At 46.2% G+C, this 123,031-nt stretch overlaps 3 protein-coding genes across 3 annotated transcripts; 1 reads left to right on the top strand and 2 right to left on the bottom strand.

Annotated features, from left to right (window-relative positions):
- The first annotated feature begins 32,517 nt into the window (after positions 1–32,517).
- Dlx2 (distal-less homeobox 2) lies at positions 32,518–35,747 on the top strand. Its single transcript, XM_041631627.1, has 3 exons — positions 32,518–33,249; positions 33,702–33,886; positions 34,357–35,747. Exons 1-3 carry the CDS (start codon positions 32,841–32,843, stop codon positions 34,759–34,761), a joined length of 999 nt encoding a protein of 332 aa, XP_041487561.1. The 5' UTR covers positions 32,518–32,840; the 3' UTR covers positions 34,762–35,747.
- A 9,477-nt stretch (positions 35,748–45,224) lies between these two features.
- Positions 45,225–49,268, bottom strand: Dlx1 (distal-less homeobox 1). Its single transcript, XM_041631685.1, has 3 exons — positions 48,956–49,268; positions 48,110–48,309; positions 45,225–46,899 (listed from the first exon to the last, which is right to left on the bottom strand). Exons 1-3 carry the CDS (start codon positions 49,266–49,268, stop codon positions 46,645–46,647), a joined length of 768 nt encoding a protein of 255 aa, XP_041487619.1. The 3' UTR covers positions 45,225–46,644.
- Positions 49,269–52,406: 3,138 nt separating this feature from the next.
- Positions 52,407–120,198, bottom strand: Metap1d (methionyl aminopeptidase type 1D, mitochondrial). The gene is made up of 10 exons (XM_041631592.1): positions 120,107–120,198; positions 72,898–73,055; positions 70,045–70,194; positions 68,475–68,623; positions 67,870–67,912; positions 64,252–64,415; positions 56,706–56,803; positions 55,404–55,451; positions 54,476–54,554; positions 52,407–54,353 (listed from the first exon to the last, which is right to left on the bottom strand). The coding sequence occupies exons 1-10, from the start codon at positions 120,144–120,146 to the stop codon at positions 54,275–54,277; spliced, it is 1,008 nt and encodes a 335-aa protein (XP_041487526.1). The 5' UTR covers positions 120,147–120,198; the 3' UTR covers positions 52,407–54,274.
- Between the last annotated feature and the right edge of the window lie 2,833 nt (positions 120,199–123,031).

Here is a 123,031-nt window from a genome sequence, read left to right as displayed (position 1 = left end):
GTAAGCAAGGAGTTCCCTATAGACTAAATACTAGACAACACCCAAATGCTTATAAGAACCCTACCATGTGTAATATACTCCTGGTGTCAACCCGAGCTAGGAAAACAAAAATCAAGATACAAACTAATATTAAAATAAAAGATGTATAGAAATAAATGATTTCCAATAGAAAATGTCCCTAAATGTGTGAGAGCCTTTTAAAATTGTGGCTTCTCTTTTCTCTAAAATTCTGTTTTCCTGGTTTTTCCTAATGAATACGCATTTTCTTCAAAGGGGAAATTCGTAATTGCTTGTAACATCTGAAAAGACAAAATGAAGGGGAAAAGCCCCACACCTCACAATGGGCTTCAGAAAGGACGTAAAGATGAGAAAGTCAATCATACCTTCCCTGAGGAAGAGAGCTAGTGTGTCCTAAAATTAGTCACCATGTGGGTATTAGAGAAGAAATCCAGATCATTCCCAGCCAAGAATTAGAAAGAGATTTGCCAGGACCTCCTAGACGCTAAAAGCAAAACTGACTGTTGAGATCATGAAAACCACACAAGGAGGCTAAGGTATCTCAGGACAGCTTTTGAGGCATCATTCAGCAAGCAGAAGAGGGTGATGCTGCAGCCAGGGACCCCAAGAAATCGGTGCCTCTACTGAGAGCCTCATGAGTGGTGCAGGGAACTACAGCAAAGCGAGTCTTCCTCGGAGGGCACCGCCATGCGCTCCTCCTATGCCTCAGCCTTCCCAGGCTGCACTGGGCAACCACCCAGGGAGGTAGTGAGTGCCACTCTCCGGGTAAATTGCAAGTTGTCCCTTTGTTGAAGAAAGAGGCTCAGGAGGGTTTCCAGCGTCTAAATTATATCCTGGTAAGATGAGGGTAGGACCCACCCCTGACATGGCAAGATGCTATTTCCTGGGTCTCTTTAAAGCCCTCGTTTTTCTTTTCCCTCTGACTTTAGAATTTACGAAACATCTTAGATGTCCATGGACCCAACCCTACACAGCTGTCACTGTTGCTTTTAAGGTGTACTTCAGGGAGACAAAGTTTTTGTTTTAAAATGTAAACAGTTTTAAAATGTTAAAGTCACCAACTGAGTGTGTTTCTATGCCCCCTTGTCCCAGCACTAATGTGGTGGAGGCAGGAAAATCAGGAGATCAAAGTCGTTCTCTAATGCACATTAAATTCAAGGATACATGAGACTTTATGTCCAAATAATAATAACAACAACAACAACAACAACAGCAACTTTTCTTACATTTAAAAGCACCGTCAGAATCTAAAAGCCAACGAATGGAATAAACTTGATGATCTAAAAATGATGCTAGCGACTTAAAACTGTGAAATTAAACCCAAGTCCCACAGGAGACACCAAACGACACGGTTTCATTGTCCCCACAAACATGGAGAAGCTGTGTGCTTCGAGCCAAGCATAGTTCCAATTGCTGAGAACAGGCAGATTCTCAGCCTTGCTTAAGAGAAGCAGAGCTATCCAGTGAGGAAGAGGCAATCCTTGTCGCCAGCACCTCCAAGCATGGCCAGGCGCTCTGTGAGCCACACCCGGTACCCGGTACACTCGTCAGAGGGGAAAGGCTCCTTTCCATCGGATCCCCAGAGATTTCACCCACCGTGGCGGCATGAAAGCAGGGTGTAGAAAGATATAGGCAGCTTTGAAAGACCTGCCATGACAGCAGAGACAGAAACAGGAGTCAAAGCAAGAGAAACGAGACTCCTTCCAGATTAGATTGCATTGCCTGGGTCATCTGTGCTCTAGACTGGTCTAGCCTGGAGTCTCTAGCAGCTAGGGCAGTTCTAAAGGAAGCCTTTCCTATGGCTTAGAAGACGAAGGGAGCAGTGCAGGCAAGGGATGAAGGAGGACCACTCAGAAACAGAGGTGGAGGAAAGAATTGAGGCTGGGACTGGAGAGATGGCTCAGCGGTTCGGAGTGCTGGTCATTCTTTCAGAGGTCCTGAGTTCAACAGCCAGTAACCGCATGGTGACTCACAACCACCTCTGATGGGATCTGATGCCCTCTTCTGGCATAAAGCTGTCCATGCAGATAGAGCACTCATATACATAAAATAAATAAAGTTTAAAAAAAAAAAAGAACTGAGTCTGATTCCTTGGCTTCTTTGTTTTGGCCACATCCTAGCTAGGTTGTCACTACTATAATCCAGCCTGCCTTTCTGAACAGTCTTGAGATTAGGTGACAGGAAAGAGACAGACATTCAGGACAATTGACTCTAATATGGGCTTTTTCAAACAATATACATGAAATACCTATCCTCTGGATTGCAGCAGTCAAGACATCCATGGTTGTCACACGCAAATGAGGGATAACGGGGAGCTTGCTTGGGGAGCCCTGGAGACGGAAGCTGCCAGTCATTCTGGGAGGCTTGTGTGGCTTCCCTGTGTAGCTACAGCTGGTAGGGAGGCTATTCCAGCCTCGTAATTTTCTCAGACATTTGCCAAACCCCCGACAATGAGCCACCTCCATGGTTAACCACAGTAAGGACTGTGGGGAAGTGACGGGACCAGATTCTGGCTCTGACTCAGCCTTGAGGGAATTTCTCTCCCTCTAGGAAATCCCTAATGACACAGTAGCTTCTGCTAGTCTTCCACCAATGGTCAATGCCTGGCGCTCCTCCGAGCCACTGGTCTCTGGCCATGCCAGGAGGCGTGTGCAGAAGAAAGGACAATAGGAATAGCACCTTGGAAAAAAGACACAAGAACCTCTAAAAATGGGCTACAATAGATTTGTTCACACCCATTTAACAGATCAGTGTGCAGGATGAAGCTGCACAGCCAAGGAAAGCCCTTCAATATGGTATTAGAGGGAAAAAAGCAAATTACAGAACAGATAACACAATCTTGCAAGTCTAAAGAAAATATTCATGCTTGCTTGCGAATCCACAGACGTTTCTGGAGTGTGATAAAAGGAGCTATCCATTTCTGAAGATAGGAGGGATAGAGAGAATTTTATTTTTACCCCATTCCCTTCCAATTCTTCTAACTTACATGATGCTCAAGGCGAATAAAAACAATGATATAGTATCTCTATGCTAAGCAAATAAATTAACTATTCCCAAGCTTCAATCTCTATAGGCTAACACATTTCCTTATTAATGAATAAAGTCCTGCTATGGTACTACTTTTTTTTAAAAAAGATTATTTCTTTTTATGTTTATGTCTCTATGTAGGTGTGTGCAGGTATCTGTAGAGGCCAAAGGTGGAATTCTCCTGGAGCTGGAATCACAGGCTGTTGTGAGCTTCCTGTCATGGTGCTGGAACCGAACTAGGGTCATCTTTTTTTCTTTAGTTTTTTTGCTGTTGTTGTTGTTTTTGGGTTTTTTTTTTTTTTTTGGTTTTTTTTGTTGGTTTTTTTTTTTTTTTTTTTTGAGACAGGGTTTCCCTGTATAGCCCTGGCTGTCCTGGAACTCACTCTGTAGACTAGGTCTTGAACTCATAAAGATCTTCCTGCCTTTGCCTCCCAAGTGCTGGGATTAAAGGTGTTTGCACCATCGCCCAGCAAGTAGGGTCCTCTTAACAGCTGTCTCTCCAGCCTCATCTGTGGTGTTCCTTTTCTGTTCCATGGAACTCAGACTTTATAGTGAAAAAAAAATTTTAAATCCCACATAGCGGTGACTCAAGCCTGTCGTTCCAGCACTTAAGGGGTGGAGGCAGGAGGGATCAGATACTCAAGTTTAGCCTTGGCTACATATAAATTGGAAGCCAATCTGGGAACATGAGACAATGTCCCAAAAACAAAAACAAAACAAAACAAAATTAATGGTGAACATATGTGCGAAGCAGATTTATGGAGTGAGACGTAATCATGGCTAAATGCTGAACTGAAGAAGCACAGCTGGCCTCGAACTTACAGAGATCCCCCTGCCTCTACCTCTCAAGTGCTGAGATCAAAGGCGTGCGCCATCACCGCCAGTCTTGTTTGCTCCTCCACGAAGACTTTCAGCGTGGGATCCCAGCTCCGGCTGGAGGCTTCTCGGTGAAGCTCCTGAGGGGAGCCTGGGAAGACTGCTCGCTCCTTTCCGGCTCTGCTGCTTCCGACGTCTGCCAGAGCTGCGGCCCTTCTCAGAGCTGCATCTGTGCTCTGCCAGGGGTAACTCCTGATCCACATGCTTGATGAGGCCCGAGAGACCTTTGAGCTGTAACATTTCAGCAGCATCACGGCTAGATGTGGCAAGAGAGGGTTCATGTAAATCCTCCACAGCAATCCGATCCAAGCTGGCTTATTTTCAGTCAAGAGTCCAGCTTGTGCTTTTTGCTGTCTGTCCACTCCGACTGGGACAAGAACCCAGTTGGAGACAGAAGCCAGTCCCCACCCAACACCTTCAAAAGCATCCCATTCTCCCAGCCCCGAGTGTCAGCTGAGGGGTAAGCAATGACCTAGGTTCTACCAACCAGAACCTTCCCTAAGATTTGGCAGCGAAGCCCTGAGAGGAAAGTGTTTTCCTTCTCTAGGCTTTTGATCTGTGTGGACAATGACAGGGACACAGACAGGCAGAGGTGAACAGAGTTGGGACATTGAAGATGGGGTATGGAGGATGGGGACGGAATTGAGAACCTTGTCAGAGTTCCTGGACTTCACCAAGCTTAAAACCAAAAGCACCCTCTTGACCATTCCCGTTTGTGTGATCAATAAATCCAATGACCTAGTACACTTCATGTTGCTATAACGGTCTCTGAGGCTGAGTATTTTATGAAAAAAAAAAAAGGTTTATTCATCTGACAGTTTTGAAAGTTAATGATTTTGAAAGTCCATGATTGGCAGTCTCATCTGGCCAGCCTCTGGTGAGGGTTCTCTAGCTCTGGACAGATGGCATTACGGGGCCAGAGAGAGACCACAGCTGGAGAGAAATCACAAGGCAAGAGAAGAAGCAAGAGGGGCCAGGCTCACTCTTTGGTCATGATAGTTCTCATATGAGAACCAACTCACTCCTTAAGACCAGCATTGATGGTGGCTGGGACCTCATCTTTCACCACTGAGCAAACCTCAGACGGCTGCCACTGCCTCTCAATGGGATAATATTGGGGACCAAACGTTAGCATGATGATATTTTAATATGATATAATGATAATGTTTATGCAGAGACAAACCGCATCCAGCCACGAACAGCTGGGCTCTTTTGATGTTTCTGTCCCTTGTAACTTAAGAGCTTTTAACTAATTATTGTCACCATTGTCTCATCAAAGGCTTAACCCCCACTCCAGGACAAGGAATTTCAGTCACATTCAATATGCAAGTAAAGTTTTATATTCTTATTCTGAATGTCATTGCTAAATAGGAAATCCTATTCATTCTTCAGGAAAAGGAGGTTCAAGGAATTCATTACATGGGAATACAATTCATCTACAGCCAAGTCTAGAGGAAAATAATTTCCTAGACCTCTTTTGTCAAAAAATATTTATTTTTTCTACATCAAAGGCAAGTAGGGTTATCTGCAAATCAACTAGGGGAGTGAAGAGAGAGATGAGCTCTGTCCCAATGGTGTCTTCATGCTGGGGCCAGCCCGATTCTTCACTTTGAGACATGATTCCTCTGTAGCTTTGGAGCCTGTCCTGGAAGTAGCTCTTGTAGACCAGGCTGACCTTGAACTCACAGAGATCTGCCTGCCTCTGCCTCCTGATTAAAGGTGCACCAAAAGTCCCCCCAGAAACAAGCAAAGGGCATTAACCATCAAATTCAAAACTCCTCAATGAGAATTTTAAAAGATGCAAATAAAAACACGAGAGCCCTAATTTTAGTCTATACCTTGGCCAATATTTAAAAGCTTAGTGAAACCTAGCATTAGTATTCTAGGATGGGGTGGGAAGTCGTCTGGAGGGTAGTTGGGAAAGACCTACAACGTTTTTATGTATTCTTTAAGGCAACAATGAAACTTCAAGGAATGTCTCCTATCGAGGCAGATGCACACACAGTCACAGGCACACACAGATGTTCCCAGTGGAATTGTTCTTAATAGCAAAAGACTGGGTGCAAACTCAATATCCTTCAATCAGGGATTGATTGAATAATTATAGGTTCCTGGTATAAAAGAACACCAGGCAGCCACTCCTATAAGGAGGCTGTGTCTCCGCACGTGCATGCGAAGCCATCTCCAAGATCCCTGATGGGGTGAGAGGGTGGCGAGGATGATGCAGTTTGGTAGTGAAAGAAGGCTACAAGCTTTTGTTCTGGAAGAAATCCAGGGGAGGTCTGGTTAAGCGGGGAAGCCGCTCGTTTTTCTGCCTCGTGCACTCTATTTTCCATTTTATTTTTTGTCATTCTAGGGTGTGCACGCGCGGGGAGGGGGGAGCGGGTGTGAGCGCGTACCCACGGAGGTCAGAGGATAGCTTTCCTGGAATGGCTCTCTCCTTCCACGACGTGGGTCCAGGGGCTCAGCTAACGATGTCAAGGCTGGTGGCACTGTGTCTTCTTCAATTTGTCATTTTAAAAACTAGCTAAGTGGATTGCAGAGGTTTTTTAGTCATTTAATGAACACTTGCTGTTTTTACAGAGAACATAGGTTCGGGTCCCGGGATCTAAAAAATGGCTCACATCCAACTTCAACTCCAGTTCTACAGGATCCAGGGTCCTCTTCTGCCTCCGACGGCACCACACACTCACGGTGCAGATAGACATGCAGGCAAAACACTCATACACATAAGATGAAAAAAAAAAACTATCAAATTTTTAAAACAATATTTTTTAATAAACATCAATTAGGATTGCAGGGGTCTGTGGTACTTTTAGATTCCATACCCCAATCAAGCAATAAGCAAGCATGGAAAATCACGTGATGGGGACTCTCCGGGGAGAAAATGTATTTAACAGAGTAAAATTGACACTGTAGGGATCAAGAGCCGGACAGAACAACTTCCGGGAGCCGCATTCGTGCCCACTCTAGAGGCCAGCCTGCCCAGCACCATGTGTTTCCTGGGTCCACACAGGATCCTCGGGTTCGGCTCCCTGCGGAACCACCTGTGACCACGAGGTCTCCCCCCGACAGTGAAGCGAGTGGGTTCTGCGCACGGGATCGTGCAGCGGCTGGGACTTAAGTGCCGGCTTTGCTGGAGTCGCCCCGCCCTCCATTCAGCTCGGGTCAGGCTCTTTCCCGAGGCCACAGTGCGACCCAGCGGGCCGCGGGGAAACTGCGCCCGCCACCGGGGACACCCAGAGCCAGCCCCTGGAGAGCCCCTGTGTCTGCCAAATCAACGTTGCCAGACCTGATTAACTTTCTTGCTCTCTCCCTTCTGATGATGTGGGTGAAAACGAAAGTTCTGAAACGGTCTGGTGAGTTAGGGGTTTCGAATTTACCGTTTCACACTTTGGAAAGCTTGTGAGCCCAAGGAAGGAACCGTGCCTTTTCGCTCAAGGCAAAATCTATTTATAATCATGGAACAGACTCAGCCTAAAGCTTTCTGCTTCTGTATTTCAAAATACAGGCTAAGAGAAGCGTCCCCGGGTTGGGGAAACAGAAAACAGAAGTCACAGGTCAGCCTCAGCACTCACTCTCAGATTTGACATCATTTGATTGTTGACTGGCTCATGCTGTGTCTGATGCTCTGCCCTTGTCCAATGCGCTGGTGCCGCGCAATGGATTCCCCCACCTCAGCTTAGTTTCGCTCCCCCTAAGAATCTATGACCTGATCACAGGGTGAGAACACGTTTGACACGGGAAAACGCCCTCAGAAGTAAGACCCAGGTTTTAGGTGTTGGCAGCCAACTTGAAAATATAGTCAGTAGCACATTAAATAAATACGTAGAGGAGAAACGTCTCTGCCCACAGTTAAACCCGCCTGATTACAGGTAAAGTTTAAGTGTGTGAAATGAGGTGTTCATTTGAAATACTACTGCTTTTTTTCGTTTCCCTTTGTGTAAGCCCATGCTGGTCTTAAACTTGCGCTATAACCCAGACTGGCCTGGAACTCACACCTTCGAGTACTAGAATTTCGTGTGCCACCGTGCCGGGTTTTTTTTTTTCCCCCTCTTTCAACGTTGAAGGATTTATTTATTCAGATGTGTATGTGCCTGTATGAATTTGTGTCTACCATACACATTCAGGAGTCTGCAGAAGAAAGTGTCAGATCCTCTGGAACTGAAGTTACAGACAGTTGGGAACTCACGATGGTGCTGGGAACGAAACCCAGGTCTTCTGCAAGAGCAGCAAGTACTCTTAACCACTAATCCATCCATCTCTCTGCCCACTCTGTTTTAGTTTTTCAAGACAGGTGTGTGTGTGTGTGTGTGTATGTGTGTGTGTGTGTGTGTGTGTGTGTAGCCTTGGCTGTCCTGGAACTAACTCTGTAGACCAAGCTGGCTTTGTACTGAGAGATACGTCTGCCTCTGCTCTCGAGTGCTGGAATTAAAGGTGTGCCACAACCATATGGCTCCCTTATTTTTTTAACTATGTGTGTGTCTGTACAGTGTGTGCATTGAATGTTTGTGCCCTTGGAGGTTAGAAGGCATCTGATGACACGCCCTGAACCGCTGAGCCAGCTCTCTAGTCCCTCTGAAAAGCATTTCTTATGGCTTACCACCTTTGTTTCCATAGCTTTTTTTCTAATCTATGAATAATGCTATAATTTAATCCTAACCATAATTACATAAATTTAAAGTTTAAAAATTTTACTTTTTTAATTGCCCCATAGTTCAGATCTGACACAGTCCCTAGTTGTATTGACCAGCTCCAGCTGTTCTAATTCATTTACGGCAACTAGCCTTGCCTGCGCTTTACGGCTGCATCCTGCTTCAACCAGTGAGGGCCTGGCTGCAGAGAGCACAGTGGGTCTGGTCACTGGCTAGTTTAAGCGAGAAACTTAGGACAGGGCACCCTAGAATGTCCAGGGTCGCTGACCTGGGCAGTGATCGTCCAGACACGTACTTTAGACTGAACTTTCAGATACAATCTCAAGGCCTCAGCACAAGACTGGCAATGTCCAGGGTCGCTGACCTGGGCAGTGATCGTCCAGACAACGTACTTTAGACTGAACTTTCAGATACAATCTCAAGGCCTCAGCACAAGACTGGTGCAAGGATGAGATGTCCCAGCCAAATCTGCCTCCTCCACGTGTCCCGTCACAGGTGAGACAGCGCCACCTCTGTGGCAGCCAGGAGCCTCATGTCGTCTCTGCCACTGTCAGCCAAAGCAAATGCCCTTTGTTTTCAGAGGCAGAGGATACGCACGAGTGTCTGAGGGTTAAAAATCTCATGTGTAGCCAATGGTCCAGAAGGCAGTGTTTTAGCATTCCATCGTCTACAACATAAGACTCACTCAAAGACTTAGGGTAGATGCTCACAGTGTAGCCCAGGCTGGCCTTCACCTCACCAAATAGCTCAGGTTGACCTCCAGCTTGAGATCTTCCCATCCCCACTGGCTGAGTGCTGCACCCAGAATAAGACTCTCTTCCTGAAGGGTAACCTACAATAGTGGTTCTCAACCATTTCGCTGGGTCACCTAAGACCATCGGAAAACACAGATGTTTGCGTTACAATTCGTAACAGTAGCAAAGCGACACTTAGGAAGTAGCAAGGGAAATAATTTTCTGGGTGGGGGGATCAGCACCACATGAGGAACTGTATTTAAGGGTCACAGCACTACGAAGGTTGAGAACCACTGAGCGAGAGTTTATCTCAGCGTTTGGACATCATGTGATTGCTCTGTGGGTAGTTTCTGTTGCTGAAGGAGTGTTGGGGCCGAGGAGATAACTCATAGAGGAAAGTGCTTGCCTTGCAAGTACGAGGGCCCGAATTCAATGCCCCAAACCCATCAAAACCAAGGAGACCCTGCAATGTACGCTTCTAATCCCAGCACTGGGGAGGCAGACAAGCGGATAATTGGGGTTCCCTGGCAAGACAGTTTTGTGCATGTACGTGTCTCCTATGGCTGCCGTATCAAGGTGCCACAAACTGGGTGGCTTAAGGCCACATACATATATTCCATGTTCTAGATGCTCTGGGAAGAGCCCCCCCCCCCCCCCATACCCAGTTCCTGGTTGTGACCAGTATTCCTTGGCTTCCTCGGGCTGGAGCCAGGCACTGTGTTCTCCACCCCACCCTTCTTCTGTCTGTCTCTTCTGCCTTGGCTTCTCTGTTCTACAGACACTTGCCATGAGATAGGGTCCCCACTCGGATAATCCAAGATGATCCCATCTCAAATCCCTATTCACGGTGGCAGGGTGTGTTTCCAAATAAGGTCACATTGGAAGGGTCCAGACTTGTGCTGCTATGCACCTTCTGGAACCATCATTCAACCCACGACAGCAAGCGGAGGAGATGCTGAGCTGGATGAATTAAATGGGTTTTTTTCGCTGCAAGATCCGAGACCTTTGACCTCTAGGCTGTGTCTTGTATATCTCTAAGCATGAGCTGTACGGGAGTACAGTAATTCTCAAATCCATCCAGCTACAGATTTCCCCTTAGGGGAGTGACGTTCTGCAAAACACAAACATTTTCTGAAATAGCCTTTTTTTATGCCTTGCTTTTAGACCCAGCCTCCAGAATTCCGAGGGAATAAATTCCTATCATTTCTAAAGTAGCCACCCAGCTTGCAATGTTTTGTTGTAGCAGCCATAGGCAACTGATATAATGTCCCTCAGAGACACTCACTTTAAAAAATGCTTGGGAGCTGTGTCTTGTAGAAGGTTCACCTGTGACTCCAAGCATCAGGGATCTGATGCCCTCTTATGGCCTTAAAGGCACCTGCACTCATCTCTACTTCCCCTCAACACATATATACATAATTCAAAAATGAAATATTTTGGATCTTCAGTGACCCCAATTAAACTTGCTGAGTCTCCTGTGGTAGATGGCGAGAACTGAGTCCCACGGGTCATCCTCTGGGGTCCACATGTGAATTATGGCACACACACATTAATCCACACCGCCAAATCACTCTTTCACAACCACACACTTGCACAAAAAACAAATGTCACAAAAAATTTAAAAATAATAAATTTAGTAGGTCATTTTAGAAAACATAAAAATAGGAGAGGGCAAAAGAATGTTTAAAGACCAGTCGGGAAGTGTCAAAAAGTTACAGGGTCCAGCTATCCAAACCTGGAACAATGGGAGAGAAATATATTAGTTACAATGTAATAATGATAGCAGTGGGTTATAGCACTATAATTGTCTGTAAAACAGAACAGAATGTCTCCATGATAACACTCAAAGAGAAGTAAGTAAACTTTGCTTTGATAAAGCCTGACTGTGGGACTCAGGCTGACCTGGAACCCAGGCTGGCCTCTAGCTCTTGGCCTTCCTTCCCCATCTTTTCAAATGCTGAGATTATAGGCATGTGCCGCTGTAACCAGCAAAGAGCCAGTTACAGATATCAGCTAGTGAATACAGGGGGATGAGCTAGAGCATTTGCTCTTCCTGCAAGGTACCCAAGTTTGGATCACAGCATACACTGGTCAACCTCTTATAAAACTCCAGCTCCAGGGGATCTGACTCCCTTTTCTGGCTTCTCTGGTCTACACCCAGCTGCACACATCCATGCACACACAATTCAAATTTTAAGACTTTTATGAGAGGGGCTGGAGAGATGGCTCAGTGGTTAAGAGTACTGACTGCTCTTCCAGAGGACCCGGGTTCAATTCCCAGCACCCACATGGCAGCTCACAACTATCTGAAGATCCAGTTGCAGGGGATCTGACACCTTCACACCAATAAACCATAAAAAAATATTTAAAAAAAAGACTTTTATGAGAAAATTCTACAGAGTTTGTAAACCAGAATTATTGTTAACTGTGTTGGGCACAACCGTACTACTGTGATTCCACAGAATGAGGTCGTTCATTTTTCTTAAGAAATGCTCGCAGCCAGGTGGTAGTTGCACACACCTTTAATCCCAGAATTTGGGAGGCAGAGGCAGGTGAGTCTCTGAGTTCAAGGCCAGCCGGCCAGGTCTACAGAGGGAGTTCCAGGACAGCTGGGGCTACACAGAGAAACCCTTGATAAAGAGTCACAATAGCTACAGTTTCCAGTATGAACACTGGTAAGCTGGGCCAAGAACACTACTGTGATTTGGATCTTAAACGCTCCCTCCAAATCTAAGCACTGCTGGAAGGTGAAGGAGCCTTAGGAGGTGGACCTTCACAGGAAGTCTTCAGAATACTGTTGGTGTGGAGGGAAAGTGGGATCCTCATCCTTCCTCTTCCTTTGCTTTCCGTGTCCCAAGTACTGGGTAAGTAAGAGCTTTGGCTCCACCTCGGTCTCCCACCACAACACGCTGTCCCTACCACAGGCCCAGAAGCAACAGGCCCGATCAACCATGACTGAAAACCTCCCACACTGTGAGCCCAGGGATTTGTGGCCGTTATGAAAAGCTCCCTAACACAGAGCTCTGACTTTTCAGCTACAACATTCATAGGTGAAGATCTGACTCTGGCTCAACACTCCTCCATGCATGCTCCTGGATGGCAAGTGTCCCCCTGCTTTTCGGGTCAGCTTTCTCTCCCACGTGCCTTCACTGTGGCCCTTTTGAAACCCTTGAAATTGCTCCTGCACCAGTTCTCATCTTCACTACCCAAAGTGGACAGGACCGTGGTCCTCCCTGTGGCCACTGCTGGGAGCGTTTTCTGCTGCGACGTGACACCCACATAGTTGTCATCATGCCATGAATGTGTGCGGCCAGAGAACTCTGATGCAGTTCCTTTGTAACCTAAAGATGGGTCCGGCTCCTACTCTCTAGAGGAAAAGATGGTGCACCGTGACTGGCCACTTGATGTGCTCAAAGACGATGGTGACCAGCGTCCTCGGCTGGTGTTCCCAGTGGGTTAGGCTGTGGCTTTGGAATTCTATAGCTGATGACAGGCAAGGTGTGCTGGGAAAACCAAGCGGAGTTGTGTATGCCTGCCATCCCAATACAGCAAGGCACTAGTAAACCCATTTTGGAAAAATTAAGACTAGGAAATTGGGGTTCCTTTTAGGGAGTCATTCCACCACCTCAGGGCTTCGTTTTCCTCATTTGTTAAAGGAAACGATCGAAGGATCTTGTTTGTTTGAAGTTTGCTTTATGTTGTAATCATTTTCATTTGAGCCCCTGTTGCCCTGGACATGTCATAGTAGCCCAAAGTAGGAGTAAACCTTTCCCAGTCCCCAGATTCTCAGACGCCTGGACAGTGAGGTAGACTCCTCAGCTCTTCCTCCCACAGCAAAACAGAGCAGCCCACCAGCACATCTGGCCCAGGCTCACCTTCCTTCTGGGAGGGAAAAAAAAAAGTGTTTGTTGGTAATTTGGAAGCAAAATTAACTCCATGTGTCCTTGGCAGGCTGCGCAAAGACGGCATCAAAGCAGGACGCTCTGTGGAATTTGCTAACCCACTTCCTGCATCCTCTTGAGCAGCTCCGTTGACTGCAGGACCCCTTGGGAGATTCTGGCAGGGCAAAAAGAAAGGGGCAGACGTGGTGGAGGAAATCAACAGATCTATCCAGGGTGTGGCCAGGATGGAAAAGAAGATAAAAGGGTATAAGAGGTGCCGAGTAAATGGAGAAGAAAGACCAAGCTGAGAGATGATGGTCCCAGGGCCGGGGTGGAGCCCAGGGAAGGAGTGCATGCCTAGAACATAGCACACTAGAGACGGATGCACTTCTGGGGTTCAGCCCCCTTAGCTGTCAACATCTTCTGTCCTGATCACTTCTATAATACAGAACAGTGCAAAAATATTTAAATTGCATCCTTTCCTGGTCAGGCAGCCAAGCAAAGCAGAGTTATACAAACTGTGAGGAGAGACTCGGGCCAAAGCAACCCCACCCACCTCGCCTACCTTTTCACAATCCATGCAAGCACACATGGAACAAGGGGAAGGGTGAAGCTACAAAATGCCCACTTAAAGAAAAGAACCCATCGCCCAGGCAATTTCTTTTTTTTTCTTTTCTTTTTTTTTTTTTTTTTTTTTTTTTTGGTTTTTCGAGTCAGGGTTTCTCTGTGGTTTTGGAACCTGTCCTGGAACTAGCTCTTGTAGACCACAGAGCTCACAGACATCCACCTGCCTCTGCCTCCCGAGTGCTGGGATTAAAGACGTGCACCACCACCGCCCGGCTCGCCCAGGCAATTTCAACCTTCAGAACGGAGACCTAAGGTGAGCCCTAAGGGCCCTGTTTGCACATTTAGAAGTAAACCCGGTTGATACTCATGGCTTATCCCACACATTTATTGCAGTTAGTATGTTCGCAGAAAAGGCGGGTGCTGTGGTACACATCTGTATTTTCCACCACTGACTCTCCAGATCTTAGTGTTATGCGATTCTCACCAGAGGAAACTGCATGGACAGGAAGTCCTCATTAGCTGTCCAGTGTCAGGATCCCAGTGGAGCCCTGAGCCTTTTTCAGAATGAGCTTCTTCACAAAAACTATGCCCTGGGTTGATGTACTTCAGCTAACAAGAACAGTTAGCCAGAAGCAGAACTACAGAAGCCAAAAAGCAAGGTTAGTGCGTTTATAGTCTTTACCAGAACTATGGACGTAGATAAATTAGGGCTTTTGTTTTAGTATTGGGAGGTGATGTTGTCTACATGCTAGGTTTTACAGCCTGAATGGTACTTCCACCATGGAGTCAGATGTGCTAAAGTCTGGGGCCTACTGTTACCTTAGCTTACAGTATACACACAGTAGGTGTTTAGTAAAGGAAGACAGCTGATTTTTAAAAAGACACAGTATGGCTATTCATTCATTCATTCATTCACCTGCATCTTTCTTTAAAGTTCTCAGCATATATGGTAAGTCTTGCCATGTAACCCTGGTTGGTCTGCTACTGACTCCATAGCCCAGGCTGGCCTCAAACTCAATCCTCCTGTCTAGCCTCCCAAGTGCTGGGATTACAGAAATATACTACCATGCCCAGCTCCAGGGTATCTTATAAACTCTCTCTCTCTCTCTCTCTCTCTCTCTCTCTCTCTCTCTCTCTCTCTGTGTGTGTGTGTGTGTGTGTGTGTGTGTACACTTTTATGTATTAAATCCCCTAAGGCTTGCATGTGGGAAATCTTTTAATTTGAATATATCTATTTTGCATGTTGCAAACACACTACCTTCCCTTTATATTCAATAACTGGAGTTCTATTTATTTGATTTTCTTAGTAAGCTAGGCCTAAGATAATGTCATCTGAAAATAATAAAATCTTGTCTTCCCCTTCCCAGTGTTCCAAGTCACGTTCTTTAGCGGTGCTGAGATGACATCGAATGATAAGCCGTGGTGGGCGTTCCACCTCTTCACGGTCCTGAAGACAAGGCCTCTAGTGCTTCCTCATCCTGATTCTCCAAACCAAAGCCCAGCAGGCTCTCGTGGGCTCATTTTCCTTCAGTTTGCTCTTATTACAGACCACTTAAAATAATCTTAATATAATAATGAGAGTCTTAATAGCACTGGGGTGGTTAACTCTCAATGGAGTTTCCTTTCCGTCCCTAAACCACAGTGTGGGATCGCTCCGCCGCCACTGCTGAGCGTGCGCGCGCACACACACACACACACACACACACACACACACACACTGACACACTGGGTGGGGGACAGGCAGTGCCTTCAGCCGTGAAAGCAAAAGCACCCTGGGCACATTCTCACAGGCAAGTCTTTTCAGTGCTGGATGGGCAAATGCTTACTGTGTTTGTCCTAACCTGCATAAGAAGTGGACAGGGTGTGGGAACAATAGGAATTAGTGAGTTATTGGCTGCTCCTCGTGCGCTACAGACTGGGCAATTGGGACCCTTCTCCTTAGCCCACACATTCAGCTCCACCTGAGCAAAATTTCCTCCGCTCAAAGCAGGCTGTCTGCCTTCCCACAGCCTGCGGCCAACCCTCATCCCACAGCTTCAAACATTCCACGCTTTGAGAACCAAGCTCTCCCACTGGCTGCCTCCACACTAAAGACACAGACATCAAGGATGCCGTCAAACATCGTGACACCGGGCTCTGATGTACTGCTGAGCAACAGAGGTCTGCTCTAGACAGTCACATTCTGCTTAACTCCTCCCCAACCCCAGCTAAGCTTGGATGCTGTGAGAGAAGCCAGAGAAGAGGAAACGATGGCTCTCAACCGCCTCAAGGCCATTCTCAAAGCTTCTGCTGGGTTTTCCCAACAAAAGCAGCAAGACACACAGACAGGGAAGGAGGCCACGGAGGCGGAGGGTAACAGCAGTGAATGTTCCAGGTCCACAAACCTTTGGTCTTCGCACTATGGCTGCCCCATAATTCAGACTCAAACAGCTCAGAACCCCCACCCCGTCCTTAGCCCCCTGTGGCGGCAGGTACCCTGGAGCATGCGCACACGTGCTCAAGGACTGCACCGGGACAGAGGCTGCCTTGGCTCATCCCATTTCCTCTCTATTCCTCTCACCCTCACAAAAGTCTACTTTGTCACGTTCCAGCACCAACCCATCCAGCTATTCTCATGGCTGCCCCGCCCCAGACTTCATTAATTCCCTGGTTAATTTACAGCGGTTCCCAGCCCTGCCTAACTGGTACCTAACCTTAATGCCCAATTCAGCAATCTGAACCGTGGCCTTAGATTAATAATTAGAAACAACTCTAAGTATTTTTAGTGACTGATTTGATCTTTACTGCAACGTTATGAAGTATTATTTCTATTTTACAGATGAAAAATGGAGCTGATGCAGAGGCCATGGAGGAGTGCTGCTTACTGGCTTGTTCCTTATGGCTTGCTCAATCTGCTTTCTTATAGAACCCAGGACCACCAGCTCAGGCACACCTTTAATTCCAGCACTCAGGAGGCAGAGAGGTGAATCTCTGTGAGTTCAAGGTCCTCCTGGTCTACAGAGTGAGTTACAGGATAGCCAGGGCTACGGGAGAAACTGTCTCAGAAAAAGAAAAAAATCATACATGTAAGAATATGTTGAATAACTGTGCTCAATATCCATAGATTTGTTCATTAAAGCTATTACTAAACCTTGTCTGTGTCTCAGACTCTACATGTTCGTGCAGCTTGACTTAGTGCCAAAGCATGGGCAGGCAATGGAAGCTGTTGGATTTCCGTGTATTAATTCAACACTCCTACCCTTTGAACAATGTGTTTTGCTTCGTTTTATCTTGTTTTGACTTGGGGTCTCCGGTATCCCAAAGTGGTCTCCAATTCCCTGTGTGGCGGAAGATGACCTTGAACTCCTGACCCTCTTGCCTCCACGCCCTGAGTGCTGAGATCACAGGCCTGTGGCACTGTGCTTGCTTAGTGCTGTGCCTGCTTTGGATAGTCGTTCTCACCCCGCTCCACAGCAGTGACTTTTGAACTCCGAAGGTCCCCACAGATGCTCTCAGAATGCAGGGAACGACGTGGTGTAACTAATTTCATTCTCCCCCATTTTGCCAAGCCTTCTCCCAATTAAGCTAGTATTTCCAGGCCACGAAAAGCAATTTGAAGGGACGGCTACAACCTCAGCATACTAGCGAGCCCAGGCTCTGGGAGCCTCGTCTAAAAGTTCCTTGAAGTAAATTTCAATATGCAAATTTATGCTTTAAAATTAAGCTTCATTAGAATGCACTTACCAGTTTAAGTGGAGGCTGATTTCGCAACCACATTTGGAATTTAGATTCTTACGACTTTCAAACAAATGCTATGTAAACATGAAAATTAAGTAATCAGATGATCCTTTGCCCTCCTTCTACCACACTCTTCCCTTGAAACAATCAACAGACTTCAAAATACAAACCCTAAAGTCACCCCCATGAGGAAAAGGAGCCCCTCAGGTTTTTTGTTTGTTTGTTTGTTTGTTTGTTTGTTTTTTATAGAAAGCTACCTTGGACCTCTAGAAGTTCAAGGTCCACGCAAATCTCAGAGTCTCTCAAACCTGTTCCGCTGAGCTCTGGCAGGACCGCAAAGAACCTTGGTAGTCTTCCGCCCCTGCCCTCATCCCAGGAGCTTGTCCTGTATCCCTCAGGGCCTCCTCTCTTTCTATTCCCCCGGCCTAGTTTCAAACGGGCCTACGGTCTCCTCAACACCCACCTCTACGGGTAGAAGTCCATGATAGAGAGACAGAAAAAGAACAGGAGCCCTACTAGAAATTTCTACTGTGCGAGCCTAGGCCAGAAAAGGTCCCGGCAAATGGCAGAAAGCTCTGGTGATCAGAATGTACCTGGATGGGTGGGAGCCACAGAACTGCCTCAGGGAAAACTCTACCCGGACCACGTATTTTTGAACTGCCCACATTCCCGTGTGTAGAATTAATGATGGGAAATTTAGCTCGTGTCAATCTCCTTCAGTAAATTCGTTCTTTCAGTGAGCTTGATAAATTTATCTTTCTATTCTGCTGTAACGCACTCCAATTTTAGAAAGCGGTCTAGTGGTATCCAAGGGTAGAATTCCGAAGCAGGAACACTTATTCTCACCTAGTAACGTAGGCACTTACCCCTCCCAAACCTGAGCAAACTGGGTGTGGGGGTGGAGTCATGTGATAAAGCCTTTGCTGGACAGAGCAAGTACCTGTTTGCAGCAAGAAAGAATTTCATGTAGAGGAAGGCATCAAACCAAAGAACTTGTAAACTGCCCAGAGTCTTGCCTGTAGCAAGCTTTCTCATCGGGACTGCCGGCCCAAAAATAATGACATGGAAACTTATTATTAATTATGAAATGATTAAATTAGCTCAGGCTTGTTTCCAACTAGCTCTTACAACTGAATTAACCCCTATTTTTAAATCTAAGTTCTGCCGTGTGGCTCAGTTACCTCTCCTCAGTACAGCATGTCTGACTTGAGTCTGCTGTCCTAATCTGAGAGCTAGATTCCGTTTCCTCTTCCTCTCCCTTTTCCCGGAAGTCCCACCTATCCTCTCCTACCTAGCTATTGGCCATTCGGCTCTTTATTACACCAGTCACAGCAATACATCTTCACACAGTGTACAAATAGCCCACAACACTTGCCCTCTATCCCCCTCAATGATTCAGAGTTAGGGCTTTTGGGTCAAGGTCCTTGTTGGTCTCAAACCCATCAATTTAAGATTGTATGACCTCAGAAGGATCACAACTTTTCTGGCTTTATTATCTTTTTGTTGTTGTTATTGTTGTTTTATTTGTTTTTTATCCTATTTATTTATTTTTTGTCCCAGCCACAGTTTCCCCTCCCTCCTCTCCTCCCAGTTCCTCCCCATCACTTCCCCACCCCTACTCCTCCTCCTCTTCTATTTCTCTTCAGACAAGAGCAGGCCTCCCATGGATATCAACCAGCTGTGGCATATCAAGTTGCACCTCTCCTATTTAGGCTGAATGAGGCAACCTGGTAGGAGGAATGGGTCCCAAAAGCAGGCAACAGAGTCAGAGACAACCCAGCTCCCTCTGTTAGGAGTCCCAAAAGAAGAGCAAGCCACACAACTGTAACATGTGTACAGAGGGTCTAGGTCAGTTCCATGCAGGCTCTCTAGCTGGAGGTTTAGTTTCTGGGAGCCCCTATGAGCCCAGGTTAGTTGTTTCTGTGGGTTTTTTTTTTTTTTCGAGACAGGGTTTCTCTGAAGCTTTGGAGCCTGTCCTGGAACTAACTCTTGTAGACCAGGCTGGCCTCGAACTCCCAGAGATCCGCCTGCCTCCCGAGTGCTGGGATTAAAGGCATGCGCCACCACCGCCCGGCTTCTGTGGGTTTTGTTGTGGTGTCCTTGGCCCCTCTGGCTCCCCCTCTTCCACAGGACTCTCCCAAATCCTCCTAATGTTTGGCTGTGGGTCTCTGCATCTGTTTCCTTCAGTTGCTGGGTGAAGCATCTCTGATGGCAATTAGGCTATGGACCTATGAGTACAGAAGATTACATTAGGAGTCATTTCATTGGATTTTCTTCCCAGTCATATATGGTTTCTCTCCTAGGTTTCTAGGCTGTCCTGCCTCTGGATCCTGGCCTTCCAGGCAGCAACAGGGGTGGGATCCCTCTCATGGCATGGGTCTCAAGCTGGACCCTCCCACAATTTCGGTGCCACCTTCACCCTAGCACACCTTGTAGGCAGGGAAATTTGTAAGTCAGAGGTTATGTGGCTGAGTTGGATCCCAATCCCTCCACTGGAAGTCTGGGTACAGGAGATGACTACTTCACGCTCCCTATGCTTGGAGTCTTAGCCGAGGGTCATGCTCATAGATTTCTGGGAGTTTCTACCGCATTAGGTTTCTTTCTTCCCGGAGATGCCCCTGATTCCAGTTGTGTCTCCCAGTACTTTCTCCCTCTATCCTCCCCCAACCTGATCCCTCCTGTGGTCATTGCTGCCCCCCCCACCTCCTACCCCTATCCACCAGGGATGTCTGTTCTATTTCCCCTGGCTTGAGTCTCTTAGTTAGCTCACTGAATGGGTGATTTTGCTAACACCTCCTCCAGTAAATGTCTAAGCTGTCTTAGATCCACCTGTGGGGACAGGCTCCATGCAAATTTCTCCTCCTTCTCTCTCCTCTGAGTGTGATTATACGTGAGTTTAAATTTTTTTTTTTTTACTCATTAGTATGGGAGAGACTTGTGTAGACCTTCGTGTGTGCGTGGAGATCAGAGGCCAACTTTGTGGAGTCAGTTCTCTTCTTCCGTCTTTAAGTGAATTCCTAGGATCAAACTCGGGTCAGACTTGCAAGGCAAGTGCCTCTTACCCGCCAAGCCATCTCACTACCCCCCACTATTTAAATGTTTTAATAACAGCCTTAGAGATCCTAATGCAGAGCCAACCTGTGGCAAACAGCAATCGAGAGCTTTTATCCGTTACAATTAAAGAGCTCCCGAGACCTGTTAGCATATTTGTGTTGCCTCTAACAGCCTGACCTTTTTTCCCCCTTTGAAACAGATCCCGCTCCATATCTATGTTCTAGCTGGTGACTTTCAATGTTTCTGCTGATCACTGCAACAAAACACACTTAATTGGCAACTAAGAACAAGCATGTGTTTATATGTCTGTACATACATTTTTTTGTTTATAAAATAAGATCTTCGACCCAGCCATACCACTTTTGGGTATATATCCAACGGATGCTCAACCGTGCAGCTATGTTCATAGCTGCTTTCTTTGTCATAGCCAGAACGTGGAAACAACCCAAATGCCCCTCGACCGAAGAATGGACAAGGAAAATGTGGTACATTTATACAATGGAGTACTACACAGCAGGAAAAAAAATAACGACATCTTGAAGTTTGCAGGCAAATGGATGGAGCTAGAAAACATAATTTTGAGTGAGGTAACCCAGACACAGAAAGACAATTATCATATGTACTCACTCATAAGTGGTTTTTAAACATAAAACAAAGAAAACCAGCCTACAAACCACAATCCCAGAGAACCTAGACAACAATGAGGACCCTAAAGGAGATATATATGGATCTAATCTACATGGGAAATAGAAAAAGACAAGATCTCCTGAGTAAATTGGGAGCATAGGGACCTTGGGAGAGGGTTGAAGGGGAGGGGAGAGGCAGGGAGGGGAGCAGAGAAAAATGTAGAGCTCAATAAAAATCAATTAAAAAACAGTAAAGTATATATTTTATACTATTCTAGTAATCATAAATTTAATAATTATTAGTCCTGACACTATATTTTTTTGGAAAAAATGATTTAAAAAATAAGGTCTTCATTGTGCACATTGCTATTTTTATTCCTTTAAACTTTTTAATTATTTTTTTAAAAAAAATGTTTACTTAGTTTGGACTGAGCAATGGTGGCCATGACCTTAATCCCAGCACTTAGGGGCAGGGGCAGGTGGATCTGTGTGAGTTCAAGACCAGCTTGATGTACATAGTGAGTTCTAGGACAGTCAGAGCTACACAGAGAAACCCTGTCTCAAAAAGCAAATAACAAAAAAAAGTTTACTTCTTTTATTTTATGCGTATGAGTGTTTTGCCTGCGTCTATACTTGTGTATCACTTGCCTACCTGGCGCCCTCAGAGGCCAGAAGAGAGTTCTCTGGAACTGTTACAGATGGTTGTGAGTCACCATGTGGGTGCAGGGGGATTAACCCGGTTAAATTCTGCAAGAGCATCCAGTACTCTCAACCACTGAGCCATCCCTCCAATCTCATCGTGGCTCTACCACGCCCACTCCTCTGGGGCCATCTCTCCAGTGTAGGACCGGCACTCCTCCACCCATGCAGTCTGGACCAACTCCTCCAAGCCCACGTCACCACTGACAACTCCTTGTGGTGGCTGGTGGCAAGGGGGCGGGGGCAGAGTCTTCTCAGGCCGCAGTATAGACCCGGCACATCTCACAGCGTTTGGTGGTACTACTGGCCACTGACAGCAACATGGATCCCAGCTACAGTTACATGGCCCTGGGCTGCAGTAGGAGCTCCAGACATCACCACAGACGCGGGTGACTGGGCAGGGCTCTCACCTCAAGCTGTTCCTCACCGGAATCACTTCTCCAGCTCCACCTCTCTTCATAGCACACCAGCCACAAGGTTTTTCTCTCTCTCCCATCTCTCCACCACACACTTGCTGGCTTCCACCGCCTCCGACCCAGCAGAGGCAGAGGCAGGCAGATCTTTGTGAGTTCAAGGTCAACCTGATTTACACAATGAGTTCCAGGCCAACCAGAGACCCTGTCTCAAAAATAAATAAATAAATATAGGGGCTCAAGAGATGGCTCAGTGGTTAAGAGCATTGCCTGCTCTTCCAAAGGTCCTGAGTTCAATTCCCAGCAACCACATGGTGGCTCACAACCATCTGTAATGAGGTCTGGCGCCCTCTTCTGGCCTGCAGGTGCAGACAAAACACTGTATACATAAAAACATAAAAAAAAAGGCCAGGCATAGTATTGCACACCTTTAATCTCCAACAAGAGAGCTCTGTGAGATCAAAGCCATCTTGGCCAACATATTGTGGTCTAGGCCAGCTTCTGCTGCATAGTGAAAACCTATCTCAAAAAAGAAAGAAAGAAAGAAAGAAAGAAAGAGGGGCTGGAGAGATGGCTCAGAGGTTAAGAGCACTGACTGTTCTTCCAAAGGTCCTGAGTTCAATTCCCAGCAACCACATGGTGGCTCACAACCATCTGTAATGGGGTCTGGTGCCCTCTTCTGCCTGCAGACATACATGGAAGGAATGCTGTATACATAATAAATAAATAAATATAAAAAAAAGAAAGAAAGAAAGAAAGAAAGAAAGAAAGGAAAAAGAGAAGTGAAAACTCACATTAATAATACAGGAATATATGCACATACCTGGCCTCTTGGAGCACACTTGTAATCCCAGCACTTGAGGCAGCCGACAAAGAATGGTGTTGAGCCCAAGGCCATCCTGGGCTACATGGCAAGCCCCTGTGTCTTAAATGATTTTTTATATTTTTATTTGAGTTTATACCAGCTTTATTCATAATAACCCATATCTGGAAATAATCCTATAATAGAATAACCCTATAATGGATAACTGGTCAAAAACATTGATCATCCATTCAGGGCTCAGGGATCTCTATGCAACAGGAGGCAGAAAGACTGTGAGAGCCAGCAGGGAATGAAGACACCAAGGAAAGAGGGCCTTCTAGGCACGGCTGAACTGGCCCAGGATGGACCACGGAGACCGTGGCAGCATGCCCAGGGCCTGCACAGGCCTAAGCCAGATGGGGACCCAGTGCTGAGAGGGGAAGTAGGCACAGTCTCCATCCCTGGCCTCGAAGCTATCGCAGTTGATCACCACTTGCAAAGGCGTAATTAGTTTCCTTCAACAGCCTCTCGCTGGGCAGATAAGCCATACTTAGAGGCAGGCTCCCAGCCCAGGCGTAGATGGGCAGTGCAAAACAAACTCCAGATATTTTTGGACATTTTTTTTTCCTGTCTCATCATGCTTTGTCTGGGTTGTTTTTGTTTTGTTTTTGATTTTGTTTTTCTTAGTTTTCCGTGTGTGTAGGTATGTGTGTCTCAGCGCCTGTGGATGCTTTTCGTGCTTTTTCTTTGGCTCTTATTTCCCATTTGTTTTTATTTTATTTTTAGATACCTATTTATTTTCTAATGAGAGAGAAAAAGAGGGTATGGATTCAGGTAGGTGGGGAGTTGGGGAGGATCTGGGATGCATTGAGGGAGGGATAACTGTAATCAGAATATATTATATGAAAAAGATATCTATTTTCAAAAAAGAAACATAAAACAAAACACACATACCGTAGAATTTACTGAGCAATAGAAACTATCAACTATTCATACACACAACTTGGCTGAACTTCCAGAGACTTAAGCTAAGTATAAAAAGGAAATCCCCTAGCTGGGTATGGTGGCACACACCTTTAATCCCAGCAATCCCAGCACTTGAGAGAGAGAGGCAGGCAGTCTCTGTGAATTTGAGGCCAGTCTGGTCTACAAAGCGAGTTCCAGGACAGCCAGGGCTGTTACACAGAGAAACCCTATCTGGAGAAACAAGAAAAAAAAAAAAAAGGAAATCCCCAAAGGTTTCACATCTTGCAATTGTATTTCTATACCTTTATTAAAGAGATAAATTATAGCACTAGAGAAGAGATGAATGGCTGCCAGGGTTAAGGAGAAGGTGAAGGCGGGGTTCATGGAGTCGGACTTGGAGAGACAGACATATTGCAGAGAAATGATCTGTGTTGTTCTCAGTATCTTGATCATCAATGCTGTCATTTCACATGTAACCCACAAAGGGCACAAAATATTTCACCCTTTACACCCTTTACTATTTCAGGTAGCTGACTGGAAGCCTACTGTTATGTCAAAATAAAAGGTTCAGCTAAAAATTTCCCCCCTCAGGAGCTGGAGAGAGGGCTCAGCAGTTCCTAGTATCCCAAAGGCAGCTCACAACCATCTGTACCTCCAGTTCCAGGGACTGCGACCCACTCCTTTGTCCCCTTTGGGTACTGCACACACATGGTACACACACATTCATGCAGGCAAAACACCCGTACACATGAAATAAAAATAAATAAATTCTTAAAAAGTTTTTCTCCTTTTAAGAGCTAGTTAAGAACAGGCCTAAGCTAAGGCCAAGCTTTCATAATTAATAATAAGTCTCCGTTTTTATTTAGGAGCTGGTGGTCCAGAGATAGGCTGACTACAGACGCCTTCTCTCATCGCCTGCCCAGTTAACTTGCACATGGGCTCTTAGTCTCGTAAATGCTGTTTTCCCTGTGATCCCTCACTCAGTGAGGTTATCGTATACAAGATGAGTACCATTCAAATCAACAGAATCTAGGCAGTTTGGAATCCAGGTCATGTTCACCTCCATCTTGCTATCCCAAAACTTTAGTAAAAACACAAAACAACAACAATGACAACAGAAAAGCCTTGTCCCTTCAGCCTCTCTCTGGATTATAACTAAGACGACAAGAGTATAGACCATGTCCTCATGGATCGACGTGTGCAATGGAAGCCTCAGTTGAAGTCAAGGAGCAACATAAAGCTGTCGAGGTGCAAGAATCGGGACAACAAAATGCTCTAGTACACACCTGCAAGTCCCCCTTTCCCAACAGGGAGGAGGCAGGAAGGTCAGGAGCTCAAAGCCACCCTTGGCTACACACAGAGTTCAAGGTCAGCCTCACTTCCGGGAGACTCTGTCTAAAAAGTAAAACATCAGAATTGTCAGGCTAAGCTTCCACTTCCCTCAGTGTCTCTTTCTGGGCAGAGTCTGAGCATTTGGTTCATGATAAGACAAGGAAATTTTATTTAAACAACAGCAGCACAGACTAGAGCCGGACTTGGTGGCGCACACCTTTAATCCCAGCACTTGGGAAGCAGAGGCAGGTGGATCTCTCTGAGTTCGAGGCCAGCCTGGTCTGCAGAGTGAGTTCCAGCACAGCTGTTAACCACACAGAGAAACCCTGTCTCAAAAAAACAAGCAAAAACCCTAGATGGAGCCATGCAGATGGCTCTGTACTTGCTGACAAGCCTGGTGACTTGTGTTCCATCGCTGAGACACACAGGGTGGAGGGGGAGAAGTGGCTCCTGCCCGTTCTGTGCTCCACACATGCCCTGCACAACCCACACACAGATGTGCACTTAGTGTGCACACACATACACACTAAGTAAACTAATTTTAGACTTTTTTTAAAAGCACAGAGACTATTACCTATGCAAATGTATACGGTTTTGAAGAAGGCCATAAATGACCACCAGATGTAATCACAATCTAGTACAAGACTTGACGAGGCTCCTGAGAATTTCCACTTCTCTGAAGCACCGTGACAAACTGTGCTCAGTTCCAAATGGCAACAAGCACATCTGTTCTGACCGTATACAGGTGACCACACAGGCAGAAGGCACACAGAGGGCTGGAAAAGCAAACAAGACTTGAAATGTCCCCAGACCCTCTCAGAACCCTGAGGTTTGTGCCTTATCTGCCCCCCCCACACACACACACACTTTGCTTTGTTCTTTGAGACAGGGTCTCCTATGGGCCCAGGATTACCTTGAACTCCTAAAATTCTGGTCTCAGTCTCCTAAGTGCTGGGGTCACAGACATGTGCCAACAAGCCCAGCTATTCTCCTTTCTAGGGGCAAGTTTCTTGGGTTTTGGGACTGGGGACTTCACTCCTGCTAGGCACGTGCTCTATTACTGAATTATGTAGCCAGTCCTCCTATTTGTTTTTATCCTTTTTATTTTTATTTATCTATTGTTTTAATGACATTTTAAAAAATTATGTGTATATGTGTGTGGAAACTCTCTGGTGGAGGTCAAAAGTCAACTTGTGGGATTGGTTCTGTCCTTCCACTGTGTGGATTCAGGGGAACCCAACTCAGTTTGTTTGTTTGTTTTTGAGAGGTTTTTTTTGTTGTTTTTTTTGTTTGTTTGATTTTTATTTTTTGTTTGTTTGTTTTGGACTTTTTGTTTGTTTGGTTGGTTGTTTTTTTGTGTGGGTTTTTGTGTGTGTATGTGTGTTTGGTTTTTCAAGGCAGGATTTCTCTGTGTAACAGCCCTAACTGTCCTGAAACTAGCTCTTATAGACCAGGCTGGTCTCAAACTCAAAGAGATCCGCCTACTTTTGCCTCCTTAGTGCTAAATGCTGGGATTAAAAGCACGTGTCAACACTGACCAACCCAATCCAGGTTTTGGTTTTGGTTTTTTGTTTTTGTTTTTTTACAGCAAGGCCTTTACCTGCTGAGCCATCTCTTACATCCTCTTTTGTGTTCTGAGACCAGTTCCTGCCAAGTTGCCCAGGCTGAGCTTTAAAGATGTGTGCATCTGTTTGATTTACATACATGTACATGTCTGTGCCTGTATGAGTTTATGTGTGCCATACGCATGCAGGAGCCCATGGAGCCCAAAAGGAGGTGTTGGATCTCCTGGAACTGGAGGGGAATGATGAACCCAAACCCAGGTTCTCTGGAAGAGTAGTAATTGCCCTTAGTGTTGAGCTTTCTCTTCAGCCCCTTATTAAAAAAAGATTTAGTGAGGCATAGTGATGCAAACCTTTAATCTCAGCACTTGGGAAGCAGAGGCAGGCAGAACTCATGCGTTCAAAGGCCAAACTGGTCTGTGCAGGGAGCCGGACAGGATCGCCAGTACAAGATGGCGCTGACAACCTGTCTTGTTGGAAATAAACAACTCCATATTTGGCTAAGCCTTTGAGAGCTGCGTGTCCCCTGCTCGGTGGATAAGGGTCCCTGGGCCTATCCCGATGCAGTCTGGTGTCAGCTGTTGGTGGCAGCCAATCACAGGGCGACCCGTGTGCCATTTCCATATATAAGCAGCTGCCTTAGTGCTCTCGGGCCCCTTCGCTTCCTGCTCTCTCTCAACCAAGGGCACTCCAATAAAGCGTGATCTGAGAAGAATCCTCGTGTGGTGGTTGTTCTTTCTCGCTGGTCGAGAAGTCCGCCGCAGGTCTGTATAGTGAACTCCAGGCCAACAAAGGTAACATAGTAAGACTGTTTGGGGCCATGACAGTGGCCTTTAATCCCATCACTTGGGAGGCAGAAGCAGGTGGATCTCTGTGAGTTCGAGACCAGCCTGGTTTACAGAGCTAGTGACAGGACAGGCTCCAAAGCTACAGAGAAACCCTGTCTTGAAAAACCAAAACCAAACAAAAGCTAATTAATTAATTAAAAGAGTTATTTATTTTGAGCCCAGGCTGATTTTGAACCGGCTCTATGGCTAGGGAGGTCTTGACCTTGAGACTGTCCCTGAACTAGTCAGGATCGCTGGTGTGCACCACGAAGCCCAGGCTCTGATCTGTTTGGCTTTCTTTCCTGGAAGTCACTGTGTTAGCACTTCTTGCTTTCCCAAGCCTTTGCCTTAGTGATGCCCAGTAGCCCAGGGACTGCAAATCCAAAAAGACTATAGCAACAAATAGACATGTTACACCCGAACAGCTCCCAAGCAGAATGTGCCCAAAGGAAGAATGACACTATCTGAGAGAGGAGGGCCCCGTGAGGCAGGGTGACAAAACCTCTACCTTTAAAAGAAGCTCATGTGAGTTGGGTTTAGACCTACTGGAACCCCACTAACTATCATTTTCAAACATGCTCCTGGCAATGACCACCCGCTGTTCTAGCCTCATTTCACTCATGGACAGATATTTCTAAGAAGCAAGAGCTTTGAATCCTGGGCCTGGCTCCTGGCGCTAACTCTGGCTGTCACAGACCCTACCCCCGTGGTTTGCTGAAGAAGTTCTTTCACCTTGACTGCAAGGTCATTGTCTTACAGAGACTGGGTGGTAAAGAGCTTTCTGCTTAGGTGAGGACTTAGACTTGGTTCCATCCTCATCACTAGGGTGTTGTGGGATATTTTGACTACACTCTGATACTCCTGACACTGGCAATAAAGTTCACTTCGAATCAGAGAGCAGAGCGAGCTACTAGCTGACAAAATTAGCATGAGAGGTTTTGGAGGACTGAGAACTTGGAGAGAGACCCAGGAAGTAGTAGGATGGGGCCCTTCTGGACAGAGGAAGGAGAGAGAGATCATTCAGGTTCTTACCCCATGCCTAATAAGATAAGGAATAGTTAGATAAATGCTTCACTAGGGAAAGAAGCAATTCACAGTCTATGGAGTGTGAGTTTTGATCAGACAAACTCCTGTACAAACACATGTTTACACAAGAAAATCCTCCAGGTATTTCCACTAGGGCCAAGTCATCTGCAGAACTGAAGGAGAAAGAGAGTTGGAAAGAGACTCGCCTCAGCCTGAGGCAGTAGAGATGAGTCTCAGCTGGGTGGGACACTCTTCCACTGGTGTTCCCTTGGAATCTAGCATGGTGACATGTGGATTCAGGGGAGACTAGGAAAGGGTGGCCAGCAGAACTCACAAAATCAGATCTCGGGAGGCAGCAGGTGGCCTGCTCTAGAGCTCACAGCACTTCTTCCCAGATTTCACGGTTAGCAGATCCATCACCAAACTGGCGCACAGAGAAATGACACTATGTTTCCTCAAGGTCATATAGGGAACAAGTGTCTAAGTGAAGATCTGAGCCGAGAGGGCATGCTCAATAACCACTGTATATATTAACTCGAAAAGTTTCAAAAGAAAAGAAAAAATAGTTCTCTTTCTCTTGGGGTACTAAAGGAGAAGGGAGGGCAGGAGAGACTTCACACAGAACTTCAAACCTTCTGCCGCTCAGCGCTAAAGCTCTTGTGTTCAGCGTTCACCAGTCCCAGTGTGAAAACAAGATTACAAACTTAAACTTTCCTAACCGGAGGTGAGAACAGTAGTAAAGGGTGGGGGGAAGTCTGAGAGACGGTGAGGGGCTTGCTGCCAAGCTGAGCACCTGATCTGGATCCGTGGGAATGGCTGGGCGGTTAAGAGTACTTGCTCTTCTGGGGGACCCAGGCTTAACTCCCAGCACCCACACTACAGCTTCACAGCTACTCCCTGTCCTGGGTGTCTGTGTGTCAACTTGACACAAGCTGGAGTCGTGAGAGCAGACTGAGGAAACGTGGCCATGAGATCCAGCTGTAAGACATCTTCTCTCTCAGTGATGGATGGGAGAGGATAAAGCGCTTGGTGGGTGGTGCTATTCCTGGGCTGGTGGTCCAGCCCCAGGTTGAGCAAGCTGGCTGCGACAGAATGCCTTTCCTTGGATCCAAGCGCCTCAATGGGTGGATCAAGCCAGTCGCCAACATCCTTCCGAACAGGCTCCAAAACGGGATGTGTTGAAACACAGGACATCTGAATTGAAACACCTACCTGCCCTCTACGAGGTCCAGGCATAATAGAAGAACTCTGGTACTAAGAGCAGCAACTGACCGGAAAGAGGGCCCCCTAAGGCAGAGGAGCAAACCAGCCAAATTCAGGAAGCTCCAAATCCATCCTCCTAAGTCCTCCTATGTCTAAGGAGAGCAAAGCGCCTCTCCTCAGAACTGAGGACCAAAGTGTAAAACAGCAATGTCGATCAATACCTTAGGGTTCTTGACTTCAGACCAAAGTAGCAAAACCTGCTAGGTATTTTGATGAAACAATTAGATACTTTGGGGAAACTTAGATTTGGGGAGGGGCTTGCACGTATACACCCAACTCACAGCACTCAGAGGTGGAGACCGGATGGTTGTGAATTTGAAGTCAGGTTAGTCTACATAGCAAGTTTCAGGCTAGCCTGCACAACATCCCGAGATTTTTGTCTCAAGAAAACAAAACGAGTAAATAAAACAAGACCTAAATTTGCGTCTCCTTTATCAAAAAAGTTCAAGCCTGAGAGTTTTTTTTTTCTCTAGAAATACAGCTCTTGGCTCAGCTTTCACCATTGTGTTCACTCAGGCTCACTCATCTTGTTCCCGAGATAAAAGGGGGCTTCCATTTATTCCAGAAAGATGTCGTTTTACAGATCTCACCTGACTTATTGGGGGCTGGAGAAGAAATAAAACACAGAAAACGTGCCACCACCAGACAACCTGCAGGACATCCTTGGGGTGGCAACAAGGGGCACAGAAAGGACGACTACATTTTAATTTTGATTTTCAATGAATTATTTTCCTTTATTATGGCAAAACAGCTACCACTGTTGTGAGAGAGCACTGGGATTTGAAGTAAAGTCACTAAAAGGCAATCTGGATTAAAAACCATGAGGTACCATTGAGGCACACAAAAGCAGCAGGGAGCAGTTTAAAGTCAATGCCAGTCAGTCTGGTGCAGGCGAACCCCACTGGGGAACTCACTTTCCCCCATCTCCAGGCCTTCCTTAACCAAGTGACTGAGAACTAAATCCAGGCAGACTGGAAGGCGCATTACCTGCCTTATTATTCCGCTGTGTGAATGCTGGAGTTTTAATTACACACTTGCTTTTTCTGGGGAAGACCAAAGATCGTATTTTTTAAAGTATCAACTTGTTTTCCATTAGGCCGCTGTTGTAACAAGTTCTTTCAGCGACATGTTATGTCTTTAGGAAGGGATGCTTCAGATGGCGCGCACTAGCACAATTTTGTGGCTTTTAATTACTATTTTGTTCTTTTGGGGGGTTTCAGAGGCTGGCGCCTGGGCGTGATTAGACTGTCTACCAGGCCTGTAGCAACCTCGTACACTGCCCACCAGGTGGCGCCACAAAGCAGGCGCTATCGCAGAATCTTCGGACTAGGGAGTCCACCAACGAGTGTTCACTTTCCCACTGAAAATCCCGATAACCAGAGAGAGAGAGAGACAACAGAGAGAGACACACACAGACAAAGAGACGGAGAAAGACAGAGCGAGGGAGAGGGAGAAGGAAAGGGAGAGGCAGCGAGAGAGAGAAAGAGAGAGATCACTTTGACCTAATCCAAAACAAAACCAAATCCCCAGAGAAGAAAAAGCGGAGTAAGGCCCTAAAACACAAAAACGTAAAATTGAGTTCAGCATACGAAATAAAACTTTTTATGTTTATTATTTTTACATCAAGAAAGCATGCTAAGTGTGATAGTGAATCTTGATAAATCTCTAACATTGCTTCAGTATTTTTTTTTCATTCTTTTTTCGTAAAACCACTGATTCAAACGACTTTGGAGGCTGTCTACTCTGGCCTTCCTTTCTCAAAGAGGAAACCTCAGGCTCGCTCGCCCAGCCAGTTGCTCAGCTGCGCATCATAACTCGAGGCCTTTATGTGAACGAGGAAAAGTGATTTCAAATACATTATTAGTAATAATACCTTTGGGCTTATAGAGCTCTTCTCTCAAGCAACGAGGAAAAACATTAAATATTATCCAATTAATTGTCTAATATCTCTGTGGGTTGGTTGGGAAGCGTGTATTATTATACGCGGTTTATGGATAATTTAAATCAATTGACCGTCAGGTGCCGAGTGGCTGATGAGAATAAGTGCTTCGAGTAAACGTGTCCAGGGGAGACAGAGCTGGCTCGGCCTTCTGCCTGGTTTTGTTGGATTATCGTGACCTAGGACAAGACGTAAATCGTTAGACTTGGCTCTTGCAAGACGAGGAGCGTGGGAGACCACACTTCTTCCTCTGAGACCAGACGCTTTCGGTCCTGCAGCGGGACTCTAGCACTCCAGGTCCGGTGCCCACTTTCTACAGTGGTCCTGCATTCACCCACCGCCGCCGCCTTGCCCGCCACGTGACACGGGTCCCCTGGCCGCCGGGTCGCGGACTCCCGGCGCCCCGCCGTCCAGTCCTTCTGATTGGCTGTTGCTAGGTGACGTCGCCTGTAGTCACGTGACAAGTGTTAAATGCCCACCCTGCAGGAGCCCGCCCGGCAGACAATCGTTAAGCTGCTCGGGGGTCGCTCACCTGCTCCCGCCTCTTGGAGCCCCTACCGGGCTTGACCACTCCTGCCCCCTCCATTGCCCGCCCCCTGCCCGAGCCGGGCCTGGAGCCGAGAGGTCCGAGAGGCCGGGGAAGGATGCGGCCAGCAGCTGCAGTCCCGAGCCACGCACGGTGATCGCCTCCTCCAGGGGAGGAGGCGCCTAGACCGTTGCCTCATTTCTTGTTTTCCTCTCCCTCCCCCCTCCCCGTAATTACGTTGGCTGCTGGAAGGGACCTGGAGAGACAGAGGAGGCGTCTCGCATCCCCCCTCTCGCCCGCCACCCGTGCTCTTTCCTGTCCCGGGTCAGGATGACTGGAGTCTTTGACAGTCTGGTGGCTGATATGCACTCGACCCAGATCACCGCCTCCAGCACGTACCACCAGCACCAGCAGCCCCCGAGCGGTGCCGGCGCGGGCCCCGGCGGCAGCAGCAACAGCAGCAGCAGTAACGGCAGCCTGCACAAGCCCCAGGAGTCACCAACCCTCCCGGTGTCCACAGCTACCGACAGCAGCTACTACACCAACCAGCAGCACCCGGCGGGCGGCGGCGGCGGGGGGGCCTCGCCCTACGCGCACATGGGCTCCTACCAGTACCACGCCAGCGGCCTCAACAACGTCCCCTACTCCGCCAAAAGCAGCTACGATCTGGGCTACACCGCCGCGTACACCTCCTATGCGCCCTACGGAACCAGTTCGTCCCCGGTCAACAACGAGCCTGGTACGCATAACGCTGGCATCTAGGGTGCCAAAGTCGGCCTGGCCACAGGGAGGGACCGTGTAAGCATGGAGGAGGACAGTCCGGAGATATAGCCTTGCACCCTGTCCATCTCCTTCTCCTCCTCCTGGCCTTAATTCTGCCCAAACTCAAACAGCCCGCGAGTCACTGTTTCTGTCCCTCGGCACTCCGCTGGACAAAGCCGGTGGGCTGTCGGGTTGAGTGGTGTTCTGTGCACGCTCCGGGGCTGCGCGTTTCCTTGTCGCCTGCCTCGCGGTTCTCTCCCGCATAGGTCTCCCCGGGTCTTTGCAAGGTTCCCTGGCCGGGCCAGTCTGCGCGCGCGCTGAACTTGCAAAGGCCGCCTCCAGGATCCCGCCAAGTTCGCACAGGCCTGGCTGCGAACTTTAGGACCCCGGGGTTGGACAATGAGTGCTCACCATCTCTTTTCGTTGCAGACAAGGAAGACCTTGAGCCTGAAATCCGGATAGTGAACGGGAAGCCAAAGAAAGTCCGGAAACCACGCACCATCTACTCCAGTTTCCAGCTGGCGGCCCTTCAGCGGCGCTTCCAGAAGACCCAGTATCTGGCACTGCCAGAGAGAGCCGAGCTGGCGGCTTCTCTGGGCCTCACCCAGACTCAGGTGGGTGAGGTGGGCGCTAGCCTGGTTTAGTTGGGAAGCAGGCGCGTTCGGGATAACTTTTCAAAAGTTTATTTGCATGTGTGCATTCTAGCAACATAAACTTCTAGGCCCAAAGCTAAAAAAAAAACAAAAACAAAAACAAAACCCTCAAAAGGGGCCGCCTCGTGGGAGGAAAGAAAAGGACCCGGGTGGACAGAAATCCGATACTATGCCATCTTTTCACTCGCTACTGACAAAGCGGGTGACATAAATGACCCCCTGACACCACAGTACGTAGACCTCTGGTCACATACTCAGACATCAGCTTTTTGAGATTCCCTAAAGCAGCCAGGAGCAGCGGGGCCCAGAGGCCCGGCAAGTACCCAGGGTGCTCAATGGCCGCCTCTAACCGGCCGGCCGCCCCTAATCTGCCAACCTCCCGCCCGGGTTCCTGCACTAAACCTCAGGTGCTTTTCCTTTTTTCTACAAAGGTCAAAATCTGGTTCCAGAACCGCCGATCCAAGTTCAAGAAGATGTGGAAAAGCGGTGAGATCCCCACGGAGCAGCACCCTGGAGCCAGCGCTTCTCCACCTTGTGCCTCCCCACCCGTCACGGCGCCAGCCTCCTGGGACTTCGGCGCGCCGCAGCGGATGGGGGGCGGCGGCCCGGGCAGCGGTGGCAGTGGCCCGGGCAGCTCCGGCTCCAGCCCGAGCAGCGCCGCCTCCGCGTTTCTGGGCAACTACCCGTGGTATCACCAGGCTTCGGGTTCCGCTTCACACCTGCAGGCCACCGCGCCACTTCTGCATCCCTCGCAGACTCCGCAGGCGCATCACCACCACCACCATCACCACCACGCAGGCGGGGGCGCCCCGGTGAGCGCGGGGACGATTTTCTAACCCGGAGGAAACGGCGCCAGAGACTTGAGAACTGAGACACACGGTGTTCTTCAGCACGCGCCCCGTAGCTAGAGGCTCGATCCTACCAGTCCGCGACCGCCACCCAGCCTATATTGGAAGTGGCGACTGCCGGTGGCCGGTCACGGGTCCACGTTTCGCAATGCCACGGAGCAGCCGGAAACAAGGAGGCCTTCTGGGACCCTCTAGTGCCAAGCTCGGCGGCCCTGGCCGCAATTCCGACATGAGCCCCGGCCACTTTTAGGCCCACTTAGGGCTTGTCGCCCCTTCCCAGCCCTCTTAGCGTGATCCTCAGGGTCCTTGGTCTCTCTGGGCCCTGAGCTGGGTCAGGCACAGGGACGCCTAGCCCGCCCTAGAGGCTTCCCGGCTCTCAGAGGTTCCTTTCTCCTTGTCTGCCCCAGGGCTCAGCTCCAGTCAGCTTCGGTTATTGACCTCCCGGGTCCTGCCCTCCCCCCCCCCCACGTACCCAATGACCCTCAGAATACCATCGGTTTTTTCCTCTCTCCCTTGCTGGGGCCAGGGGGGGTGGCTCTCAGTCCTCACAACCCAGACCCCTTCCCGTTTTTCCCCAGTAACACTCCCATAGCTCCTCATTCATCACCAGTGGAGTTTTTTTATTTTTATTTTTTTAAAAGTTTAGGTGCCTTTGCGGATGACCTCATTTTGAAGTTTAAAAAAAACTGATTTTTTTAATATGTGGACACTGCAAAAAATGTGTTTAAATTATCTTTTTTAAGATGAATTAAGGACTATTAGCCTAGACTTGGACACAGAGTTTGTAAATAAGGTGTCTGTGCAGATTTTCCCACATTTATTTGTATAAAATTCCTCATCTTTTCGGACTTTTTTGTAAACCCCCCAGTTGTGAAAAACTGCAACTTAGCAGCGACCTCAGCAACCCCTTCGTTTTATTTTTTTCCCTTTGAAAATTTTTCTCAGTTAAATTAAGCTACTGATTTGAATTTGTTTTTATCTTGTCCTAAAGTCTTTGTTCTTGAAATGCAAGGTATTTGGGGGTTATTTATTATGAAAGCAACATACTCTTAATGTTGATTTTACAATATGAAGAGATTATTTAAATAAATTATTGTTTTCATTGGAGTGTGTGCTTTTTCCTTGGTGCCAGGGTTCCCTCGGCTCGGAACTTGAACGATTGATTACCCGGCCCAGAGTCGGATGAACAGAGCTTCACATTTGCGTCTTTCCAAGGCTTCGTTGGCCATGAGATGTGCACAGGTCCGAGACCCGCGTTTGGGCCTTGGTGAAGGGTTCAGCTCCTCCCCCGCCCGAGTCCGCACGCGGTTCTCCAACCTACGGCGGCGCGGTGACTCACTCAGCGCCGGGCTGCTCCTGCCTCCGCCCGCCTGGCCCCTCTGGCGCCGGCGCCACCGCCCAGCGCCTGGGCGGTCTGTGCCGCCACCGCGTCCTCGGTGCTGGCCAGGCGGTGCACCCGAGCCGCCTCGGGCGACCGTCTGTTCAGGACCTAAGCTCTGCAACTGTCTGGGACCAGACTCCTACAATAGTCCCTCCCTCCATTTGCCCCCCGAGGCCCTTTGGGAGCTGGCTGATCCCAGAACTCAGTGAGTCACCCTCGTGAAGCACGGTTGGCTGCTTTGGAATGCTGGGCAACCCCTGCGTGCAATGCTGCGCTGGTACACACATACCCGTGCTCTCAAACACACGCAGGCACCCACTCTTGTTACACGTGCTGACACAAATTCACAAACACGCAAACGCATTCGCAGCGGCAGAGCGGGTGCACACTGTTGTGGAGTGGCGGTCTTGCACCTCACACTCTTGAAGAGCAAAGTTCCGCCCAACACTCAACTCAGCTTCACACCGCCGGCCTCCCAGGACCAGCTCCCAGCATCGGCACTCCCTGCCAGACTCGCCGGTAGATGTGTGACACGGGTCTGAACTAAAAGTCTGTTTCCCTGAAAGCGCTGGAATCTGCAGTTCTCCCTTGGCGTCAACCACTGACTCTGTGACCTTGGGCAACCCTCTCGGCCTCTCTGTGTTGCAGTTTGCAGATTTCTAAGATAGGAGAAATAATAACAGCTACGGCTCGTAATAGCGAGCAACTTAATGAACCCTTAATGAGGCAATGATGTAACAACGCCTGGCATGTGATAAGCACTAGATAAATTTTTGGCTATTTTGTAGTTAGTATTACTGTTTTTCTTTTTTTATCACAATGCTCCAAATCGGAGGGGCTTTACTTAGGAAGTCCATTATTACTAAAGAGACCTTTTCAATTTCGCCTTGAGGCTCTGATCCCTTTCTACAGGGAGCTTGAACTTCTGCCATTCCCTGCAAGGGATCAGCTTCTACAGGAGAGGAAGTAGGGCACAGACCAGAGAATCCTGTTTGCCAAATTCAGGCCTCCTCTCCTCCAGTTTATGTGGGTATCTTCAACTCATCTTTAGTGGGAGGGGGGACAGTCGTGAAATGGAGGTGACTTCCCGGACTCAGTGGCACCATCCTGAAGTGAATATTGACTTTTCTGGTCAAATTGGTTTGGAGCCTGCTCAGAGTGACCCGGAATGAGCACTGGAAATGAGGGGGCTCAACAATTAAGAATGGTCTACGGTTTTGAGCTTTCCTATCTAACTACTGCCTATCAGAACCTCATTTCTTAACCACCAGGCTTTCCCCCCACTTCCAAATTCTACTTTGTGGGATGTGTGTGTCCTCGTCCAAACGCGCGCCAATAACTGGTACCAGTCTTTCTCCTGGGGTTATGCCCTCCCCTCCTTTGCGCGCACTCCCCTCCCAGGCTCCTGAAACTAGCCGGGAAAGACGGGGCAGTAAATTGGCTGGTGTCGAGGATCTGCAGCAGACAAGATGATTAAGAGGCCTACGCCGGAGCGCCCCGGGCAGGGAATGTCAGCCCAAGTTGGAATCACGCAACAGGCCTTGGCATGAGCCGAGCCTGGGAGCCGGGAGGGCGGGCGGCCCCTCTCCGGGGTGGGCCGAGGCCCCACAGACTCGCCGGAGTCACCGAACCTGGCATTCGGCGGCGGCGGGGTCGTACAGGGCCAAGAAGTGCCTTTGGCCCGGCGGCAGGCAAAGGAGGGTGCAGGGACCGTGGGGAAGGGGGCGTTCCCGCGAACAAGAAGGGCCAAAGAGGTCGCAAGGATGCACCCGCTTTCCAGAAGTGAGGGGGCGGGGAGGCGGAGGGGTGTGTGTGGCGGGGGGGCGGGGAACAAAGCCTGGCTCCAGGAGATGGGGGCCGGCTCCAGCCCCGCCGGGGGCGACGCGCTGGCAAACCTTTCTCACAGTCTCGGGGCCCGACCGGAGACGCCAAGCCCTGTGATCAGCCCGCCGAAGCGCATACGCCCCCCACCCCGGTATGGCGCGCGCGCGCTAACTTGCGCTCCCCCAAAGCAGGAATGAAAAATGGAAATGGGAAGCAGCGATTTCGGCTCTCTGCACTGGGAAACCAGCCGCGCCTGGACCACACATAAATCTTTATTGTAATCCCCTTCCATTTACTCGCGTGAAATATCAGGCCAGACACAGGATATGACAAGAGATGGGAAGCGGGTCGGGGTGGGACCTAAAGCGTGCCGGCTCTTTCCCGCGCCACACTCCTGAGGGGTTCCCCTCATTCCCATACTAGGGCAAAAGTGATGGCACTGAATCCTACTGAGCCAGTTGCGGGTGACCAGGAGATCACTCGTACTCCTACTCCACTTTTAGGCCCTCGCTCCTTGGGCGTCCTGCTCTTGGGCCGGGCCGGCCAAATAGTTTTTGCTTAGAGACCCTCCAGTTTGCCTCGAATTCCCAGCTCTGAGGTTGGGGGATGGCCGGAAGGAGAGCGTAAGCATCCCAGGCCTCATCAGCCAGGTTGCAATGTGGGCCCGTTTAGAAGGCTTCCCCGTCGGCCTGCTTTCAGGATCACTTGTGAAAATTGTGAATATCCGTGCCTAGTAAGGATTTCCGAGACTGGTGAGGCAAGTTGAGGTGGGGGGGGAGTATCAGATTTACTGGGGGCGGAGAGAGCGGGAGAAGGTTGAAGGTTTGTTTACAAACAGTTCTCAGGCCCAAGAGGCAGAAAGAAAGGGGGTATAGAAAACCAAGAGCTAAAGCGAAGCAGCGTTTGCTCTTCCTGCCTGAGAACCTTCTTCCCAGCTCCTAGGACCGCAAAGAAACCGCCTTTGCTTTTCTAAAAGCAGGACGGCACGTACAGAACCCACCAGCTGCTCAGCTCCCGACCCACCAGCTCTTGCTCAAGTCTCCAGCCCGCCCCTTTGCCTCCGGGGAAACAGCGACCGCCTGTGGCTTTAGCCTATTTAGGGTCAGATTTTTGAGAATCAAACTACCGATCTTTTCCTGAGATGAACACCGACACTCCCTTTTTTATTCCACGTTGAAGTCGCAGACTCGGAAGCAGTTGAGTGTGGCTCTCAACTCGGGACCATCTACAGCAAGATTCTAGCTATAGGTCTAGGATCTCCCTCAGACTAGCTATCTCTCGGTGCAGTGACACCCAAATCAGCCCTAAGAAGGCCTCCTCGCGGCAAGTCTTCCGTCCCCTCCTGGGATCTGCCTGGAGAGCGATCTCCCGCCTACATCACACAAACATACCCCAGTGCAGACGGGATATAGAGGCCCACACCCCTCCGAAGCGCCCCCCTCCGCCCCCCGCGCTCCAGGAGTTCCCCTAGCGGGGACGGGTTTGGCAGTGATTGCCACATTACAAGACGTTACATTCCGCCCTGGGGCCTCCGGTTAAGAGACAATGTGTTTCAGAAAATTGGGGCGGGAGGAAGCAGCTAGGTCTTAGGAGCAGCCACTTGGCGCCTCCACGTGAGAATGGAGAGTCTTCAGACAGATTCCTCTCTGGGGTCGCTCTAGCCTACGGCTTCTCACTCGTCCTCCTTGGCCAAAGCACAAACACTGCAGTGTTATAGCATTTCTAGTACCCTCCAGAGTCTTGGGGTCCCGATGTCACTGGTTAAGTCATGTCTTAAATCGGGCCCTCGCTCTAGGAAACAGGAAAGGTGCAGGAAATGTCCTCAAACCGGACCAGAGCTGTGGCAGAAGGCTTACAACTTCCCGCCAGGAGAGGCGAGAGGTGGAAGGGGCTCGAAGGGTGAACCTAAGCGATCTACTTGGGCCCCGCACAGACCAAGCCGTCGGGCTTTTCACACTCCACCCTCCTCCGGATTTAGACCCCACAGTCTCGGACACCGTAAAGGAGAAACCATTGCTCCCCCCAAACAATGGGGGTTGCAGCCGCTCAGAACCCCAGCAAAGCTAAAGTTGGCTTCTTTTGCCGGGCATCTAGTTGTTCCTCCTCCTGGGGGACACTCCCCCGCCCAGCCTCCTCCCTCTGCAGGCCTGGCCTCGGCTTCTTAAAGTCGCAGGGTGTCTCAGAACCCTAGAGAAGCACCGCCCAAGTGGGGAGTAAGTGTCTTGGGGGGGGGGTTGAGGGGGAGTGCTACAGGGAGCAATCTCGGGGCTGTGAAGACGAAACAAAAGCCCAGGTGGTCGAAGAGCGGACTTGGAGGACCCTAGCGCACACCTTTCTTGCCCCTCCCTCTGTAAAGCTCCCCAAACCGCAGGTTCTAGCTCTGGGGGCGTAGGCACTGGGAGGTCACTGGCCTCTTTCCGAAGGTGATCTCTCCGGGCGCTACTCCCTCAGTAAGAGCGTACACACCCCCACCCTGAGCCCCCAGGCGCAGGCCGTCCCATCCCAGAGTCTGCAGAGCTGCTCTGTGGAGGAGGTGAAAGAATCCGGAAAAGGGACCCACGGAAAAGGGAGTAGGGGGGGGGGGGGGGAGAAAGAAGAAGTGAAAAGGAAGTGTTGGCCGCAGGGGTGGGGTGTTGGTCCAGTGACTTTCTCAGTGGCTGGGGGGGGGGGGGGGTGTCGGCCTGAGACCTCCCGGGAGTCCCTGCCGCAGAAAACACGCAGTGAGGAAAAGGATTCGCGTCTCCACACATTCTCAGGGAGTAGAACAGTGAAAATTTGTCTTGGGTGGTCAATTTCCTCATTTGCCCCTATTAAAACAAAAAGCCCAAGAAATTCAATTAAAGCCACCCTGGCCAAGGCGCTATTTGAGGCTTGAATGTCTCCCCTAAAGCTGCAGCAATCATGTGGCATTAGACACTTCCGGAATCCTATAGCCAACCTGAAAAATCCCAGACCCCCTTTTCCCCTAATTTTTGCTCTGATCTGTAATTTTATCCACATTTGCACTAGTTTGAGCATTCTGGCTCTCCCATCTGAAAGCCTGCAATTACTATATAATTCTTCGCAATTTCAGATGTCCTAATATGGACTGTAATTTTTGCGCAAGACAATTTCCTGCTATTTCAAGCATCAACATTGTCAAAGTTGTATGTACATAATAAATGGGAATATCAATGCATAGTTTTTAGCATAACATCTTGACTCCTCGATAATTATATCCGTTCGGAGCCTACGCAGAATTAGCCTGAATTGCATGGTAACTGCCGCTGCTTTAAAATTTTTAAAAATTACTCATAATTTTCCCAAAGATTACCAAGATCTCGAGTGCACAATGTCATCAGCGTAATGAAGAGTAAACATTTATGCTAATAATCTGCAATTTTTTTCATCAGCTATAAAGACAGAGGCTATATAGCCGAAATTTTCAGTTCTATTCTGCAAGCTCAGAGATGCAAAAAGCCTGCGGCGCTCGGAGGAGCCTGGTCCTGGGGACCTCTTTCCTCCACTCGCACTCTCAGGATAGGAAGATGGGACTGGGGAATTCTTTTTGGTTTTCTGGATTTGTTTTACTCTGGTTTTTGCATTTTCCTATTTTTCCTGTTTTTTTTTCCCTTGGTTTTTTTTTTTTGTCTTTTCTTTCCTGTCATTCTCCCAGCCAAAAGCTGCCTTCGACCCTTTTGATTTGATGTAGCAAAGAGTGTGTGTCCAGATTATCTGAAATTGACACTGAAGAAGGTAAGGGTGGAAACCGGCTTCAGAGGGATGGAAGGCTGCGCGGTGCAGCCGCGGGGCTCCCGCTCCGGGAGTAGGAGGGTGGGGGGAGTGATTATGTATGCACCAGCTAATTCTTCCATCAAAACTTCTTGTCAGCGATGTCAGGAGTATTTTTCCCCCCTTTTTATAAAAACACTTGATGTTTCAGGAAACGTTAATCCCTGAAGATGGGGTGGGGGTGAGGGAGGGGGTAGGGAAACGATGGGTGGGGGCGCTAATGTTTCTTGAGCCTAGAGAAGCACCCTCTGGAGCCTTTTGCTTTTCCACTTTGGAATTGGGGTTTGCTGTGAAGGTGGGGGCAGGAAGAAGGTTTCTGTGGGCATGAGAGAAAGAGAGCGTCGCTGTACCGCATTAGATGGGGGCTCCGATGGCCTTGGGAGCTAGGTACCAGAAAAGTTTGCTTTTGTCTTTGATTTTAAGGGTCTTTAACCCAGGTGAGAGGATGGCAAAGCACAGATAGCTCTGCGAACGGACTGTCAGAAGATGTAGGGAGAAAGAAGTGAATACTAGGTTGCAGATTTATGGGGGTGGGGTCACTGAGTGCTACTTTCTGACCAATTTTTCTTGATCTAATAATATCCAGTACTCAGACCTTTCTCCTTTCTCGGAGAAAGGAGATGACAGTTCCTTCAAGGGGAGAGATTCAGTTAATTTCTTCATCAAATGACTCTCTACAAACAAATTCACACTTTGGGGCATAGAAGTGGAAGGGATTCTAAGAACTTTTTTTTCCTTTTTCTGGTGCTTATATGTAGTATAGAATCAGAACCATCTACCCTGCGCCAGGTGCAGATCCCTGGGGAAAAAAAGAAATAGAAACACAGCCTAGTGATCAGTGAGAGCAAGCTATGGACTATAAATGCTTCCAGTTTGGGCTTTTTTTAAAAAATATTGCCTAAATGGAGGCTCTGGGTTCTGCCACCAATAGACTCACCACTCACTGGGCCGCTCAGACCCCTCCAAACTATTGAACCGAGGCCAGTGAGAGGGTTGGGACTGTGCTTCTGCCCCACCCCCACTCCTATCCCCTTTTAGAGCTAGTGTGTGTGAGAGACGATATTAAAGAGGTATCTGTTGTTTAGCAATTTTGCTAAGTCTGTCTTCATTACTTCGCCGCTGTGCATTTGCTAATTTGGAGGCCTGGCCATTGACAAGCTTGCTCCATACACCTGCAAGCAATTTGCCGGCTCCGGTACCGGAGAATTGCAGAGATGGCAGCTCGCACCTATTTGATTTTTTTTTCCCTTTTCTCAATGCACAGCAAATTTGGCTTTCAGTGCGTTATCTCTTTTGTTAATGCAAAAAGATTCCCTGGGCGAAAAAATTGCTCATAATTACCAGAGAGATGGGGAAACTGCATTAGAATAAATAAACCTGAAATTACTGTAATTATGTTGTGTTTGATGGGCCCGGCTTGTAATCAAGAAGAGAATACAGTGAAATGATGCTGACCCTCTTGGGTTTGCAGCTGTACGCGCACTTTGGGGTCTTTTTTTGCAGAAAAGAGTCATTTTGATAATCATTAAGCTGTGTGTAACCTATTTCAGAAGTGTTTTAAAATGAGGTTCACATTTTTTGAACAAGGGAAAAAAAATCCCAAAATTGCATTTTGCCATTACAGACTCATGCATAAGGAAAGGTTGTGTTTTCTATGTGACAATTGTTAAGACATAATATTCGAAATCAGTATTTAATCATTATAATGAGGTATTGTTTAAATATAACCACCTTTAGATTATTCATATTTTAATTAATATACTCATTATGAAAATCTTTGAATCAGATATTTGATGAACTACTTGTCAGTAACAAGGCAGCATTAATTAGGCCTATATTGAGATTAACATTTTTAAAAAGTACAACCGCTTATAATTATAATAGAGCCCTAACTAAACACCGCCTTCCTTGAGCTAAAACTAATAATTTCTCTATTTGAACTGTTAGCAAGAGATTATTAAATTAGTATAAGCTAATATCTCAAAGTATTAAAATCGGCTTGACCAAACAGATTTTGTTTGTGGCTTGAGCGTTTGGGGACTAGCTGTCCTCAGGTGGACTGAGGACTGGGAAGAATCTCACACCTAGAGAAGTCACCTTTCCCAGGGAAACTGAATCCAGGCCTAGCTGGCTCAAGCCTCAGCACGCACTCCTAGCCTAGCCTGGAGAAGTACTTTCCCTTAGTTTCAATCTGGTTCTATCCAGTACCATCTTGATCTGATCCCATTCCTGAGCGCCACTTGGTTCGACGCCGCAGGAGGTGGAAAAATCCCATTTTCAGTTTCAGAGTGGGCATCGAAGTCCCCAGCTTCACCCAGCCCAACCTCCTGGTCCTCTCCCATTAGACGCCCCCCCTCCAGCCCCGCCACTTCCTCCTCCCCTTCCCAAAGGGCGTCGGAAGAGCTCTGCGCATCTGATCTTTCACCAGCACCAATTGAAAAATGGGTGCTTGTCACAACACAGATCATTGCCTTCCAGGCTCTGCTCCCCACCGCGCGCCGGAAAGGGCCCCCCAAAGGCGGAGGGCCAGCCCCCTCGGGTAGCAGGCGGGTACTAGGGAAGCAGGAATCGCGCAGAACCAGCCGTCGGAGTCTACTGGGGCTGGGGCTGGGCTGGGGCTCAGGCCGTCAGACAAGCAAGGGATTCTACCCTCTTGGAGTCACTGCTCTTTTGAAGCGAACTTAACCCCAGCGCTCCACCATAGGGAGCTGTTCTCAGAACCGACTCGGCTGAGGTGGGAAGGATGTGAGCGACTATGATCAGCTCTTGGTCTCAAAAATCACCTAAACCCACTGTGCTCTAGCATTTCCAGTTCCTGAGTATGTAGAGAGAAGTCCCCGGGCATTAAACAAGAATGGGTCTTTTTATGCCCTGGAAGGTTTTGGGTGACTCCCTGAGACTATGTCCTGTCCCCAAGGACCTCAGTGATTGATTGGGGCGGTGGCTTGGAAGACGTATGCTTCCTGCCCCTGCCAAGACACTATCCTGTGCCTGCGGTCAAGCGAAATCTGGCAGGTCAGATCCGGGCGGGGGCTCGGGCAAAGCAGGGCGCCTCCGTTTCCAGGGTTCTTGAGAAGTGACAGGGCACCAGGAGAGGACTCCTGTCTCCTAAGTCCGCTGCACTTGGGTTCTGTTTTTTCTCTCTTGGCAGTCTTTTCGTTCCTGAGCCCACCTCTGGGGCTCTGTCCTAAAACACCTGCTCCTGAGCCGAATTCACCAACCCTCTCTAGGCGTTTCTTGCCATTTCTTCTACCTAGGCAAGGATCCCAGGAAGACTGAGAGGGGAGAAGGAAAGGGGACTAGGCTTTTGAGCCCCTCTCCCAGACCTTAGGATGATATCTTGATGACATAGTAAGGGTCCCCAATTTGTCCCTATTTAGTAGATATGCCTATGGCAATGTACTAAAGGCAAGAAGGTGGGGGACACCTTCTTTCCCTCCACACAGCACAGGACAAAATGGCTCTTTCATGAAATCATAATTTTACTGTCTCAAAGAAACTTTATAACTTATTTACAAAGTTTCCCTCCCCCCAAGATACAAAGCAATAAGTTAACATTCTCAATATAAAACTAAACTTTGACATAGAGAACACAAAACACGGTTGGGTTCAATTGGTCACATTTTCCAAATTTCACAAGTAAAATGTCAAGATTCTCATTTCACAAAGCATCGGGTTTACATCCACACACAACAGAACGGAAAGAGGCTAAGCTTGTGCAACATGTTTACAGAACAATAATAATAATTAATAATAATAACAACAATAATATGTACAGCAATTAGCTCCTGCACCAGAGACTGTGCATTCAGGGTGATGACTTGGGTTCTGTGGTCTAGCCACTGGGGGTTGGTTAAAGCTGCTCCTGTCTTACTTCAAAGAGACCAGGAATTGGGGGTGCTTTCGCAGGACTGGTTTCTCTCCAAGGACCATTGGTCCTCTCTTTTGCTGCCCAGAGTATGGTTTTCTTCTTGGCCGGGTGTTCTGGTCCGAGCGATCCTGACCAAATCCTGATGGCTTCACTTATCTTTCTGTTGTTGTTGATTTTAATAATTTGGGGCATGTAAAATGCAAATCATTCTGCTTCCACAACTCCATTCCAGCAAAGTATAAACGTTACTGCACACCCTAGAAACCACTATCCCCTCCTCGCCCTCCTTTCCGGTGTGTGTAAGGTAAATAGTGTTTGGACAGTGCCCACTCCATGCCCCAGAGAACCTGGAATTGGCCAACACTCAGTGTCAGATAAAGTCTGTTTTTCAATAAATTAACCCCCCTCCCTCTGATTTTCCCCATTTCCCAAACAAGCTACACAGGTGTTCAAGCAGGGCCCGGAAGAAGACCTTAAAGGAAAAAGCGGTCCAGGATTCGATGATGGGCTGCCGGCAGACCGGTGTGGCTCAGACCTGGTGACTTTTTGGAGAGGCCGCAGAATGAGGACAGCAGACACACGAGGACCTTGACTCAGCGCACAGACAGTGCAAAAAGGAGACAAAGACAGACAGAACCGAAAAAAGAGCATTTCCACCCTCCTACATATTTTTTTTTTTCCTGATAGTCTCACAAAGCTGAGAGTCTGGTCGGGTCCAGCGTGTTGTCTTGTTGTTTCTTTTCTAGTGGCCATGCCTGCTTTGAGGCCACTCCGCTGTCACCGTGTGGCCCAAACCAGGTTAGGGCCAAGAGTTGGAAACTCGCTGGGCCAGACCTTTAGGGGCCCCGAGAAGGCGGCAAACCCTCTGCCTTTACAGTTCCTTTTTCTTTCCTTTTTCCCCTTCCTCACCTCGGGGTCCTTCTCCTCCTGGCCCAGGGCACGCAAAAGGGTGGATGGACCTGGAGGCGGGAGGGGCCGGGCCAAGGGAGACGGGAAGGAGGCGGGTGAGTGCGAACTGATAATCTCACATGAGTTGAGGCTGCTGCATAGCTTCTTGGTGCGCTGAAGGATACCAAGACGTGTAGCTGGGGACATAGGAGCTGGCGCTGCTGCCGGAGCCCTTCCCAGAGGAGGAGTTCGGATTCCAGCCGGGTGGCACCGGTGGGGAGCCGGCAGACAAGGCCCTGCCATTCGCCAGCGCGCTGCCCTCCAGAGCTGCCCCGCCTTGCTTCATCAGCTTCTTGAACTTGGAGCGTTTGTTCTGGAACCATATCTTGACCTGCAAATTGGGCAACAACGTGACTGGACTGTGACCACTGAGCCTACCCAGGCCTGGGGACGAGGGAAGGGACTGGTTAAGAGAATAGCCGCCCTCCTTTCTCTGCAGAGGCTGGCAGCTCCAGGCTAGAGAGGCAGAGACCACCGCCAGCCCCCCGAAATCCCAGTCTCAATCCTGCCTCCGCCGTTGCTGTTAGCCCCCGCCGCAGCTGAGAGCCTTTAGAGCAGCTCTCAAATACCGGGGTGGGGATGGCCTAAGAGAGCAGTGGAGACCCAGGTCTTAGCTTGCAAGTCAGTGACAACGGGACTGCTGTTTATGGAAGACCCCTTGCATGCAAAACAATGCAATATCAATAAAGAAAAAATAAAGCCTAGATAGGAATGGAGGACATTTATGTACAATTAGACCACCTTCCTTTTGCGCAGAACTTCCTGCCTTTGGACAAGTTTAAGAACTGGTGGAGGAAGCCACAGCCAGTTGGTTCAACTTTTCATTAGACTCGGTCCAACTTTTTTTTCCCTTTTAAGTGTATATGCTTTCCCCAGCTCCAATCCAAATTTAGAGAGAGACTTTGGAAACCGAGTCAACTCCGGTTTGAATGCTTAAGAACTACCCACAGTCTTAGAATAAAGCAGGAAGAAAAAAAATCTCAAATACATCTCTCTCTCTCTCTCTCTCTCTCTCTCTCTCTCTCTCTCTCTCTCTCTGCAGGATCTGGGACTTGAGAAAGGGCAGGGGAAAGGATCCTCCTCTGCCGCCTCCTGAGAAGGAGGAGGTACAGGCAGATTTAGGCTTAGGCCCAGGATCCAAGTGATTAGCCACACACTTTAAAGGCAAAGGAGGATTAAATCCCCCTCCTATTGTTCCAGTTGTTCCGGCACGTGTGACCTCAGAATCTCCAAACAAAACGAGTGGAGAGATCCTTTCTACTCCCTGATCAGAAGTCCAGGGACCGAAGAGCAGGCGGCCTGCAGGTCAGAGTAGGGTCCGAGCTAGGCAGACAGCATGTGGGAGGAAGGGGAGCTGCTGAAAGTCAGAGGTGGACACACACACGCACAAGCACACACACACACACACACACACACACACACACACACACACACACGCACAGTGACACCTCGAACCAGAGGCCCAGGGAACAAGAAATTCGAAGCCTGCGGCTCAAGCCAGCGCGGGAAGCCTGTTTGGCGGAGAAGCAGCGGCCAGGTACCTGAGTCTGTGTGAGTCCCAAGGAGGCCGCGAGCTCCGCCCTCTCAGGGAGAGCTAGGTACTGAGTTTGTTGGAACCTCCGGTTCAAAGCCTGCAACTGCAAACTGGAATAAATTGTCCTGGGTTTACGGATCTTTTTCCCTTTGCCATTAAAGCGCACTTCACCGCCTTCCACCACGGTGCTCTTCTCGGAGTCCGCCCCTGGAGGGACAACAGAAGCAGATAGCCTTGTTAATTCTGAACTGCCTTTAATTTGGAGGGGCGAAAGTGTCTATGGACGGGTTGGTAGAGAGGCAGGGTCCGGAAAAGAACAGAAACCCTGAAAAGGGTTCCTCAAGGTCCGAGCGCAGGTTCCTGGCTGCTGCAGACAGAATTGGGCCGTTCCCAAGAGCGCAGCGATTGCCTTTGCAGGGAAAGTTTGCTATTTTTGCAGGCGGTAGTTGAGGTTTAATTACCCTTAATTGCATACATTGTTTATAGCGCTACGCAATAAATAATTACCGAGACTAATACGTGCACATGTGGGTTTCTGTTTTCCAGCAGGGCATTGTGTGCTCGGCGCGCCGAACGGCCCAGAGGCCCAGCCAGTGCCAGGAGACACGCTCGGATTTATCCTTTGCTGGACAGTTGTAAATTGAATTGACTTATAATTTTTTTTTCTTTTCAGTGACAAGGATCCATAGATTGATATCCGAAACCTCTACTACTTCCGCGCCTTCCCCACCCCCACCCACCTCTCTCTACCCCACTCTCCTCTCTTATCTTTTCTCTTTCCCCTCCCCTTCTCCCCCTCTCTCCTATTCTCCTTCCCTTCTCTCCTCTCCTTGTCCCTGGCAAGCGCACGTACCTGGGTCCTCCAGGCGGCTCTGGGCGAGGCTGGCGCTGCCGGGGTAGGACTGCACGGAACTGATGTAGGGGCTGGACGCGTGGCTGCTGACCGAGTTGACGTAGGGGTAGCCCAGCGGTCGGGAGAAGGACGAGGCCGAACTGTAGGCACTGTCGGGCTGCGAATGGCCCGCCGAGTGTAAACAGTGCATGGAGTAGTGCCCGTGGGACATGGGAGAAGGAGACATTTGCTGGTTGGGCGGCCCAAACTCCATAAACACCGCCTTGCCCGACACGGGGCTGTTGAGACTTTCTGGCATGGTGGTCATGGTCATCTCTTCTCGCGGGGTCTGGGTGTGGGTCTTTCTCTCCTCTGCTTCCCTTTTGGGGGTCTCTATGTTTCTCAGGACAGGAAGGAACCCAATTTAAGCGGAACAGGGGTTTTCACTTTCCATTCATAAGAAAATGGAGTTTGTCTCTTTGAAAAGTCTAAGCATGATGCTGCCGAGCTCCCCAAACTCGGTTCAAAGCTTTGACTCAACCAAGGTCATAAATATTCATGAGCTGGTGGAGCTGATTGGTCGGCTCTCTTGCATAATCACCGGGGATTGGTCCGAGAAGCTCGGGCTCGGCTGGACTAGAGCGGGCGACGCGGCCCGGCCTGGGGAGAGTCGGGTCCACACGTCCCGGCCGGGGCTCCTCTGCAACAGAGCGCGCGGAGCGTGAAGCACAATGGGCTGCGGCGTCCGCGCTGGGACCTTGGAGGCCCGCGACTCCAGCCTCCCGCCTCCCTCGCGCGCTTCCCGCCCCAGAAACCAACCAGCGGCTCCCTGCCGTCGCCCTCCCCCTTGCTGTCCCCACCCTTCTCCCGCCCCCAACTCCTGGGACCCCGGACCACTTCTTCTCGCGGTCACCCAGTCCGGTGCGGAGCGCTGCTCCCGTCTGGCCGCGGTCTCTCTGGATCGCGGGGTTGCGCACTGGGAGACAACCCAGGCAGCCAGCAGCCAGCGGTTCTCCAGAGCGTCCTGTGCCTAGCTCAGCGCTCTCCAGGCCGCGCCTCCTAGGCCGGGGTCCTCTCGGCCACATCCCGGGGATCGGGGTTTGGGGGCCCTCCGGCCCAACTCACTCACTCGGCCGCCGCCCCGCCGCTGCCACCGCTCCCAGGGGCTTGCTCGCATCTCTCCAGGCCTGGCTGGCCACTCCGGTTCCAGGCTGCACGGGTCTGATCAAAGAAAGCAGTGCGCGTGGAGAGCCAGGAATCCGCGCTTCTCCTCCCAGGAAAGGCGGCCGCACCGCCTCCCCCCCCCCCTTTCCCTCCCAACCTTCCTGCCTCCCCCTCCTCTCTCCACTCCCCCTGAGCCGTGCGCCCCGGGCTCACTCGCCCGGAGGGCGCGGCGCAGCGTGAAGTCCGGGGACCTGAGGGCGCCTGGCGACTGGAGCGTCGAATGCCCGCCAGGTGGTCATTTTCCAACCTCCTGGGGTCTGGCCAGACTACTTGGGGTTTGGGAGTCCCGGGGGGGGGGGGGGTAGGGGGAGACACCGAAACCCTCAGCAAATCCAGATCTGTGGTAGGCTCGAATATTTATGTATAGACATACCCCTCTTTGTCGCCCAGTCTCTCACCTCCAGTGGCCAAAGCTGGCGCCTCCAGGCCGGGGGTGCATCGAGGGGCGCTGGTGCAGGCAAAAGCTGCCAAGGCGCCGTCTACCTCCGTATTGAAAAGTGCACAAAAGACTCTCTCGCCCCCACCCACCACTACTACCACACAGCCACTCCGAGCGGCGCGGCGTGGCGCAAACTACGCTGGTTGCTAGGGACTGTTGGTTCCCAATCCCGCCAGCCCCACGATGAATCCCAAATTACTTTGTTAGGTAATTAGAAAGTGTTGATAATTATTTCTTTCATAATTTAGCGGTGTGACGGGGGACGGGGAAACGATCTTGTGAAAGTTCACACGTGCACACGTATTAGTTACTGATTCATTTGATTAAATGGTAGTCTCAAGTGCTCAGATCCGCAGCTGAAGGCGCCCCATTAGCATAACACTGATGTTTAATTTTCATACGCATAATTAGCCATATATTTAACACTAATAGCAACATGCAGCCTTTCAGCGTTAAACAGCCCGGGATTTGATCTGGCCTGAGCTGAACCTTCGCCGCGGCACCTTCCCCTATCTGGAGAGCGCAGTGATCACAGGACAGACCTCTGTAATCAAGCACATTTTGGCAGAGGGGAACACCAATAAAAATGAACATTCCAAACAAATTACATCGGTGATGTTACAGATATGAGTACAGGGGGTGTTCTCTCTCTCTCTCTCTCTCTCTCTCTCTCTCTCTCCTCCTTCCCTCCCTCCCTCTCTTACTCTATCTCTCTAACTTCTTTAGCAGCCGGCTCCTGCCTTCGGGAATTCCTCTTTGGTTTAAGGGCATGAAGCTGAGGGCAGAAATATTTCATGCAGCATGGTGGTTGAAGCAAGAGCAAAGAGGGAGAGGGAGAGAGAGCTAACCATCCAAATTCTGTAAACCAATAAAGGGTTTATCAACGCCTAAAAGACTTTTTTTTTTCCTTAATCACCGAACCCACGGTGAGGCTTTGTAGCAACAACCAACTAATGACTCCACCCCAACTCCGGAGCCACTAGGCGCGCCCTGATTTTCCTGTCGTATTCGTGATTTTAAATTGCTCCTTCTTAGCGCCTGTTTTGGGGTGTGAACTGCGGTCCTGAGCGCCTGATGTAGCCGCTTGGATGCCGTCTGAACCAGAGGTCTCTTCGCCTTGCGGGCCTTGCCCACGTAAGTGATCGCTGCGGTGTGTGGCGGGGTTGAGGTTGGGACTGGGGAAAACTGGACTAACGTCTCTTGGAATTTAGGGCAAGGATCCGACGGACTGCCTAGGGCCAGTTTATCCCAGAGACTTGCTGGGTTGGGGAACCGGCGAGCGACCGCAGTACTACTCCAAGAAGCTCTGTCTTTCCACTTAGCGGAGCAGGAGACCAGGATGGCTTCTGGGAACAAACGAAAGACTGGCTCGATAGGGTTTCAGAGACTGATATAATTTAGAACTGAATTGTGAGGACGCAGACTCCAGAGTTACTTCCTAATCCGAAGAAGAAGCAAGTCTAGGGAGGAGCTGAGCCAGGCCTCTGGAAGAGTGCACACGCCTCACCAAGCTTCACCAAGGGAGATCTTATCTCTACTTTGTGGGCCCAGAATGCATTCCTTCACCTGTCCTAACTCTAAGGCAACACCTGTTCTAAAAGGCCTAGACCTTTTCCTGCTCAAGTATGAGAGGAAGTTAGATCCTCACGTAGGTTCTGAAGGTTCCAGACGGGAAGCAGAACTCAATGGAATCACCTCGGGACCCAGTAGCCAGTTTACTCCTGGCTGGAATCCCTGTGGTTTAGGGTTAGGTGCCGGGTCAGTTCAGCTTGTGGAAGTGGACAAGATGCCGCTCTTTTTAAAAAAACCCAACTCCTAATCTCAACTTCAAAAGACTGTTTACACAAAATTCCTTTAACTCAAGTTTGTCTCCTACAGAGCTGCAGAGTTTAGCAGGGTAGGCTAGATTACCAAATCAGATTATATACGGTCCCCATAAATACCTCCACCTGCAATAATCGCCCCAGTGGTTGGTAAAATCCTGTGGTCCTAATAAAACTATCCTTAGGGGGACCGGGAGTAAACTGATCTGCAGATAAAGACACTACAAACTAATCTGATTGCTCTAGGGAAGGAGTGAAGTCATTCTCTGGCAAATAGCTCCTAAGGCCAGCTGGGCCCTGGTCCTCTCTGGGGAATGTGAATTGTCCATGGCCACAGCTCCAGCCTCTGCCTGGCTAATTCCAGAACACCTCCAAAGTTTGCCAGTTGATCTTACAAATCCTCATTCCTTCTTATTCTCAAACAGATTAGATTTAGAATCCCCTTCACAAATACCTGTAATCTCTAGATGTAGATAAACTGATCTGGAGGGTTGGGGACCATGGAGAGGCTCCCAAGTTTGGAGAGGAGCTGGGATTTTCCACTTTTCCAAGGGCTGGTCCTCAGTATCCCATCTCCTTGTCCACGGCTCTGGGTGTCTGAGAGACAAGCTAACTCCCTGTGGGTGCCTCTGATGCCATCTATCCTGGCAAACAGAAGGCATGTCCTTGGTTCTCTGACAGCCCAAGCTCTATTTAGACTGTGGCCACTCTGCCATCCACAGGAACACAAACTAGAGTTAGCAGGGCCACTGATGGTCTGGGCCTCTCTAGACAGTGCTCTTTCTAACATGCCCAGAGGGGACTGGTTTCCGTAAAAGCTCAGCCTGACCCACCCTGGAGCTAGGTGCGAACAGATCCCGGGACAACAAGGGAAAGCCGAGTGCTCTGGGCGGGAATGGACTTCTGCTCCGGAAGCCGGAAGCAGCAGGTAGGTGCTGCAGGCACACAGATTCATAGTTAACGCTGACAGCTCCAGAGCAGGCAGCTAGGGCCTTGTCTGAAACGTGTCTGGTGTCTCCTCTCTCAGGGAGGTCTCAGGAATACCTGATTTGTATAGCCCAGGGAGCAGGGAGGGTGCCTGTCCCAGCCTGGTAGCCAGAGGGAGGACAGTTTAAGGACTAGTTGGGCTCTAAACTCAAGACTTGTATGGGGTTGCAGCTCAAACTTTTAGCAAAACAAAGATCTAGGGTGGGGGTGGTCTCAGGCTGGGAGGGGATCAAGCATGGTTGCTGATGGAGAGGCTCGGGGGTCTGCAGTCTTCAGAAAGGCCACACTATGGTCCACAGCCAAGAAAACATTTGCAGCCAATGCTTCCTGGCTCATCTTCTCTAGGCCAAACCTTGGAGAAGAGGAAACTGGGCAGGGGTGGAAGCAGGTGCCGCCTCTGGAAGTGCCCCCAGGCTTAACTAATTTAAGACTCACAAGGGGAAAAGACAAATTTTCAGATAACAGGTTCTGTTTTTTTTTTTTCCTGTGTGCATGTTAAAAGTTTGGAGATTCCAAAACTAACCACCTACCCCACCCCTTTGTAACTGTCCCAAGTGGAGAGTGAACACAATGGAGTTAAGAGGTTTGTTGTTGTTGTTGTTGTTTTGTTTTTTAACTTGGTTAGAATCTGGAATGGATTTCAGTGAAACCAGAATTAGAATCAGGGACAGGCAAACCACTTGCCCAGGAAGGTGGTTCTCCAGAGGCCCTTGTAGGCCGTAGACCTGAGTCCCCAAAGTCCTGTCCACACTGTATTTTTCTCTGAGACACTGCAGACTCCTATGTGGCCTGTGGCTGGCTCCTCAGTTCTTAAAGGTGTCCTTAAGAAGACAGGCATGGGGCCTCGGTGGCCTTGCTGGAAGAGTCTTAGGCTTCTTGGGGCAGTTTGGTTAGGATCTCCACACCTCTTGCTGTGATGAGGACTGTATGCTCAAACTGCGCGGACCTGAAACACACGGGGGGGGGGGGGGCGGCAGTCAGGATACAGGATATGGTGTGCACTAGCAGTTCTGGGTGCTGCTGAGCAACCTCCCTAGCCCAGCAGTTCAAATGTAACAGGGCAAATACCTTAGGTTGTCTAGTGACACCACAGTCCACTCATCCTCCAGGACTTTAAATTCTGGGGACCCCTCAGTGATGATTGGCTCTGTAAGAGAGAAAACATTTAGCATAGTAGGTATTGTTTCCAGTCTGTGATGAGAGAGAGAGAGGGGATAAGGACGCTCTCCCTCTCCCTGATTGTTTCACCCACACCTCTTGTTGTCATCCCGCAAAGGCTGATAATTGGTGCGGCTTACATAGTATACTACAAACTGAACAGTAGGAAGAGGAACGCAACAGCATTTTTTTTTAAAAAAAAATGTATGAAGTTGCCTGGTTCATAGTTTTTTTAGAGAAAGAAGGGCATTTTAATCAAGCCTTAATTAGGACCCTGTGGATAATAACCACCCAAACACCAGTCCCTCTTATAAATACCAGTCAGATTTTTAAAATATTTGAATTTTAAAAACACGCTCAAAATGTTCATTAATCAGCAAATAACAATTTTCTTATTTCACCCTAATTGCTTCTCCATTAAGCCCTACAGTCAGAGCTAGGAGGCCTTGGTGGCCCTAGGTGATTGGAATTTGGTGGTGACACCAATCACGCCATCCTGGGCCACCACAGAGCACATGCCACTTGCTGACAGAGAGCGAGGGACTTAATCGTCTCTAGTTACTGGGTGTTAATGAAAAAACAAAACAAAAAAACAAACAGCACATTATGCTGGTAATGGAATTAGAGGTTGGGTGGCTGTAGCCTCCTAAATGTGTCGGTAAGTATCTGATTTAGGAAGCTGGGGCTAGAGGATATTATTTAATCACATTTACTATGCATCCAAATTATTTCATTATGCTGATTAGCTTCATTAGGCCTTTGCAGGACTTCAAGTCTAGGCAAAGGCCAGTTTTCCGTCCAGGGGCCCCAGCTCTCTGAAGAGGAGACCAGCATTTACCTATGGTGAAAGCCATGCCCTCCTTCATGGGCAGGTCATTGTCATTGGCTGCAAAACAAACACAGGGAGGTGTGAGAAAAGGAACCACGGAGAGAAAGAAACACAAGGGGGGAACTGGGCTCCATTGAAACACTTGGCCATTTTGCTTTTGGAAAGGGTAGAGGGTTCTAGATCCCTGGTTGAGCCCCCCCCCCAGGGGGGTTAAACACTGGGCTTGCAGGAGTGGGGGAGTCTCACTCTTTGTGGTATCTGTGTTCTCAGACTCCGCCCACTCTTCAGCAGTTGGCTGGTGGGGGCAGCTAGGATGTTCAGATACCAGTACAATACCTTCTCTTCTTCATGTCTGCCGTTCCCCATACCACCTGATGCTACGCCCCCTGGTCTCCCTAAGGCCAAAATAAGTCTTGGGAGAAAGATGCTAAAGGCCAACACCTGGCATGGAGGATGGAGCAGGAGAGGGCTCCATCCCCAAACATCTGTATGCATTGGCAATGGTGGGGCATGGGAAGACAGGATTTTTCCATGCTGACGGGGACCTCTTCTGAGCTGCCTCAGGTGGGGCTCTTTGGTTCAGAGGGGCACTGTTCTGCTGGGCCTCCATGGATCCTACAGTGGGTTCCAGTCATTTCTCCCAGGGACTTGTCCTGTCTCAAGTACACAGGGCATACTCATGACTAACTTTCTCTTAGCCCTTGTTCAAATGTGCACCCCCTCGGGACTCTCCTCCAGGCAGCTGCTTAATCCAAGTCCTCCCACCCCTCCTGACGGTTGCTGCCTTCTCTCTGTAGGGTGCACACCCAGATGGGGGAGAACTGGATTCTGAGGAAGGAACACCAGGGTGGGCATAATCCAGAAAACACGAAAGAGTACATGCTGCTAAATGCATCAGCTGTCAACGCTGTGTAGGATGTAAGGAAGTTTAACCACAACAGTCAGCGGTTAGGGAAGGGCGGGGGGGGGGGGGGGGGAAGAAAAACAGAAAACAGTCACGTGTGCATGCTGCCGGGATGCAGTGCAGTGGGGTTTTGTTTGCAGCAACTTTTTCTAGACAAACATCCCTCAGGCCTGCCAGCCATGCAGCCTTCAGGAGAGGACCAAAGTCAAAATGGACTTCATTTGGGAAATGTGCTGACCTGTGACCCTCCAGCACAGTAACTTCCTGGTTAAAATGAAGTAGATAACCTCACACTCCCAAGACGGTGGCGGGGGTGGGGGATGGTGGTGACAATGTGGACTCAAAGCAAAAAGAAGTTGGAGAAATACTGATGTCATTCAATAAATAGCTTCCAAAATAACTCTTACCATGATGCCAAATTTCTGGATGTCCGTGAAAGTACGATCCTATCCCATGTCCCACAAAATGCGGGCAGACTTGCAGCCCATGCTGATGAGTTATGCGACTTTAAAATAACCAAAAGACATCTGATTTAGTCAAATGTTTTAATTCATATTAAGATGAAAAATAAAATCACTTAAAATAGTCTCTGAGAAAGAAAAAAATCAGTTCTGTGGATGAGGGGGGGAGAGGGGAAGCAGGGGAGGAAAAGAGGAGGAGAGGAGGGAGGGGGAACTGCAGTCGGGGATGCAAAATACATGAAAAAATTTAATTGATAAAAAAAATCAGTTCTATTTCTAGTCTGATGATAGCATGAATGTCTCCTTTATTCTGGAATAATTTTAGTGTCAACAGGTCTTTTTGGACATAAGACAGAAGGTATACATATGAGACCCATTTGAGTTATCCACCTCAGTACATTTAATAAAGGCTATTTTTAGGAAAGAAGTAAACATGCATGCACACAAATGTAGACTGATCACACACACAAGGAAGGTACACACACACATAAGGAAGGTACACACACAAGGAAGGTACACACACACATAAGGAAGGTACACACACAAGGAAGGTACACACACATAAGGAAGGTACACACACACATAAGGAAGGTACACACACAAGGAAGGTACACACACACACAAGGAAGGTACACACACATAAGGAAGGTACACACACACACAAGGAAGGTACACACACACAAGGAAGGTACACACACACATAAGGAAGGTACACACACATAAGGAAGGTACACACACATAAGGAAGGTACACACACACATAAGGAAGGTACACACACACATAAGGAAGGTACACACACACATAAGGAAGGTACACACACAAGGAAGGTACACACACATAAGGAAGGTACACACACACATAAGGAAGGTACACACACAAGGAAGGTACACACACACACAAGGAAGGTACACACACATAAGGAAGGTACACACACACATAAGGAAGGTACACACACAAGGAAGGTACACACACATAAAGAAGGTACACACACATAAAGAAGGTACACACACATAAGGAAGGTACACACACATAAGGAAGGTACACACACAAGGAAGGTACACACACATAAGGAAGGTACACACACACACACATAAGGAAGGTACACACACATACACACACATAAGGAAGGTACACACACACACATACACATAAGGAAGGTACACACACATGTCTGTAACAAAGTCACAAAAAACATACCTGGTTTTGATGACTTTATGAAAAGTTACACTAATTCAGGCATTAAGCAAGGAAAAGTATAATCTCCGAGCATAACTTTCTACTCTTCTGATTTCCTGTACTCTCATCTAATTGAAGTGCTAGTCACTTTGTAAACAGGCACAAAAGACTGTCTGTTTTGCCCATTTTCTTTCAAAATTGGTGACCATTTTCGGGTTCCACATAAGACACACATCATTAGCAAAGTTCATAATTTTTTTTAATCACAATGATATTTAGGAGGAGTTAATATTGGCCCTAAGAGTAAATGCAGACATATTGGGCTCTATCTGTCCCTTACCAATGGAACCTAGCTTCATACAGAATCCAAACTTTACCTGCAAGGATGGAAGGGTCTGATATTCAGGTCAGGTGGGTGTGGTTATTTTGGGGAGTGCCAGACTGGTAAAAAAACAATGTACACCACCAACGATCATATTTTTCATGTGGGCAAAGGGTACAATGCCTCCAACCTTTCCCACTGCGATGGGCAGGTATTTAAGCAACCACAACTGCAGACCCTAACAAAGCCAAACATTTTAGCCTCAAACTCATTTCTCATCTTTCCTGCAGGGGGAGGGGTGAGGGGTTGGTTTTTGAGACAGGGTTTCTCTGTATAACAAAGTCCTGGCTGTCTGGAACTCAATCTGTAGACCAGGCCGGCCTCGAACTCACAGAGATCTGTCTGTCTGCTTCCGGAGCACTGGTATTATGGGCATTTGCTACCACTCCCAGCTTCAATCTCACTTCTCGCGATTCTAGTGTGGTTTCACATGCACTGTTTTGGCTAACGTCTTTATAAACCATCACGTCAACGCACACTTTTGGAAAGTGTTTCTTCCTTCTATTTTGAACAAGGTCTCGGTTTGTGTGCCAGGATGACTTTGAACTCACCACCCTCCTGCCTATGTATCCAAACGCTGGGACTAGAGGGATGGGCCACCACACCGGTTTAAACCAGCAGGGCAGAGATGGGCGAACAAGTGCTGAGGGGAGGGCTAAGCCAAAGGCCTCTTCTCCAGAGCTGCGCTTTGGAGTCCAGGCTGTACTGAAGGTCTTTGTGCTTCGGCAGGGAGGCATAACGTCTCTCCTAAGGGGTTTCTCCTACTTCCACACAACTTCTGACTAAAACTGAGGATGGGGCAGAAATAGAGGCTGGAAGAGAGGTGGCTATGACCTGCTATAGCCTAGGTTGTTAGTTTGTTTACCAAAAACAAGTTTTCCCAACAGCTGTATGTTAGGTCAGTTCAGTCCCAATAATTTGAAAAGTATTCAATAGTCTAGTATTTTCTTGAAAAATAATTTCTTTCCTTCAGTGATCCAAGTGACGGGCAGGTTCGCAGCTCCATCTTACATGTGTGGTACAATGGTAATCTTCATTTTAATTTCCAATGAGAGGAGAAGAAAGGCCACTCTGAAAGCCCCTCAGGGTCCCCCCTCATACCTCTCATTCCTCTTCATAAAAGAGGCTGCTGTACGACTAAGAAGTAGCTAAAGATATCTGAGTGCCTTCTCCTGCCACAGTTTGCTCTCTGGGTCTGGATGCAACTTCTGGCTATAGTATTCTAGAATCTGCCTCACGTATGCAAGGGATTAGAGGACTTCGCGGTTGGGGGAGGGGAAAGAACTGGACAAATTTCCCTCAGTTGCCTGGTGAACACGTCTGGCTCCCAGGAGCTAAAGATGTACTTCTGTTCAGAGTATTTCCCTTTCGAATGTGCAGTTTTCAATGTACACGTAAGTGTGATAAAATTCCATTAATGTTCTCCATTGCGGCTGGAAAACGCGCACTTTCAGCTATTTTGGAACGCACAGTGAGCAGACTCTCCTCCTGGCTGTGGGACTCAAAACTGATTTTGTAAAGACAATCCAAATGACTTAGCAAATCAGATTCCACTCCTTAACTGGGAAAGCAGACGCCGGTCACCCCTAAGCGGCCTGGGAAGGTGGGGTGTGCATCTACCTCTTTACAGCAGTGTTGGGGGGTGAGATCTGGAGGGGCAGGCGGACGCTGAGGAGTGAGGCTCTTGCTCTCCGACACCAGCCCACCGCAGAGCCATAGCTGTCTCCCAGCACCAGGGTTTTCTTGCCCTGAACATTTCCCAGATGAAACCTTTTTTTCTTGTTGAAATCTACTGAAAACAAGTCTCCTGGTGTTAGGTCTTCTGCTCTGACTTTCTCTAGCTAAAAATCCTTTAAGCCAGGACAACGCCTGTCTCAAGACCCTCACAGTCATAACTGGATTTCAGAGGGGATACTGGAGAGACTGCGTGAAGGCAGCTTCCAAACTACTGTCCGACCACACTGCATCGCGAGTGTCCACGGCTCAGCTAACAGTTCACAGGTGGAAGGGAACTTTCATGTAAGGGGCTTCTCGGGACCTCCGTCTTCAGTTTAATCCCTTCCCATGAAGCAGCTAGACTCTACTTACGTCTTGTCTAAACAAATTCAATTTCTTAAGCACATTTCAAAGTAATTTATGCGACTAAAACGGCATTCCCCAAGAGGGCAGAGGAGTACCATGTTTAAGTACATAAGGAAGTAAGCAGGCACATGGGAACGCTGGATTACCCCTTTCACACTGAGCTCCAAAGGGCCACCACGTCCCTGAATAGAGGAGGACCTCGAAAGGCCGCTGATTTGAGAAATTACAGAACTTTACTTTTTAATCTCTCTAGGTTCTCAGTCCCCACTGTATCCTCTGAATGGAGGAATGCGCAGAGCTGGGGATCCCCTTTAATGACAAGAATGTTTAAGTACAATTAGTCATATTTTTGAAAGCCAACAACTGTTTTCCAATAGAGTGGGACACTTTATTTTTTGTTTCAAGCTGGATCACAAATTACTGTATTTTTCTTACAATAGAGCTGAACTTTTATTTGAGGTTCTCTATTTCTGAAAAGCAGGCATGATGGATTGAAATAAAAGATAATTTATTGCAATGCTTACTTTCCTGTGTGGAGAGACGCAGTGTAATTGTAATTTACTGTAGCTGTCAAGGAAAATCCATCACAGATGACATCAAAATGACTTATTTTGCCTGAGCCACTTATTGTCTAAATGTGCATAATCTAATAGAAAGAGATTATTTTTTTAAAAAAAATCTGCTTTGTATTGTTCTAAATTAATATTAAAACATATACTTATGAATTAAACATTCGAAAACCATTTATTGAGAGTTTCATCATGACATCTCCCACTGTAAGTTTAAATTATTTTTGAGTGAACTGTCATAGATTAGTGATGCAACTGGCTGCATATTCGTGTTCTCCTCACACATATGGATCACACAGAGATCGCCGCAGAGCAAACGTGGCCAGAGAGCGGGTGTAATAGCACCGGGGCCTAGAGATCACTGAGTGTCACTCAGGAAGCCAAAGGGCACAGAGAAAACTGTCTTTGTGAAATCATTTTAACTGACATTTCTTCAGAGACACCCTCCTATTCTTTTTGCTTCTGAACAGGACTTCAAGTTCTCTCTCTGGTAGTGACCTCAAGGTTTTGGGGGAACATACAAGAAGTGCAAGCTGCCTGGTGTCCAGAGTGTATCAGAAGAGGGAGGACACGGCAGAAAGGAGACCAAGTTAAAAACTGTTTGTAAGCCTTTGGTCCGTAAAGATTTCAAGTACTTTTTGGCTCAAAGGTGGATCTCGTTTGTTTATTTACTCCCTAAATATTTTTCCTGAATAAAAAAAGGCAAAACAATAGATTCTCAGAAATACCGCTTTAATGCACCAGGACAAAACATCTGTCAGGCTCGGGGCCGGTTTCCTCGCCAGTGGCAGACATCAACTCTTTAAATAATGAACTGCATTAGGGTAAGAGGAAAAAGTTCATTGTCTGTCATTTTCCACGTAGTTTTCTGTGTGCAGTTGTTGGGGCTGATCTGGTTTTCAAAGGAGCCTGTTCATGCAAATTCACACCCTGCCCCAACTGACCTACGCATCCAGATAGCTACAATCCAATGTCACTTTGGATTCCACTCTTCTTCTGCTGTTGCTTTTTTTTTTTATGTAGCTGGAATTAATGTAGTGAATATGTAATGAAATGCATTATTCTGCACGGAGATTTATCAGATTTTCCGACCGAACGCTGGGCTTTGCAAGGACTAGCTGGAGTTCACCTGCATGTTGGTGTGGCGTGTGGCTCTTTTTTGTAAAGAGTTAAGTCGTATACAAAAAGAGGGAACAAAGGTCAGCGCCCAGCCACCACTTGAATGTGAGATTTTTCTTTTTATTCCCCTTGATGTATACTAGGCTCTGTGTTATTAGTCTTAATGATGGAAAATTGTAGTGTTGATACAAATCTTTTTTTCAAAGTAGTAGGCGGGAGCTCCATTTGTTAGTAAGTTTTTTTGCGACTAAAAGCCATGGACAGTACATTTATGTAGCAGTAAAAGGCCTGGATGCTCTTTCCATAGCAGAGCTAATTATTCCTACTGTGACCTTACTGATCTAGCCTGTTCCTAGTACATCTCATCTGCACGCCTGTTCCTCTGTGTAGATGGTGTCAGAGAATATGAAAAACCCTATAATGAAACCATTTTCATGATGGAGAAAGGCTACTGGAGTTGCACTTGCTACAAAGAGGCTCAATTATATGAGTAATTGTGATAATTTTCTACATTCATAGCCTTCAATGGGGAAAAAAGAATGAGAGCCACAAAGGAAAATTACTTTAACAAGAAAGTACAGAGAGTAAAAATGGAAGAAGAGACAAAAAGGGGAAAAAATAACCAGAAAAAAAAGTTTAAAAAATAGATCTGGAGGGAGGAATAGCGAGACAAGGAGAACAACAGAGTGCTCAAAAGCCCGCGTGCAGCTGTGTTGCACAATTAAATTGAATTTTTTTTCTGCAGTTGATGAATGTGACTACCGCAAATGTGCCTCTGTAGTTAGCTATCATTTGTTGTTCCCTGACAGGAAAAGGATAATTACCTCTCAGAGAGAATCAAAGGCTGACATGCCCTTTAGACACAGCCATGAATGCAGAGCTCCACAGAATGCCTGAATAAGAATCCAGTGTTCTCTGCCCCCTTCGACTGAAGAATAAATTTTGTTAAAATGCAAGAGCGCCACCAGTAAATTTGTTGAACCCTAGGTGTTCAAAAATATGAGGTGCATCTATCGACTCATCCCATTTGCAAAAATAAAACTGCATTTTGAATTCATTTCTATTATATTCATGGACAGTAGGATAGTGAGATATGCATTAAATTTCTTTTCCCAGTAGGGGTCTGATTCAACATTTCCTATGAAAGAACAGAGAGACACTATCCTTTTTTCCCAGGCTGGTTAGCCTATAATTTAAAACTGTCAAAAACACAATTTTGTTCAAAATCTTCAATAAAAGCTTCTCAGATATAACCCGAAGAGATTTTACTAAAGTTTGATTCAGACACTGTTACAATATTTTTAAAGCCATAAATACATTTAACTGATATTTTACTGCCTTTTTTCTTAAAGTATTTGAAGGCGTGCTCAGAGAAAAAGGCAGCATCTTTTCAAGGTGACTGAGCTTTCCATCCTTTGGGCAAACGGGGGTGTTCAGAGGCCCAGACTCATATTAATGAGAACAGCACTCTAAAGGGGACTGGCTGATCATCTTTAAGAAAATGTGTTACTTTTAAATGAAAACACATATTCTGCATGTCTACTCCAAAACATTTAGGAGAAAAAAAAAAGAGGGGCTCTGAAAGTGGGGAACAGATCACAAAGAAAAGCCTCGAGTTCAGAAAATATGCTTACACTCAAAAAGCAAGCCCAGGAAAAACTCTGGGGAAAGTAAACAATGTTTTATAGGGAAAACGGCCCAGATAAAAAGGGCCACAGAATGGCCTTTCAGGCTGCTGCAAGCTCACACTTCTGATCCTGGCAGCACTGGAATGCTTCCCTTCGTTTCTTTATGAAATGGACTTTCCTCCTTTCTCACCATCTAAGGGCTGGGACGATCAGCTCCTTTCTTAGGAGGCGTCTTCCACACTTGAATAAAGGGACAGCACAGACCAGCAGGTCAAGCTAAAACAAAAGCAGCCATGTAAATACTGCTCACTGCTCCACTAAGTTTCCTTGCTGATCCTGGTCAAATTCACTTTTTTAAACCATTAAAAAAAAAAAAAAACCCAGGGAACAATATTGCAGCCAGGCAGTTCACATACTGATATCAGACTGAAATGATGGCTGTGAATCATAAAACATGTCATCAACTTTCTACGAAGCCACCGATAACCTTTGTGCCGCTCGCCAACCCTCCTTTTACCTGTCAGCGCAGGGCTTACCTGATTGTGTTTCCAATTACAGAGAAGGGGGCCCCAGTTCTGCAAGCTGCAATTGCTTCATCTCTACACCTCCTGGCCACCTCTACTAACTTTTTACCACGTTCATCCACATTGCCCACCAGAAAGGTCTCAGAGGTGTCTCCATGGTAGCCATTGTAATAGACCTAAACACAGGCACAGATTTTTAAGGTACGTCCTTGTCTGGAATCCTATTCGCCTACAGTATATATACACTGTTTGTTTATGTATTTAGTAAATTCATTATCTTCTCAGAGTTAGTTTCAAGCTCACATATTAAAGAAATAACAGATGTACTAAAACCATTGTGAGATTTAAAAGCTAAAACCATGCGATGATCCTGCAAAACCTAAAAAAGAACAAATGGCCAGCTCAGTTACTTCAGCTTGGTGATTAGTGGTACTATTGTAGCATTGAGATCCCTCATTTTAGTTCTGAGAAAGCGAAGCTATGCTTGGAAAAATTAGTTATCAGATACATTGCCCTGCAATTACCACAGTAGGTTTGGAAAATGAAGTATTTAGCATAGTAAAACATGTCCTCAGTGTCATGAGGATCTGCGCGCTCTTTATTTACTAGCTCCCTAACCAGACACGATACATAACGACAGGAAGAATAAGACAGACACGTCAGCCGCTGTGACGGCCGGCAGTAGAATCTCACGCTAAGAACTGAAGTGGCTCAGTACAGCAATGAAATATGGTGGGAAAATTCGACGTCTAGAAATGAAATTTGAATCAAATGTTCCAGACAGCACAATGAGAACGGGAAACACTCCATGTGGATTTTTAAAGAATTAGAACATATCAAAGCAAGCTCAGGAGTAAAATCACAGAAAGATAATTCTATCTGTCTTCAATGACTCGGGAGCTCCATGTGATCTTGAACAATATCAGGTTCATCATGAAAAATCAATAGTTAGCAAACACCAGAATGCATGCAGAATGCGGGAGACTAGTTGACTATTGATCCTTGGATGTAACATGGCATTTGCTATTTTGCATGCATTTATCCTAATTATCTTCATAGTTCTCCTTTCCCTAAGGTAGAGTGCAGAGACTCTTCAGAGAAAGGCTGTTTATTTACAACTTCCGTCTAAATTAACGCCACACCCATACTCTGGTGCACACTGAAGAAGATCTTTTAGACAGCAAGAAGGAGATGAGGAGTCGTCACAGAGATCTCTGGCTTTCAAGTCAGGAAACTGAGGCACAAACGACTTGTTAAAGTTACTGGCAGAGTATACCCCAACCAATCTGATAGACTGATAGCTTCTAATTGCAGACCCTCCTAAGGCTCTCACAGTACTGTTTTCTAATTTCTTCCCACTTATATTCCTTTACAGAAGAATGTAAGCATTTTTCATATGTAAGAATATAGAATTTGCTAATATAATTGTAATTATTCAAGAAAATTTGTGACTGTGTTTTTAAGTAAAAGTGTACCTTTTAAATTCATTTAACTTGCTGTTTTTGTATTACTCTAAAATGAAAATATATTAAAATTATTTATTTTGTGTGTACATATGAATATGTGTGTACGTGTGTACACATGCCGTGGCGTGTGTGTGGAGACCAGAAGACAACTTGCAGGAGTCGGTTCTCCCCTTCCACCACGTGGGTCCCAGGGATTGAACTCCGGTTGTCGATTCTGGCAACAGTGCTTTTGCTTGCTGATCCATTTACTCTTCCCTATTACTTTTTAATAACTCTTAAAATAACTATTTAAGGGACTCACTGCACACGGAACACAATGCTTGTGTGTCTTCCTGGGGACTGAACCCAAGGCTTTGCACAGGTGTGGCAGGAAGATGCTGTCGAAAAGGGGCAGTCAACAACAGCTATAGTTTGTCCCCACAAACCATTCTAAGGCTTCATCTAGCAAGTATTAACCGAGCAACTACTATGAACGCCACACTGTCATAAAAAATTAACTTTCAAGAGAAAAAGCAACTCATTTTCTCTTGTACATAGTAGACATAAGATAAAATGGGTATTCCAGACAAAAGCATAGGAGCTGGAAATGCAGTTCTTCAGTTAATAAAATATCTCATAAGAAATACAATTTTTTGATACTGACGAATATGTCTCTTAGGCTCCTTTACATTTCTAGGCACTAGAAAGTGTTTCAAGTGAGCTTAAGGATTGTTGGAATAGTTTAAGCTTCAGAAATGAAATTCTTTATTAAAAACCTTTAGGAAGCCCAGAAAGGAATAATGCGTTCCCTCTGGGCATGTTGGGAACACCATGGGAGATGTCCTATATCACTCGAGCAGCAATATTTTATTAGTGGGTGATTAGGTGAGGTAATAAACGTGAGACCCTAAAATCAGGTCCAATCCAAGATAAAATGGCTCACAAGAGAGACTTGACGTCAGGTGCACTTCACCAAGCCACCTCCCGCACAATTCTGAGTGGGAGAGACCCTACCAGGAGGTGTGGAATGACACTCAAGCGTCCTAAGACACAATGACACGGGAAGTAACATGAGCCAGAATTGTCTGGCTATTCCTGTGCAGAGACGGAAGAAACAAGGCTGGATTAACTTAAACAGCTAAAAATCTAACACAATCTACTGGTGCCCATTTCCATCGCATTCCCACTGCTACCCGGCTTTCCGTCTGGAGGTGAAATAACTATTATTACAAGTATTTAGTGTCTAATAGAGAATGTGGTTTTTGAATGGCACCCATCCCTAAGAGTCCCTGCTAGGTGCTCACATTTTATCTATCTAAAAGTTATTAATTAGAGATGTGCAGATTTTATTTGTCCTCTTTACCATTCAAAAGGCACCAGGACAAACAATCTGAAATGAAATGAGCACAAACCATCCAAGTCTGAGGACGGCGAGAGGCTAAGGAAATGAGAAACGGTTACCCCTGGACAATTTTCAGCCCCAAGTTAAATTACTTAGGCTTCTTATTTAAAAAGAAAGGCCATCAACCATCTGGTGAAAACGTAAATTCAGACAGAAAGACCACTCTGCTTGTGTGCTCCGAGCTCAGGCCCCTCTACGCCAGAGATGGAACACAACGTTACCTTCGGGGATTTTAATAAATCTAGGGAACACTGCTAGCAAAAGAGTTGCTGTCCAAATAGACGGACACGCAGGCCAATGTAGCCCCTAATGACAGAGTAAGATAATGACAGGCCCCACTCAAAATCAGCAGGAAGAGGAAGATCAATCTTGGCAGAGTGAAGGAAAAATGCTGGCTTTCTTCGCGTTAGCTCATCTCATACATATCTAGCTTGAGCAGCTGCCCAGTGCGGCGGTGTTCTGCATTAACCACACAGTGGATCAATAACAATTACACCTTCTCAAAAACATGACACATAGCAGGATTGGGCTGACATTTCACTTAGGCCAACATTGATCTCAGTGCATCTGATTCCAGCCCGAAATTCAAGGCAGGCCTGGCTTGACTTGGAATAAACACGGAGTTAAAGACAAAAAGGGAAGCCAGCTGCTTGTGTCCGGGGGCTGGAAGTAAACAGCACTCCCCGAGCGGGCGCGGTTCACATTTTCAAGTCGCTCTCCTTCCTGTTGCTACCAGCAATTCTGAAGTTGATCAAAGATGATTTTTTTATATGATTTACTCACCGTGACATCAATGTTGATAATATCCCCATCCTGAAGAGGTCGGCTGAAACATAAACAGAGAACAAATGGTGATAGACAGATCTCAATAAAGAGAAATGTGAAATGAGTGCCCACCGACCACTACTGCAGACCCAGGGTGCTGCGGTGATAAACTGCATGGAGCAGGGGCGGCTGGAGTAGCCAGATCTGACCTTTGTCTGTCGTTAATCACACCACACTTTATGAGAAATACAGGAAGCAAGCATTGCTGCCTTAAGATTTCACGATTCTTTAAAGAGATAGACTTCCTAATTACCTTAAGTTTGCAAACAGCCAAAACAATAGCTGTCAATAGAATCTGCCTCCATTACCACGTGGTAAAAATTGGGTAAGTTGAAAGAAATAGGCAATGCACGAATATTTCTGCGGCTCGCTTGCTGCTTTAAGAAACATCAAATGGTGGTGTTAAGACCATGTGGAAGTAAAACACCTCGACGTTTTTATTTCATCGTAATCAGTTTCAGAAGCATGTATGCAGGTAGGTTTCAACTGAAGCACAGGATTTTTCAGTGTGGGCTACGGATCTTAGTTTCCAAAGGAACAATACATTATTGAAAAATGAATACCTGTCAGGAATGCCATGGCAGAGCACATTGTTTACAGAGGTGCAAACAGATTTTGGAAAGCGGCCATAGCCCAGAGGTGAGGGATAGGCATCGTGACTGATGGTTTCGCGATGAACTAGAGCATCAATCTCTTCTGTTGTCATGTCAACCTGAAATATTAAATAAAGTGTGCAGCGACAGTTGGAGACATTTCCTGTGTTTATTGACTGTGCCTGCAACAACAGCACTGCCAAGGTGAGACTGTATAAATTCGCCACGATGAATTCGGAGTGTAGCCTTAATTGGTCGTGACTCCCGCCACCCCCCTCAGCTGTGCTCTCTTGATCATTTGGGTACATGATGGCGTCATAAACCATCAGGAAATACAGTGAGTCATTAAGTGATGATTCCTGTTAGCTTGATGATTTCACCAGTTCCTTCTTCCTCGAGGGTCAGAGCTCTGGCTAAGGGAAGCATAGAAATAAGTGTGCGAACAGAATGCTGCCTTAGAGGAGCTTCACCTATACCTTTTCATCTTGTTGAAACGCCGCATGGGCGAGCTTTGCAGCAACGGCAGGGAGGTGATGCACCGTTATTTTAAAAACCCAGTCTCTAATGCCTTTCACAGAGATTTTATTCTCTATAAGCTTGATTTCTTTCATGCCCAGATAAGTATGTTTTAATGCTTCCCATACTAGAGAATATCCAATTATTTTCCAATGAAGAGAACTGAAATTGAAGGGTCTTGCTTTGTTCTGTTTTGCGCTGCCGGGGATTGAACCCGGGGCCTCAATTACACCAGGCAAGTGTTCTGCGCTTTAGCTGTACCCCAACTCCAGAAACTGAGTTTCGCAAGCACACGAAGACTATCTCCATGAGATACACTACAAATAAAATTCTACAACCAAGTAAAATTACTCAGGAGCTGCTAACTAATTCCTCAACAATTTCCTGTCTTGGTTGATATCCACCTATCCCTGGTTATGTCGCTATAATAGTCAACTACACAGGTGACATAGTAAGCAAATCCACCACCGAGTCCCACTTTGAAACTACGTTTATACTTCTTTATGAACTATGGGCAGCAAGATGTTTGGGGTGATTCTAAAAGGACTGACTCTTGTAGCAGTATCTATCTCTATGTATGTATGTATGTATGCATGCATGCATGCATGTATGTATGTATATAACCAAGCTACTGTGGTTTTCATATTGGGCCTACCCTTTCTTTGTAAAGAACATTCAAGAAAAGAAGAGGCAGACTACAAGGTAGGGCCAACACTTTCAACACATGGAGGTGATGTGGGAAATATAAGCAGAGCACAGGCAGAGGAAAGGTGGCAAAGCCGAGGTCCTCTGCCACAGAGCACCTCGGAGGGGCCGAGTCAACGGAGCGTCTCTAGAACTCTGCCAGTTACAACTGAGTTTAGAAGTTTACATTATTTCTTGAGCAAACACATAAAATAGTAAAATCCCCCTTTCCCATCTTAAGGCTTTACTTTAAAAAACCAAATTACTAATAGATGAGAGTAAAGAGGGAGTTAAGGAGAAAGAGAGAGGAAGTACGGAAGTTACTCTGGCTTGGTACCACCTTCAAGCTCTTCCCAGCCAGGAGGAGGATGTGTCGGGCCAGCTGACAAGCCTCACGGAGCCCTCGGATCTGATCTTCAGTCTTAACTTCTATGCTGTCTCCCCAGTCGGGCACAAGGCCTGTCGTCACATAGTCTGGCTTCTTTATGTGCTTCGGGAAAAAAGATTGAACACGAAGATCAGAACCCAGCACACGACAATGGCATCATTTTTTTCAGACACAGCCTCCTGCTTCATGGAGTTCTGCCCTTCCTGCCGATGCACCGACCTCCATAGCCAGCACAACAGACCTCCAGGCTACCCCCAGTTCCTTCCCCTGCCCTTTTGAACTTAACATCGCTTGGTAATGCTTCTCTGGATGGGCTGTTAACCTTACAGGCTTTGAGTCGGGTTCTGCTGAAGTAGACTTCTGGTCAAAACAAACAGCAGTTTTCTGTTCTCTGCTCCACCCGAGCCCATTAGACGCAAGGTCTCTGGATGAAAAAATGCCAGGTTTCCAGTCTGCACAATGCTTAATAAACACTCTCATCTTCTTCAGGCAATGCTAAAATGTAGGCAAAGGACAGCTCAACGCCCTCCCCAACGAGTCCATGTAAAAGGGTATTAAGTTCATGGGACCTGCCACATACAGTCTCACACTGGGTAACATGACAACCAAGCATTAGACAAAACAGCTGATTTCCTTCATGTCTTCTCCAAGGACAATACAATTACCTAGAACATTTCCACCATTTATCAAGAAGAACGAAGAGCCTGCACCTAACCCAAAGTCAAACACCCAAGCCTGATGCCTCCTGCGGCTGCTTCTCCAGCTTTGAATCCCACTGGTGGCTTTGGGAGGTACCAGTATCTTAGACACAGCTTCTGTCTGCCCCAGGGTCTGCAGGGCCCTTCCTGAGCTATTTATAGCAATAGTATGTAAGACCACTGACCACCACACAGTAAGGCCACACAGAAGTTTGGACAGGGAGTCATACTCAAAGTTCTGCAGGGCCAAGAGGTTGGGGCTCTTGTGTTTGTGAAGAGCGCCAGGTCAGACCTTAGGATCTTTTCTTATTCCACTGTTCAGAAGGGCTTTTTCTTTCCCTTATCTGTTTGCACTTGAGACAGGGTTTCTCACTGAACCTGGAGCTCATAGGTAGCCAAAAGCTCCAGGGATCCACCGTGTCCACATCCCCACTCGTCAACACTAGAATTACAGCACACACCAGCAGCAGCTGGGGTTCATGTGAGCGCAGAGGATCTGAGCTCAAGTTCTTACACTTGTATAGCAAACACGTAGGCACTGAGCCATTTCTCCAGCTGGAAGGGGTTTTGTTATTCAGGTAGTAGAATGGCCTGGTTTGTCAAACTGAGCCCTGAAGAAGCATCTCCTCTCCTATAGTCACCCCCACCAACTCCCTCAGATTACCAGGTCTCTCCCCAACAAGCCTATGTTCTTATTTCTGCTCTGTGAGCTGTCTTGGTTATAGCTATAGGCTGGGGGCTGCTGGGTTGTCTCTGAAACTGGCTAAAAGGCATAATACAACACATTTCTTTTAACTAGAGGTGTGTGTGTGTGTGTGTGCGCGCGTGTGCATGTATGGATATAACTATGCATTCATATGGATACAAATATGCATAGTTAAAAAAAAAAAGAAAAGAGCCGGGCAATGGTGGCGCATGCCTTTAATCCCAGCACTCGGGAGGCAGAGGCAGGCGGATCTCTGTGAGTTCGAGACCAGCCTGGTCTACAGAGCTAGTTCCAGGACAGGCTCCAAAAGCCACAGAGAAACCCTTTCTCGAAAAACAAAAAAAAAAAAAAAAACAAAAAAAACAAATATGCATAGTTGCAGAGGTGTGGAGACCACAGGATGATATCTGATGTCTTCCTTAATTGCTCTCTACCTGATTTTTTGAGACAGAGTCTCTCACTAAATCTGGAGCTTGCTGACTTGACCAGACTGACTGGCCAGTGAACCCTAGGGTTCTACCTGTCTCTGCCTCCCCTCCCCAGATCTGGAATTATAGGCATATGCTGCAGTCCTGGTTTTATGTGGGTGCTGGGGATGAGTGCAGGCCCTCATGTTTACAGAACAAACGCTCTAATGAATGAGCCATCTCCCTGGCCCTAGAGATTTTTTTTTTTGTTTTTACTGAAGAAAAATAATGTCAATTTTATGATTCGTACCAAATGTTGGCACTCTCTACAATGGTCAAATCTAAACCAAGCTAGGACTTTTAGTTCCTCTGTCTCTCAACCCTTGCTATAAAAATGGACTGCTCGCCTCCGGGAGCTATGCTCAGTGTGATTCACAATAAAGAGAAAGAGTGTACGAGGGAGAGAGCAGGTGACGTTCGGGACAAGTCTGTATCTCTTGTAGCTATTTTCCTTCTTCCTAAATGACGCCTTACACCGTCTTTGCATTTTCAAAGACAGAGAGATTGTCTTTCCACAATACTGAAACCTTCAGTGGGGAGAATCAGGAATGCTTTGGCTTTTATTTAATTTACTCTAAAAAAAAATTCGTAACACAGAAAGTTGAAGGGATTAAAAACATCCAGTGTGCTAATTTCCATGAATTTCTCTTGAATCATTCCAATTTTACAGTCATTTTCCCTAAAAAAGTCACAAACTATACACAGTTTTAGTTACATATTGAAATTTAACAATAAAAATTTTCTTAATTAAAAGCTGAAATTCCAGATAAGCTAAGCAGTTGTTTGCCTAGACCTTTATTTCTGTTTTAATAGACAGCCTCGAACTGCAGGATGTTAAAATAAAATGTCTTCCGTCACAATTTGAAATCACAAGCCAAGTTTTCAGTTCACCTCTGCCCGCCAGAAAGAGTAGCAGCCTGCATCAGTACAGTACCTTGGGAACAGGATGTGCGGGAGAAACTGCAGCCGGCGAGACTATATTGTGGGAGAGATCCCTTTGTCTCCAGAAAAAGAAATTTCTTCTTTGTTGACTGCCTGTCCGCTTGTATAAGCAGAGATGATTGAGTGGAGAAGACAAAATTCTCTGACAACCTATGAGCAAAAATAGATGTAGTTCAGGTTAAGAAGACAGACAGAAAGAAAAGACATTAACGGTGTTGCCCCTGAAGGTGCTATACCTATTAAATCATTAGTCTCATTCTTTATTGACTCAAAAGAGAAAGCCCCAGAGAGAAAGGGGCCAGCAGTATTCTGGTACAACAGTAGCATACCATATTGACTAACTGGCACTGTTTACATAAATTTCTGACGGTGGAGAGCTTTACTCTAATAGGAAATAAACATACGGAAAGATCTGCCCTGCAGCAGGTATGGAAAAGAGCAAATTCTGCTTCGGTACCTTGTGTGACGATGTCCAGATAACCCTAGAATTCAGGGCACTACTTTGGGGGCTCTACCCTCTTTAAAACCATTTTCCCTTCAAAAGCCACAGACAAATTGCCAGCTGCACTTTTGGCCTGCATAGGATAGCGACTGTGTGTTAAGTTCTTGTGCATGCAGGCATTATACCAAAATTCACTGCGATGAAGGCACAAGTTGGACCAAAGAGCAAAAATGTCGGTGAAACCAAAGAAAAGAAGCGTAGGCATTTAGAGGCATTTATTAAAATACTAAAAGCACATCTTTTGAGTCAGCAATTTATCTCCTTAGACTTTTATTTTGTTTTTGTTTTTTTGAGACAGGGTTTCTCTGTGTAACAGTCCTGTGTGTCCTGGAACTTGCTTTGTAGACCAGGCTGGCGTCAAACTCACTGAGATCCTCCTGCCTCTGCCTCCCAAGTGCTGGGATTAAAGGCGTGCACTCCCATCGTCTGGCTCTCTTTTCAGACTGTAGCCCACAGATAATTTGTAACTGTGGATGTATGAAGCCACACCTTTACCTAGGGATTGTTTGGGTAGAAAACTGTGAAGCAGCCTGATTTCAAATGGGAAGTATCAACAGAGGATGGGCTACACATATAATACTGTCCATCGATACAACAGAAAATTCTGAAATCATTAAGAAGAACGAAGCTAACTATGGCAGTGTGCATTCACGACTTGGGACACAGAGATGGGAGGCTCAGTTCACAGTCATCCTCTGATGCACAGTGAGTCTGACACCATCCTGAGCCACACAGGACTCCTTCCCAGGAGAGTGAAAGGCGCTAAGTGGTCTCTGTGCACTGATGGGCAGAGACCTCAAGGGAGTGGGGGTGGGCACGGTCAAAATACTTTGTGTACATGTAAGAAATTCATAAGGAATAAATTAAAAAATCATGTCCAAAAAAGAAACCCATTAGGGTAAAGGAAGCTTACACATTTAAGGCTTGTGTACATCTATACATTGCCAAGATTAATATTCATCAACAGGGGGAATTTCTAGAGTGTGTAATTAGGGCAAGAGGAGGGAAGACTTTGGTTCATTTTATTTTCTTCTATACTGTTAGCTTTTAAAAACCATCTACGTCTCAAAAAAAAATCGACTTCCATTACTATTACAATAAAAGCAATCGTTTAGAACCACCCCCCACAGGTCACAGCTATAAGACAGGCTGGCAGACTCCAGCCTAAGGGCCAGATCTGGCCTGCTGCCTGTCTTTACAGCTTAACACCAAGAAATGGGTTTTCACATTTATAAGTGGTTGGGAAAAAAAAATCAGAAGCAACAGTATCTTGTAAGGCGAAATTCAGATTTTGGTGCCCGTACCTACCCTGAGTTATTTACAACTGGTCAGGACTGTGTCTCAGCTAAGGCAGGGTTGATTAGCTGTGACAGAGCCTAAACCATTTACCTCTCAGCCCTGCCCAGCCACTGCTGAGGTCACCGCTGTTCTCACTCTGAGTTGCCCAGGCCAGGAGAATCAGCCACGAGGAAAAGGAGAGATTCTCGGTGGACCCTCCTCCATGGGATGAGGGGAGCGGGCTTTCAAGCACTCTGTGCTTGGGAACTGCTGGTCCTAGAGTCACATCTCAGCTGTGAGAACTGGTGGAGGATTGATCCCCAAGGTCAGCGTTGCTGACGGATTGAAAAAAGGCATGAGATTCAACGTTCAACATTTCATTCCGTTATGTTTTGCTCTCAGCTTGAACTCGGCACTGTAAAATCAGACACACAGAGGGGTTTGGGGTAATACTTGTACTAGTGTATCACATAGATAATGCTGAAGAGCACATATTAATGTATGTTCCTTATGTTTTTACTTTTCTGCACTGCTGGGGACCTAACCCAGGGCCCTGGACACAGACAGGTTCACACCCTCACAGAGCTAAAATCCCCAGCCACACTGGGCCCTCGTATTATTGTAGACAATTCCAAATCCCAGACAAGAGGCCAGAAAACCATTTATTTTCTTTTTTTAATGGTTTGCTGTTTTTATATTTTTGAAATGGGGCCTGGTCTGTTGACCAGAATGGTCCTGAACTCCGGGGCTCAATGTATTTTCCTATCTCAGCCTTCTGAGAGGTTGAGGATTCACAAGCCACCACACTCAGATCTAAAAGGACTTGAAACAGACAAGCATATTTTTCCTACTTTTTAAGATATTAGTTTTTTCTAATGAGTAGATGGGATGATAGCCTAGTAGGTAAACATGAAAATCTGAGTTTGACCCCCCAAAAGCAACATAAAGTCATGTATAAGCCGGGCAGTGTTGGCTCACACCTTTAATTCTAGCACTTGGGAGGCAGAGGCAAGTGAAGGGTTTTTATATGAAAAGACACATGAACACAACAACAACTTTTTAAAATTTAACTATTTTAATTGATTCTTTGGGAGTTTCACATCATGTACGCCAATTCCACTCACCTCCCAGTCCCCCATATCTTCCCCTTATCCCTGTAGCACCCCCCAAAAGGAAATAAAACACAGTAAGCAAGCAAGCAAACAAAACCAAGAACAAAACTAACAAAAAAACCCAAAACAAAACAAAAACTACAAAACCCCTCTTCCCTTCTCCTTCTTTCCTGCCTCTCCAACACCTGTTCATTCGTCCTGGTGGCATTGGGGGCCTCGGTGTGTCACACAGTAGACCCTTCTGTCCTATCAGCTTTACTGATGAATGATCATTGCCATGAGTCACTGGTCTGGCTCAAGGCCTCTGTTTCTGGTACACACCATCAAACTGGATCCTCACCAGAACTGCTCTGGGATGTCTCGTGGTTGCCCCAAGTCTTGGAGATCCTGTTGGTACTGTTCCACAGGACCAGTCCCTTCATGAGCTCCAACAGGTCCTAGATGGGTAGTTGCTAGGGTGACCAACCCAAGGCCTGGCCAGCTGTGGGCCTGAGTGGTGGCTGAGCTCGTCAGTCCAGACCACTGGGGTCACCCACCTCAGGAGAGGGGGGTGGAGCCAACTCACCTAGTCAATGCCCTCAGAGTCAGTTCACCATGACCTGTGGTGAGGGGTAGGGCTGTCTCTCTGGAGTGGAGGGGCCAGGTCTCTTGCTGTAGTGTTCAGTGAGAGGCAAAACCAGCTTTCCCAGGGCCAGCAAAGGGACCATGGCAACTCTTATAAAGGAAATCATTGCCGGGAAGTGGTAGCATATACCTTTAATCCCAGTACTTGGGAGGCAGAGGCAGGTGGATCTTTGTGAGTTTGAGGTCAGCCTGGTCTACATATCAAGTTTCAGGACTACATTCATAGAGAGACCCTGTCTCAAAAACAACAAACAAACAAGCAAACAGAAGGTAGTGATTCAGATTTAACAACTCCTTTTTGATGACCCTCATTGCTAGATGGTCATTTTATCCCTATTGGCCCTTACTGACTGTTAGGTAGGCAGCAGTTGTTCATGCCACTCTTTAAAGATGAAACACACACTCTCAGAATCAACAACCAGGCCCCCGTCAGCTCCCCATTTCCAAGCCTAGGGCTGGGACCACCACACTGCCATCTAACAGTATGCTGGGGCTCTGGAAGTCCAAACATGCCCGGCCGAAAACTGCAACGTTTTCATGATTTGGATTTTGAAGGAAGTTTTGCTTGTTTGTTTAATCTTGAAAAATATATGTCCTGTGCTCAGTTAACATTTCGAATGAAGACATCTTTTTCATGGAAATTCTTAGAGGAACTGGGAGGCATATGCTAATGAAGTCAGATAGACCTGCATTACCAAAACTTCTGCGCCCCACATTCTGAGCATTAAGGGGAGTAAGGGTGCTCTTCCTCCCATGTGGAAACCATCTCCAAAGAACAGCTGCTCCGCACACGACCGCCCTCCCTCCACTTCCATCTTTAACGTTTATCTGTGGGACACCCAGCTTTATCCTTTTTACTCAACACTGCGTTTGCCGCTTCCACTCTCCTGTTTCCACACCCTAGATCCGGGAAATACAGTGGTCCCAGCTTTCAAGGGCAGTACATTCCTGCAGGGGAGGCAAACGTTAAGTCAACAAAATGGAAGGAGGGATGAAAGCCAGGCTGGAGAGACGGCAGTGGTGTGACAGTTGTCTAGCAAGTGCGGTGACAGTGAACTCTGACCCACAGAGCGTTTCCTGTGCCAACACCTTGTTGAGTGGCTTCCAGGTGTTTCTGAGATAGGAGGCTTAGCACTGGCCTGCGTTCAGCAACACGTAACTGCCCTGCTACAGCCAGACAGTGGGTGATACAGACTCCGATCAATTTTATCACACAGGATTATTTTCAGTGTGGCTGATTACATGAAAGAGAGGCCATCTTTATCAGTAATATCAAGTTCAAGTACATAGGCATTACAGGGGAATCCTTTTTATGTACTTAAACTTGAATTATGAAACCGTCAGGTCTCCACTGGGACGCCTGGGTAAGGTTTGTGAGGTATTCACTTTCTGGGCGAACAGTGTGCCTAATGTATTTATCTGTCTTGCCAAATGGCAGTCTCACTGCCAGAAAGATACAAGCATGCCCCCTACCCCAGCAACTGTAGGGGCAAACACCAAACACTGGAAGCTCGGCCAGACACAGTTAATCTGTTGACAGCAACGGCTCTAATCAAATCCACTTAACCTTTACATTTGAAGTATTTTCCTTCAGTTTAATAAAAGTTACCCTATACATACTATCATAAAGTAACATGATTTTCACATACTATTATATATTTTTCTACTAACTATTCACACTGACCAGGAAAAAAAATAAGTGTTTTCACAGATGACATGAACAGATGGGTTTAAGTCTTGGTACCTTGGAAGACATTGATTGGTCTTCTGATCACCCTGTAAATGGTCACCAGGGATAATTTTTAAAACCTTTTATTTTTTGGTATATGTTATAAGATGCCTCTCTCTCTCTCTCTCTCTCTCTCTCTGATGTGGAAGTCTGGGGAGGACTCTAGAGGGCCTGCTCTAACTCATCTCTCCCTTATTCCTTTGAAACAAGATCTCTTACTAAATCTGGACTAGCCTGGCAATCCCCAGCAACCCTGATAGCTCTGGCCTTCCTCTCCACGTTCTGGGAGCTGTAAGCAGGACCATGCCCAGCTTTTAAACATAGGTACTCAAATTTTGAAGCCAGGTCCCCATGGTTGCCCAGGAAGCATTCTTACCAAAGAGCCACCTCCCCAGCTCTATCATATTTCAATCAATCAGTAATAGTCAAAATTCCAAATGCAAAAGGCGAGGCAGTGGTGGTGCATGCCTTTAATCCCAGCACTCGGGAGGCAGAGGCAGGCAGATCTCCAAGTCCAAGTTCTAGGACAGTCAAGACTACAGAGCAAGTTCCAGGACAGCCAGGCTACACAGAGGAACTCTGTCTCAAATTAAAAAAAAAAAAGAAAGAAACCCTAACCAATCAAACAAATAAATAAACAAATCCAAAAGCAGACTTGGCAAAATTAAAATCCCAATCTTTATTAATATAATCAGAGTTCTAGGAACATACTCAACCATAGTGTCTGATAAGAAGTCTGTTTTCTATATAGTTCTGTCTTATGATCCCTGTAATTATATCTAACTTCCAATTTGCTATTAATGTGGTGCTCAGTGACCATCTTCGGAGACGAGAACACTGCCTGGTCCTCTTGGCGGTGTGGTTTGCCAGAGTCACTACGCGTGCTCTTTTGGTGACGCTGCTTGGGGAGGAAGATGCAGGAGATGCTAATTACTGCAGGGGCAAATGGACCTATGTGATGTTTAGGATGCACTGGTGGAAACCATCAAGCACCCCAGAACAGGGAGCCCAGAGCAGAAAGGAGTCCCTTCCTGTTGGCCCATCAGAGTACCGTTACTGCTGACCCCCTAGCAGAAAAGCTGGAGGGTATCCACAGGCAGCAAATCCACACGTTGTGGGAGCTAAATATTTACTGTTATCAAAAGCAATGACACAAATTACATTCGGTGTCACAAAACTCCTATCAGAGTCTGAAGCTGAACCCTGAAATTGACAGACACCCGTTTCTTCCCCTCCGTGGAGTAGCATGCTGTGTGGGCTCAATGTCTCTTGAAATTGCTCTGTCCTCTGCCTCCTGCTGCACGGGCTTTGTATTTTAAATTTATACATGGGATATAATAAGTCTAGTGTATGGGTTTAAATATTTTCATATTTGGTAATAACATCAATTTCTAAACTCTGCCTGAGAGGTAGGGCTGTGGAACCCCGCATGCTGGAGGGAGGGCTGTGTCTTCCATGACTAATGTCACTGCACACAGCCTGCCCCATATTGATTGGCCTTGTAACTCAGGGTCCATTTTAATTGTTATCCGCTCGTGCTTTCTATACCACTTAATGAAATGCTTCCATTGCGCCCACCGTGCCCTGGGTTTTTATGCGTACCTTTGCTAATGACCCTTTATTAAGCCAATTTTACCCGTGAAAATATGAGTTTTCTTTTGGTCAACAGGTATTCTTAGGGGTGAGGTCTGAAGGAACTTTCACAGGGGCCTGTAACGTGTTCGTTATTTTAAGCAGTTGTAAAAGTGGACAAGTGCGCTCGTACTCTAGCGTGGCGACCAGCACCTCGATCTTCCATTACAGACTTCCACTCGGCAGCAGGCCACCCATCCTCACGCAGCCACATTCAGGAGGGGCCAAACATCTGGCTAGGGAACAACACGATAAAGCAGCCTGGCACTACCTTACGCTCGCTAACAATGTCAACCAGAGATAATACGGGATTGAAAAGACACCCTGTAAAATGTCTTGCTGAATATATTTCTTCATAATGATCAGCAAATGCCAAAGTCTAGTAACAAAACTATTATTTATAGCATATTAACATCTAATTGATTTTACAAATGGAGGCAATTATTTTGGATGAAGGGAGGACTGTCTGCCAGATTTAAATGATTTATGATTACCAAGAGAGAAAACAACAATGTTTTACTAATTCATTTTCAACTGTGGCTCTTGCAGTCATTGATAATTTTAATTTTAACCAAATGATTTGCTTAAATAAGACATTAACTTCAACTTAAAAAAAAAAAGGCAGCTTACTTTGTGTCAGCAATCTGACAGAGTTTGGTTTTGTTTTACTGCTCAAAAAACGCTGCTTCCTCCAGTAGGCTTAGAAAATACTGTCCCCTAGGAACACATTTTTGAAGCGCAGATTTAGAACCACAGAAAGATGAGACTTCCACCGACTCCAACCACTCCCTCCGAGCAGAAACCACAGCTCTCAGAGCGTCACGTGCCTGGAGTCCAAGAGAAGGCTGCAAGAGCATCTCCCCCCATCTCTTGACCTAAAGCGCTGACTCTCCTCCGTGTAAAAGGTTTCCTAACTCCATAAAGGTTGCGGAAGAAAAATGAAAAAGTCTGAGTCACTCCCTATGATGCTTCTGCCATCTAGGACGAGGATGTACATGTTTGAAAAAGAAGGGAGGGCCTGGTGGGTCCTTCCCATTTCCAGGCAGCTATAAAGCAGAAGAGAAGCTCACGTTTCACAAGAAATAACCTGTGCGTTTGTGGAAGGAAAAACACATCCACACATGGGGGATTGCCCCAGGCTGCAGCAGAACTGATTGGGCAAAGCTGACGGACAAGGGCTCTTGAAACTAAACAACAGCAAATTCATCCTGCTGACAGATGTTGCTGACATCAAAGCAACGAGGACTCCCCCGACTCCCAATTTTTTAAAAACAATTAGTACCTTGCCACAGTCCACACATCGAGGACAGAGTTAAGTTTTTTAATCAGTCACAATAAACATTATAAGATCTGTTCCCAGAGAGCTCCAGTTCAGTTAGAGACGATTCTGGTGTGTTTGTAGCTGTGGGCCTTGCCAAACACTGGTTTATTCATTCCCATGGACATGTCTGGGAAGGCAAGCTGGGCATGCCATCAGCCCCTTCCTTCTAGGGGTTAACTGCTCTGGCTGCCAAATAAAATACAGAGCGAGCCATGTAATTATGGAGACAGTCAAAGGGCAGGCTCTATTTTGAAATCTATTTGCACAGACAAGGTCTTCCAATTGAACTTACAGGAAACAAGCTGGAAAAGAGCCCCTGTCCCCCAGATGCCGTCCACACTTTCCCTCCATCTCAGGAAGTCATGGATATGGACACCATCCACCATTGCTTCCTGGATTTCAAGCTGAGATGCCCTTGCAGAGAGAAGAGTGGGTCTGTTTCACAAACCTAGGAGGATCACTGGGGGGGGGGGGGGTTAATTAGCATCATTTGGAACGGCCTCCAAACGGTAAAGATAGAGCATTTGCTAAAAGAGGCAAAGGCCCAGTTGGTATGCAGGTGTTGGGAAAGTGCTCATTTTCTGCAATGTCCGAAAGGAAGCACGTAGTGGGTGTAACGGGTTGCTACAAGTACTTGTGCGAAATAAAGACTCTAGCTGACATCCAGCAGGGCTGTCCTTGCGGTTATTTATAGCTAAAACCATGACTACAGCCATGAAGATCCCACAGGATGAAGAGAAAATACGCCACCTACTAAGAGACAAATGTGGAAACTCGTTTTTGAAAAGAACATTTATTTTTATGTGTCGGGGGTTTTGTCTGCATGTATGTCCTTGCACCATGTGCATATCTCGTATTCATAGAAGATGGAAGAGAACACCAGACCCCCTGGAACTGATGTTACACACAGCTGGAAGCTGCCATGTGGGTGCTGGGAACTGGACTCTGGTCCTCTGGAAGAGCAGCCAGTGCTGTAGTTGGCTGAGCCATCTCTCCAGCCCAGAAACTCCCATTTATCATGAAATGTGAGTGTCCACTCTGGTTGCTCACACTCTTCTGTGAGGAGGCATTGTTTGAACACTGCAATGGGGTTGGCTATTATTTATTATAATAAAATAAGTGGCGGATGAAGGTGAGGCAGACACTCGTCTGTGGATGTTAGAGCCATCCCTCAAAGTCTGGGGGTCCTGGTTCTGGAGAACACAAGCTAGACTCAGTCACACAGAGAGCACTTCTGAGGAAAGTGGGGGTGGCAGCTTGGGGCACCCTAGTTCAATAATAACAGTCAAGAATGGCTCAAAGCAAAGCAGGACCCTCCCCAAGGCTCCCCAGGACGTTAGTTCTATGCAACATCCTGCTTCCTTTTTTTAAAAAAAAAAATGTATTAACGACAATGACACCACTGACAGAAACTATTTAGGAAAAGACTTCAATTTGCTTCTTTAAAAAAGTCAAGTTTGAGAATGGAGAGACGTTGAGAGCACTGGCTGCTCTTCCTGAGGACCTGGGTTCAATTCCCAGCGCCTACATGGTGGCTCACAACCATCTGTGGCTCCAGTCACCAGCTATGTAACACCTCTCTGGCCTCTGTGGGCATCAGGTACTTACATGGTGCACAGACATACACGCAAACCAAATACCGTAAGTATAAAGAAATCGATTTGATAATGGGATTATTTACGAGTAGCTACCACCAGAACCTAAGGATCTCAATAAGAAGCTTTGTCCTCCTCCTGGGAAAGAGACCCCCTCCAACCTATATTATAAATACAAATCAGTAAACACATTTACTTAATGGGGACCCATGTTGGTGCCTGTGTTGGGGGTGGGTTCTTTTAGGTTAGCTTAAGCCCAGTTGAGGGAAGGTTGCCAAAGATTTTGGCAAAAATCAAAAGTCCATCCTTTGACAGACCAGGGAAAGTTATACAGAAATGATTCGTTTCTTCAGGGAAATACAGCTACTGTATGTAATGTCTTCACTTCAGACAAAAAATATTTACTTCAAGTCGAAATCTAAGTTCATCCTCAACAGACCACAGATGAGAAAATACTGAGTCACAGGGAAGCAGTATTCGCTGAGCAAGGCCATTGTCTCTCGGTTGAAGTTTAGAGAAAAGAAGCTTTTTCAAAGTTCGACAATACGTACACTCAGGCAGCTTGTTGGACAAAGAAATACTGTGCCCTTCGAGGGAGGAATAAACGAGCTGTTTATTAGAGCCTTGTTAAAATGTAATAATTCATTCCAGTTGAGCCCTGTGAAAAATGTCATCAAAATATCACTTTCTTTGCCAGATTTTCGGGATGCTGTAGTATCATTTAAATACAGATTAAAAAAAAAAAAAAAGATCTCTGACCAGAGTAGAAGCATAAGAGAAAAAGAAACCAAAGCAAGTAGCTGTCAAAACAGCAGGAAGGAATTTCACCAGTCCTGGGACCAGGGAGCACACGCTTCTGGGCTAGCAAGAACATCTGGCGACTTCCAGCTTTCCAAAGTCCAGAGGAACATTCCGGTTACCTCATACACCTCACCCAAACAAGGCAGAGACGGAACAACTTTATACTAGAGTACACAGATAGGAACCAGAAAGGGCAATTTCACCGAAATCACACGTGGAATTCAATTTTAGAGAATGATCTTAAAAAAATATCAGGGGTTTTTTTTTAATGAGATAGTAAGAAAGTCCTTTAATTTAGAAAAAAAAAAGACTTCATGAATACAATTGTCGCGTAAAATAAAAGTGCTAGTCATTTTGAATTAAAATACCTAATAACAGAAGATGTGGGGACACAGTCTATGATCAAAAGTACAGCTCTGATAAGAGTATTTTTAAATTGTATTAAAGCATTTGAAGAGCGTAATTTTAGTTTTCATTTTATAACAATGTCAACTCCATTCTACCTTTGGATCCCCTCCCTCTCTCTTTCTCTCTCTCTTTCTCTCTCTCTTTCTCTCTCTCTCTCTCTCTCCCTCTCTCTCTCTCTCTTTCTCTCCTTCCCTCTCCCCTCCCTCCCTCTCTTTCTTTCTTCTTTCCTTCTTGATACATTATGTAAAGTTATTGTTGCACAATCAAATAATTGTTCTAAAACAGCTTGAACCTTTGATTAAAACTATAGCAACAATATCAACACACATACAAAAATTTCCACCAAAGTCTCCATCTTAATTCATGCTTGATGATGTTTTCACTGCACAACGCCACATGAAAGAAAACATTGAAATGGAAATCTTTGACCGTCTTGGGAATTGTCTCTGCAGCATTGCATGGCAGTAAAGGTGGAGAGAAGTGATGCCAATAATCCCACAATGGAAAAGCCAAAGCCTGAGGAAAAAGACACATCTCCAGGCTTCCATGGCTGAGAACACACAGACTCAAGACAATAGAAGACAAGATCACCCATGAGGCCTTTTGTTTGTTTTGTTTTCTGAGACAGTTTCTCTGTGTAACTTTGGAACCTGGAACTCGCTCTGTAGACCAGGCTGGCCTTGAACTCACAGAGATCCGCCTGCCTCTGCCTCCTGAGTGCTGGGATTAAAGGTGTACTCAGGGAGTTATTTTCAACAAGAAAAATAAAGAGAAACTACATAGAAGTCCTTCTTAGTACAGAAAAATTATGCAATTTTTTAAAAATGGCTTTGAATTTGGTAGAACTATGTTGCCACACATGGAAGTTTGAATGTAACTGGTCCCCATAAACTCATGGGGAGTGGCACTATTAGGAGGTGTGGCCTTATTAAAGTAGGTGTGGTCTTGTTGGAGGAAGTGGTCACTATGGGACTGGGCTTTGAGGTCTATGCTCAAGCTATGCCTAGCTCAGTTCACTTCCTGTTGCCTACAGATGTATTAACTCCAGCACCATATCTGCTAGAGGCTGCACTGTCCCACCATGATGATGATAATGGACTGAACCTTTGACAATGTAAAGCACCCAATTAATGTTTTCCTTTATAAAAGCTGCCGTGGTCACGGTATCTCTTCACAGCAATTGAAACCCTAACTAAGATGACACAGATAATTTTTAATCTTTAGTTTAAAAATCTTTAAAGATTAACTGAGGGTAGACTCAGTTGACCAAATAAATAAAGAAGCACTGGACAGTTTTAAGCATTAACATCAAAAATTCAATGTAGTCGCTTCCAACCTAATGCTGTTGCTGTTTCTCTTTCTCTCTCTCTCTCTCTCTCTCTCTCTCTTTCTTTCTTCTTTCTTCTTCCTTCCCTCCTCCTCCTTTTCCCAAGATAGGGTTTCTCTGTATAGCCCTGGCTGTACTGGAATCTGCTCTGTAGGCCAGGTTGGCCTAAACTCACAGAGATCCACCTGCTGGGATTAAAGGCGTGTGCCACTACCACTCAGCCCTTCTTCCTATTTTAAAAGACGCTTAACAATTTTTTTTTAAGGAATAAAAGTTAAAACCACCAACAATATCACTACCAATAAAATGTGTACTCCTTATCTGTATATGGCTGGCTGCCTCTCACATCTGAAAACATGTCACTTGAGAACCTCAGCTGAAAATATTGGAGATATTGCTCACATTTAGTGGAATGATAAGTTCATCATGTCTTTTTTAAAAGATTAATGGAGTATCTGATGTAAAAAATATCTGAAAACTATTTACTGTCTGTTACGTATACTGAACACTTTTTGAGGTTTAATTCTGTCAGAATGTCACAAAAGGAATGCCAATTCCCAAACACCCAGTATAAGATGTGATTTGTGACTCAAGAGGGAAATAATATAGAAATTAAGATATTTTATGTTTTATTGCATGGTCTTCTAAAAGAAGTCTCTTTCTAATTCTATAATTAGTTCTTTCTTTATGGAACACCTCACAAATTTTGTGCTACCTTTGTGCAGTGGCTGTACTAACCTCTGTTCATTCCAATTTTACTGTTTGTCGCTGAAGTGAGTACTATATTTGGATTCTTGTTTAAAACCAACTCCTTTCCCCTGAGTATTCATTGGTTTACTGGAACAGGCTAAATTCCCTAACGCCTTAGTTTCCTGCTTTAATCGGAAGGAAGGAATCTTCCTCAGCAGGTTGCTATGGTAACTGTGTGATGACAGATAGAGAGAAGCGTAGGATAAACCCTCAATTTGGAAATGCGTTCTAGGAAGAGCCAGCGATTCACAAAGGACTCTGAGATCCTACATGGGGCCCCGGAGCTGCTGGGGCTTAAAGCAAGAGCCTAAAGTACCCAGCCTCTCCCAACTTTGATCACCAAACCTGACTGCAGATGTACCCTCAGACAGCATGACTGGACTGTACCGAAAGAAGACTTGAACTCACAAGGATGAGTCATGCAATTTACCGTTAATGTCTTTCTGGTGGATCCTTGCTAGCTTGGTGGTTAATGGCAAGGTCTACAGAAGCTCTGTTCGTCCATGCAGAGGTGGAAGAGACCCTCCCTCTTTTCAAGTCCCAGGTCCTTCTAAACACAGTGCACAGAACTGCTCTTGCACTGTGCACAGGGCGGGAGAAGAGAGCTTCTGCTAGAGAATCTCCCACCTACAAGGTACAGTCCCCTGGAAAGGTCGCCATCATAGTTCCAGCACTTTTGCCAGGGTACTATTTCAAATTTGTATTTGTTTAATTAAAATTTTCTTTCCTATGCTGAGGATTGAACCTAGAGCCTTGTGCCCTGCAGGTGAGGCACACACTCCACCCTGAGCAACACCCTTGTCTAGAACACTGCTATTTTTAACCCATTATTTAACTGTATCCAGTCAAGGTAGGGCTTAGCCATAAGCCTTTATGTTGTCCTTGTTTGTTACAGTTCAAATATATTTGTATTGGTGTACACTCCGCTGAACAAAAACATCTAGATGTCTCCAACCCTATTGTTTAAAATGTACCAAGAAGTCTTCTTTGCATAAAAATTTCTGTTTATTAAACAGTGATACAAGAAGAACTTATTTACATTTCAAGGACTAGCAACATACATCACTTATGACAAAAAAGGCAAGCACTCCATAAGAAATGCTCAATCACTGTCAATCATGAACACTAAAATATACATAAACCAAAGCACGCTGTGTGAACTATATTAAATTCAGCTAAACACAGAATTACCAACAGAACAAACAAAACAACAAATAATTATCAGTGACTCACAGACCCATTTACACTCCACACAAAATAACTCGGAAAAGCGCAACCATGGAAACCTGCTAGCCTAAATTTGGTGCCTTTAGATTTTTGCATTGACTTCAAACACTGTGCAGAGGATGCCCTTACAAAATGTAAATGTTTCAAGGGCTGTCAGCGCTGATCTCTGTTATCAGATCGTTCATCAAAATAGTTTCCGCAGTAAATTAGTTGTCTCGAAAATTATTCAAATACCAGTTTAATAAAACTATGATAAAAATGTCAGCCAACTTTTTTTTCAAAAATTTCAGAAGTGTTATTTCCATAATCACTGATTAGCAATTGAAAACCCTCAACTATTTGCAATAAATCCCATAATAGTCAAGGAATATTAAAACACGCTTTGACAGGCTTAGACGCACACTGTTGCGTGCAGCCACCTCTCTTCTTCGTCTTATGAATGACTGGAGGAGAAATGCTATTAGTCTTGGTTAGGAATTGCTATTCGCTGACTATTACCATTTGAATAACAGCATTTGATGCTATAATCGTTCCTAATGTCTTGTGTTTTTGTTTCATAATCTAATGACTAGAGCCTTACTTCGTAGTTCGCTAGCTCCCACACTGAAGATGCCACGTTCGGGGTGTATGTCATTATGCAGATGAGCAATGGGTGTTGTCTGACATGACTTAAATGGGTCAACAATAGTATCCTGGTCACATTAATCATCCAGACAGCCAGAAGGGGGCGGGGGAACCCCGAAGACGAAAACTAGAGAATCTAGTCACACAGACACTCACTGTTGGCGGGTTATCTAGGATGTGGTTAAGGAGAAGGAAGAGTTACAGACTTTGAACACATGTTGTACTATTTATTCAGAAACCCTAGCTCTATTTCCAGAATTCAAGTGAACACCCACAGAGACAGATTGCTGAGGCACTGTATTGTAATTTAAAAAAAAAAAAAAAAGCGTTTGATGAAAACCTATGTAAACTTTTCCATTCAAGAACAATTATATTGTAGGATGCCGAGTTCCAAGTGAGACTGAGTTCTGAGGGTGGGGCGGGGCCCCCAGATGGAGACACACAGCAGGCACAGAGCCCTTACCATGGAGGATAAGCCCATCTTCACCTGCTGTGGGGTCCTGGGAAGTGAAGAAGGGACAGGGCAAGGGAGAAATGAAGGTGTCCTAGGATCACCTTGCCCAGCCCTGAGTCAAAAGGAAGTATCTGAGGAGGGGCAGGAAAGGTTGAAGTATGAATTCTCACATAGCAATCCTACTCTCTTTTCCTTCCACCTCACGGCTGACCTTGGTATTGGCTGACCAAGAGTGAGTGGGTTTGGCTCACAAAGCTAGTAACTGTGCCAGAACACTCTAGAAGACAATCATACCACCACTGTGTTCCATAGGAAGAAGGTACTTTGTAACGGCAAGTACATCCCACAGTCGTTTTGCCCAACAGTCTTTTCGTAGGGCTGTGACATCTTTGAAGAAAACAGTCTCCACGAACTCTTTCATTCTTTGTGTTTGTTTTTCTTTTCTTTCTTTTTAGTTATTTTATTTTATTTTCTGGTTGTGCCTGTGAGAGAGTGTTGGATCCCCTGGAACTGGAGGTACAGACAGTTGTGAGCTGCCATGCAGGTGCTGGGAATTGAACCTGGGTCCTCTGGAAGAGTACCCGGTGCTCTTAACCGCTGAGCCATCTATTCAGCCTCTATTTCTCTTTCCTATGTAGTAGTCCAAGCTGGGTTTAGATTTGCCATCCTCCTCCTCTCATATTTTACATGCTTATTATTTTATTAAGCAGCTATTTTGAAAGTAGTGCATCTTGGGACTTCTTTTTCCTTTTTTCTTAAAGACAGGGTCTTACAGTGTAGCTCTGGCTATCCTGCAACTCACTCTGTAGACCAGGCTGACCTCAAACTCACAGAGATTTACCTGCCTCTGCCTCCTTGAGCTAGGATTAAAGAGCATGTCACCACATCCAGCTGAGTTTCCTAATCAAACCCATGAAGGTAAGACCTTACATATTTCTTGCTTTATTTTGTTTGGGTTTTTGGTTTTTCGAGATGGGGTTTCTCTGTAGCTTTGGAGTGTCCTGGAACTAGCTCTTGTAGACCAGGCTGGCCTTGAACTCACAGAGATCCACCTGCCTCTGCCTCCTGAGTGCTGAGATTAAAGGTGTGTGCCACCACCGCCCAGCGATCTTACACATTTAACACTATGCTTTACCCTTGTAAAAATGAAAAAAAAAGTGTTTAACTTCTAGACCAATGCAACTGTAATTTCTGTACAATGTCAACTCAACATGATAAACTACGTTACTATCCCCCCCCCCCCCCGTTGAAAGCACAGCAAAGTTTGCAAAAATTCAAATTATAGCAAGATGGTTCAGTGGTAAAAGCACTTGCTGCCAAGCCTGAGGACCGGAGCTGGGTCTCTAGAACTGATCTGTAAGAGAGAACCGACTTCCTAAGGCTGTCCTCTAATCTCCATACACCTATATAGCACCTATCTGTCTGTCTATCTATCTATCATCTATCTATCTACCTGTCTATCATCTATCTGTCTGTCTATCATCTATCTATCTATCTATCTATCTATTTATCTATAACATATGTATAGTGTACCACACCACACAGATCATACACAGTAAACGTTAAACAAAAAATTCAAGTTCCATCTATATCTATAACTATGTATGTCTATCAGCCATGGTGATAGGTTACACAGCAACCGCTCATCCTGGTTCTGCTGTCATCTGAACAAAAACACAAGATATCCAGTATTGTCCATTTTAAAAAAGTGAAAATAACTGGATATGGTGGCACTTGTCTTTAATCCCAGCACTCAGGAGGCAGAGGCAGGCAGAACTCTGTTAGTTCCAGTCCAGCCAGAGCTAAGTTCTGTTTCTATTGTGCTACCTGGCACCATCTGAAAAGAAACCATTCTAGACTGAATGGGAAATGGCACCAATAAAGAAAGCGCAGTCATTAACTACCAGAAGCAGGCACAAGATAGTTTACAGTCTCAGCAGTGTGATACAGTACTGCCTTACAGACAGGATTCTTTTGGAAATGTTTTATATGTAAAATACCCCCTCCCTGGCAAAGGCATGCATCTGTGTAACCCCTGCCTGGAAGGCAGACAGAGAGGATGCCTGGAGAAAACTGGCTAGCTAGCTGAACTAGCCAAACTGGAAGCTCCAGGCTCAGGGAAAGACCTTGCAGGTATCTGTGGAAGCCAGAGGCTGGCACTAGTTGTCTCCCTTGGCCAGTCTCCATTTTATTTCCTGTGCTGCCACACACACTCAAACACACAAACACCAGATGCAGCCCCCCCCCCCCCCCGACATTTCTACAGTAAACTGGGCATGATGTTGCAAATCTGTAATCCTTGGGAAACGGAGGCAACAAGTTCAACCTCATCTGCACAGCAAGTTTGGGGTTAGCCTGTCTCACACAACATGGACACGCCACGGACAATAGCATGAAAGGCTTTGGCATCCCTTTTTCTCGGCTCTTACCAATATTTGAAATTTTCAATAATATGAAGTTTAAAAGACTTGCCCCAGCAGGCCTCCAGCCCAAATCTCTCTCCCAAAGACTTCTAGAAAAGGAAGGAAACATGAGAGTTATTGTCAACCTGGGATGCCCTGTTTATGTGGGAAGTTAACGTATTTAAAGTTGGCACACCATGTATTCCCAGATGTCAAGACACTGAACTCTGGAGCAGCCCGAGTAGCCGGTGGCTGGCCTGCAGAACAGCTGCACTCTGCGTGTCTCCTCAGATGTGCTCCTTCCACAGAGACACCCTGGTGTCATGAGCACTCACCGCCCAATCCGAGGTAAACCACTGACCGATCACAGTAGACAGGCTTCTGCTATGAAGTAGCTGCTCACATGCCAAGAGGCAGACGCTGTTTCCAAAACCGTCTCTGGAATGGTTCATCTCCATGCCCTTATGGGGAAGGGGGGTTGGTAACAATGGCCTGGAACTCACCATCTAGACCAGGCTGATCTCAAACCCACACATTCCCCAGCCTCTGCTTCTCAAGTCCCGAGATTAAAGGGGTGCACCACCACCACCACACCTGGCCAAAGCTGCCTCTTTGATTTTCCTCCAGCTTCTCCACAGCGAGCGAGAAGAAGCAAGTTCAGGCAGCCCCATTCACCTAAGTCTTCCCACCACAAAGGACATGGCAAGCCCCGGTGCAGTCACCTCAGAAGAAACATGGTGCCTCTGATGACTGAGTCCCTGACAGGGCTGCAGCTAGAGATGTTAAGTGTGGACAACTGATTGGAGCAGTGGGACCGGGCTGTCTGGCTTCACTTCTGGCCTTCTGCTACCTTTGGCAAGTCACTTAACTACTTCTTCCCCTAGTTTCTTCCTCTACAGAGAGAGAGAGAGAGAGAGAGAGAGAGAGAGAGAGAGAGAGAGAGAAGAAAGAAAGAAAGGAAGGAAGGAAAGAGAAAAAGAAAAGGGGGGGGGGAAGGAGTCAGGCATGGTGGCGCATGCTTGTAATCCAAGCAACCAGGAGGCAAGGTGATGTAGAAGCCAAAACCTTACTTGCTTTAAAAAACAAAAAACAAAAAAACTTACTTTAAAAGAAAAAAAAAAGTCTTACTCATTACATGCTCACTTGCAGAGACCTGGCTAGCAGAGAAGAGTCAATGAACTGAGTTAGCATACATTATAGGTTGAATACCACAATGAATAGAAACTCGCAGTGCCCAGAAGAGTTCAGAAGTGTCTCTGCAGTGCTGCTAAACTAACCCATACTCCCCCACCCACCCACCTACACATGCACACTCAAACTCCCCAAATAAAGCATAGGCTTCCAAATTATAGGTGTAAGGAGCAGACAGCAGTAACCTATTTATCTGTGTCACTTTCCCAATAATATTTTAAAAGACAGCGTTAGAAGTCTAATAACGCCAAATATAGGAAGGTTGTGCGGGCAAGCAGAATGTAAATAGGGGCTGGCCAGTGGCTCAGCAGGGGCTGGTACTTCCTGCCATGCATGGCAACCTGAGTTTGAGACCCAGTTCTTAACTGACTCAGCCCTTAAGAGCCCTTGCTTTCCTTGTTTGACCTGAGTTCAGTTCCCAGGGTCCACATAGTGGCTTACAGCCATCTACAGACATGCACATGGTACGCATACATACGTGCAGGCAAAACACTCACACACACATAAAAAAAATTAAAGCGACGACTGGAGAGATGGCTCAGGAATTAAGAGCATTGGCTGATCTTCTAGAGGTCTTGGGTTCGATTCCTGCCCCTCTGTGGCAGCTCACAACAGTCTGAAACTACAGTTCCGGGGAACCCAACGCCCTCTTCTGGCCTCCGAGGACGCTGCAAATGTGGCACACAGAACCTGCAGGCAAAACACCCATACACAAAAAAAGAAAAATAGATGAATCTTTGCCAGGCTGTGGTGGTACACGCCTTTAACCCCAGCACTCGGGAGGCAACAGCAGGTGGGTCACTGTGAGCTCGAGGCCAGCCTGGTTTACAAACTGAGTTCCAGGACAGCCAAGGCTGTTACGCAGAGAAAACCTGTCTCGAAAAACAATGAATAAATATATAAAAAACAAAAACAAACAAACAGACAAAAAACTAAAGTAGCATTAACTCAGTGTCCATCAACAATAGGATGGACATATTATGGCAAATTCCTAAAATGGGAGACCTTGAAGGACCAAAATGAAGGAACTACAATTAGAGAATAAGAATGAACAGATTGTAAAAAGAGAAAGTGACAGCTTGGCAGTCTATAGGCGTATGAGATAATTATAAAGGAAAGCAATAAACAAACTACTCTTTATCACAAAGTAGCTCAGTGGGCAAAGGCACTGGCTGTCCAACTATGACAACCTGAGTCCAGTCCCCAAGCCCAGAACATAAAGGGGAGGAATGGATCAATTCCACAGTGTTGACCTCTGACCTTCACCATGTGCAAGACCATATACACACACTGTACCCAGACATACATGCACGCACATGCAATAATAATTAATAATAATTTAAAATGTAAAGCCTGTAATCCCATCACTCAAGAAGCAGAAGCAGGAGGACTATTCCAAGTTCGAGGCTAGCCTGAGCTACACAGCAGACTCCAGGCCACTAGGGCTGCACAGTGAGATTCCATATTAAAAAGAAAAGAAAAATTTTAATTCTGTAAACTTCAGGATGGACAAGGAAGATGCGGGGGTTGAATGAGCTCCTAGCAATGTGTAATTTTGAAAAAAAAAAAAAACAACAGATAGTTGTACTGGTAGTCATTAATAATAACTCATTAAACTACATATTTGTTCTCTACATCTCTCTCTATATGTCATCTTTTACAAAATGCTGGGAGGGGAGAAGGAAGGAAGGCAGGGAGGGAAAAAGGCTAGAACTAGACACCAAAACAAACCAGGAAGGACTTTTCCCTTTTCTTTCTTAAGCTTAAGGAAAAATTGTGTACGTGTGTTTGTGTGCGTGTAAGAGCTGGTGGGGACCAGAAAAAGACACTGGGTCCCCGGAGCTGAGTTATAGAGGGTTGTGAACTGCCACGTGGTTGCTGGGACCTGAGCTCCGGTCCTCTGGAAGAGCAGTTAGCCCACGCTCTCGCTCTCTCTCTCTCCCTCCCCCCCCCCCCACAGGGTTTCTTTGTATAACTGCCCTGGCTGCCCTGGTTCTCTGTGTAACTGCCCTGGCTGTCCTGGAACTCGCTCTGTAGACCAGGCTGGCCTCAAACTCACAGAGATCTGCCTACCTCTGCTTCCTGAGTGCTGGGATTAAAGGCATGTGCCACCACTACCCAGCTCAAACAATTTTCAAGTCAAGGAAAATATCAGGTAAAAAATCATCCATTCATAATCCATTCTCTCTCTCTCTCTCTCTCTCTCTCTCTCTCTCTCTCCAGGAGCTTCCTTATATAGCCCAGGCTAGCCTCAAATTCTCAGTCCTCCTGCTTTAGTTTGAGGTGCTGGCATTAACTACAGCATATATATATATATATATATATATATATACATATATATATATACACACACACACACACACACACACACACACACATGTATGTATACAGTATACACCATGCCCAGCTCACAGAGCATTTACAGTGCAATGGTCTATCATATATACATATGCTAGACTGTGAGAAAGTTTATTTGCAAACTTAAGAATGGAGTTTTTAGGCCGGGCGGTGGTGGCGCACGCCTGTAATCCCAGCACTTGGGAGGCAGAGACAGGCGGATCTCTGTGAGTTCGAGGCCAGCCTGGTCTACCAAGGGAGTTCCAGGACAGGCTCCAAAGCTACAGAGAAACCCTGTCTCGAAAAACCACAAAAAAAAAAAAAGAATGGAGTTTTTGGAATTGTTCTATTACTACATAGCAGCTAATAAACAGTCATAATGGCTAGGGACCTATTCTTATCCCAGAGCTTTTCAATTTTAGTTCATTGATACCTCAGACAATCCAGCTGCTTGTGACCACAGAAAAAGGTTGTTACATTTTCTTAACAGGAAAACTATGCTTTTGTGAATGTCTGTAATCCTAGTACTTGGAAGGCTGAGGCGGGAAGATGGAGAGTTCGAGGCCAGCCTGGATTGTGTAGATCCCAGTTCAAAGACTAAATCACACTAAGCACCTTGCTCTCCCCTTCACCAAAAACAAATCAACCTTCTGTATCCTTGAGTACTAAATAATACTACAGCTGGCATATTTGTAGTTATTAATGGAGAAATCTTATATGTAGCCTTTAATTTAGTCTAACAATTTGTACAAGGAAAATTGAGACATACCTATTTTACAGGAGAAAAAAATCCCCCAAACCCAAAACCTAAACAAAAACCCCAAACCCAAAGGGGAGGCCACAGAATTTAAGGAATCTTATCAAAGTCACGTTACAAGTGGCAAACATAACTGAGCCTTCTTTCCCTTCCCTCCGTCCCTCTCCTGTCCCTCCCCTTCTTCCCTCTCTCTCTCTCTCTCTCTCTCTCTCTCTCTCTCTCTCTCCCCCCGTCTCACTGTAGCCCTGTCTGGCTTGTAACTCAATATGTTGTCCAGACAGGCCCCAAATGTTTGGTATTCTCTCTTACCTCAGACTCTTAAGTGTAGGGATTACAGATGTGAGACACCACACAGAGCCTTCAGCCTATTTTGCAAACACTTTCTATTACAGAAATTTCACACACACACACACACACACACACACACACACAGATACACACACAGAGGAGCAGGCACATTAGTACAACAAACACTATGTAGCTAACATGAAGTTTCAGTAAATGACTCTGACCAATTTTAAGTTAAAATCATTTAGTTATTTTAAAGATAATCCCAAATACAATATGAATTCACTCATCAGTATTTATTTTAGGATGCATATCTAAGTGGCAAAGGTTATTCTTAATGGTTTATACATATATACATATAACACTAGCATACTAAAAATTAATAATGATTCCTTAGTCTAGTTAAATAATTGGTTGATCCTTAGATATTGTCCATTTGTTTCTTTTAAATTTTTTTATAATTTATCTATTTTTATTTTATGTGCATTGGTCTTTTGCCTGCAAGTCTGTGTGAGGGTATTGGATTCCCTGGAACTGGAGTTACAGACAGTTGTGACCTGCCATGTGGGTGCTGGGAATTGAACCCAGGTCCTCTGGAAGGACAGCCAGTGCTCTTAGCCACTGAGCCACCTCTTCAGATCCATCCATTTGTTTCTTTAAAAATTCAACAAAAAAAACTTATAGTAAAATAAGACCCAAATAAGGTCTGCTGCATTTGCTTGGCTTGTTTCACGCGCTCTTTTAAGCAAATTCTTCTTTTTCCCCCTTCTCAGTAGTTTATTTGTTTAGAAAATTTATCAGTTTGTCCCTTATATTTCCTCCACTCCAGAATTCTCTGAAGTTTTAACCCCTGACATTTTGGTTGTGAGCCTTAGCCTGTAACAGCTGAGTTCTCTCTCAGCCCTGGGGCTTTAACTTTTATTATCACGTAAGAACATTAATTACCCGGATTTAATAGATCGCTTGTCCTTTCCATTCTTTTATTCTTACACTTTCATTCTGGGGGCAGGAGGGGGCTGGGCGATAAGAGGTAACAAGACAAGACTGCAATTTAAAGTGAGGGGAACCCCAACTCCAAATGCATTTGTCTTAAAGAATGAAACCCAAACCCAAAGAAAACAGGTGAAATTAGCCATTGAAATTATGGCCCTGTGAATCAACCCTTGCCCCTACATCTGGCAGCACTTAGCTTCCCCGGGGCATGCTTGGTGCCCTAGGGCACGGCTACACATGTCTGACCAGCCAGGGAACAACAAAGCACACAGAGGCTACAAAAAGAGACAGCAGGTAACCATCAGGCCTGTAAAAGGCACAGGCTGACAACACACACACAGGAACCAACTGGTTATTCCCATGGCTGAGCACTCCTTGGCGGGGGGCCTTGTTGCAGCACCCACAGTCTGCAGCACGCCTGTTTAAGTCACTGGGTAACTTCCTGGTTTTTATCAGGTCCACACATCCTCCTTTCTCTTTTAGATTCCCAGTGAAAAGCACCAGAGAGGAGCTACATAAAGCTCCCTTGTATTCTTGCCAAAAACCCATCCAGAAACTCAGCTATTCTGCTGTCTGGACTGGACTCCCAGACTGTGGAAGGCATAAACGTACCAGATTATACTGCAAACATTATAAATTTTAGATTTATATTTTTTTAAAAAAGAAAATAGCACACAGGAATGGCATCTTCTACTTACAATCATTTTACAACTTAAATGAACGTCGTGCTACAGCTTTAAGTATGGTTCTCGCCTAAGTGAGCATTTCATAATTAGAACTCTAAACAGACCCAGCCTGCCTTTCCAAAGCCAAAAGCCTTCTTTCAAAACCTCATGTGGGCAATGGCTCCTGTTCTCCACCAAGACAGCCGCAAACACATCCAACCCACTCCTTCTAGAGCAACCTTTGCTGCAGAGGCGTGATTATAAGACACCAAGGCTTTCCGGGGTAGTGAGTGCTTCACCCAGAGGAGAGCTGGGATCTCACGGGCTGGAGGGGAGCTAGCTTGTGGAGCTTCTCAATTATTTTAACTCCTCATCATGACAACTGTTAGCAAACCTAACTTTATACACAGGATGCTGGGAGGTGGCTATGGAGAGGCCTAGTCTTCCCATTTGGTGGAATATTTGTGAATTATGAAGCTTTGAAAATGATGACTTAAGGCAAAGCTTGCTTAAATCGTCAATCTTTACTCTTCAGCACAATTTCTTAAACTACACAATAGAAATGTGTTTTTAATATTTGATGCACAGACATATACACATGCATGCAGGTTAGTGTGTTTAATTGCAAATGAAGCCATTCTTTAGCAAATGGAACACATACAGTTAAATATTTGGAAAAGCTAAACACATTTTCGTTTTTAAGTATAAAAGAAAATGGAATGAGAACTTGCTTAAGGAATAGAATTGCTTCCTCTTAATTGATGTTGCTCTCTTGCATCTAAATTAAGATCAAAGGCAGAAAGGTAATTGCTGACTTCATTACTATTGCTCACGACTTTATTACAAAATCCAAAGCAGAGCCAGGATTTGAATTCGACAGACACCTCCAGGCTGAGGAGATGGCTCAGTGGGTAAAGTGCTTGCTACTCAAACAATTGGTGCCTGAATCCAGATTCCCATTTACCTTGGAGAAGCCAAGAGCATCTGCCCACATCTGTAACCCAAGTGCAGGAGAAGGGAGGGTGGAGACAGGCAGATCCTAGCCGCCACTGGCCAGCCAAATTCAGTGAGAGTCATTAATGAAGCCTGAGGCTAGGGCTCATGGATTAAGGGGGCTGGGGAAGAATATCCTCCCTGTGACATGGTAGCAATATTTTGTTCACATGTCCTTGGACCATCTTACTTATATCTGCATTCGTTCATTTCCACTCTTCAACTAAAAAAAAGCAAAGCCAGGTGTGGTGGCGCACGCCTTTGATCCCAGCACGCAGGAGGCAGAAGCAGGTGGATCTCCAGGAGTTCAGACTAGTCTACCTACACAGTGAGTTTCAGGTCAAACAAGGCTACATTGTGAGACCCTGTCTCAAAAAATGAAAAATAAAAAATAAATGAGCAGGTTTCACTGCGATAGTTTCTCCTAGTTTACCTTCTGCCTGGGTTTTATAAATAAACAAGGAAGAATGAAAAGACACTAGAGGTTTATAGTTCAAGTTTTTGTAGGTATGTATTTCCCCCAAACAGAAACATTTTAAAAGAAAGGGGGTAGCTATTTATAATTCTTAGCAGTTGTAAAGTGGGAGTCTGGCAAGCATTCCTAGCCTAGCAAGGGCTGGACACACTTGGCCTGTTGTCTTTCTATTTTCAACTTTGTTGAAATTCAGACTATGTTGAAACTAGACTACAAGTTGTCTGTAAAGTTATTTCAATAATAAAAATGATTAAAGTCACATACTGATTATGATTAAATTAGAAAATTAAATATTTTTTTTCAGTGCTGGGGAATTGAAGCAGTGCTTCACCACTAAGTTACACCCTCTCTCTCTCTCCCCCTCTCTCTTACCGTGTGTGTGTGTGTGTGTGTGTGTGTTGTGGTTGTAGTAAGAAGCTGCTTGTTTGTCCCGGCCACCCAGATACAAAATAACCACACAGAAACAATATTAATTAAATCACTGCTTGGCCCATTAGCTCTAGCTTCTTATTGGCTAACTCATATTAATTTAACCAATTTCTATTAATATGTATATCACCACGAGGTCGTGGCCTACCAGCAAAGTTTCAGCACGTCTATCTCCGGTGGTGGCCCCATGGTGTCTCCCTGACTTTGCCCTTCTTTCTCTCAGCATTCAGTCCAGCTTTCCCTGCCTACCTAAGATCTGCCTTGCTATAGGTCCAAAGCAGTTTCTTTATTCATTAATGGTATCACAGCACACAGAGGGGACTCCCACATCAGGTGGTGGTGTTTCAAACAGGGTTTCTCTACATAACCTTGGCTGTAGGCTGTCCTGAAACTCGTTCTGTAGACCAGGCTGACTTTGAACTAGAGATCCACCAGTTTCTGCCTCCTCAGTGCTGGGATTAAGGGCTTTCATCACCACACCTGGTTCAGCGTATGTGTGCGTGTGTGTGTGTGTGCGTGCGTGCGTGCGTGCGTGTGTGTGTGTATGTGTGTGTGTGTGTTTCCATACCAGGTTGCTCTGTGTAACAGCCTTGGCTGTCCTAGAACTCGCTTTATAAACCAGGCTGGCCTTGAACTCAGAGATCTGCCTACCTCTGTTTCCCACTTGCTGAAATGAAAGGAATTCGCCACCACCTCCTGCCCTTCAAAATATGTTTTTAGCGCTCTTAAACTTTTGTTTTTGAGACAATGTCTCGAGCTGGAGAGATGGCTCAGTCATTAAAGGCTAGGCGAACAACCAAAAATATAAGAGACAATGTCTCATTTTGTAACACATGCTTGCCTAGAATTCATTATGTAGACCAGGATGACCTCAAATATTTATAATATTCCTCCTGCCTCCATTTCCCAAGCGCTAAGATTATAAACATGAGCCACCATACCCAGCAATGTTTTAAAGTTATTGAACTGAATTCATGCTTACAATGAGATTAAAAACAGGTAGTTCTTCCCTTTTAATTCCAAAGAAATTAATTTTCCATCATAACTTTTAATGTTTATATATCCATCTGTCTGGGAGTTCGCAGCAAAATAAACTCATTTTTCTCTATAAATCTTCCTTTCAGAGATACCCATGATATTAATGATAAAACAAGGACCAGACTGCAGATCACAGACAGGATGGGGTCATCACACACACACACACACACACACACACACACACACACACACACACACGGCGGAGCGGGGAGGGCTGGAGCTTGCATATCTGTAGGGTAAAGTCTGCTTGAGGATAATCACCAAGTTTTCTGCTTAGAGCTCCAAGCGTTTGCTCCAGATTTTCACAATGGCCCACGAGGGCTGCAAAGTCTGGCCCCACCTCTGCCGCCTGCAAGAGCTCCATTCTGGAGTCTCTCTCTGCCCTCCAGCTATGGGAGGCCCCCTTTCTGATCCTCAGACACACTAAGCCCCTCTGTCTCCATGTCTGCCCTTTCACCAGCTCCTCACATCCCTGGCTCACTGGCATCTTTCAGGCCTCGGCTCAAATGTCACGTCATCAGGGAGGCCTTCTGGATCACTCTCTAAAGTGGTCTTCCCAGTTATTCTTACCCCTCACTCTATCTCCCTTGAAGCCGTTCACCATCTTCAGTTATGTTTATTTGCCCAAGTGTGTCTCACTGGTGCCCCAGCAGGATGCTGTGCCCCGCTAGGCACTTACCCAGCCTTGGGGGTGCAGCTTCTGGGATGGATCTGACCCCCTCTTTCTTTAAGACTATCTAGTCACATAAAATCCTTATAACTGTGTACCTTGGTTTTCTTCTTTTAGAGTCTTACTTTAAAATTTTGTGCTTTACTTTCTTATTAAAAAGAACTATCCACATGCCCAGAGACAATGGTAGGTTTGGTTTTGTTTCAGTTGAGACAGGATCTCACTGTATATTTCCTGGCTGGTCTAGAACTCAGTAAGTAGAATAGTGGGGACTTAAACTCACAGAGACCCACCTGCCTCTTATAATAATAAAGTGGAGAATGATTGAGGAAGACTTCTGACATTGATTTCTAGCTTTTACACGCACGTGCACACACATGCCCAGGCACACACCCACACACCCACATGAGCATGTATAGACACTATACACACATATACATACAATACCATAGATACACAAATATACATAGATATGAAAGCAAAAAGCATTTCTACTTTCTATAGCAAAAAGTAGATCTAAGGAGGCAGCTAAGCCTCCAGAGAGATAACTGTAAATGTTTTAAAAAGCTTAATTTAAAAAAAAATCTGTGATAGAGGGAGAGGTCCATGAACTACCAGGAAACAGTGTCTATTCTTAAGGAGAGAACAGGCTTCGAACTTAATACCAGAGTGTTTGCCTGGCACACAAAAAAAAAAAACTGTGGGTCTAATTCCCAGGACACCCCCCCCCACGCTAAGAAAAAAGAAAAAGAAAAGAAAAGAAAGAAAAAAGAAAGGAAGGAAGGAAAGAAAAACACTTGTTTAAAAACTTAGCTGGGTGTTGGTGATGTACACCTTTAATGCCAGCACTCGGGAGGGGTGGATCTCTGTGAGTTCCAGGCCAGAACAGTCAAGGTTACACAATGAAACCCTGTCTTGAAAAACAAAACCAAACAAACAAATAAACAAAAAAAATTTCCCAGGCACAGAGGTTTACGTCTATAATCTCAGCTCAAGACAACAGCTGCAAGGTTGAAGCCAGCCTAAGCAACACAGTTCCAGACTAGCCAGACTACAGCGCCTCCCTGTCACAGAACAAACAAAATAGGAAACAGAGTGGATTCGGCAGTGACCATTAGATCATCTTATCAACGTGATAAGAGGAGGAAGGATCAAACACGCGCCCTGAAGAGATACAAAGGACGGCAATGTGGTGTGTTTTGAACAGAAACCCGAGCTTCAGCTGACAAATTTAGGGGAGCAGTGATATTACTACGAGCTCATGGGACACAGGAGTGAGAAAGGAGGTGACAGAATGGGAATAAAGTCAGCAAAACCGACATCTAAACAAATGACCTGGTCTCTTCAATAAACAAATCACAAAGAAAATAAAGAGGGAAAAAGAACCTAAAGTTCAAGGGCTAAAGATAGAGCCAATCAAATTCAATGTACGGCTGTGTTTGCGCCTCGATTCTAGCAGCTATTCTATGAAAAAGGACAATCAAGGAAGTCTAGACAGTGACATCATGGACACTAACTATATATATATATTTGTTGTTGTTTTTCGAGACAGGGTTTCTCTATGTAGTGCTCTCGTTGTCCTGGAACTCACTCCGTAAACCAGGCTGGCCTTGAAGTCAGAGATCCACCTGCCTCTGTCTCCTGGGTGCTGAGATTAAAGGCACATGTACCCCCCTGCCCGGTTACAATATATATTTTAAAGTACTTATACTCTAATATATTAGAGATGCCTACTAAAATGTTTACAGATAGGACACACCTAACACTGAACGCACACATTTATGGAGAAGGGATAATGATCATTAGCTTTCAAAAGGTTGCTTCAAATTCCACCAGAACCAAACTTACCCTCTGACTAACACACACACACACACACACACACACACACACACGTTTGTGGGTCCAGCGTATCTTAAAACGAGTTGTATTTGGAGTATAAAAGATCGTTGGCACTCTGATAAAAGTGGAGGTGTTTATGGCCAAGTCTCTAGGTCTGGTTGAAAACTGAGAGTCACTTCTCATTTGATAGGACCTTAGCATAGGAGTATAGAAGGGAGTCAGTCACCTGCTCACCACTGGTGAAGATTGGTATCAGAAGCCACCACCTTTTGCCACGGTGAGGGTTTGGAGGACAACTTTTCTCTGACCAGAGAGGTCACTGGCTGGGCTCTGCAGCTTTGGTTTCTCAGAATTCCTCTTATTTGTAAGACGTCCTTGGCATCCACCACTGGCAATGATCTCAGCAGGTAGCAGAGAATGAAGGAGATGGGTGTCTTTTCTTGCTACATTCATATGCCTTCCCTTTTTTGGTATTAACCCAAGTGTTCGTAATTGAATTAAGGGTGATTAAAGTCGAGATACACAGGTCCTTAGTGAGCATAGCCAAGGGCTGTGGATGGCACGTGGGGCTTTTATGTCTGCCAGGCAGGTGCTCTGCCACAGCTTCAGCCCCAACATTTTATTACAGAAAATGTCAACCATCCGCAGACTGGGGGAATTTTACAGTGAGCATCCACATTTACTTCCTGGGCTCTATTATGTTTTACTGTATTTGACCTTTTGGGCATTTCTAAACACCCCAGCATCTACCCATCTTTTCAGTTGCTCTGTCCTTCAACTCTTGACCCTCCTGCTTCCCAAGAGCTAGGATTACAGGTGGCTCCAGGAAGGCTCCCGAGCAGCTCGCCACCTCTCAGCTCCCACACCCCTGACCTGTCTGTGAGACTTCATTGTGCACTTACAGATCAGGACTGGGCAGTGGGAGGAACAGTCTTCACAGCACAAGCGTGCACAAACCCTCGGTGCACCATCTGGGGACTTCGGACGTGTCCAAACGCCTACAGAGATACAAGCTACTCCCAGCATCGCAAGGTGCTCTGTCTGCTGCATCCAAGGAAACCCCACCTCACACAGTACCCGTGGAAATGGTGATCAGATGCTGCCACATCCATGGGCACAGGCAGGGCCTGGAACAATGGTAACATTTCCCCAGTGGGATAACTCAGGGCGGGGAGAGGTTCGCGCTTTTTCTCAGATCACATCTACACAACACGGAAACAAAAACTCCAGGCCCTGAGCAGTTACTCTAATGCATTTCCTTCTTAACTGGGTACCAAGTTTCATTTCAAAACTTCCGAGTTAAACTGAAATGACTTCTGACGGGTTCCAAGCAAGTAGACATTTTTCCCCCATAACCTTTTATCAAGGCAAAACCTACAAGAATAGTTAGTATAGAGGAAAATAATCATGAATGCATTTAAAAGAGACTAAAAATAATTCACATAGGAAATGCAATTATGTTTAATTACATTGGCTGGTAATATTCACCCTGCAATCTTAAAAAAAAAAGTGTTTGAAATATACTCTATGCAAGGAAAAGCCCCCGTCGATTACACAGCTAAAAACCATATATTTGCTTAATATCTGAATTTTCATGACTTCAAATGTAACACAATCCAGGTCTCAAAAATTAATGACTATTATTTCTCAGGCATGCAAGCAAAGCAGGAAGATTATCCAGGATATTCTTAGGCTATCTGAAAACTACCAGTGAACGCCATCTTTTCTCTTATTTGTTTAATATCTGCTGTCACTCTTTCTATAAGCAGCAATCAGAAGATGTCAAACAAATTCTCCCTTTGCTGTGCGCACTGATAGATGCCTCTGCTTGTTTTTATTAAAAACAAAACAAAACAAAAATGTTCCCTCCCGTAATTACCAGCCCTGGCGAAGTGGGGGCACTGCTGGGATGTTCAGCAGCCTCTGGGCAGGCAGAGAAGCCGGGAGAAAACCACAGAGCAAATGTGAATGCCGGAACACATTTTTCTTTGGCTCCCTTGGGGATCCTGTGACTCCGAGTCTTGGATTCCCTTAAAGGGAAAAGCAGGAGTGTGCATGGGGGCAGGGTGGGATCATGTTTATCAGTCACAACAGTTCAGCTGGGCCGGGGTCCAGGGAGTCTGCGTGTCTAAATTTGATGAAATATAGGCGCCACCAGGTAACAGTAGTGGTCACGGAGCTTGCCAGGAACCTGTAACTCAAAACTAAAAAATGAAATTACAGGACGACTCGGGCAGGCAGTTTCTTTCTTCGGGATGCAATAATTGCGAGCTACAAAGTGGGAAGGACAGACAATGCTGTGTGTGTTTTTAAGGCTTCTTCTTAACGTAACACAACATCTGGGCCAGAAAAATAGACACAAATATTTTCCCACTTGGATTTCAATATGGAACTGGGATGCGTCAGCAGGCCTGCCCTCCCTTCCTCCCTTCCCCCCCACACTCTGGACACTGGGGCCTGTGGCGGGAGCTGAGGCCGGGGAGGTCCTGGGTGTATCCGGAGGGTAGGTACATGGGGCAATGGTGAGGGAGCAACAGCCTGACCCTGTCCTGTCAATAAACCTTAACCCCTACCCTCGGGCCCCCGAGCTGCCTCTTCCCTGCCTAGCTGCTTCTATAATTGCTCTAAAAATGACTCTTCATTTAAAAGTACCTTTGTGTAAACACCCCACAGGAACCGACAGTCATTGGAATTAGCGCTCAGTTCTAGTTTTTTAAGAAGTACAAGCAAAGTCTTTCATTATGGTGGGACTCTGAAAAAATGATTTCAACCGCTGTGGGAAACAATACTCAAGGCTCTCTGGCTTGCTCTGCAGGTGACATCAATTTTGACTTTTAAGATTGTTTACAATGAAACATTAAATCTTTTGATTAAGTTATTTGAGAGTAAAGATGGAGAAGTGATCCCCCCCCACCCCCAAACCAAACTGCTTTTCTTTAAGCACCCCACAATTTCACATCTCATTCCATTCCATAGGCCCTGCTACAAATTCTGCCGGGGATTCGTGTCCTTCTTACCTACACATGAACACACAAATGAGCAAAAAAAGTTCCAAAGGGGCCGGGCGATGGTGGCGCACGCCTTTAATCCCAGCACTCGGGAGGCAGAGGCAGGAGGATCTCTGTGAGTTCGAGACCAGCCTGGTCTACAGAGCTAGTTCCAGGAGAGGCTCCAAAGCCACAAAGAAACCCTGTCTCGAAAAACAAAAACAAAAACAAAACAAAACAAAAAAAAGTTCCAAAGGGAGCTGAGGTGAGTTCTGGAGTAAAAGTTCATGTTGTTGAGGCTTGAGGCAGAGTCTCACAGAACCCTGGCTACACTGCAGATTTCCGTGCAGCTAAGGAACCTTGAGTTTCTGATTCGCTGGGCTCCACCTCCCAATACCTGCATTACCGGCAAGCACGGCCACAGATGGTTTGTGTGCTGTTGGGGGGTTGCACCCAGAGTTTTGTGCAAGGCTAGGCAAAAGCTCTACCAGCCAAGTTACATCTTCAGGCCCCTGTTGTTGTTAATTTATAAAATTTTTATATGGTATTATTTGTGTATATACGTATGTATGATACATGTTTGTGGATGTGGGCAGGCATGCACCACAGTACATCTGCGGAGGTCAGAGGACAACTTCAAGGATCAGCTCTCTCCTCCCACCAAGGGCTGTGGGGATTGAACTCAGGTTATCAGGCCTGTGAGGCAAGCACTCTTACCCACTGAGCCATCTTGCCCGCCCTGTTGTTTTTAAGCAACAGATCAAGCAGACAAGGACAAAATATATTTTCATAGTTTGTGCCTTCATATGTGTGTGTGTATACATTTATATCAACATATTTTTTTGACTCCCTGGAAGCAATTCTCAGAGCCACTAAATTATTACTTTCCTACTAACAAAACGGGAAAGCCATTTGTTGTCAATTTTACAAAAGGCAACCAGACCTCAATTTTGCAAATCTCAAGTTCTCTTCTGATTGAGTATAGGCTAATTTCTGCCATTTAAAATGATTTATTTAAACAGCTCAAATGAAATAATTCTTTCTGGCGGTTTGTGTTGTTACTGCTGAGACACTGGGGACTGTGCCTGCTGCAGGCACTCAGGCTCTGGTCAGTCCCAGTGCTTCTATTTTACCTTTTGAGAAAGGTTCTTACTAAGTTTCTCATCTTAGTCTTGGATTTACACTGTAGCCTGGGCAGGATTTGAACTAGTGATCCTTCCATTTTAGCCTCCAAGAAACTGGGATTATAGTCCTCTACCACAAAGTCTGGTATGGTGGTTAGTTTTATGTCAGCTCAACACAAGTTAGAGATATATCTGGAAAGAGAGAATCTTAATTGAGAAAATGTCTCTAAGTTTGGCCTATAGGCAAGTCTGTGGTAGATTTTCTTGCTGGTAATTGATGTGGGTAGGCCCAGCCCATTGTGGTGCCACCCCTGTGCAGGTAGTTCTGGGTGCTATAAGCAAGCAGGCTGAGCCAGGCAGTTGTGGCGCACGCCTTTAATCCCAGCATGCAGGAGGCAGAGGTAGATGGATCTCTGTGAGTTCAAGGCCAGCTTGGTCTACAAAGTGTTCCAGGACAGCCAGGAAAACAGAGTGAAGCCCTGTCTCAGAGGAGGGGGGAAGAAAGAAAGCAGGCTGCAGAAGTCATGAGGAGTAAGCCAGGAAGCAGCACCCACCCATGCATGGTCCCCGTCAGTTCCTGCCTCTATGTTCCTGCCCTGACTCCCTTGGATGATACTGTGAGCTGTAAAATGAAATAAACCCTTTCCTCCTCAAGTCGCTTCTGGTCACAGCAATAGGAAAGTAACTAAGACACCTAGCTCTCTAGTGATGCATTACTAGATACTGACAAAATAAAGGAAGCCTCCTCCGCTAGTCTACTTTCTCCAGAGTACACTGTGGTTTGGAAATGTCCCTCGTATGCCCGGGTGTTGAAGGAAAGGTTATCAGCCTGTGTGCTACTGAGAAGTAGTAGAATCTCTAAGAAGTGGAGAGATGCTTGGTTATATTGAAGCTGTATGCTTAAACCAGATGTTGGGAGCTGCAGTATTCTGAATTAGAATGGCCTCCATAGTCTGTTGATATAAAGGAATGTTTGGTCTGCAGTTCATGGAACCGTTTGGGAAGAATTAGGAGATAGGGTCTTGTTGGAGGTTTGTCTCTGGGAGTGAGCTCTGAGGTTTCAAAAGTCCATGTCCTGCCCAGCTAGCACTCCCTTTCTCTCTCCCTCCTTCCCTCCCTCCCCCTCCTTCCCTCTGCCTTGTGGTTGCTGTCTCAACACATATGCTCTCGGCTTCTGCCCTGGCACCACGCCTGCCTGTGTGCCACCACCAAGCTTGCTGCCATGATGGTCATGGACTAACCCTGAAGACCTCTTGGGCTTCCTCCCTTAAGACCTGACCTTTGCCCCAGGCCTTTGGGGTACATGTTCTCACCACTTTAGGATTTTGACATATTGTTCCTCTAACTTCAATAACCTTGTTCTTCAACCTTTAGGTCTTCTAAATTGTCACCGCCTCTGATCCTTTAAGACCGCAGTAGGTGGCCTCTCTCTGGGACCCACATTCACTGTGAGTGCCTGACCGAAGAGCCCTTAACACATGCGCTGTTATCACTGCTGTCATCTTCCTACTCCGAACCTTCCTCTGGGTTGCAAGCTCCCTGGGGACAAGGAATGTGACTATTTATCACTGCATATAATGTTGGAGAAGTTAGAAATCTCCTACAAATAAAACAACCAGGTATGAAGTAGATTAAGAAAAAAATGAGTAAAGATGGCCTAAGTATGGTCTATGGGGAACAGTCGTCAGGGACTAACGATGTTACTTTGCCCATGATTTAACAGGTAAGGGACTTGAGGACTTGCAGTTCCTACCTCAGAAGCAGTTACAGCCCTGAGAACCACTGGACATCTGTCACTGGGTACAGGAAAAAGACTGCAAATTGGATCAAGGTTACCCCACAAAAGGAATGATAAAACCAGAGTAAAGCAAGGAAGCCAGAAGATACCCAAGAACAACATTTCTGCCCGAGATGTAGCAAAACTCATTTCAGAAGTCAAAGAGATGGTGGCTCAAACGCATATCTACTTTCACTGATTATTTATTTATTTACTTATTTACCTTCATGGTGCTGGGGAATGAACCCAGAGATAAACTAGGCAAGTGCTCTACCACTGAGCCACACCCCAGCACGGCCTCCCTTACAGATTAAGGCAGGAGCCCCCAAGATCAGAAGACAGGAGAGGAGACAAGAGGTTAAAGGAAAGATCAGGAGCTGAAAAGCTCATGAGGGCTGGGAACCAAGGAAATGGAGCGGCGTCTCTGTGGTACAGCGAGGTTTGGATTCTCAGGAGCCTGCTGGTATCACGAGAATTCCAGACAGAGGAGAAAGTGATGAGAAAATGACAGGTGGATAGAAAAATTTAAAACACAGATGTCCCCAGACCTCATATGATATGAAGGGAGTGAGACATTACCCTTTGACCTTTTTTTGTTTTGTTTTGTTTGTTTTTAAAAGACAGGGTTTCTCTGTGTAGCCCTGGCTGTCTTAGAACTCATTCTGAGGACCAGGTTGGCCTCAAACTCAGAGATCTGCCTGCCTCTGCTTCCTAAGTGCTGGGATTAAAGGTGTGCGCCCCTGCCCAGACCCTTTGACTATTCTAATCAAAGACTGGGGAATTAGTCTCAGGAGGTGAGACAGGAAGTCTGGCTAGAATGACATGGGGCCCAGGGAGGAGGAGGAGAGGGGTTGGGTATGGTATTTTTCCACACTTTCCAACCCCTCTGACAGTCTAGAGATGGGATTAAATAACTGAGCTAAGGCTGGCTTACTTCGAGGCTTACTTCCCCAGCACTTCAAAAACAATACCTTTACTTTTTTAAAAAAAATTTATGCATTTGGGTATTTTGCCAGAATGTGTTTGTGTACCACATGTATGCAGAGCCCATGGAGGCCAGTAAAGGGCATCAGATCACCTGGAACTGGAGTTACAAACACCTGTGAGCCACCATGTGGGTGCTGGGAATTGAGTATGGATCTCTGGAAGAGCGGCCAGTGCTCTTAATCGTTGAGCCAGGTCTTCACCCCACAAGACCCTAATTTTTAAAAGTAAGTGGCAAGCACCAAGAGTCACCAAGGGCAATACTTTCCAGCTTCACAGTTGGGGCATGTCATGTTTAAAAGATTCAACCTGGGACTGAGGATGTAGCTTGCTTGAGAGTGTGCTTGCCTGGCATATATGAGACCCTGGGTTCAATTTTCCCATCACACAAAACCAAACAGTGAACCTACTCAGCAAATATGAATCCTTTGGGGCATCCTAAAACAATCTCACTGTAATATGATCTGCTCTTTGTGGTTTGTCTGTATTTTTATCTTAGTTGAGCTGCGGATTGACCCCATGGCATCACGTATGCTAGATAGGCACTTTGCTACTGAGATCCACTCTCATCCTTGTAAATACAGTCGCTGTAAATACATTTACAAGTCAGGACATCCTGCTCCATGACTACGCCTCCCTCCCACGGTCAGTCTCCCTCGAGGTGAGTGGCCGCTTCCCCCTTTCTCACACATGGCCTCTCTCACAGGCAAACATGTCTCTTCTGCTCCTCATATCCGAGAGGACCGGCCACACGATAGCTCCTTCCCCTCTTCACCCACTCCTTCCCGCTCTCACCCTGTCTCTCAGAACTGCCTCCTCACCTCCAGGTCCACCACGTTAATTCTTTGTCTCTGCCTAATGGGGCCCTTGCTGCCTGCCTTCCTGCACTTTCTTCTCAGACTCTTTTCTTTCACATCCTCTACCTCCTGACCTGGGCCCTAATTTGAACCGTTGCTTAGGAAATCTGTTAAGGTGGCCCGAGGAAACAAATGGGGCAGATGCATAAATGCAGGACATGCGGAGACCAGGTGGCCAACCCAGGGTTCCCAGGCCTCCGTGGCGGGAGGGGGTGGGCCTGAACTAAAGGATGGGGCCAGGGAAGCCTCTGCCAGAAGCCCAGTCCTGCTGCTCAACAGCCTGAGTGCCCACACAGGGGTGGCCTGGATGGGCTCTGAGAGTTGCCAGTTGGACAGACTGACCTAGACAATAAGTAGGTCACGTTCAAGGTCTGCTGCACAGAACAAGGCAGTTTCAGAGAAGACTGAATCTCTAAGTTTTCTGGATTCGCAGACACGCTAAGAACTGAGAAGCAAATCTGACCAGGTACTGAAAATTGTGACACACAGAACCTTCCAATGAATTCTTTTATAAGCTTTTGGAAATGACCCAGGTATTTGGCGAGCGCGGCGGAATCTAGTAGGTAGGCTTGATGAGGATCTGCACTGGGAAGGAATTTAAGATCAAGGTCAGGAGTGATTAATATACACACAGGAAGTCATCAACATTGAAGCAATATGAATCTCATTAAATCTTCAATAGCTTCCTATTGCCTGAAGGAACAGAGTGGTATTCTAATGATTAAAGCAATAACATTAAAGTAGAAAACAGCATTAGAAAATTAATCTGGCCCTTACAAAAGAAGCTACCATCAAGCCCTAACCATGAGCCTTCCTCCTCCAAGTCTCCTCAGATGCGACTCCTCATTAGCACACTGTCTCCTCCCTAGCGGGAAGGCTTGGCCAACCTAACTGGTGACAAGCACTTGAGACCTTCTTCCTCTTCATCCTCTTCCTCTTCTTCCTGTTCCTCTAACCTAGTTAACAGATAAGCCCCCGTGGTGAAGCCATCCCACTGCTCCTAGCCGTCTGCCCTGCCTCCCAGTGTTCCCTGGCCCATGAAGCTTTCTCCTGCTGAGCCCTCACTGTTTTTCTGTTTGCCGTGCCCCGCATTGCCCTCTGTAATCCCCTGAACAGCTGCTAGGCACAGAGCACGAAGTGGGGGAAAATGACCGAGGGTGACGGAGCTGTTTCTTGAGGCAGCCATTCCTGGATGGGTCAGCCCTGCACAGTGTCAGCCGGCTGGCAGAGAGTCTGGCCAGGTGTCCCTTCGCCCTCATTTAGTTCTGTTTCATATCATAGAAAAATCATAATCTTACCTATGATACAGGTGGACATGCGAGGCCCCAAAGGCAGAGATCACAGGCTGAACTGAGAAGAACTGAGCTTGTTACATAGACTCTACATGGGATTTTTTTAAAAAATGAGACAGGGGTCTCTACATAGATCTGGCTGTCCTAGAAATCACTGTAGATCTGGCTAGCCACAACTCCAAACTCACAGAGATTTGCCTGCTTCGGACTCTGCCTCCAGAGTGCTGGGACTGGATGAGCACCACCATTCCCAGCTCTGTAGGAGCAATGTCTAAAGACCATAGTCTCTATCAGTGGTTTCCATGAGGACAAAGGCAGTTTTAGAAATGCCTCCTGAAGTGCAGCATCCTAACTGAAAAGCTCCCTCCTAAAGCAGGAGGAGGCCTATGGCTCAGGGAGCTCTCAAGGTGGCAGGTTCCCAGGCCCCTCCAAAGCTTGCAGAGGTGGGCAGATCCCTGGAGCATATCAGCTGTTCTTCTTAGCCAAACTGGTCAGCGCCAATTTCAGTGAGAGATCTTTTGTACCCACCTCCCCACAGACTCTGCTGCTCCCGGGGCTCTGTTTGACCCCATCTCCCCGCGACTATGCACCATTCCTCTTTGAATCTACACTGCTGTCTAGCGGACTGCAAAGGCCTTCCCCAGTACATTCAGACTCCTTGAACAGTAGATTAAAATGGAGACACCCTCTCATTTCCCTGTCCCCGTGCTCACTGCTGCCTAGCTGATGACACCTGAGTTGGTCATCAGAGTCTCCCATGACCAGATTTTGACCTGTCTTCATCGCCTATGAATCCATTACACAAATCCTCTATCCTAAACACGTCCTGAGTGCTTCTGTGTCCTGGAAGTGTGTTTCCACCACCCTGCCTTAACGCCTTGGGAATGCTCTTCTCCCTAAACCGCTGACTGCCCGAATCATCGATCAGGACCTAGTTCAATGCTCACATCTGATGAAGTAATGACTCCAGCTCCCTACCCCCTCCCCCCGTCCCCTCCCCTGCTCCAGAAGCATCACATCATGCTGTACTGTCATACCCACTATGAGGCTTGTTCCTCCGATCAAACTCAAGATTGCTTGGCACAGGCCAAAGCCACCCTCATGAAGAAGACACTCCAGGCCTTCCTTCCCTTCTACCCAGTTTTCTCCTCGTGCCCCTGATCTCTGGCCTCACTAGGAATTCTCATCTTTGAACACTTTTTTTTTTTCAAGCCAGGTTCTATCTATGTAGCTCTGGCTGTCCTGGATCTTACTATATAGACCAGGCTGTCCTCGAACTCACAGAGATTCCCCTGCCTCTGCCATCCAGGGCTGGTGTAAAAGGTGTGCACCACTATGCCTGCCTTAGATACTTTTGTTTCTTCTTCTTCTTCTTCACAGTTTCTTCTGCTTTCAGGTTATTCAATCTAATAGCAAAAGACACAGCTTTACACATAGCAGAGTTTTTCTTCTTATGCAGCAGCTGGCCTTGGCTAACTCTGTAATCCATCCTCCCCTTGCCAAACTCATGCCTCCTCTTTCCTGTTCTTTCTCCAATACTCACCTGGAAAATCCCCATTCTATCCAGCCCTCTACCTCATCCCTGCCCATCGTCCCACAGACACTTAGCCTGGCTGGCCTTGAACTCACAGAGATCCTCACACTGTGTACAGCACCACACCCAGCCCTTGTCCCTCTGTACTCAGACATACAAGGTGATACACTGAAGGAAGTCACACAGGATCGACAGACGGGCCACTGAGGGCACTGTCACTTCAGTGAGTCTCAGTTCTGTTAGGCAACCCTCCTCCTTACTGGTTGCCAGTTTCTTACAGTACCTTCCAATCCTCCACCTCATTTCACCTGTAAACTTTAAAACAATGAAGTGTAAATCAATGAAGACAAGGGGTCCCCTCAGTTTTCTGTGTTATCTATTCCTTGTGTCATTTCCTGACTCCCTCGGAGACAGGAGTCTGCCTGTCTTCCCTATATCTCATGTGCAGGCCTCAGCTCAGCTCGGCTCACCCTGGCGTCCCACCCAGGTGGTCCTCAACCCCCCACCCAACACTGCTTTGGCTGCTTCTGAGCGCTTCCTCAACCTGCCTGGCATGTTAATCCAGCAGCAATTCCAGGGTTTTAGGCAAGAAGCTCTCCGTCTCTCCTCCTGCCCTGACAAAGCTTTCTTTGTACTGGCAACCTCAGCTCCAGGCTAGCCAGCACAGTGATGCTCACTCTCCAGGCTAGCCAGCACAGTGATGCTCACTCTCCAGGCTAGCCAGCACAGTGATGCTCACTCTCCAGGCTAGCCAGCACAGTGATGCTCACTCTCCAGGCTCTACACATCAGGCTTCTCCGCTGCAGTAACTGACTGACATCTCTGAGTCCCTCAAGGACTGAGAACTTGTGAGGAAAAGAACCAGACATTTCATGTTCAGGACACCATTACTGGCATCTCCAGTACCTAGGCTCCTCTTGTGTTTCCACCATATTTAGACCAAACCTTTCCTCTTCTCTCTTTAACTTGTGCAGTAATACTTTATGGTCACAGAATATAGCTTTATAATCTTTGGTGTTGTTGCTTTTAGAACTCTTAAGGCTTCTATTAGAATGAGTTATCAAGTTTTATCTTATTTCATAAGTATCCGGGATTTTTTTGGTTGTTGCTTTACACATATTTGTAAAAATAAAAATAAAGGTAATGTTAAACCCAAAGCATCAAATTTAATTAAGTCAAAATTACTAATTATACATTCTGAACTTCAATAACCTTATTGTATCTACTTGTCAACTCTCAATCCCCCGTGTGACTGTGGTTTTCATCAATTTTTCCTTTTATTTCTAATAGCTCCTGCCTCATGTATCTCAACACATTATTTGATTCACTATTAATAACTTTATCGTAGCATAATTAACTAGTCACTTTCCATTCAGCCATTCAAGAAAATTCTTCACTGAATTTTATATGTCAGACATTATTCGAGGCGCCTGACATACGTCGGGAGAACAAAAGCAACATGAATCCTAGCAGCTCTCTCTCGCCTTCCGCTGGAGACGGGTGCCAGGCGATCAGCCTGACAAGGAACTGCGATGAACAGTGCAGGGCCTTCTGAGGCCTTGCAAGGGTTCGACTTTTACTCTGAGGGTTTTCAGCAAAAGAATGACATGATCTGATTTACATTTTCATAAGATCAGTCAGTCTGCTAATGTTCACAATAGACTATAGAGGGCAAGGAAGGATAGAGACACAGAGGCCAGAACAACTGCATTAATCCAAGGAAGAGATGATACTGGTTAAAATCAGGTCGTAACAGTGGGAGCGAGATATAAAAAAAAAAAAAGGTTTGGTTTCTGGGTGTATCTTTTCATTTATTTATAAATTGTTTGTTTTTGACATTATTGTTAATTAGACAGGGTTTCTCTGTGTAGCCCTGGCTGTCCTGGAACTCGCTTTGTAGCCAGGCTGGCCTTGAACTCAGAGATTCACCTGCCTCTGCCTTCCTTCTGAGTGCTGAAATTAAAGGCATGTGCCACTACTGCTGGGCCCAATGAGTTTATTAAATGGATTTCTAAAGAGACTAAACACTGAAGAAGAAAAAAGAAAGAAATGAGGGTGATTGAAGGTTGACAAGAAATCTGAAAATATCACATTGGGGCTGAGGAGTTGGTTCATCAGATAAAGCGCTAGTTATCCAAACATGAGGATGTGTGCTTGATCCTACACCCATGTAAAAAAGCTGAGCTCTAGGGTGTGTGCCTGTAATCCCAGGGCACTGGTAGAAGGTGGGAGTGGCAAACAGAAACAGTGAGAGACCACAGCTCAAAAAAGGAAGGTGGAAAAAAAGATGTGGTGGCTAACACCTTCAGTTTTAGCACTTGGAAAGCAGAAGCAAACAACTCCCTGAGTTCTAGGCCAGTCTGGTCTACACATAGTGAGACCCTATCTTTTTTTGTTTGTTTGTTTTATAACAGGGTTTCTCTGTGTAACTGTCCTAGCTGTCCTGGAACTAGCTCTTGTAGACCAGGCTGACCTCAACTCACAGAGATCCGCCCACCTCTGCCTCCCAAGTACTGGGATTAAAGGCGTGCGCCACCACCGCCTGGCAAGAGACCGGTCTTAATGAAAAAGGTGAAAAGTAATAAAGGAAGGACTCCCATTGTGAAGCCCTGGCCTCCACAGGCTCACAAACAGGTAAGCACACCCCACACATATCCATGTACATGCCAATCACACATAAACACAAAATTTGTAAAAAGCTACACTGTATACTTTATACAGGTGAACTGTATGTCAAATACACTGTTTTTGTTTTTTTTTAATTGACATCAGCTAGGCTGAGCATGGCAGCACAAAGATATAATCTCAGCACTCAGGAGGCCTGTATGGGCTACAAAGCAAGACCCGCTTGAGAAACAAAATAATACAAACAAAACTTATTAACAACTAAGGTGAGAATGGGGGGAAGAGTACTTACTACAAATCCAGTCTCGGTGATGTAAACATATTGACTTTTTAAAAGAGACTTTATATATATATATAATTTATATAATATATGATATATATATTTGACATGTTGATTTTGAGGTGTATATTAAGTGAAAATGCTCAGTGGGCAGTAGATGCCACCCCTTACTGGTATCAGTAACCCCTGGAATCCTGCAGCTTGATGGATGTTGTTTAGCGTCACGATCTTAATGACATTATTAAGGGGCTGGTGAGTCTAGACACGGTCTGCAAACTACTTATAACCTGCTCAGTGTTAAAACTGCTGCCTTGCTTTTCACAGTGGATTCTTCTCTGTGAACAAGCTTTACCCTCTAGCTCAGTTCTGGAAACCTGGCAAAGGTGGGATGTCAGCTGTGACACTAAGCAACACAATTTGTGATGGAAGCAACTGTGGTAGCTAGTTTTATGTCAATTTGACACACGCTACCTCATCTGAGAGGCGGGGCCTCAGTTGAGAAAATGTCCCCATAAGATCAAGCTACAAGCAAAACTGTAGGGCATCTTTTAATTAGTTGATTGTTTGGAGCCTGGGCCACTGAGGGTAGGGACACCCCGGGGCTGGTGGTCCTGGATTCTATAAGAAAGCAGGCTGAGCAAGCCATGAGGATCAAGCAAGTAAGCAACACCCCTCTATGGCCTCTCATTCAGCTCCTACCTCCAGGTTTCTGCCCTGTTTGAATTCCTGTCCTTTAATGATGAACAGAGCTAGGAAGTGTAAGCCAAATAAACTATAGTGAGTTCTCCATTAGTCTAGAATACACGAGATACTGTCTAAAACCAAAACAAACCTTCTTCTATTTATGGCAGCATCACCGCTGTAAGAATTCCTCTGTATTAAGCAACCAGGCAAACATGTGGACCAACCAGTTGTTGGCACTACATAGTGAAGTAATGCAGAGGACAGTGAGCCTTAAAAGAAAACATATTAATCACCCCCCCCACCCCAGATTTCTGCTCTGCAAAACCTTCAAATGTGGCACTGGGAAGTGAAGCCATGAACCATCTGAGGCTTGGCTAAGTCAGAGAATAGAGGTTTTGGCTCAAAAGCAGCTGGAAAAGAGGCATGGCACACCACAAAGTTATTAAGACTAAGCTGCTGCTGACTGAGAGCTGAACCAATTCCAGAGTTTGCAGTACTGGTAGATGTAGGAGCCCCTAAGTCCCAGAGCAAACACACTTCCTTGAGAAAACCTCACAAAGCCTCCCAACCCCAACAGTATTCAGCTGAGACCCCAGAAAGTCTACAGCTTAGGAGTTAAGAATCACTCCTGCTAACAGAGTTAGAGTGGACCAATTCCATCTAACTGGTTGCCTGTCTTTGTAAATAAAGTTTTATTGGAACATAGCTATGCTCACTTGCACCTGGAAGAGTTGAGAAGTTGTAATAGTAATTGCTCATAAATGCCTAAAATACTACCTGGCCTTTACTGAACTCTACTTTGGAGTAAGGCTCCTTGTATTTTCCTGAAGAATAAGGGAAAAACCCAAAAAGATTTGTTCTAACAAAGAATAACACCTGGCAGAATCAAACTACTGCCTAACACTCAACATATTGTAAAGAAAATCATTATCATCTCTAAAAGATATCCATTGTGTCTGGGCATGGTGGCACACACCTTTAATTCTAGCACTCAGGAAACGGAGGCAGTCAGATCGCTGTGAGTTTGAGGCCAGCCTGGTCTACATAGTGAGTTCCAGGATAGCTAGGGCTGTTATACAGAGAAATCCTGTCTCAAAAAACCAAGAAGAAAAAAGATATCTATTGTAAGATATATACAATTAAATATTACATGAGGGAGATGGAGAGGTAGCTCAGTGGTTAAGAGCACTGACTGCTCATCTAAGTTCAGTTCCCAGAACCCACCTGGCAGCTCACAACTGTCTGTAACTCCAGTTCCAGGGGACTGATACCCATGGCAAAAAAACCAATGCATATAAAATAAAAATAAATAAAAGTTTAAAATATTACATGAGATATGAAGCAGGAAAATGTAAATAATAAGAATAAGAAGAAGAAGAAGAAGAAGCTAATAAAACAGACTATGAGTAACCCAGATTTCAAATGTTTAAAATAGCTGTTATAAGCTGGAGAGATGGCTCAATAGTTAAGAACACTTATTGCTCTTGTCAGTTGGATTGCCATAATGCCTATCTTGGGACTCACAATTGCCTCTAGCTCCAGTTCCAGGGGATCTGACTCCCTCTGGCCTCATCAGGTACCTGCAGATATGTGATGCACATAAATTCATGCAGGAACACACCCATGCACATAAATAAATAAAAACTAAATCTTTTTTTAAAGTTGTTATGCTTACTGGGTGGGGTGGCACATGCTTGTAATCTCAGTTTTTTTTGGAGAAGGCAGGAGGACCAAAAATTCAAGGCCATTCTACAGAAGATGCTTGTTAGGACAGTTGTTAGAAATGTCTACTAATGAGTGAATGGCTGGGAAATTTGAACAGAGAAACGGGGAGGGGGGATGCCCAGTACAGTGGTTCACACCTCTAATCTCAGCACACAGGAGGTAGAGGCAGGAGGATCAGGAGTTCAAGGACACCTTGGACTATAAGAGACTCTGTCTTAAACAAATAGCTAAATGACAATTCTAGAAATAAGTACAATATTTATGAGGCGGAGTGGGATTTTCTGTCTTTTTTGCCTTTTATTTCCGCTTGTGGGGCTGGAGTTGGAACCCCAAACCTGGGCCTCATGGGTGTTAACCAAGAATTTAGCCACTGAGCTACACTCCCAGCCCCTAGGCTTATTCTTGAGAGATACACGATGAAAAGAATCTATAAATGAAGTGATATATACCTAGGACATATTTTAAGATAATACAGTTGGGGAAGCAATGTGGCTGGGGAGGAGGAGGAACGGGTGTCTCTAAACGTGTGGCCTGCAGATGCAAACACAGAGTTTGCTGCTTTGTTCTCTGTCTTCTGTGTGTTTGGAACTTCTTACATTAAGAACATTTCAAAGGCTAAAAAAAAAAAAAGAAAGAAAATCTTCACAATAACAAGTTGTTTTAAGTGTAAAAGACCATTCAAGTAATGCTCTGTGTTCATATAATGATGGGCTCACCCCTGCCCAAATCTCTAAAATTTGTTAGACGCTGTACATTTTCACAATTTTTGAATGCTTTGGAGAACATAGGCATTTCATAAAAGCTGAGTGTTTTATTTCACGAAACTGAAGGTATGCCATTCCCTGTATGTATGTATTATAAACTTAGATACACAATACACACAAATCCAGGTATCTGACTTCACAAGCAGGGGTTGTTTTAAGCTAAACTGGACAGGTGAGATGGCTCGATGGTAAAGGCACTTACCACCAAACCTGATGACCTGAGTTCAACCTCTGAAACCCGGACGATGGAAAGAGAACTCCCTGAAGTTCTCCTATGACCTTTTTATGCACACCGTGTCACCTGCTTGAGTACACACTTACACAATAAACAAACAAATACATGTAATTTTAAACATAAACTAATAGTCCTACAACTTGATTTTTCCAAACAATTATATTTTGAGGGTACCGTTCCATGTCAAAGTCAACATTTTTATGCATCCTTAGATACACATATACACACAAAGATGTCGGTATATCTGATATCACACAAGACTGTATTAAGTTAAACTGAGCTGGTGAGGTGGCTCGGAAGGCATATATATAGTAAGTGTTGGGTATCACTATGAAAATATTTACTTCCTAAAACCGTTCCTATCTGCCTGGCACTTAAGTAGTCCCTTAAGTCGTTGGTGCTACGTCTTCCTCGTCCTTGAACCAGTTTCTGAGTTCTTTCCAGAAAAGAATCAGAGCCTATAGTAACTCAACAATGATTCACCGCAATCGTACCTGTTTGGAATGACTTGGGCATCATAAGTTCTCTTAAGTCATCATGAGAGTAATCACATTTTACAAGTTCCTCAAAGAGAAGACATGCCAATACAAAAGTGCATTTCACAGGCGTCGCCAGTATATATGTCTGTAACACTAATCACACAAGTAAAATGGTGTAAGAAAACTTTAGGCAACGACCCGCAAATCTCAAGGACTAACCACTCAGCGACATGGTCCAGGAAAGGAGTGGACAAACGTGTCTGTGTTTCTGCAGCGTGCCAGTGTGTATCGTGTGTGTGGGTCTGACTGAAAGCACGCACGTGCGTGCCGCGTCCACACGCGGTTTTATCTCTGGGCGTGGAGCCCTGGAGCGGTCGTGTGCCGATCGCTTACCTCCACGGACGAACAGGTGGACGCCGATGGGCGCCGCCATGTTGGCTCCGGTCACGTGGCCAGGAGAGCACCTCGCAGCTCCGCCCACTGGAGTTGCCGCTCTACCAAAGACCACAGGCGCCGACACAGCCGAAGGGGAGTGCGCGTGCGCGTGAGGCGGACTGCGGGAACCCGGGCTCGCTAGTGGCTCTGGTGGCCCCGTCAGCAGCTCCGCCTGCGGCCAGCACGCTCCCGGCACGAGAGGCTGGCTCCGGCCGCAGCTCTTGGTGGGCGCCATGGCGCCCTTCTGGGATGGAAGAAAACTGTCAGGTAAGTGTGGCTTCCAGTATTTACAGCATCAACGTTTCGGTGCATGGTAACAATGAAGTTGGTCGGGAAATAGAACACAATTTAGTGTCCAACATAGCACTTTGCATTGTCTTCCACTCTGTTACAACTTATTTCCTGGCAGTTAGTTGAAAGGTAGAATGTGGTTCAAACTGCTCAGCTGCCCTTTGCTGTGTTAGAACCCAAATTACTCAGCAGAGACTCCAGGATAGAATAGCTAGGACACCTGTGTGCTCCAGTGGGTATCTTCAGGGGTTTTCACTTTCCCCAGTTACACTTCCTGCTTGGCAGTATTAACTGGTGTTGTACCTTTAGGCATTTAAAAGATGACCCTGTCAGTATGCATAGCCCACAGATGAACCCCATGGAAAGCCAAGTATGAGTCAAGCGAGGCAGCTGGTGTATCCTCGATGGTACTGTTGCCCTTTTTTTAACCATCTGCCCTTGTTCTGGCGCGGATCAACCGGTCATGGACTATGTGGTACCCATCTTGTTAGCCTCCGGTGTGCAGCAGAGAACATGATATCCCCAGGTGTGTATAGTGAAGCAGCCCAAACTGTGGGTGTAGCAGTTGCTGGACTTTGAATGCAGTCAAGATCAGTAAGGATTCTCTGTGAAGGTGTGGGCGTCTTCTAATTGATTTTAAAGACGCCATGCTGAGGGGAGCATGGTGGAGCATACCTTTAATCCCAGAACTCTGGAGGCAGAGTCCAGAGGATCTCTGAGAGTTCAAAGGCAGCCTGTCTTGACCCTGCCCCAAGACAAAACAACAAACAAACAAAAACAGAAAAGGATTCACACAGACTCAGTGAAAAGTTAGACCATTCAGAGATGAGTTAAAGGGAAAAGCACAAGGCCTTCCTCACCTCAGCACGCCACAGTCCGTCAGTCCAGACCTCAGCCTTACCTTTAAGTGAAGTCACATGCTCATAAATTTTACCCTCTCTACTCCTCCTGAAGCTCAAATCCAAGAACACTTAATCCAAGCTCGTTCTTTTTGAGATTGCACATAATATGTTTTGTTCAGTCCACTCCTGTGCCCTCCCATGAGCCCATCCCTGTCCTCCTACTCCACCCCATCTCTCCCACCACTTCCCCCTCCCAGGTTCATGTGTTTTTTTTTTTTTAACACATGAGTTTGAGTCCACATAATCCTGCTAGCATGCACGTGTATGTAGGGCCATCAGTTGGAGCACAGATATCTGATCAGGGCCAGAAATCCTGAAGAAAACTGACCCTCCCTTCCCCAGTAGCCATCAATTGCTAACCCTGAGCTGGGGTGGGGCTTCAGGACCTCCTCCTGGTCCCTGTTGAGATCTTGGCTAGCTAGGTCTTGCGCATGTAGTCATAGCTGCTATGAATTCATGTGTGCATTGGCCCTGTTGAGTCAAGAAAACGCCGTTTCATAGCAGTTAACCCACTACCTCTGGCTCTCAGAATCTTTCCATAACTCCCTTCTTATGAAACGATTCCCTGAGCCTTGGAGTAAGAGAACACTCCCCTAGAGTCTATGACCTGCACAGCTGTGGACGCTTGGCCTAGTTAACAGTACCATACAGGAGTTCTGTGGAGTGGGCCTTGAATCCAATGAGAAAGTGATTGGTTGTTCCTATAACATTCACGGCGCTATTGCACCAGCGTCTGTCTGTCAGCCATGCCATTTGCTACGGTATTTACAGAGTTCACAACTGAGTAAGACTGCTGGTTCCTCTTCTCCCCCCATAGCACACATCACACCCTCCAGCACTCCGAGGGAAATAGATAAACTTGTAGCTTTCCTTCAGACTCCTTTACTTACAAACTCTGATCACTTTTGCGGGGAGGATTTCTGAATATCGGTCCTCTGTATAACTGAAACCCCAAAGGGGAGCAAAGGAGCCTGACAGTTGAGCACCGACCTAGGAAGTGTGCCGAAGAAACTTAGGATCCCCAGTAAAGCATCAGAAGGCGTGAAGCCCAGTTCTGAACATCTGAAACAGAAGATGCGTTCTTGCAGTGTAGTTTAGTTTTGGAAAACAAATGCGTGATCTGTGGTATAATCCGATGGAGGAAGTCCACGACAAGTTCCGTATGGAGGGGTTAGAGGTTAGCTCAGCCCACATGGTGCTCGTCTAGTCCTGAATTCAGTCCCCCAGTACACCACACAAAAAGGCCATAGTGGTACATGGCTCAGTCCCAACACTCAGGAGGTAGAGACAGGAAGGTCAGAAGTCCCTTGGTCAAGGAGTTGGGGTACATATGATCAGGATACAGTGTGTGGATGAATGGTTGAAATTGTCAGAGTAACCTTTAAAGTTCAAGATCACCCTTAGCTACTTGGCAAGTTCAAGGCCAGATGCATGAAATCTTGTCTCAAAAAGAAAGTAGGTTGGAGCAATGGCTATCTAGAGATGAAATATAAGGGAATTTGTCTGGGTGAACTTATTGCAGTTTTCACCCAGTCTAGCAAAGTGATGGGCTCCAGGTTGGATAAGAGATACTGGAAAGTGACATAAAAGGACATATGATAATCTCTGGCATGTACACACACATGCGTGTGCATGAATGCATGTATGCACCACACACACAAAAGACTGGCTGGGCATCGTGGCACACACC

The sequence above is a fragment of the Microtus oregoni genome, unplaced genomic scaffold (assembly GCF_018167655.1).
Source record: "Microtus oregoni isolate MIOR12 unplaced genomic scaffold, Mior012 000037F_ref0000500, whole genome shotgun sequence".
NCBI lineage: Eukaryota > Metazoa > Chordata > Mammalia > Rodentia > Cricetidae > Microtus > Microtus oregoni.
The sequence above is the reverse complement of the archived record's forward strand: the minus strand, read 5'-3'. Positions and strand labels throughout refer to the sequence as shown.

Excerpts from the sequence above, each read along its gene's own strand:
- Metap1d (XM_041631592.1), bottom strand. The coding sequence starts at position 120,146 with ATGGCGGCGCCCATCGGCGTCCACCTGTTCGTCCGTGGAG. Across the intron at positions 67,913-68,474 it reads TGCCATGGCATTCCTGACAG|CCGACCTCTTCAGGATGGGG; the intron begins GTATTCATTTTT and ends TTTATGTTTCAG. Across the intron at positions 55,452-56,705 it reads TCCAGAAATTTGGCATCATG|CCAATGACAATGACCTGCCC; the intron begins GTAAGAGTTATT and ends TTTGTTTTGCAG.
- Dlx2 (XM_041631627.1), top strand. The coding sequence starts at position 32,841 with ATGACTGGAGTCTTTGACAGTCTGGTGGCTGATATGCACTCGACCCAG. Across the intron at positions 33,250-33,701 it reads CCCGGTCAACAACGAGCCTG|ACAAGGAAGACCTTGAGCCT; the intron begins GTACGCATAACG and ends TTTTCGTTGCAG. Across the intron at positions 33,887-34,356 it reads TGGGCCTCACCCAGACTCAG|GTCAAAATCTGGTTCCAGAA; the intron begins GTGGGTGAGGTG and ends TTTTCTACAAAG.
- Dlx1 (XM_041631685.1), bottom strand. The coding sequence starts at position 49,268 with ATGACCATGACCACCATGCCAGAAAGTCTCAACAGCCCCGTGTCGGGC. Across the intron at positions 48,310-48,955 it reads GAGCCGCCTGGAGGACCCAG|GGGCGGACTCCGAGAAGAGC; the intron begins GTACGTGCGCTT and ends TTGTCCCTCCAG. Across the intron at positions 46,900-48,109 it reads TGGGACTCACACAGACTCAG|GTCAAGATATGGTTCCAGAA; the intron begins GTACCTGGCCGC and ends CCCAATTTGCAG.